The 130,237-nt window shown below is 38.0% G+C and overlaps 2 protein-coding genes across 5 annotated transcripts in view; both read right to left on the bottom strand.

Moving 5' to 3' along the window:
* The window catches only part of DEPDC7 (DEP domain containing 7), a 17,244-nt gene extending 300 nt beyond the window's left edge, over positions 1 to 16,944 (bottom strand). Inside the window, exons 1-9 of the mRNA XM_019456634.2 lie at positions 16,812 to 16,944; positions 7,754 to 8,144; positions 5,800 to 5,927; positions 4,785 to 4,974; positions 2,359 to 2,570; positions 1,451 to 1,593; positions 1,139 to 1,264; positions 945 to 1,023; positions 1 to 27 (exon numbers count right to left, since the gene is read on the bottom strand). The exon at positions 1 to 27 is cut by the window's left edge and continues 300 nt beyond it. Of these exons, the coding sequence (XP_019312179.2) occupies positions 1 to 27; positions 945 to 1,023; positions 1,139 to 1,264; positions 1,451 to 1,593; positions 2,359 to 2,570; positions 4,785 to 4,974; positions 5,800 to 5,927; positions 7,754 to 8,144; positions 16,812 to 16,884 (1,369 nt within the window). The 5' untranslated portion in view covers positions 16,885 to 16,944. The remainder of the gene's footprint in view (positions 28 to 944; positions 1,024 to 1,138; positions 1,265 to 1,450; positions 1,594 to 2,358; positions 2,571 to 4,784; positions 4,975 to 5,799; positions 5,928 to 7,753; positions 8,145 to 16,811) is intronic.
* Positions 16,945 to 36,222: 19,278 nt separating this feature from the next.
* Positions 36,223 to 118,843, bottom strand: QSER1 (glutamine and serine rich 1). 4 transcript variants are annotated; one of them, XM_019456630.2, is made up of 14 exons: positions 118,490 to 118,568; positions 116,646 to 116,744; positions 83,010 to 83,122; positions 81,791 to 81,952; positions 75,401 to 79,081; positions 62,820 to 63,142; positions 61,748 to 61,864; positions 60,520 to 60,653; positions 58,551 to 58,768; positions 50,153 to 50,290; positions 47,672 to 47,769; positions 42,184 to 42,336; positions 40,852 to 40,947; positions 36,223 to 39,875 (listed from the first exon to the last, which is right to left on the bottom strand). In XM_019456630.2, exons 4-14 carry the CDS (start codon positions 81,885 to 81,887, stop codon positions 39,735 to 39,737), a joined length of 5,196 nt encoding a protein of 1,731 aa, XP_019312175.2. In that variant the 5' UTR covers positions 81,888 to 81,952; positions 83,010 to 83,122; positions 116,646 to 116,744; positions 118,490 to 118,568; the 3' UTR covers positions 36,223 to 39,734. The 4 variants fall into 4 exon arrangements, with proteins under 4 accessions (XP_019312175.2, XP_019312178.2, XP_019312174.2 ...); XM_019456633.2 differs by lacking the exon at positions 116,646 to 116,744 and having other exon boundaries at positions 118,490 to 118,843; XM_019456629.2 differs by lacking the exon at positions 118,490 to 118,568 and having other exon boundaries at positions 116,646 to 116,831.
* Positions 118,844 to 130,237: the final 11,394 nt, after the last annotated feature.

Genomic DNA, 130,237 nt, shown 5'->3' on the forward strand with positions numbered 1-130,237 from the left:
GATCAATTCTCTGGCAATATATATATCCTTCAAGTTTAAAAGTAAAAAGTTCAATTAATGAATCTATTCCTCAGATTTAACTAAAAAAATAATATTTTCACATTTCTATTTTTATTCCCCAGTTTTTAAAATGCAATGAAGATGCTAAGCACTGCTGACTTTCTAACCCTGGTTATTTTTTTTTTTTTTTAAGTTTATTTTTGAGAGAGAGAGAGAGAGAGAGCACAAGTCATGAAGGGGCAAGGAGACAGAGGCAGAGAATCCCAAGCAAGCTCCGTGCTGTCAGCACAGAGCCTGATACAGGGCTCGAACTCACAAACCACGAGATCATGACCCCAGCCTAAGTCAAGAGTAAGACGCTTGACTGACTGACTGAGCCACCCAGGCTCCCCAGGTCAAGTTACTTTTTTTTTTTTTTTTTTTTTTTTTAAATTTTTTTTTCAACGTTTTTTATTTATTTTTTTTGGGACAGAGAGAGACAGAGCATGAACGGGGGAGGGGCAGAGAGAGAGGGAGACACAGAATCGGAAACAGGCTCCAGGCTCCGAGCCATCAGCCCAGAGCCTGACGCGGGGCTCGAACTCACGGACCGCGAGATAGTGACCTGGCTGAAGTCGGACGCTTAACCGACTGCGCCACCCAGGCGCCCCTTTTTTTTTTTTTTTTTTTTTTTTTAAATTTTTTTTTCAACGTTTTTTATTTATTTTTTTTGGGACAGAGAGAGACAGAGCATGAACGGGGGAGGGGCAGAGAGAGAGGGAGACACAGAATCGGAAACAGTCAAGTTACTTTTTGACATAAGGAGGGTCTCTGCCAAGTCTGGGTAACTCCAAGGAGTTTAAAGTTTAATTGAAATTAAAGTGCAACTACTTACAGCAAGACTTTCAAATAAATACTAGGAATTTAGCTTTGAAAGATCATGAAAATACTATTTCTCAGATTACCTGTATCTCTATTTGGATCTCTTCCTTTCTGAATGGCCATGAGCTTAACACTAACAATTTTATGTAGAGTTCCTGGAATCTTTAAAAAAAAAAAAAAAAAAAAAAAAAGAGGAGGGACATGGGACATTATTCAAATGCATTGCAATCTAGTGATCTATTACATAAGCTCAATTTAACTACTTTCAGAATTTTACCTTAAAAACATCTTTTTGATGATCCATTAAAAAGAGTACCAGAAGATCAGTTTTGCCTTTGGATAAATTTTTATTGTCAACAATAGCTTTTGAGAATATCCTTTTCACAACCATTCGGTTGTCGCTCTATAAAAATAAAACAAAACACACCCAATAGTGTATATTTGAACTAAATTTAATATAAAAGGCAATATTAAGTATTAATAGCTATTCATTTCAGCATACTTGGTGCCAATGTAAAATAATCTGATATGTGCATCCTGTAAGTATTAAGGCTACTGAATGCAATTAACATTTAGACGAAAGACTTACTTCTTTCTGTAATTTAAATTCAGAAGGATGTGCTGCAACAGCCATGAAATACAGTAGTCTTCTAAATTCTTCTCTATTTTGGGAATCCAAAAGCTTTAGAAAGAGCTGAGTAGCTTCTAATGCTATTTCAGTCTTCCCATTCACTTCAGCCAAAAGAAAAAACGGCTTTTAATTTTGACCAAAAGGGACTATTAAAGGAACAAAATTCAAGTTAAAGCTTAAGTTAAACAGTAAACTTATTCAAAACTATTTTCAAAAGCAAAACAAAACAAAAAGACGAGGAATTACAATAAATGACCAATACCAACCTTCAAGACAGCCTGTTCTCAAATTGACAACTCATTCACTAAATCCTTGTCAAAATTAACAATCTTAGGATGTTGTATCAAATTCTTGGCTTTGAAAATAAATTCCCAGCCTGCTTTTCATTAATTCAATACATTTCAAGTGTACACTATGTGTAAAGTACTGATGTATCCAACTCTACCTGAGAAAAATAGACAGGATTCTCTGAAACCCCCGATTTGTTTTCAACAAACCATGAGGAACAGTCTGGCTCATTGGTAGAGGGACAGAGTGTCTGCCATTTTGAAGAGAACGGAGTGGGAAGAGTGGTGATGTTGGTGTGCTTTCTACAGAAGAGAACTACCACGCTGTACTTATTAAACTTCCAGTGAATGAGGGTAGCATTCTCCTGTGCCAACAGAAGTTCCTGCGTAACTTTACAGCTTATTAAAGCCTCTTTCCAAATCAGCCCTAGAAGTTTTGGAATAAACATACTTTCCATGGATTAATCCAGATCCACTCCCAGCCTGAAGTAGTGCCATTTTGGTTAATTCTGAGGATAATTAACTTCTTCCTGTTTTTTCCAAAAGACACATTCCAGGATCCAGTAAGCTCTTACTTACCTAAGAGTTCTGCAATGCCATTATGAACATCAGATAAATGATTTAACAGAGGTTCCCTACTACTGTAATATTTGCCAATGGCATCAAACAGAAGTTCTTTCACTAGGTCTATCCTATCTGGTTGCTCAGGAAAGTTTCTGCTTATGTCCACCACCATCTGATCAGGAAGGTATTCTAAGCAGTCAGTTGCTGCAGACAGCCATTCATCTTCCCTGTGGGGAAAAAAGAATTATTTTATTTTAAAAAGCAAAAAAGCAACAAATGTACACACAGTACTTACTACCTATCTCAAGTCTGCCATGAAGATAGATTTCTATACCCTTAAAGATACATGTAATTCTTTTTAAAATATTGGTAGATCATGTATCACAGACCAAAAGCTTGGCTTAATAGGTCTTCTCTCTTTTTCTTTTTTTCTTTTGAAGGGAAAACAGAAGCTATCCACTACAATATAAACTAAGAAGGACATCAAAATTCAAAGTCTACTCTTGAAATTTATGACAGAGGCCCAGAAACTGAGTTACATGCTCAGGGTCCCACAGCTCTGTGTGTGATCAATCATCTCACACTTTGGCTAGGAGAGAATAGAGGAAGATAAGGTAGGGTTTCAAAATAATTAAATATTAATTTCTACTTCTAATAAAATGCCAGCTGGGTAACTTCAGAAAAATGCTACAGTTCAAAAAATAGAATGAATAGCTTTTAGTATTCAACTTGTTAATGTACATATGTATTTTATATATAGTTTTTAAAAAATCATGCACTCCACTGCCATGAACTCAGGACAACTAATTCTGTCACCACTCAGGTGCACTATATCGGACAGGTCAAGTCACCCTTCTGGGCATCAGCTTCATCAAGTTAATGGTAAAATGCAGCTAGATGATCTTTAAGGTCATTTTTTTTTTTTTAATGTTTATTTATTTTTGAGAGAGAGAGAGAGAGAGAGAGAGAGAGAGAGAGCGAGCAGGGGAGGGGCAGAGAGAGAGGGAGACAATCCCAGGCAGGCTCCATGCTGTCAGCACAGAGCCTGACGTGGGGCTTGAACCCATGAACCATGAGATCATGACCTGAGCCGAAACCAAGAGTTGGACGCTTAACCAACGGAGCCACCCAGGCGCCCCTTTAAGGTCATTTTTAACACAGTTTCTAACTCTGTATTTAAAATTTAAGGTAATTATAAAATGTTTTCAGGGGCACTTGGGTAGCTCAGTTGGTTAAGCAGCTGACTCTTGATTTTGGCTCAGGTCATGATCTCACATTGACAGTGTGGAGCCTGCTTGGGATTCTCTCTCTCTCCCTCTGTCCCACGCGCTCGCTCTCTCCCAAAATAAAATAAAATAAAAAATGTTTTCATGTTACTTTAGATTGTAGAAATAGGATTTAAATTCTTTTTTTTTTTTTAAAGAATTATGTAGGATTTAATCTTTTTTAACTCTAAAATTCTTATTGATTAATAAGCCTCCTATTGTATACACAGAGTCAATAACTAGTATGTTGGGATTAACTGCTTTTTGCATAAGGTTTTAAACTACCTTTTGACATTCAACTGTTAATAGTTCATTGGACTGTAGAACTTATGAAGTACTGAAAATGTAAGTTGCATTCCTTTGAAACATTTCTATCTCCCTAACTACTGAATGCTATCTGCTAAGGCAAAAATAATTAAAAATTAAATAAGCTATAAGAAACAAAAAAATACAAGATTTTAACATGTGATAGTTTTACTTAGGAGAAGAGTTTCAAAGTTATAAGGAATACAGAACTCTTCCTTAAGGAAAAAAAAATCATATTTCCCTTAGCACCTGAAGTGAAGCCTTCATACCTTAAGATTTATATTTGGAAGAATGATGGTCAGATATGAGAACAAGAGTTACTTTCATTATATTTCTTTAACAAAACAATTAAAAATACATATTCAAGATATTCTGGAGAAGTATAAAAATATAGGTAGGCAAAGGATTCTGAGAATTTGCCAAATCTGTTAATTTTGTTCCAAGCCCTTTGAAGACCAGAGAGCCCTACATTTAAAAAAAATTTTTTTATATTGTGTTATTCCATTTATTTTTTTTCCTTTTATTTTTTCCTAATATGAAACTTATTGTCAAATTGGTTTCCATACAACCCCCAGTGCTGCCCTACATTTTAACAGAGAGAAGATGGAACATAATCATCTTCTTCACTTGATGCGCAAGTGAAGGTATGTGTGAAACAAAAATGAATATAAAAAATAATGAAAATTAAATCTGTTTCTAATTTTGACCAAGGTAATTTTGTTCTTCACTTTCCCAAGTACTGATAATTATCAATTGACTAATGCATCTCTCTGATCCTGTGGACAGAACTCAAAGGATTATCTTCAAACCATTATCTATAATCTTCCTAAAAACACACTCAAATTATTAGATGGATGTATTTCCACATACTGAGAGTCACTGTAAGCCTTGAGAATCCCTCGATCCAGATAGTTACTGTTGTTGATCAAGTCAGGTTGCCTCTTAGGCTGAGGAACTTTAGATACAACCTCTTGCTGTTTGAGTAAAGAGTCAAGAAGTGGAAGGTCTACAAGCTGCAGCAGACGTCCAATTGTTTCTTCTTGCCATACTTCATTAATAACTACACAGGAAAAATGACAAGGTAAAAAGTAACAATATTTATTAAATGCTCACCACAGTATTTGTCTAGGCAAGTCTAAGGTAGAAGTTTGTGGCAAAAAAAAAAAAAAAAAAAAGGAAAGGGAAAAAAGTCAATCTTATGAAGTGGTTTCTTATGAGAAAATAAAAACAATTCAAGATTTGTTTAAAGTGTAGGAGAACAGACTTGGACAACAGGAATTCTTTTCATTCTTGTACTGTAAAAAGCAATATGGCAGAGATAAGAGATCAAGTCATATAACATGTTAATAAGGACTTTGGAAGAAAGAATGATTCATTATTCAATCTGAAAACTGGTTTGAAACTATTGGCTGCAGATTATTCCACTCAGGGTTTCCACAACTAGGATGGGGGAGGGAAGGTGGAAATCGGTCATGAGTCTACAATCCTTTGCCAAAGACCAGGAAGAACATAAGAGTTCTGTTAATGTTAAACATTAATAATGTAATTTTCAAAATTTTATTTAGCCTAATAAAATGTTAGAGAAAGAAATATCTGAGAGCATATTTTAAATAAATAAAAATCTGCACGCAAAACACTGCAGATTTGAACCTCTGCCAGCTGATAGGACAAAAGTCAGTGTTCAAGAATTGCAACACTGATCTATTTGTTAAAGATAATAGACCTCTGTTAAAACTTAATATAAACAGCTTTAATACACAGTGTGCTCTTTCTTTGTGGTTTGAATATTTAAATTCTAATAAAGGTTAAGACTGAAAAGTTTTAAATAACTAACTTTATCTGAAGTTGGTCTTCTGTATTTCTTGCTTGTATCATCTTTACTTACCTTGTGGAGACAAGGTTGTAGACATGTTTATGTGAGGGTAGTTAGCAGGCTTTAAACTCAGATTTTCCCAGAGATCCTCTAAACTTGCCGATTTGGAATCAGACGACTTAAATAATGCATCTGAATACCTAAAATGAATTTTTTTTAAATTAATGTTTAGTAGTAAGCCCAGAGAAATATCTTACTGTTAGAAAGCTAAGAGTTTCTACAAAGTTTATTTAGTTCAGAACAAAAACAAAACAAATGCAAATTCTAACAACAGAATACAAAAACATGCACCTTCTTTCTCAAGTCTAAATACACACACTCTAAATTCTCCTTTGAACATTTAGATGTTTTTTTAAATTTTTTTTACATTTTATTTATTTTTGATAGAGAAAGACAGAGCACAAGTGGGGGAGGGGCAGAGAGAGACGGAGACACAGAATCCGAAGCAGGCTCCAGGCTCTGAGCTGTCAGCACAGAGCCCGACATGGGGCTGGAACTCACAAACCGCGAGATCATGACCTGAGCCAAAGTCGGACGCTTAACCAACTGAGCCACCCAGGCACCCCTGAACATTTAGATTTAAGTAATTTGATGATTAAAATTTTGGTCTCCTATTTTAGAACGTAATCAAACTTTATTATGCTGTTTTTTATCAGTTATGTCTATTTCTGGGGTGGATAGTGCTCATCATTTTCCAAATACAGAGCTGATAATCCTTTACCCACAATTCTCAAACCCAAAAAGCTGTGAAAAATCTAAAGTTTATTCAGAACTCATATGATGGCAAAAGCTAACCTGAGACTATCATAGCCTTTCCTTCTCCCAGTTAGAGGAGTATTTTGTTTACTGAAGAAATACTAATACGTTCGGTTACCAGATGCTGCCCAGGATCCCTCCAGGACTGTTACCAAACATATGGTCTATATACAAAAGTATCTTTTTAAGATCTCCAAAGCTCCAAATTGCTAAATGCATATAGCCCCAAAGGTTTCAGATAAAGTATGTGGACCTGTATCTGGAAAGCAGGGATTTTGCCCTATCTCACCTCATATCTCCTTCCTATATTTAGAGGTAATTTTATCATCTTTTAAATATAAAGTTTTGAAAGTTAATACATTAAAATATTTGATACACTAAAGACATTAAAAATACACAATATCTGATACACAATACACTAAAAATAATTGAAAGTCGGGAAGACTAAAACTCTTTAGGTCAGATCTGAATTATAAGGCTTCAGTTGCATGGTCCCCTCTACACAGTTTAGCTCAAGGAAATAAAAGGGAAACATTTTACTTCATGACAAATAAGTTAATTATGTACTTATCACATTCATCCATTTCAGTCACTGGGTTCTACAATTCTGTCCCCCAGTCTCCCTTTAATTGATTCCCTCTTCACCACAATCCCCACTTCACCCCCGTCTATAGACTGCAATACTGCAATAGATTCCTAACTAGCTATCCCCATTAGGATGTCCAGATGGCCACCAGGATGACCTTTCTAAAATATAATGTCATTTTTTTGTGGCCTCCCCAACATCTGTATGATCGATTGCAAACTCAAGTCATATGAAACTCTCCGCACTCTGGGTCCCACATGCCTTTCATACTTCACATCTGCCATTTCCTAGATTCTAGTGATAACTTACCTGCCCACCTTCACATTTTCTGTTCTCATACCACTTTGTGCATAAACTAACATACTTTTACGCTATAATTGTAACTTGAAGCAGAAAAATCAAAGTTTGTTGATTGTTTCTGCTAGATATAAAATATGAACAAGCAAGAATTCCAGGAGATACTGAATAAACAAAAGTTCACTGTATTTTATCAAATTTACCCACAGACCCAGATTTTAGCCTCATTTATGGTTTCCAAAATAATATAAAATCATTCAGCCTGTTGCTAAAAAGTAGATGATATCCTGCCAATACCCCCAGGATAATCTAACATTATATACTAACCTGGAAGGTGAACATAGTTTATTCTCTTTGCCTAATTGACTGTCTTGGTTAGGTATGGTTGTGAATCTATAAAGGCTGCAACTACTATCTTCAAATGTAGGTTTTTTGTCTTTTCCAAAGACTTTGGTTGGAACTGCTTCAAATACTTTGTAGTCCATAAGTGCTTGACACACTCTTACCACTTTGGCCCGAGGAATATCTACATCACCAAAATATTTATTCTGAATTAGGTGAGAAAAAATGACATCCACAGCTTCTGAACCAACAAAGCAGTCATTGTGTCTTTTTAAATGGTGTCTTCGTTTTTTCACCTCCACCTGTGTTTGAAGAGTGTTTATAATGCTGCTCCACACATAGGTGGCTCCGAATGGTTTCTGGGCCACGCTGAAACCTGGAATGGGAAAAATGCAGAGTAACCTTGTTCATTTATAATAAGGTCTAAGCAATCCTTAAACAAAAAAATAGCCATTTCAGGGGCACCTGGGTGGCTCAGTCGGTTAAACGTCCGACTTCAGCTCAGGTCATGATCATGCTGTCTGTGGGTTCGAGCCCTGTGTCAGGCTCTTTGCTGACAGCTCAGAGCCTGGAGCCTGCTTCAGATTCTGTGTCTCCCTCTCTCTCTGCCCCCCCCCCCCCCCCCCGCTCATGCTCTGTCTCTCTCTGTCAAAAATAAACATTAAAAAAAATTTTTTTTTAAATAAAAAAAAATAAACATTAAAAAAAAAAAAAAGGAGCCATTTCAGGGGAGCCTGGGTGGCTCAGTTGGTTAAACATCCAACTCTTGGTTTCAGCTCAAGTAATGATCTCACCAGTTCGTGAGTTCAAGCTCCACGTCAGGCTCTGCGCTGGTGGCATGGAGCCTGCCTGGGATATTCTCTCTCTCTCTCTCTCTCTCTCTCTCTCTCTCTCTCTCTCTGCCCCTCCCTCTCTTCCCTCTCTCAAAAATAAGTAAAATAAACTTTAAAAAAGTAGCAATTTCCAAAGTTATTACTAAGGAACAATTATGAGGTCAGCTTATTACTTTTTAATTAGTAGCAACTCATTTAAAATGTAGTGCCTACTATATGCTGAACGCTGTCCTACATGCTAGGATACAAAGGTGAGGAAAATCAAATCCCTGTTTACATGGACTTATACTTTGTGGGAAGATACAGACAATATGTACATGTTATATGAATGCTAACAAGAAAAATAAAGCCTGGTGAGGAAAGAACACTATTTCAGATGGATGTCAGGAAAGATCTGACAAGGTGATTTCTGAGCAGAAGCTGGAGTAAAACCAGGAAGCAAGCTGTGGAGATATTTGGGGAAAGAGAACAGAAAGAGCAAAGGCTCTAGAAACCGAGTGTGTTTGGCCAGGAGAGGAGGAACAAGGCCAGCATGCCCAAGGTGGGTAGCCAGGGAAAGAACAGTAGGAAATGAGATCAGAGGAGAGTGGAAATGGTCTTTGGGGTGGGGTATCAAGTAGGACCTTGTGGCAGTTACCAATTATGTGTAAGGAACTCTATTAAGTGCCTTATGAATTACATTACAACATTAGCAACCGTATGAGGTAGATATAATCTCAGAGAAGCAAAATAGATTCGCAGAGGTTAAATGTAACTTCCAAACATTATACTGTAAGAGATGGTATTGGAATTTGGTTCATGGTCTATATGATTTTAAAGCATTTATCAGTAAATAGATGTATAATTATAGACATACATACACACAGCAGTTGGAATAAACTAATATTTTTTTTTATAAATTTTTTTGAACGTTTATTTATTTTTAGACACAGAGAGACAGAGCATGAACGGGGGAGGGGCAGAGAGAGAGGGAGACACAGAATGGGAAGCAGGCTCCAGGCTCCGAGCCATCAGCCCAGAGCCTGACGCGGGGCTCAAACTCACGGACCGTGAGATCGTGACCTGAGCCGAAGTCGGACGCTTAACCGACTAAGCCACCAGGCGCCCCTAAACTAATATTTTTAAAGCTTCCTACTATGCAGGCTTAGGAGTTAAGCACTTTGTAACAGGGAAAACTGGTTCCTGCCTGATAGGAGCTTACAACCTACCACAAAGATAGGAAAAGCACAGAGATAAAGCAAGGTTTCAGCAAGACAGGAAACAGAAAACATGCTTTCAAAGATTTATCATGTTTTTCCTGATTTTAATAAACTGGTATTTGGCAAAACTACAAAGAAAAGGAGAAACAATAAAAAGGAAAACATAGACCTTCGTTTAATAAGCTGATGGAACAGAGTCTAGCTAATCATAAGCTTGGTGGCTGGGTGGCTTGCTCTCTTTTTACATAAACACAGACTGTGCCTTTTTATGTGTTACAATTTTCAATGATGCTCTGAATATTCAGTGGTTCTAATTTTTAAGCCTCTATTTTTGTTAAGTGGATCACTTCCTTTATTTTTAGGATTCTCTGACAGAGAAGTTGAAAACTTACTACTTCCCTTAAGGTCATGTAAAAAGGAAAACTCTGTATCACTACAACTCTAAGGAATAAGAGAATTATAATTACAGAAACTGCTACCTGAAATTATCTTCCTGCATGTTTAGATAAAATATAAGGTATAAGATGAAAGCAAAGATAAGTTCCTGAAAGACATTAAAACTCCACTTAATGCACTAGGGTCATAAATTTTAAGTGGGTCATCTGGAATTCGTCTTTTGTATTATAATACATAAAAGAACCACAGTGAACCATCACACTGTATCCACTTGCAGTGCCATTTTGTAGCTACTAGAAATTTGAACATCTTCACTATTTAAGTTACTAACATACACACAAAGCCCTTTACTGTTTATTTGTATATTTCCAATACCAAAAGTAGATGGGTAATTCAACTATCTACCAATTACTTTAATGTTCATTTAAAATAATCAGCAAGACTGTTTTTATATTTTAAAATTCAAGATACTTCAGAGGAGCGCCTGGGTGGCTCAGTCGGTTAAGTATCCCACTCTTGATTTCCGCTTAGGTCATGATCTCACAGTCATGAGATCAAGCCCCAAGTTAGTCGGGCTCCACACTCAGTGTGGAGCCTGTTTGGGATTCCCTTTCCTCTCTCTCTGCCCCTTCCATGCTTGCACGTGCACTCTCTCTCTCAAAAACAAACACTTAAAAAATAATAAAAATAAAAACAAAATTCAAGGGGTGCCTGGGTAGCTCAGTTGGTTAAGCGTCTAACTTCAGCTCAGGTCATGACCTCACAGTTTATGGGTTCGAGCCCCACACTGGGCTCCGTGCTGACATTTCAGAGCCTGGAGCCTGCTTCAGATTCTGTGTCTCCCCTTCCCCCTTCTGCCCCTCCCCCGTTTGTGCTTGCTCTCAAAAATAAACAAACATTTAAAAAATATTTAAAAACAGTAGTCATTAAATAAATACAGTATTCATTAGTCCTAAAATAGAGGATATCATAAATTCCATAATATATACTAGTCACAGTATGCAGGAGTAGGACAGGAAAGGAAAATAAGATTTGAACTTGTAGAGATCAGAGTGCTTTTCAAGTAGATTGAAATAGACTTCTGGGTAATAATGTTAAATCTGAAACACATCAGTCTTAACAGTTGAACTACAAGTAGGTAAGTATACAAATCCTAAAAAATAAGGCTGAGTCACTAATTTGAGATCAACAAGACCACAGAATGGAGTGGGAGGGAGGGGACACTCAGTTTCAGCGACATGGAAAAGGCTAATCTTCAACCGGGGAGTTAAGAATAAATTTCCCCATATTAACTTGCTGCTTAAATATGGGAAATCAGGAAGTTTTGCAGGTTGGATAACACAGTATAAAAGATTAAAGAACAGGTTAGAGCAGGATACTAGGCACCTATGAACCACACAATGTTTCCAGAGTCCTCCAGGCATGATACAATTCAGCCCTTTCAGGTCCCCTCTGTTCTCACTGACCATTAATTCCCTACCATTGCATCCTGGGATATTTCCCCTCAAGCATCACCACCCACAGACCCAAAGTAGCTCATGTTCATACAGATACTTTAATACATAATATACCCTGGACTTGACAAGTAAATGTGCCAAAACCCACACCAGGATAACCTGTTTTTTTAATGCTGACTTCACCAGTTGAACACAGGTCCCCCACATGCTGGTTTGAAACTTATTTATCATCATCTAAGAGCTGAAATGAATATTGGTATAGCAGACCATGGCCCAGTAAGACAAATTACTGCAACTTCCAACCAGAATTCAAGAGACCAGAAGTATACAATGAATGCTTTGTAAATCTAGCAATCAGAATTTCAGCCTGTCTCCAGCCCTCACTAGCATATGAGCTAGACATTTCTTTAAAATTCATCACTAGCTGCATCCTTGAAACTTCCTTATTTAATTTATATTTGGTCAAGCATGTTCTAAAAGCATCATGACCAAAGGATCAAAGAGTCTAGAGATCAGCTGTGATAACCTTGGATAAGAGAGTTAACCTCTATAGGTCGGTTTCTTCATTTACTGATACAAGAGTGGAACACTGTGTTTAAGGTTAGTTTCCAGTCTCAACTGCTGAATATAGGATTTGAGAGATTGAAATTCTACCCCATCTCCACTTAGATATGGACATTGAACACGACATAAAATATGGTAAGAAATGAAGCATAGGAACAAATGTGACCTTATCAGATACAAAGCTTTTTGGAAGATGTCTGAGCCTAATAAGAGGCTCAGAAATTGTTTTAAACTAGATATATAATATACTATACATACTCTTAAGCCCTATATAAATCTAGACTAGTTAACATTCACTTTTCAAGCAGATTCATTTTTGTTTGAAAATAGTTATTTTTCAAAGGCAAAGACCTGTTCTTTGCGTGTATTTGAAATCTACCCAAAAGAATTTACCAAGACTAAAAAAGTTAAATTTCTAATATTGAACTCTGATATATGTTTGTAATACTACTGATAATCATCTTCATTTCTATAAATATACACTAAATAAACAAGTTGTTACAATAATTCCCTAAAAATCAAGCCATAAGGCAGATATGTCAAGAAATTACATTTACTCAAAAGTCACAAAGGGATAATCAGCTTCAACCACGATCTGTGCAGCACCTCTACCATGGCCCTGCTTGTGTTATTTAAAGGCAAAAACAAATTCTATCATCACTTCAAATTCGAAGGATTACTGAACTCCGTAGAAGATCAATACATACATTACAAAACTGGATCCTGATGCAAGGTAAACACAATTATTAAAACATGCTTTAAAAATTTTTTTTATGTTTATTTATTTTTGAGAGACAATGACACAGAGGGAGCACAAGGGAGCAGGGGCAGAATACCCAGGCTTCAGGCTCCACAGTCAGTGCAGAGCCAACTGGGGGCTCAAACCCATAAACCACGAGGTTATCACCTGAGCAGAAGTCTGACACTTAACCAACTGAGCCACCCAGGTACCCCCCAAAACATGCTACTTCTAAATTAACATGTAACGATCTCGTTTTATTCCTAGGCATTAGACTGTCCCCACCCCACAGGGAAACAAAAACAAAACAAAACAAAACAATTCAGATAGCTCATGTTAGGCAATTTTCCACAAACTTGAACAGTGAAAAGTAAGTGCCTTATTTTTTTTTCAAATGTCCTTACAGTTTGCAAAAGTTCAAATTATTTAATTGCCTTATAAACTGCCTCACAAAATACATTTGGTTATTCAATACTTGTAGATGATTGCCAACTACTAAAAACTTTGAAAAGAGAGTTAATGCTGTGGTTCTTAGTGGATGATTTTACCCCAACTGGATACTTGGCAATGTCTGGAGCCATTCTTGGTTGTCACAAGCAAAGGAGGGGTTGGTGCTACTGGCATTTAGTGAGTAGAGGGCCTAGGGACACTGCTAAACACAGGCCAACCCCCACAACGAAGAAAATGTCAATAGTGCCCAAAGTTCAGAAACTGTGGGTTAAGTGAACACTAGTTACACATGAAAACCTGTGTTAATGCAGGACGTACAGTCCTCCTTTCTCTGGATACAAAGAGTAAGACAAAAGCATGAGTTTTGGAGTCCCAGATACCTGGGTTCTATTCTTGGCTCCATCATTTACTATAATGCAATCTTGGGCAAACAAGGTTATTTTTCTGTTGCAAAAGAGACCTAGTTGCACTGATCTCTGTTACCATCAGGATCATAGGAGACAATATGTCAATACCCAGCATCTAACAGATGTGTATTTCAAAACAAAGTGGGAAAGGGTTACTTACAATCTAGAAGAGCCTAAGGACTCAATGTAATGGAAAAACCTGATTGGGATCCCTGAACAGAGAAAGAACCTTAAGCAAAAATTAAGGAACTCTAAATAAAGTATGGGCTTCAGTTAATAATAAGAATGCATTAACACTCGTTCATTAATTGCAACAAATATACAATTCTAATATAAGATGTTAATAGTAAGGGAAAATGAGTAAAGAGCATATGGGAACTCTATATACTAACTTCGTGGCTTTTTTGTAAATTAAGTCTATTCTAAAATTTAAAAAATTTATTTAAAAAGTAAAAAAGGAAGGTATCTTTCTTCTTCCTTCCTCTGAACTAAGGGGACAGAGTTCCTACCTTCAAAGAGTTTATCCCTTACCTATTCACCTCACCTGATGATGTCAAGCTCCAAACAGTATTCAATAAATAAAGACTGTTAGCAGATAAGGCAAGATGTGTCACATACCAGAAGATTTAACTCTTCATCAGAAAATAATATGTAAATCCTAAGTCATTTAGGATTTAAGATAATGTTAAGAATTTTTTCAGGAGGTTTTAAAACATTACAGAGTTTTCAAGACAAAGGAAAAGAACTACATCTATTGGACATTAACCAAAGCCTTATGAAAATAGATAAATGTAGAGAACTGAGTTTGGGGTATTAAAATAGGCAGCTGTAACTAAGTGGGAAAAGCCTGCTGCTATACACTGATACCAATATACAACATTTTTACTGCATATTGGTTTTGATAGTTCAAAGTTTGTTTTCCTCTTATTTAGTATTAGAGATGTCATGCTGAAGACAGAGACTGCCTCTAAGAAGGTTGCAAGCAGGTAAAGAATGTAAAAGAAATCTCTTCTAATAAGAACAATTTTAAAATACGTTAAAAGAACTATCAATACAAGTAGGCACTGGCCCCTACTTTAATTCACACAGATTAATGAGCTAGCATATGGGAAGTACTTTGAGCTCCCTGGAAAAGTGATACCTGGTGAATTCAGAGAATTGGGTTACAGTATAAAAGGAAAACAGGATAACATGCCACTTTCTTATTTGTCTGTATTAAAAGGCAAGTATCTTTAAGGTATGTCCTGAAGGTTAGCATATGGCATTTATTTCTTCTACATAAACTAGGTCCCTGGTTGTTACAGCCCCTTTAAGGTGTGGAAGAGTTACGAATAGGTAGAGAACTAAGAGTAGAAAGCTGCTTGCCTGAGCATACAGAAAGGAAATAGCAAGGAACCAAGAAGCACAGGCTCCTATTACTGTGTTCCCTGGGACTGTGAGAAGGCAACTAAAGGGTGTAAGAGGGATTAACAAATGCTAACAGGTAGGGTTCCAACCCTAGCAAGCAAAACAGATGAGAAAAGGCAGTGGGCTTTTCTCTGCCCACTGTGCTGCTGTGCAGGACACTGGTCTTTTCCATGTGTTCAAATCTGCTAACCAGCCCTTTAGCTCTTCCCTCTGAAAGTCATCTACTTAATTTTGAATACTTGTTCGCTTATGCCATCTAAGAACCTGTTCACAAATGCCCAAAGCTCAGAACTGGTATTTCAGCTGTTAGAGAAGACAGCGTGCCATGTTTTTAATCATGTAAAATTTGGCAATTTCTTTCTCTCAGAAAGTAAGCCTAAAGATTTCCCAAGTCTGTTTCCAATACGATTTGATTTTGAATTCTCAAGTGATGAATATAAAACAACTCTTTTCACAATGTAAAACACAGAGAAATTCTGAATGTAGCCATCATATGCTTATCTGAATCCTTTAAATTGGGGAATAAGGTCAGTATTATTCCTAAAGTAGTTCTCATCACAATTTATCATTAGAATTTTGAAGATTAAAAGGGGCATTAGTCATTATAAGTCAAACACAAGACTGGAGCCACTGAGATGCACCTATCTGACCTAAGTCAATTCACTGACTACTGTCACCTTGAGGAAGGAGCCAGTTTCACCGGTTGGTATTTTCCAAAGGAAAAGTTTTTGTCAGATAGGGAACCAATTTGTAGAACACCCTACAGAGCAGATGCAGAAGAGGGTAGGGGTGTAACTTCTCTAGAAAGTAAAAAAAAAAAAAAAAAAAAAAAAAAAGAGCCAAGTGTTCTCTGGATAGTTTGTTGTGGTTTGTTTGTTTACTGAGTTGTAATATGATAAGATCAGATTTTTAGAACTTATCATCCATTCCATTCATTTGTTTGGACATTCAAAGAAAGTAAGAGGCTAAGCAAACTACTCTCAAAGCCAAGCCACGATTAAGCTCGTGGCAGAAATTCATCAACGTCTCTCCTAATGTCATGTAGCCATTAAAAAGAGTTCAAAACTTCTATTCACTGAAATACTGCCTATCCAGAAAATTTAACGAACAAATATTTTTTTGCCAAGGTCCTGCCCGTTGAACAGAGCCCAGGAAGTCTGGAGAACAGAGCGGGCAAGAGAGGCACTCGGTTCCTGGCCATACTGTGGAGCCGAGGCTTGTGGCTGAGACAGAAGGCAAAGAGCCATACAAGTCCAGATAAACTTTCTACGAGTAACGACGTGGAGCCTATCTGGAGACCTAGTGAGAGCGCCTGGCACGCAGCTGGCCACTGAAAAGCGCGCAACAAAGTTCAAGTTGGGGACTAAGTAGAAAGCTGGGCTGTGAGGACGGCAGGGTCGGCCGGCTACAGCCCACCCGCGAGAGAGGGAGCCAATTCGCCGACAAGCCTGGGCACTAGCCCGAGGGGGCACAGCTGCGTGGAGCCCGCTGGACCCGGCGGCGTGCCAGCCTCGCGCAAGAACCGCATCCTGAGCCCCCCAGCCCGCCCTGTGACCCCCACACGTCCCGGACAGGGGTCTTCATCACCTACCTGGAGGCTTCTGCGCTGGGCTGTGGAGAGCTGAACAGTTCAGAGCCGCCGCCTTCTCCCGCACCGTGGCCATAGCCGTAGCTGCCAGGCCACCAGCTCTTCCGACCGCTGCACGGCGAAGTGCGCGCCCGCGCCCCGGCCGCCAGTTAACTGGCCCGGGACGGGGCGGAGCTCCCGTCAGGCCCCGCCCCCGGCCAGGCTCGGCCCGCCTTGGCCGCCGCGCGCCGCTCGACACTGGTCACGTGCCTGCAGGAGCTGCGCCTAACCTGCAGCCCGCGGGGGCGGAAAAGGTTCCGGCCCGGCTCCGGGCGCCCCACCGCACCCACCCCCGCCCCGGACTGCACCGTTATGCTGTGTTGCGGGCGGTAGCAAAGTAAAGAGCATTTGTGTGTGGGAGCCGCGGATCGGCGCCGGCACTCCCATCCCACCGCCACTCAGCGTCGCCCCAGCAGGAGTTAGCCCACCTGGGTGCAAACCACGACACGCAGTTGATGAGCTCTGAGGCTTAGCGAGTTGCTTAATTGCTCTGTGCCTGAGTGCCCTCACCTGTGGCGTAGAGTTTTGTGAAGATTACACAAACTAATTCATGTTAAGAATTTTAGTACTTGGTCCTGAAACTTTAATGCTTAAAATTATGTCACGATGGTATTTGCGTCGAATTTTTCACGCATCCTTCTCTGAAAAATAACAAACAACAACAACAACAACAAAAACAAATCTTTATCTGGCCCAGGAGAGCAATGTTTAGAGGTCATGGTTAGGAGGGCATCTGGCTGGCCATGGAAAGAAAATCGGTGCCTCCTCCAAAGTAACTCTGGGTCAGGAGGATAGGGACAGAGTTTGCTATGAAAATGGAGTGAAGGCCAAAAAAGAAGGGAAGGGAGGGTGGTCAATGGGAAGTTGCAACTGGGGAGTCCAGGGGTGCCCTGCTGAGGCACTTCTGAAAGGGTGAAGGATCTAAGTAAGGGACCAATAATTCATTGCCAGATACATGCCTGGGTTTTTTTGTTTTTTTGTTTTTTTTGTTTTTGTTTTTTTTGCCCCAAATTTGGGTATTTTGTAATCATTTTAAAACTTTGGTACATATAATAAATATCTGGTTAAGGAGGATACCTGTGTGATCAGGTTATAAGTTAGAATGCTTTTAGGTGTGAATTCATTACTTTGCTTATTGGAAGAAGCCCCTGCATGTGGTTTAGAGAATACAATTCTAAGAATATAGACATGTGGTTGTTTCAAAGAATACATACTTAAGAAGCTGTGACCCAGAATCCCAATTTAGTGCGTGGGTCAGGGGCAATCTGAAGATTTAGAAAAGGTTGCCAACTGGTTTCTCCTTTTTTTAATGTGCTCTCTCCCCCTGGTGGTAGTAAAACCTGGCCTCAGGTCTGTTCAAGCAATTTCCTCTGTAATTTCTCAGTTGGTTCCTGGTGGCAGAGATAAGATACAATTTAGGACCTGTTTCAGGCATTCAACAGACCAGTTAGCTTTAGCCTGTCCCAGGCTGCATAAATGAATAAAAATACACGTTCAGTTAAAAAAAAAAAAAAAAAAGTGGGGGGGTGGTGTGGCCTGGGTAGCTCAGTCAGTTAAGTGTCCAACTTTGGCTCAGGTCATGATGTCTGGGTCCATGAGTTCAAGCCCAGCTCTGTGCTGACAGCTCAGAACCTGAAAACTGCTTCAGATTCTGTGTCTCCCTCTCTCCCTTCCCCTCCCCTGCTTTCTCTCTCTCTCAAAAAAAATAAACATTAAAAAAATACACGTTCAGGGTCACCTGCGTGGCTCAGTGTGCTGAGGGTCCAACTTCAGCTCAAGTCGTGATCTCACCTTCACCGTTCATGAGTTCAGGCCCAGCATCGAGCTCTGTCCTGTCAGCATGAGCCTGCTTCGGATCCTCTGTTCCCCCCTCTCCTCCTGCCTGCACCTCCCGGACTCATGCTCTCTCTCCCCAAAATGGATAAACATTAAAAAAAAAAGTTCATCCTCATTGCTTGAGAGAGAAAAAGCTCATACTATTTTTGAAAACAAATCTTGACAAACACTAGTATTGGGTCTTTTGAAAAAGTCAGGTGACCTTAATGATGATTTTGATAATTTATATAACATTTCAAATAATTTTTACCAGTTTGTGCTTTATTTGTTTATCTCACCTGAAATGCTGTATTTCTTTTTCCTGACCTAACCACATTCTATGCACCCTGGAGGCCTAACTCAAATCCCACCATCTTCACTGGACAGATTGTACTCTGATGTATTTCTTTTCTGACCACCAATGGCACTTACCAAGTACGTTATTATTTAGTGCTCCCTCCCCCAGCTTGAGCAGATCTTACCTAATTATTTAAGCATACACACATTGATTGCCTAACAAAATTGGAAAATTGTCAAGGGCAGAGAGCATTTTTTTTTCTCTATTTATTTATTTATTTTTAAATTTACATCCAAGTTAGTTTGCATATAGTGCAATAATGATTTCAGGAGTAGATTCCAGTGATCCATCCCCTATGTATAACACCCATTGCTCATCCCAACAAGTGCCCTCCTTAATGCCCCTTACCCATTTAGCCCATCCCCCCATCCACAACCCCACCAGCAACCCTCAGTTTTGTTCTCTGTATTTGAGTCTCTTATGTTTTGTTCTCCTTCCTGTTTTTATATTATTTTTGCTTCCCTTCCCTTATGTTCATCTGTTTTGTATCTTAAATTCCACATATGAGTGAAGTCATATGATATTTGTCTTTCTCTGAATGACTAATTCCACTTAGCAGGCAGAGAGCATATTTTAACCTTACTGATTTCTTTTAGTATCTAGTGTTACACATGTAATAGATCTCTTAATTATCCTTATCAAAATACAGTCTTAAAAAAAATCAGCTTTGCAACGTAAGTGTCCATCAATAGATGAGTGGATAGAGAGGATGTAATATATATACATATTTATATTATATATATTTATAAATAATATATATTTTAATGTATTATGTATTTAATATATATGCACACGCAATGGGATATTACTCAGCCATAAGAAAGAATGAGATCCTGTCATTCATGGCAACATGGATGGAACTAGAGGGTATTATGCTAAGTTCAACAAGTCAGAGAAAGGCAAATGCCATATGATTTCACATATAGATAGAAAAAACAAAATAAAAAAACAAATTGAAATAAATTAAAAACAAAATAAATGAACAGACATACAAATAAATAAAATGTTTATTCATTTAGGCTATTACAAAGTCTTAAAAGCTTAAAGAGTAAATATACATGATGCTGAAAATATCCTCTTCTGTTACCTAGGAGGAACATTTTTTTCAGAGGTAGTTTGCATTATTTGGTTTAGATTAATGTCAGTTCAAATGAGTGCATTCAACAAGTTTGAATCCATCGCTCATGATTTAGAAAAAAAATTTAGATTTGCATGTCCTTACAATGGCCTTTTTGACCCTGGGTCTATCAGGACTTTAAAGATACTCTAGGGGTGCCTGGCTGGCTCAGTTGGAAAAACATGCAACTCTTTGATCTCAAGATTGTTGAGTTTGAGCCCCACATTGTGTGTAGAGATTGCATAGACAAACAAATTAATTAAATAAAATAAAGATACTCTAAAAATCGCAGTCTAGGGGCATGTCGCTGGCTGAGTCTGCAGAACATGCAACTCTTGATATTGGGATTGTAAGTTCAAGCCCCATGGTGAGCATAGAGCTTACTTAAAAAAAAAAAAGAAAAAAGAAAGAAATAGAAGAAAAAGAAACATCATAGTCTAAAATAAAAGTTCCAATAAAATATTCTGACAATGGTTTCTACCATTACATACTTTTAAAAAATGCACGTAAGTGGGGTGCCTGGGTGGCTCAGTTGGTTAAGCATCCAACTTTGGCTCAGGTCATGATCTCTGGGTCCGTGAGCTCGAGCCCTGCGTCGGGCTCTGTGCTCACAGCTCAGAGTCTAGAGCCTGCCTTGGATTCTGTGTCCCCCTCCCTCTCTGCCCTTCCCCTGCTCTTACTCTGTGTGTGTCTCTCTCTCAGAAACAAACACTAAAAAAAATTTTTAATAAAAAATAAAAATTAAAAAAAAAATGCAGATTCATGTCTTCCACCCCACTTTTTGATTTCTTGCTTCTGGGGTGGTGTCCCTGACAGTCTTCATCATTTTTTAACTATGGCAAAAATAGACAAATCATCATATTTAACATGTATCACTGATATGCAGAATGCAGAATGTCAGTGAACCACATTTTGAGAAATACTTCTCTAAAATCTCAAAGTTTCCTTTTCCCTGATAGGACATTTTTCATAGGTTATAAGTTCCAAGACTGCAGGAATTTTTGTCTTTTCACTGCTATATCCTCAGTACATAGTTCAGAACCTAGTTCATAATTAGCTCTTAACAATTTTTGTAAATGCCTGAAAAAAATAAAATATTTCAGATGCAGTAAGTATCAAGAAAAATATGTACAATTTTCTGTATACATAGTTTACTTGATATAATGGTATATCATAAGCTTTCTGTTTTAAGAAGCATAAAAGTTTTAATGTAAACTTCTGTACAATTTTACTTGGAAAGTTAAATCATAGAAGATTGAGTACCAAATTGGTATTTTTAAAAATTTTTTAATGTTTATTTAGTTTTCAGAGAGAGAGAGAGAGAGACACACACAGCATGAGTGGGGGAGGGGCAGAGAGAGAGGGAGACACAGAATCCCAAGCAGGCTCCAGGCTCTGAGCTGTCAGCAGAGCCCAACGTGGGGCTCAAATCCATGGACCCCGAGATCATGACCTGAGCTGATGCCGGATGCCTAACCAGCTGAGCCACCCAGGAGCCCCTAAAATTAGTATTAGTAATGACTTGCCATTCATGTGATTTCAAATACAGGACTTTTAAACTTTTCTTATTAGTTGAAAGCTGTGGGTGCTATGGAAGAATTAGAATAAACTATGTTTATCATAAGTATTTTGTAGAAATATTTGTTATCCACAGTCCACCCCCTTTGTTCTTTATGTTGACCACAAATCAACAATGGCCTTTCTCATGGAACAGTGAAATACACTAAATGGTTGTTTTACTTTTTGTTCTATACAAGTTTCAATAAATTAAAAACTAATATGTATCATGACTAATATTTAGAATGTAATAATGCATGTAGCAAAGTGCTGTGACTATTTTGGGCAGATAAACTAATAAACAGAGATAAACTATGACCTCATAATTTTATTCAGGCCCCCAAATTTGGCTTAGATCAACCATTTTCTCTTTTACAAATGGTGTTTCTTTTTTTCCCCATAAAATGGACATAGCTTTATTTTTCTTCTGAAGCAATACGTGCAAAGTCTAACACATTACCACTGGGTGTTTAAAGATACAAAACTTTTTAGATTCATAAGCATTTAATTCCTCTAATTAAAAAAGAATTCAAGGGGCACCTAGGTGGCTCAGTTGGTTAAGCGTCTGACTCTTGATTTGGGCTCAGGTCATGATCTCATGGTTCATGAGTTTGAGCCCCATGTTGGGCTCTGCACTGACAGTGCAGAGCCTGCTTGAGATTCTCTCCCTCTCTCTCTGCCCCTCCCACACACACTGTCTCTCTCTCTCTCAAAATAAATACACTTAAAAAAAAAAAGTCAAGATGCTGTTTATTACCCAAGAGTCAACATCAGTTAAGAATAGCTTATGTCCCTCAAACTTCTCTTCAAATGATCTTTAAAATCCTAAAACTAAAATGGGTAAACATTTTCCAAAGCTGGAGTGCTTGGGTGGCTCAGTAGGTTAAGCACCCAACTCTTGATTTCGGCTCAGGTGTTGATTTCCTGGTTGGCAAGATCCAGCCCTGAGTTGGACTCTGTACTGACATCTCGGAGCTTGCTTAGGGTTCTCTCTCACTCTCTCTACTCCTCCTCCACTCGTTTTCTCTCTCTCTCTCAAAATAAATAAATAAAATTAAAAAAATTTTTTTTTCCAAAGTTAACTACCTCAAACTTCTTTTCAAATGATCTTTAAAATCCTGAAACTAAAATGGATAAGAACAGCCTTTGCCAATAGCCATGAAACACAAAGCTTAGGGGATGCCTGGGTGGCTCAGTCGGTTGAGCATCCAACTTCATCTCACAGCTCATGGGTTCCAGCCCCACATCGGGCTCTGTGCTGACAGCTCGGAGCCTGGAGCCTGCTTCGCATTCTGTATCTCCCTCTCTCTCTGCCCCTAACCCACTCGCATTCTGTCATTGTCTCTCTCAAAAATACATAAACATTAAAAAAAAAAAAAAACCCACAAAGCTTAGTACTCCAACTATTCCTCTTGTCTCACTGGTTGCTATTCCTCTGTCTCCTTTCCTTTGATATCTACTTTCCTCTTCTCTCTGCCTACTAATGTTCAATTGTCCCAGAGCTCAGTCCTTTGTCCTCTTCTCTATTATTCACTTCCCTGTCCAGTCTTGTGTTTTTAAAAACCTCTTGAAGACTTCCAAAATTGTATCTCTAAACACTTCATTAAAACTCCAGCCTCATTTATCTACTGCCAGCTCTCCATCTCCACTTGGATGTCCAGTACACACCCCAAACTTAACATGCCCCAAACCAAACTCCTGATCATCCCCCCTCTAAATCTCTTCCATACCAACTTTCTCCAGCTCAGTTCATGGCAGTGCCAGCTATCTAGTAGCTTAGGCCAAAAATCTTGGGGTCATCCTTGACTTCTTTCTTCCACTCCCTACACCCAATTCATGAGAAAATCTGTTGGCTCCATTTTCCAAATATATCCAGAATCTGACCACATCCCACTACCTCCCTTCCTACTACCCTGGCCTGAGTCACTACTGTCTTTTATCTGGACTGCTGCAGTAGCTTCCTTGTTGACCTTGCTTTTCTCTTTGTCCCCACCCTTTTCAATCTTTTAACAAGGCTGCTTGAGTAGTCCTTAAAACATAAGTGACGTTATGCCACAAATTTCCTTTCTGCAAAGGCTACCTACACTATACCTTTCCCTCATTCCATTCCAGCTACACTAGCTTTCAAACCTGTTCCATGAACACACCCGGTACACTCCTACCTCCTGGCCTCTGTATGGCTGTTCAGTGTGCCTACAGGGCTCCTTGCCCAAATACAGACATGGTTAATTCTCTCAAATTCTCCACATTTTGGTTTAAATGTCACCTTCTCAACAAGGGTTTCCTTAACCATCTTATTTAAATACTGCAGTCACCACCTCATCTTCCGTAGCATTTCTCAGCACTCTGGGTCTCTCTTAATTAGGTCTTTCTCTCTTTTACCGATTTCTTATCTCTTTCTAATAGATATATTGACTTTTTAAAAAATTGTTTATTTATTTATTTTTCAGAGAGAGAGAGAGAGAGATGGAGAGAGAGGGAGACAGAGAATCCCAAGCAGTTCCGTGCTCTCTGCACAGAGTCCGACTCTGGGCTTGAACTCAAACACTTTTACACCATGACTTGAGTTGAAATCAAGAGTTGGAGGCTTAACTGACTGAGCCACTCAGGAGCCACATATACTTTTAAAAAAATCTATTGTGTATTGTCTATTTCCTTCCCCTCCCCAATGTAATCTCTACGTGGGTAAGATACATTGATGTAGACTGAGTACCTGGAAGAGTGCCAGGCACACAGTAGGTGTTCAATGAATAGTTGATGAATTAAGGATTGAAAACGAGACTGTCCTTTCCATGCTATTAGGTTCTTTTATTTACACTGCAGAATTGTCCCATAAACTCCATTTTGAGTTTTTTCAGGTTTTTTTTTTTTCCATTCTTGAAAGAGGAGAGGTCTTTTTAAGTCTAACATCTGCTTTAAAACAGGGGAAAGAGATCCTTCTTGGATCTCCACGTTATACACTGTTGTGTTGTTAAATGCCTTCATTCCAATCTTTCGACCAAGAGCTCATTGGTGTACATTTACGTGACTAGATCCGTAATCCAACATCTCGAGAGCTTCTTTTCTGTGTTTGATGAAATATTTGTACAAGGGCCAGCTTTCTAACTTTATATTTGATCCAGTTCCCACTCCATGTACATGGCGTGACTGTATTCAGTGTCTTTCCTGTTGCAACTTCCTCCTGGTGGGGAATTACCTCGCCACCTACTGGCTTACGTTTAGTGTGGAGGTACGTGCCCTGAGGCTTTCCAACACCTGTGGCTTTGGAAGGAAGGCCTTTTGAATGTGGGGAGGGTGTTTTAATTGAACTGCTCCACTAAAGTCTTATGACCTATCCTTTCTGCCACCCTTTATTTCTCTGAATTAGGGGTTAATAGCTGGAGTCTGCCAAGATCTCCATTTACTCACCCTAGCAACATCCTGCCCTGTTCGGAAGAGTTGAAGATTATCTCTGGTATTTCTCTTCAATCTTGTCTCATTCAACACTGTGTTTAGCAGATTTTTTTTTAAGTTTGGAGCATTTGGATTATATCTATTTGTTATTGCAGATTTTTCCTTATTTTTAAGTTCCTCTGGTCTTTTCAGTGGCAGTTTGGCAGGAACCAATTATAAATTGGTGCTCGGAAGTCAAAGAGTATATAATTTAATAATTGCCAGTAGGGTGTGTACAAAAATTTTCCATCTCTTTTGCACTTGGAAAGGAGCTTTCTAAATGCTTTCAGGATGCAGCCAGATTTGGGGACTGCTGGAATCGATCAGTGAGGCTTGTATTTAGGATTTAGAGGAAAGGCAAAATCTTGTGCTGATTATAAATGTACCTGAGAGCAATTAAGCAGGACCCTCAACTGGTCACCACTTAGCTCCTTTTTTTGCTGCAGTTCATTTTTTTTTTTTTTTTCAAAACCAAAACACATTACCCAGAATACCAAGATACTGAAGGTATCCAGCCAGCATCACTGCTTGAGGGGTATTTCAAATTAGGGGTTTTTTTCCTTGTTATTTCCCAATATTTTAAGGGAACAATTCTTTATAGGATTCAGTATTGAGTACCATAATTTTATTAGATCTTAATTATGGGATTTAATCATTTATCCATTTAAAAAATATGTATTGATTTCTTTTCATGTGCTAGTCCCACAGGTGGATCCAGGCTCTGTGAGGCCTGAAACTTATCACAAATCTGTGAGTCTTATTTATTTATTTATTTATTTATCTATTTATTTAAATGTCTACCCATTTATTTTGAGAGAGAGAGTGAGAGAGGTGATCTGGGGAGGGGCAGAGAGAAAGAGAATCCCAAGTAGTGTGGAGCTCGAAGTGGGGCTCAATCGCACGAACCAGGAGACCACGACCTGAGCTGAAATCAAGAGTCAGACGCTCAACCAGCTGAGCCACCCAGGTGCCCCATGTGAGCCCTCTTTAAAAAAAAAAAAAAAAAAAAAAAAAAAGGAGAAGGAAGAGAAAAAAAGGAGGAAGGGAAAGAGGAGAATAATACAAAATTATAAATTCAAAATTGGTTACAGACTTCTGTTTCTGGAAGGATGGAATAGAAGTACATTTCCCTGTTCTTCCTAGTAAGTACAACTAAAAACTCTAGATACTATTATAAAACAAACATAAGAAGACTCTGAATGGTGTAGAAAAAGAAGACATACTGGCTAGGGACCAAGAATGACATGATGCTGCGTTGTTTTTTTTGTGTTTTTTTTTTTTTTTTTTTACCTTGTATATTCCAGGCTTAGAGCTGAAGAAGCCAGGAACCTGGATACCAATGAGCATGGACAAAAAAGCCCCTGCAAAAGCCTGCTCCCTCTAGCCAGGTATGAAGACTTGAAGGTAGGACGACTTGTTTCTAGTCAGGGCTCTGCCATTAACAAATGTGTTTTGGAAAACACTCTCTCCAGCTCTCCATTTACAGCCAATAGCTGAGCCACCCAGACACCGCTAACGGAAACTGTTTTTAAAAATCTTTGTTAGGGAGCACCTGGGTGGCTCAGTCGCTTAAGCCCCTGACTTCAGCTCAGATCATGATCCCACAGTTCATGGGTTCGAGCCCCGAGTCAGGCTGTGCTGACAGCTCAGAGCCTGGAGCCTGCTTCAGATTCTGTGTCTCCCTCTCTCTCTGCCCCTCCCCTGCTCACACACACTCTCTCTCTCTCTCTTTCTCTCTCTCTCAGAAATAAATAAACATTAAACATTAAAAAAAAATTTCTATTAGGGCACCTGGGTGGCTGAGTTGGTTAAGTGTCTGACTTTGGCTCAGGTCATGATCCCACGTTCGTGGGTTCAGGCCGCACGTCAGGCTCTGTGCTGACAGCTCAGAGCCTTGGAGCCTGCTTTGGATTCTGTGTTTCCCTCTCTGTCTGTCCCTCCCCCACTTGCGCTCTGTCTCTCTCAAAAATAAATAAATAAACATTAAAAAATTTTAAATTAACATTTAAAAAAATTTAAAATGATCTTTGTTTATCTTTTATTTATATTTACCCTTTTTGTGGCATTTAGATACGTGTACTTTTAGCTTACATTTCTCTGGGACATTGACTGAAATATTTGATTAAGGCTCTTAGAAGTTATGGGCCAAGGGCGCCTGGCTGGCTCAGTTGGAAGATCATGTGACTCTTGATCTCAGGGTCATGAATTCAAGCCCCATGTTGGTGTAGAGCTTACTTAAAAAACAAAAGAGAGAGAGAGAGAGACAGAGAGAGAGAGAGAGACAGAGAGAGAAACTGACCCTAAGGACACAAAGTGTTTTCAATTTATGAGACAAAAACTTAAAATCAGCTATTATAAATATATTTACAAAACTGAAATAAAACATGTTTAGAGACTTAAAGGAATTATGAGAGCAATATCTCATCAAATACAGACTATGAATAAAGAGAAGTTATAAAATAAAATAAAGTTGAAAAGTATAATAACTGAAGTGAAAAATTCAGTAGAGGAGTTCAATAGCATATTTGAGCTGGCAGAAGAGAGAATCAGCACAGTTCAGGATAGATTAATTGAAATTATTGGGTCTCACAAAGAGAAAGAAAAGACTGAAAGAAAATGAGCACCTCAGAGACATGTGGTACACCATCAAGTGTGTGAACATACCCATAATGAGACTGCCATGAAAAGAGTAGAGATAGAAAGGGCTAGAAAGAATATTTCAAGAACTAATGACCAAAAAAACTTCCTAAATTTGATAAAATCTGAATCAACACATTGAAAAGTTTAACAACTTCTAAGTAGGATAAAGTCAAAGAAATCCAAACATAAGCTGTCAAAAGACAAGGAGACTCTTAAAAATAGCAAGAGAAAAATGTCTCATTGCATACATGGGATGCTCAATTTGATTAACTTCTCATCAAAAATCATGAAGTGCAGAAAGAAGACATACTCTAAAGTGCTGAAAGAAAAAGACTCAACCAAGACTTCTCTATCTAGCAAAACTGTTCTTTAAAAAATAAAGGAGAAATTGAGATATTCCCAGACATTATTAAAGTGTTATGTTTATTAAGCTAATTGTTTAACACATAGTATATGCTTAAGAAATCTTTCTTCTTCCTGTTGTATTATGTATCCCCAATTTTTATTTTTTAATTAATTAATTAATTAAGTAGGCTCCATATCCAGTGTGGAGCCCAATGAGGGGGCTTGAACTCATGAACCTGAGACAAGACTAAGGTGAGGGGCACCTGGGTGGTTCAGTTGGTTGAGCATCCCACTCTTGATTTTGGCTCAAGTCACAATCTCAGGGGTTGGGATTCAGTCCTGCATCAGACTCCACACTGAGGTGGAGACTGCTTAAGATTCTCTCTCTTTCTCTCTACCCCCTTCCCTGATCACTCTCTCTAAAAATTGAAAAAAAAAAAAAAAAAAAAATATATATATATATATATATTTAAAAAATAACCCTGAGCTGAGATCAAGATTTGGATGCTTAACTGACTGAGCTACTCGGGTGCCCCCACTCCTAATTTTTCAAAGTGCCCAAGGGGCTCCTGGGTGGCTCAGTCGGTTAAGGGTCCAACTTTGGCTCAGGTCATGATCTTATGGTTTGTGAGTTTGAGCCTTAAGATGGGCTCTCTGCTGTCAGCATGGAGCCTGCTTCAGATCCTCAGTCCCCCTCTCTTGCTGCCCCTTCCCTGCTCGTGTGCTCTCTCTCCCTCAAAAATAAATAAACATTAAACAAATATAAAAATAAATAAAAGGGCCCAGGACTGGGGTGCCTGGCTGGTTCAGTTGGTAGAGCTCACAACTCTTGAAATCAGTGTCAGTGTTGTGAGCTCCAGCCCCATGTTGGGTGTAGAGATTAAAGAAGAAAAATCCTCAAAAATAAAAAATAAAAAATAAAAGGACCCAGGATGACTGGCCCAAGTATCAAGAAGAAATAATTTGTTTTCACTACTAGTTAATAAATCTTAGCTTATCTTCATCTTAATTTTTATTGTGGTGTAAATCTCAAAAGCAGAGCACCTTGTACGGAATGGGTACTTTATAAACTAGGTAATGAATTATAAATATTGTTTTCCAGTTAGCCAAAAAATAATATTGTTTACAAAGAATGGGGCTTGGGAGCTAATGTCTTTATAGACAGTGAATTAATAGTAAATTACACCCACTAAGCTAATCATCTACTTTCTTTAACAAAATACATACACACAGAGCACTTAGGGCATGGACCATAATGGCATACTTACCAAGATAAACATTGAGTGGGATGTCAGATTGTGACTTCAAAGTTCAGAACAAGCAGTCCTAAATCCAATGACAAAACTTTCTTTTATTTAAAGAACTGGATACAATGTAGTTAGTAAATCACTTTCCTATAATCTCAATATATAATAAAAACCTAATCATGCCAACATGCGTATTTGGAGTAATGTTTAATTCCCAATTGAAGGAAGTTTTGCTGCTCTCTGATTTAGAAAAAACCAGACCTTGCTGCTATTAAGGTTAATATTTATAAATGTTACATATAATAAGAAAAAGAAAAAAATGGAACATGAAAAAAAGGACTAAGGGACAACAAAAGGTAAAAGAGAAATGTATTCCCTAATATTTCATACCTATAATAATACCTTTAAAAAAACTAATCTGGGGCGCCTGTGTGGCTCAGTCAGTTAAGCATCCAACTTCGGGCTCAGGTCATGATCTCATGGTTCATGAGTTCAAGCCCCGTGTCGGGCTCTGTGCTGACAGCTCAGAGCCTGGAGCCTGCTTGGAATTGTCTCCCTCTCTCTCTCTGCCCTTCCCCTGCTCACGCTCTATCTCTGTCTCACAAATAAAGAAAATAAACATTAAAAAAATTTTTTTCAAAAATTAAAAGTTTACCAAAAAACCCCTGAATTTTAAAAATTATTTTTATTGCTTAAGATATATATATATATATATATATATATATATATAAATTATATATATAAATTATATATAAAATTATATGTGTATATATATATTTATAAAATTTTTAAAATATTTTATTTTTAGCAATCTCTGCACCCAACGTAGTGCTGAAACCCACAAAACTGAAATCAAGAGTTGCATGCTCAATGGATTGACACAGCTAGATGCTCCCTATTATTTTAATTACATTTAATTATTATTTTTATCACATGCAAACATGGTATAAAACTCATGGTATAGACCATTGAATTTTTTGCATAAAATCATACAGTTAAAATTTTTAACAGCTGGAGATTGACATCTGGCATGATAGTGTGAGGAGTTCCATTGATCCATTAACCAGTAAACTGGTAAAAGTTATTTTCAAAAAACAACCAATTTGAGGTGCCTGGCTGGCTCAGTCAGTGGAGCATGCAACTCTTGATCTCAGGGTTGTAGATTTAAGCCCCATGTTGAGATTACTTAAAAATAAATTCTTAGAAAAAAAACATTTGGGGCGCCTGGGTGGCTCAGTTTAGCATCAGACTCTTGATTTTGGCTCAGGTCATGATCCCAGGGTTGTGGGACTGAGCCCTGAGTCTGGCTCTGCACTGAGCGTGGAGCCTTCTTGAGATTCTCTCTCTCCCTCTGCGACTCCTCCACTCATGCTCTCTCTCTCTCAAAAAAAAATAGGGTAAAAAAAAAACATTAAAAGGTCCTAGGTATAAATAAAAGGTGAAGAAACGTTTATTCAAGAAAAGGTGTGAAAATTGGGGAAGAGAGAAATTGGGAAAGGGGGGTTTATTTAGGAAGGAACTGATAGTCTGTTTTTGCCTATGTGAAGTTCAAAGTGGCAAGACTTTGACCTCTATGCTAAGAGAGTTTCACTGTGGTCACTTCTCTATGGTAGAAGAGTAATATATGAACTATGTTCTTGCTTCTGGATAGACCAGAGATATTTTTTTTAATATAATTTTTTTAAGTTTGTTTACTTTGAGAGAGACAGAGAGTGAGCAGGGGAGGGGCAGAGAGATAGGGAGAGAGAGAATCCCAAGCAGGCTCCGCACTGTCACAGCAGAACCCAATGTGGGGCTTGAACTCACAAACTGTGAGATCATGGTTAAGTCTGATGCTTAACCAACTGAGCCACCCAGGCACCCCAGACCAGAGATAATTTTAAGCCAGTCAGTGCTGACTATTTGCAGGGCAGGCTTCAGCTTTTCTGTCATAACTGACACCTCAGTTATTGTCATGGACTGAACGTTTTTGTTCCTTGCCCCCAACTCATATGTTGAAGCCCTGACCCTCAATGTGGTGGTACTTGGAAGTGAAGCCTTTGAAAGGCAACTAGAGTTATATGAGGTCGTAAATTTGGGGTGCTCATGTTGGGGTTAGTGCCCTTAGAAGACACCAGAGAGTCTCTCTGTCATATGAGGACACAGCAAGAAAGTAGTTATCTACAAGCTAGGAAGAGAGCCCTCACCATCAACTCAACTGCTGGACCTTTATCTGGACTGACAGCATCTGGGATTGTAAGAATGTAAGTCTCTGTTGTTTAAACTACCTAAGTCTGTGGTATTTTGTGATAGCAGCCCAAGAAAGCTAATATAGTGGTGCTCAGCTACCAGTCAGTGATGACTTCTCGTGTTTCTCATTTGGATCGCACAGTATTTGCTCATGAGTGTGGGCATTCTTTAAAACGACAAATTTTTGCTTTGCAATGCTTTGTGAATGGTGCTTTAATACATAATCTTTTTGATAGTGAGTTGTTTGCAAACTCCTGTGATAACATTAATGCATTTGTAAAAAACCTTAACTTCCTGACTTCTATTTAAATCAAATAACGTTATCTTCTAATAAACTCAAAGGAGGACTGGCATTGAAAAGACTTTTACTGATTGGCCCATTAACAGTTTTTAAGTCATTGATGAAAAGAGTATGTAAACAAGGTTAATTTAAAAAATACATTAGAAAGCCAAGTTCTTTCGGCTAAGTTGTTGCTAGTGTTTTTAATTCTCTTGCTTCACTGCTTAAAGACAGCTGCTCTCTGATGATAGCTCATTCACTTCCATAGATTAAATGGAAATTAAATAGAAAAATTAAGAGAATGGACTTTGGTCTGTTGAGAAGCACAGTGATGAGAGGTTTTCTTTTAAAGATAGAGAAAGCAGGTAATGGACCACTGACATTAATGGCATTTTTAAAAAGATTTTATTATTTAAAAAATTTTTACTGTTTTATTTTTGAGACAGAGTGAGTGGGGGAGGGGCAGAGAGAGTGAGAGGGAGACAGAGGATCTGAAGCAGGCTCTGTGTTGAGAGCGGAGAGCCCAATGAGAGGCTCGAACTCATGAATCGTGAGATCATGACCTGAGCTGAAGTCGGACACTTAACCGACTGAGCCACCCAGGCTCCCCTAAGATTTTATTTTTAGGAAATCTCTACACCCAACGTGAGGCTTGAATTTACAACCCTGAGACTAAGAGTCACATGCTCCCCTGACTGAGCCAGTCAGGCACCATACTAATGGCATTCTGAGCTCCTTACAGGCCAGCTTGAAAACACTGTCCAAATGAACACTCATGTATAAATCACACATCTATTCAACACATACCTATTAAGAGCCTATTGTGTAAAATACTTCGTGCTGTTGGAGCTAGAAAGGTGAAGATGATGTAGATATGACCTTAAGTACTTCACAAGTGACTGGTGAGAGCAGATGTTTCTAATCTTATACTGTCACAAGGTAAACTAAGCGCTGCCAGGGGGGGTGTGTGTATAAAATACCTGCTTAATGATTTTAATCTAAGTCTTGCAAGTTAGTGAAAGCTTGGAAATAATGTGGTAAAGTCATTCTTCCTGTTCTGCTCTCTTTGGTGCTACTGTTGAACAACTCTGCATTTCTCCCAACGTTCCAGTCTCTATAGAATCAAAGAACATTAATAGTTTTAGAAGACTTTGTTTCTTACCTCACTTTCAGGATGAGAAAATAGACACAGACTAGGCTTCACATAACATGTCTGAGGACAGAGCTAGTTTAGTGGCAAGTAGAAACCATTTTCCTGAAAACAAAGTATTATGCATTTTTCTTCATCCAGCTTTGTGTAAAATTTCTCCCAACCTTTGAGACTTGGCTTAATCATTACTACTTCCACGAAGCTTTGCAGGATGCTCCCCAAGTAGATAAACACTCCCTCTCGAGTATTTTGCTCACAATGAGTACTTCTAACAGAAACATTCATTCACTTTTACTGGAACTTTGTTCTCTAATTATTCCAGCTGGAGTCTCAAGCCCAAAAGAGAGGAATGTGAAATCAGGGTCCCTGGGCTGTCTCTGCAGATGAAGACACAATGTAAAAAATAATGGCCACTACATTGCACTTTTTCATAAAATACCAATATTCTATTGTACAAACTCTTGGTATTGTCGCTTTCTTCTGACGCTGCAGTAGCACATTGCTCACTAAAGTCATTAATGCCTTTATTGCAAAATGCAGTGAGTACTTTCCTGTTTTTACCTTTTAATGTTCCATGTAACTTTTCTTTCATATATCCAGTTATTCATTAAATACTTTTTTTTTTTTAATTTTTTTTTTTTCCCAACATTTTTTATTTATTTTTGGGACAGAGAGAGACAGAGCATGAACGGGGGAGGGGCAGAGAGAGAGGGAGACACAGAATCGGAAACAGGCTCCAGGCTCCGAGCCATCAGCCCAGAGCCTGACGCGGGGCTCGAACTCACGGACCGCGAGATCGTGACCTGGCTGAAGTCGGACGCTTAACCGACTGCGCCACCCAGGCGCCCCAAGTTATTCATTAAATACTTAATGAGATCAGATATTGCACCAGATGCTGGGAGTGCAATGGTGAGCAAAACACACGTAGGTCCTATCATATCACAGTAAAGAGCACCAGTCAAGTAACCATAACAAAGTGTGGTAAATGCTACATTACAGGAATCACAGGGCACATAATCTGGGCCAGAGGGTTAAAACCTAATCTGATCCAAAAGAAGTGATATTAAAGTGAAACCTGAAGAATTAAAAGATGAAGGAAGACTAGTTCAGCAGAGGGAACAAGAACTACTAGAGGCAAGAAAAAACACACATTTGAGGAATTTAAAGATGTTCCTTAAGCCTAGGCCACAAATGGGGAAAAAAAGGAGGAAACATTTCATTTCATAAAGTGCTTTTAACTTTATGAGAGTCTGGGTTAAAAGCAATGAAAAGACACAGAAACATTGTGAAGAGAGGAAGGAGAAGGAAGAAAAAGATTCTTCTTGCTACAATTTAAGAAAAATTTCTACCATGTCCATTATTTTTTATTCTAGGTCTTAAATGATTTTCATTGTTGCCTTATTCTAAATATTGTAAGGAGCTAAATTAAAAGAAAATCTGTATTTGCTACAGGTGAAAACATCTCAGTGTATTACAGGTAAATTATATGTAAAACAGAAGTGATTCTTGCAAAGCAATTTCTGGACTCCTGATTAACATCACAAAATAGGTAAGGTTTAACAACAGACTACTAGGTAATTCTATCTTCCTTTTATTTGAAACCGGTCAGCTCTAAATTATTCATGCTAACTGAACAGATTATATATATATATATATATATACATATATATATATAAAACCTAAAATGAACAATAATCCAGATAGTTTCTATTTCCCTTTGGAATGTGCCTTTTCATTTTCATTTAAACACAAGTATCTCTGAAATCTAAGAATTTACTTAAAGTCACACCACAGAAAAGGGCTAATCGCTAATACCTAATTTTGTGACCCATCCCAAATTGGGAATTGAAAGCATGTTCTGGGCTGATGTTAAGACTTAATATTGAGAGTGCTTTATACCTTTTTCTTTACATTTTCATGTTTTGTGACTTTTTTTCATGCAATAAGTATGTAACTTTATTATTTTTCTGGTAATAAAAACATTTCCATATGGAAAACAAGTCTCCTATTACACGTATTTCTTGAGAAAGTCAGGTTAAATAATTGATTTTAGAGAGCTCCTCTGAGATACAAAATTCATTTTAAAAAACACTAATGGGGCACCTGGATGGCTCAGTTGGTTAGTTGGTTAAGTGTCTGACTTTGGCTCAGATCGTATCTCAAAGTTCCTGAGTTCGAGTCCCACGTCAGGCTCTGTGCTGACAGCTCAGAGGCTGGAGCTTGCTTTGGATTCTGTGTCTCCCTCTCTCCCTGCCCCTCCCCTGCTCATGCTCTCTCTCTCTAAAATAAACATTAGAAAAGAAAACCTTAGGGGCGCCTAGGTGGCTCAGTCTGACTCTTGGTTTCAGCTCAGGTCATAATCTCACGGTTTTGTGGGTTAAGCCCCACATTGGGCTCTGCACTGGCAGCTGGGAGCCTGCTTGAGATTCTCTCTCTCCCTCTCTTTCTGCCCTTCCCCCATTCGCACTCTTTGTCTCTCTTAAAATAAACTTAAAAAAATTAAAAGAACATTAAAAAAATAAATAAAAAATAAAACACTAATAAAAAGAACCAGAAAGTAACAAGACATTAATAAAGCAGTGTAGAAGTGTTATCATTTAGGTTTGCGATGCAATTTTAATGACTATTTTCTACGATATTTGAATAATGACTATTTCTGAAAATTAACACAATTTTAGCAACCAATGGAGAATAAAACAGGGACGTTACAAAATTTTAAAACAATTTTTGATAGAGATCATTGATTGAAGATTTGGTTTTGAACAATGTAAAATAAGTCAAGGATTGAAAAGTGCTTTTACAATCAAAATTAATTGGGGTGTCTGGCTGGCTCAGTTGGTAGAGCATGCAACTCTCGATATCAGGTCATGAGTTTGAGCCCCACGTTGGGTGTAAAGATTCTTGGAAAAAACTATTTTAAAACACAGCAAATATGCTGAGCATGTATTTACTTAAATACTTAATGTTTTAAAATAGCATATGAAGGTAAAGGCAGGATATTATTACTCTGAAAATTAATGAATCAGGATAAACTCGTTTTTACATATTCAATAGTTAATATAGATTTGTACCTAATAACTTTACAATAGGACTTTACAAAATAGGTGTTGTGTGAAGAATCTATAACATGATGATGCTTTTGGATAATAGAATACCTCAGTTTTCAATTCTTAAAAAAAACAAACAAACCCTCAAAACATTCTGATTTTGTTGTTTAAAAAATTGTTTTCATTTTAATGATCTGAGTTAGTAACAAACAAATATACAAAATTGTCTTTCACATTTCCATACATTGTGTTATGGACCACTTAAAACTCTGGGCTACAAATGCAGGTTTCTTTGTATCCTTAACTTCAATCATTGTCACTTATAAATAAAGGTGATTTTCGAAAACATGCATTTGTGAACATAGATGCCAAAAGTTGTACATGTAAGTTAATGCACAACCAATAGTGTACATTGTTCATTTGTGCAGTTACGTGTCAAATGCAATTGACATGGGTAGAAGCCATTATCCCGGGACAGTTCACTCTGTTTGAAAATCATTTTTGAGAAGATGAAACTGTAGTTCAAAACAAAAACTGTATTCTACAAATACAATAAAATTCACAACTTGCACATCTGAAGCAACTTTTGGGACCCAAAGCTGATTTAATAACCCTGCTGCTACATTGGGTTTTTATCGGTGTATCTTCAAAATCATAGATTGGAAAACAGCTGTTTCAACAAAAATAAATATATATATTAAAAGGAAAGTGAGACTTTAAAAAATGTGAGGAAAGCTTTGAAACCAGTAATAATGTATGAGTCACCTATCATTTTCAAGTTTTAGAAACTTAAAGAAATTTAGAAACTTAAAGATAACCTGAACGTCTCCTGTTTTAAATTAAGATTTTTGCACCTCACCAATGTTTTCTATTTGATAGTGTAAAAGAAGAGTGGACAGTTTGTATTGTTGACTTACTATGATAAATTCACATCATCATAAGTTTGTGACTTCATTAGAGATCAAATAAGTGGAAACTGGATTATTATGAAAATGGGAACAAGGAAGCTCCTTCTACAACCACCAGTCTGAACTACAAATAAACACCAACACAAACTGATTTTTTATATTATTTCCAGATATATCTGCAGGAAGGAAAATCCAATCTTTCTTAAAAATGTTTTTCATGGGTTGTGGCAATGTGTGCTTTACCTCTTTAATTCTATCTACAACCTAAAATTATTTCTATACTACAAATTTCAAACTCCGTGGCAAGGAATGTGAATGCTAATCAGCTAGGTATTTATTCAACTTCATACAAAGAAAGGACTCATGAATGGTTATCATAATAATAGTCCCACTTTTTGCGAAGGCCCGAGTTTGAGGCCCTTGCCTATATTAATGATCAAATGAGAGAAGACAGTGCCAAACAACTGGGTCTCCTTCAGGCAGTTATCACAGACTTGGCCTCTGACATTATGAAAACACTTGTTTTACTAAAATGAATACAACTGCAAACATTTTGAGGACAACTTCAGTTGAAGAGGAAATGGGTTATTTTCTATAGGAAACATAAGATTAACTTTAAGGAAATGTACCTGTTTTCCATGGGCCTTAACAAGGAAATGTGGCGAGTGATTTCAAACATGTACTTCAAGTGTTACCTAAATGCATGATGGCATTTCAACCATCAATGATTCAGGAAAGTTAAACTGCGGGAGGAAAGACATGTACTTATGTACTTAGAACACTACATTAGGAGATGTAGTTATCTACTCTGCACTTTGGAAACGAAAGAAACCAATTCTGTCCAGAGTCAATATCAGAAAGAAATATGGCTGCTTCCTACTCTTCTCCACCTGGTGAAATTAATTTTATGATGCTCTCACTGGTAAGTCTCTCATTTGAGTTAGGCAAAATGAATCTAATAGGTTACTTTTGTTTTCAAAATCAACTGTTTAAACAGGTCTTTTTAGAAACTTTCAGAAGTGGAACATTTAACCCTTGAGAGAAACTTCTATTATTATCTCATCTAATGGCAGGTACAAGGATTGTTGGATTAAGAATTATTGCTTTTAATAAGATAACCATCAAAAATAAATATGTAAGCTTAACTCACTCATTTTCTACCCAATGCTACAATGTTTTACTCTCAAATCAAGTCACATGTTATCTTTAATTCTTTGCCAATTTAGCAAGGTTTTAAGTATAAGAAGTTGGCCTGTTAACTCAAAATCAAGACAACAGCAATGTCCACATAAGCATGTCTTATTTGGGCATTGAGCAGTAACACTGCTTTCTTGATAGGGCTTAAGGCACTAAACGGTGGTAAAATAAACAAAAAGTATGATGATTAACAACTCTTTAGAATCCTAAAAAAGGAGATCATTTAGAAGGACACTAGTAAATCTTTTTCTCAAACAAATAAGGCATCCTGTTGGCAAACACAAATAAAACAAAAGGTCATGTTGAACCTAATACATTCACTGTCTCAGCTATACTACTTGAAACACTAGCTATCAAACTAAAGAAAGCTACAACAGCATGTATAAAGGTTGGAAAGGCACCAAAGGAGAGTTCTACCACTTGGAGTTCTAAGAGTTAGGTAAGCTGTGTTTAACACTGCATGTAGCCTAATCATAAATTTCATTCTTCCAAACGTATAACGTGGTGAATTTTGATTTGACAAATCAGTTTATCAAGTACTAGTTTAGTAAGAAATTTACTTTCATGAATTAGAAAATTACTGCAGTGTCTAACACAACTCCATTTATAAAGCTAAACTAATTCTAGTACTGAATGCATATTGTGGATAACACTGAAGCAAATCTGTATAAACAAAAATGGTTACCTCAAGATAGAATTCACAATAGAAATTCCATATATAACTAAATAAGATTTACTGAAAATAATGGAAAGTGTAGTACAGATACATCAAACTTAATTATAACCACAACATTTTCCTTGTGAAAAATACAACTATTAGTGAAATAAAATGTACAATTGAAAATTTTTCCAAAGGAAAAACAGTATAAACGAAAATATTCTTCGAGATAGGGAAAATAGTATGTCATTGTTTTTCTCATTACAATATAATTTGACACAAAAAGCAGTCCTAGAATTGCACCAATTCCACATCCAGTTTCCTGAACATGTTAAGAGTAAAAGGAGTTCGTAAAGCAGAATGCAGTTTCTGAATTTCATATTTTAAATTGAGGATATTCTCATACAAAATGTCACATCACACCAGATCTGTTTACATAATGTACAATACTTTCCATTTTGTGGCCAGACATGAATATAAACATATGCTTTCTGTGCCACCTCTCTTTCATTCTGGTATTTAGTCAGAGTCAGGAAAAAATAATCAAGTTACGTAAGTGTTATTTCTCTAGCCATAAAGAAAAATTATATTTAGTGCATGCTTCATCATTTGTCAAAAAACATTTCTGAAAATAAAACTCAGTTACCCAATGGTTTACAAAATAGAAAAGTCATTCATTAGGATAAAAACGTGGTAGGGTTTTAGGTCCATTTCCAAAGGACTGACTTCCTGGGCAGCACCGCTGTCCTTCAGCAGAGGTCATGATGCAAGTTCTATGGTCAAAGCAGGTGTGCCCGCAGGAGACCACTGCCTGACATTCAATTATCTGAGGCTCTGCACCCCCTTCGACCACCCGCCTCTGCCAGTTCATTAGTGCTATAAAATAGACGGAATTTTTGTGGAAATGTTAGGAACATTTCTGCTGTACATGATTTAGAAGTTCTCCAAATTTTTCAAATAGGTCTTCTACCCATTTTACATTTTTCATACAAAGTTGAACAATTTCTTCCTGTCCTAAGTCTTCATTTCTTTTCTGCACAGAAGAAATCTAAAATAAAGAGAATTGCCACATTAGCTTATACTTATCCCTTTATTAGCTCTTAATAAGAGCTCACTGTTTCTAGATCTCGAATGAAAAGGATTTATGAATCCACCTACAAATACTGCTTTAAAAAACAAATTCCATCCATGGAGAATGATTATGTCACATAAATTCAGGTGAAGTCTAATCCTATCATTTTTAGTTCCAGGAGGGCAAGGAGGAAGCTAGAAAAAAATGGCTCAAACTTTCTCAATTGCTTCCAGTTGTGTTAAATTTAAGTGACCAATTTTGGGGTCAATTCTACATTTCAGAGCATTGTAAAAATAGTCAACATATATTGCACGACCATCTTTCCAGCACATTATCATCAAACACATCAAGTATAGCCTTGGGCCAACTTAACTCTTTATTAAAAAACTGGTAGTGCTAGTCAAAAAAGATACTACTGTCTAGAACCATTAAACCTTTGAGGAAATTGAACTTTATTATCCCACCTACAAAGTGGTAATATGGTCATATATAATTTCTGAGCAACCTCAATTATGATACTTAAAAGTTACAATTAAATTTTAACTATCATTTCTTCCTGCCAAGGCACAAAAACCCCTTTCTCTGCAATTAAGTGGGATAAGGCCATTCTAGTGATAAGGAAGACAGCAGGATGTCAAAGCAGTGACTGAAGTGAATTAAAGCAGGATCATTCTGTATTATGGGAGAAGAAAATGAAATAAAGTACCATTTATTATGGCAAGGTAAGTAAGCATAATAGCTTAAAAACATTACCACTTACAGCTTCCCTAAGAGCCTCAGATTAATATGAGCACAACACATAACAGAGATACTCAGAATAACATTATTTACAGGACAATAGAGAGACATATTTTTCAACAGTTTTCTTTAAAACATTAAAAAACCACGATAGGTATGGAATCCTTAAAAGTTCAGAAAAAATTTTCATTTTTAAATAAGTGAAAAAAATTACCTCATCTTTACATATCAGATAAACATGATATTTGTAATGATGGAGTGAATGATACAAAGAATACAGCTGTATTTTCTCTGGATCAACAGCAAACTCCTATAAAAAGAAAAGAGTTTATAGGTATATTTATTTCATGGAATGTTTGAGCTGCGAATACTTTTTCCAAGAACACTAGACCAAAAGTCTCAACGGAAATCTTAAAAATAAACCATATCTAATATGGTTAGATATACACTTAAATATGGACAAGAGGCTTATTCGATTAAGAATTTAAATTGTATTTTAAAACCTTCACTCTTTTTCCTGAATATAAACACACACTATTTCAAAAAGTTTAAACATAGAAAAAATTTAAACAGTAAACATGTAAGATGGCTTATAAAGTAAAAGAATCTATAATCTCTTGCTTTAGAGATAAACAAGGTTAACAGCATGGTATATATTCTTTCATATTTTCCCTCGATGTATACTACGTATTAATAACTCTCATTCTGTAACGGGAAGGAAATCCTACTATACATATTGTTCTGCAACTCTATTTTTTAGAACTTATTTTTTCCTAACTAAAACTTGAATATCTATTTATTACATATATCCCCCCTGCCACTATAAATGATATGAGGGCAGGGATTTTTGACCATTTTTCACTGTTATATTCCTAGTACTTAGAACTGTATTTGCAAATTGTAGGCACTCAAAATATTTTACTGAAAGAATGAATGAGTCTCTTTTTAAAAAGTACATAGTATTACATTATCTGGATGGCTCTTTGTCCAATCTCCTACTGGCAAAGCATAACTGGATTGCTCTTACAAACAACTGCACAATGAGCAAGGGCATACGTTTTTATGCATTTGTGAATGTGTTTCTACAGAATTAATTTTTGATGTGGAATTGATTGGTAAAACTGTTTTCTGAAAAGGCAATAATTTAGACTATGTTTGAAAATGAGTGAATTCCAATTTCAATAATTTTACAGATATGGAATATTGCATCTCATGGAAATGTGTATGCTCACTTATCTATATGCATTTGTATCCAATGGTAAAAAGTATATATAAAATATAAATACAGGCATCAGGTGATTCCTTGCCTATTAATCTAGTTTAAAAATCTGCGAGCACTAACTACATGCAGATACCCTGCTGAACGACGGAGAAACACAAAGAATAAGACCAAATCCCTGTTCCTTGATCTGGAGCTGCTCATGCGTATCTGAAAAGATTTCATATTTACAACAAAATTTAGTAAAATATTTGCTTGTTTCAATGTTTTAAATAGGAATTATATTAAGTGGAAAAGGTATAATTTTATCTATCAATATCTACTTACTTGTGCAGATTTGGTGGTTGTTTTAGAAGTCCTTAGAGTTTTCTTATTATAAGCTTTGCCATTCATTTTGATTTTAGAAATAGCAGAACCCCCACTTTTTGCTTTAGAGTCACGGGTAATTATTGTTAGTTCAGGAAAACTTTCCAAAGCATTCTTTAAAATAAAGCAAAAATAACTGACATCAGAAGAAAACTAAACTACTTTCAGCTATTCAAATTTTATTTTAAAAAATACAGAAAAAAATACATACATACATTTATGCTTAGTACACACACGAATATGCAGAGGGTACAGATGGCATGTGGTAAATCTATACAATACAGATATATACACGGGTATTAAACATAGCTACAAATTCTTTGTAGCTCTTCCATCAAGATGTGGAATCTATTCCCTCATCTCTTAAATTTGAGTGAGCCTTATGACCTGCTTTATGCCAACAGCACATGGCACTGTAGGGACTCCTTAATGAGGCAGGGAGTTCTAGTAATGCCTCTCTGTGGGTTTGAAGTAGGGGAAAGAGGGACATATGTTTCTCCAAAGCTCTACCAATTCAACTTGGCCAACCCCTGCTGTAAAGAATTCATTGGATCACAGGTGAGAATGAGAACAGTGAAAATGAGCAGCATCATAATACTTCTCTGGCTTCACTACTCCTCTGCCTTTTTTGACTACAGTTGTGTTAAGAAGAGTCTAAAACAGGTCTTGATGAATTTTTTGGCCACAATGACACAGTAGTTACTCACTGACAAGTTAGTGGTCATATAGCCAAACCAATTCTAGTCCATACTTTTTTTTTTTAATTGTTATTTATTTTTAAAGAAGAGAGAGAATCCCAAGCAGGCTCTGCGCATTCAGTGCTGAGCCTGACATGGGGCTCAATCTCAGGAACTGTGAGACGATGACCTGAGCTGAAATCAAAAGTCTGACACTTAACTGACTGAGCCACCCAAGTGTTCCTCTAATCCATTCTTTAAAAGTCACTGGCACATTTATGCCCTTACCTACTTGGTAAATCATGAAAAGCCACAAACAATAATGAATGATCTTTATAGCTAAATTTAACTAGTTTAAGTATTGTTTTAAGGTGGTGGAGTGTGTGACTCTTGATCTCAGGGTTGTGAGTTTGAGCCTATGTTGGGCATAGAGTTTACTTAAAAAAAAAAAAAAAAAAAAGAAAGAAAAAGTTGTTTTAAAAGATTAAATTGAGTAACCACTATCATTTACTATTTTGAATTCTGACAATATACAGGTTCAAGTGCCTCTATTCAGAATGTAATTACCATTTGACAGGCTATACTGTTTTATAAACAGTTACAACCTTTAGGGCCACCTCTTCCAAACTCTGTATGGGTTCCCAAGTACTTTCTGTGACAAGATGCTAAAGATGATTGGAAGCACATGGATTTCTGAGGAAAACAGAACATGATTTACTTCAAAAAGCTTTAGGGTTCCTAAAATTACTAAGATCATCATGAGTAATGGTGTTAATTATTTCTAAAGGACTGACAATCTTTTACAATCTACTGTTTGTATTTTGGTTTTAAAATGCAAAATGCTGTAAATGAAAATAATAAAAATTAATAACTAATTTCAAAATTAGAAATTGTTTTTTTTCTGTGAAAATAATATGAAAACTAATTTTTCAGTTGTTCATTATAAACTATCGCATACGCTTTAAATATCTACAGAGTCTATTAAATTTCAAGTGGTGGCTTTATTTTAATACAAGTTATTAGAGAACTGGTTTAACATTCCCCCCCCACTTTTTTTCCACACAAAAGCCTTCACACAAATGTTTTGAGAGAGAGACAGTGAGTGAGGAGGGGAAGACAGAGAGGAAGACACAGAATCTGAAGCAAGCTCCAGGCTCTGAGCTGCCAGCACAGAGCCCAACATAGGGCTTGAACCCACAAACTGCAAGATCATGACCTAAGGTGAAGTCAGACGCTTAGCTGATTGAGCCACCCAGGCGCCCCTCCTTTTTTTTTTTAACGTTTATTTATTTTTGAGAGAGAGAGAGAGAGAGAGAGAGAGAAGAAATGCAGGGGAGGGGCAGAGAAAGAGGGACACATAGAATCCAAAGCAGGGTCCAGGCTCTGAGCTGTCAGTGCAGAGCCTGACACAGGGCTCGAACCCATGATTTTGAGATCATGACCTGAGCTGAAGTTGGCCGCTTAATTGACTGAGCCACCCAGGTGCCCCAGAACGGGTTTAACATTTCTAAATGGCTAGCCAAGGGGAGCCTAGCTGGTTCAGTTTGTAAAGCGGGAGACTTGATCTCTAGGGAGGAAGTTTGAGCCCCATATTGGGTATAGAGATTACTTGAAAAAAAAAGGGGGGGGGGTACCTCAAACTGCTCATTTTTAAGATTTGGTAAACTTTTAGAAAACACACATCTAAAAGCATTCCCTTCTCTGCAGAAAGCAAGGTATTTTCTAAATTTCAATTGATAATAGCAGTTAAGCAGAAAATACTGGACTGTAGTCTGCAGACCAAATTCTTAGTACTGGGCTTCTTACTACCTTTTAACTTTTTTCTCTGTAAGCGCACGTCTGTGAATGATACAGGACTATTAGTAGTTTAGTGTCATTTAACTTTTGATTTTTTTAAGTAAACTCTGCAACCAACGTGGGGCTAGATCTCATGACCCTGAGGATCACATGCTCTGTTGACTGAGCCAGCCAGGCAACTCTGGTGTCATTTAACTTTGAACTCAATCTCAGAGCCTTAATTTTTACCTAGTAAAATGAAGTCAATTTTCACTTTTATGTGGAGTCTGGATAAAATAGGAATGTGAAAAAGCTATACAAATTACCCAAATGAGCTGAAAACTTACATCCACACAAAAACCTTCACACATATGTTTATATACTAGCTTTATTGATAACTGCCAAGATTAGGAAGCAATCAAATATGTCCTTCAGTAGATGAACAGATAAACTGTGGTACATTCAGACAATGGAATATTATTTAGTGGTAAAAGAAATGAGCTGCCAAGCCATAAAAAGACATGGCAGAAAAAATTCTTTTTTTTAAAACAAGTTATTTTACAGATCTTTATTTTTTTATATTTTTTCATGTTTATTTATTTTGAGAGAGAGTGTGTGTGCATATGTGTGCAAGCAGAGAAGGGGCAGAGAGAGAGAGAGAGAGAGAGAGAGAGAGAGGAAAGAGAGAATCCCAAGCAGGCTCCACGCTGTCAGTGCAGAGCCTGTTATGGGACGGGGGCTCAATCCCACTAACTGTGAGACCATGGCCTGAGCTGAAATCAAGAATTGGATGCTTAACTGACTAAGCCACTCTGGCACCCTTTTATTTTTTAAGTAGGCTCTATACCCAATGTGGGGCTTGATCTCATGACCCCTAGATAAGAGTTGCATGCTCTACTAACTGAGTCAGCCAGGTGCCCCCAAATCTTAAATTCTTATTAGTAAGTGAAAGAAGCCAAACTGAAAAGACCACATACGGTATAGTTTTCAACTATAGGACATTCTGGAAAAGGTACAACTATAGAGAGAGTAAAAAGATCAGTGGTTGCAAGAGGTTAAGTGGGTAGGGAGGGATGAATACAGCAAAGAGGATTTTCAGGGCAGTGAAAGTACTCTGTATAACACTTTAATAGTAGATAACATGTCATTATACCTTCTCCAAACTGATAGAATGTACAACACCAAGAGAGTCCATGCAAACTGTGGACTTCAGGTTATAAAGATACGTCAATGTAGGTTCATCAATTGTGACAAATATACCACTTTGGTGGGAGATGTTGATAATGGGGCAGGTTGTTCATGTGGGGTAGATGGGAACTCTTTGTACTTCGTTCAGTTTTGCTGTGAACCTAAAACTGCTATAAAAAAAATAAAGTCCAGGGGTGCCTGGGTAGCTCAGTCAGTTGAGCATCCAGCTTTGGCTCAGGCCATGATCTCACAGTTTGTGGGTTCAAGCCCCGTATCAGATTCTGTACTGATAGCACTGATATCAGATAGTTGATAGTCCAGAGTCTGCTTCAGATTCTCTGTCTCCCTCTTTCTCTGCCCCTCCTTCCCTCTCTCTCAAAAATAAACATTAAAGAAAAATAAAAAATAAATTCTATTTATAAAAATTAAAAGATATACAAATGTATAAAAAAACTTTTCCCAAGGTAGATATGATCAAAAGATTCTAAACGTTATATGTTATACTTAAAAAAAAATTTTTTTAATGTTTATTTTTGACAGAGAGAGACAGAGCATGAGCGGGGGAGGGGCAGAGAGAGAGGGGGAGACACAGAATCCGAAGCAGGCTCCAGGCTCTGAGCTGTCAGCACAGAGCCCGACGCGGGGCTCAAATTCACGAGCCGTGAGATCATGACCTGAGCCGAAGTCGGATGCTTAGCCGACTGAACCACCCAGAAGCCCCTCAGGTTTTCTTATTAAAAGTATAACATATAACATTTCGGGGCACCTGGGTGGCTCAGTTGGTTGAGCGTCCGACTTCGGCTCAGGTCATGATCTCACGGCTCGTGAATTTGAGCCCCGCGTCGGGCTCTGTGCTGACAGCTCAGAGCCTGGAGCCTGCTTCGGATTCTGTGTCTCCCTCTCTCTCTCTCTCTGTCCCTCCCCCGCTTGTGTGAGCACGCATGTGCTCTCTCTCAAAAATAAACAATAAAAAAATTAAAGAAAAAAAGGAAAAGCTGGAAAAATTTGACTAAGTAGCTTCTGTGATAAATTTTCTGTGTTTAGATAAGCTTCTTATTGTTCTATATTTCTGATGACACCAAGACCAATTTAAACTATATATATCTACCATTATGTTAAGATAACTTTTCCTCAGATATTGAATAAATCAGACAAATAAAGGAAAATTTTATAACTATGCTAAGAAAAGGCCAATTCTAACTATAGATGAAATGTGAAAATTTTGAAAAGGTTTAAAAGAAAAATAAGACTGGAATTTGGTAGTTTAAAGGAAGTACTTTTTTTTTTTTTAATTTTTTTTAATGTTTATTTATTTCTGAGGCAGAGAGAGACAGAGCATGAGTGGGGGAGTGTCAGAGAGAGAGAGAGACACAGAATCAGAAGCAGGCTCCATGGTTCCGAGCTGGCAGCACAGAGCCCGACGTGGGGCTCGAACCCACAAACCGTGAGATCATGACCTGAGCCGAAGTTGGTTGCTCAACCAACTGAGCCACCCAGGCACCCCAAGGAAGTACTTTTGAAAATATTTGGAAATTACTATGTAGCAGGAATTCTAGATAAATATAAAAGCCTAAAAAATGAACTTAAGCAAAAAAAAAAAAAAAAAAAAAAAAGCAGATGATTAACACTAAGAATCTGCTTAATAAAATGAAAAGACAAGCTAAACAGACTCATAATGAATAAAAACTAAATTTTCGTTTGGTGAAAAATTTTATAAAACTGAGAGTGACTTTCATAAATTTCTTGCCTATTATTCTTAAGACTATGATTGCCAGTGAGTTTGCTAATAAATCATCTGAAGGAAATACCTTGAATGGCTGATCCAAATGAAGATTCAAAAGAAGTCTCTTTCGGTTATCATTCAGCATGCTATCTATTTTTTTCATATGAGGCAAAAGGAGCTCATCTAAAACAAGATAAAAATTTATTGTAACAGGATAAACTATCAACATAAAAACTTGTTAAAAATCCAAGTTTTCCTCAAAGTTAAGATATTAAATTCATTGGTGTATGTAAATATTACTTTAAAAATACTGGACATGTAGCTTTCTGAACAAAAGGTAACTTGAAAAAATAGGTTTGCAATAGCCAACCTGAGAAAGAAACAGCATAGTATGAGGACAGGATCAGAAGTCCTGGGTTTTAGCCCTGTTTCTGCCACCAGAATTCATTGATGACAGCTAACATGACCAGTGAGCAGACTGCCTAGTTTCTCCAGACCTCATTTATCATCTGAACAATAATCATATTACAAAATATAGATTTATCTGACATTATAAAAATCTATAAAATACCAAATATGATAGTCTTAATTTAACTGTAGTTTGGGACAAAGAAAAAGTAGGGGAAGAAAAATGATCAAAATCCAGTTTCAAAAACACAAGAGAAGAGTCAAAATAGTTATTTCAGAAAAGGAGAGAGTAAAAGTATGATAAAGATTTCTAACCAAAACTTTTTACTTTTCTTTTTCACCCCTCTAAAACTTTAAGATCTTTTTTTAAAAAAAGCACTTTCATTGGAGAATTAATTACTTTTGGTGCTGTATTAAATATTTTAGGTTAGTAGATTATTTCTCAAATTATCAGCATAATAATACATTTTATAACACTACCTTTAATGACCATTCTGAAAATGTATATGTAATCCTCAGAATCTGGCCGCTAATTTCATAGATGAATAAAAGTATTCTTTATATTTGGAATACAAACACAAGCAGTGACCAGCAGAAGAACACTTCCTCTAATTGAAGAAAAAGTCCTTAGTGAGGAATGCATTCTGAGGTCACTCACCTTAGATACACACTGTGATAGTTTTCTTTTATCTTTCTAGTAGTGATTAAATCTGTTCAAAAACTGTAAGAATTTACATTTCACAAAACAAGGTTTAAACAGCTGTGGATATTTTAAAAATGTTACCATTAAAAAAAATAAAATATAACCATTAAAGTCTTTCCCCCTTATATCAAATAGAGAAAAATCAGAAAACAATGATAAGCAACAGAAAAAAAAACAACAATTAAAATACAACTACCCAGGAATTGCCATTACTAAGAAATGTATGTTGTATGATGCAAGGAGTTTTGATTGAGAGAAAACATTTAATGGTGAAAACACTGATGTGGGGAATTAACTATGGGTTTTAATTGTGGTTATTCAATGATTAAGTTGTTCTATAACTATGAAATACATTTAATCTTTTTGAACCTTAGTCTACAAAATAAATGTTTTAGACCAGATAATCTCTAATGTCTCTTCCAGGTCTACATGACTCTAAAATTTTAGACTGATGAATGGATTACTGTCTCTGATACGGTCAAAAAACAATGGACCAAAAATTAGAAAACTTGAGATTGTAATCCTTTTTCTGCTACATGCAAATTGTGGGCTCTTAAGCAAGACACTTAACCTCTAGGTGCCTCACTGTCTTCATCCACAAAATGGCTGTCTGAATTGTTTTGGGAGTAAAACAGAATAATGTATATCAAAGTATGTGGAAATAACATATGTATTATTAGGCATTACTGTTGAAGTATATTGTTAGTGATTTTTGTTACTATCTTTTGATCATACATGCATACAATCATTTTGATAGGAGGGTGATGGGAACTGACTCATTAACAACCCTTTCATTCCCTCTTTTAGCTTCCTTGGTGAATGCTACAGTAGATGAGTAGTAAATATTAGCAAGCAACATTAAATATATGAGTCACCAGTTATTTCAGATATCAATCTCATCTCTATTTTACTGTAAGGAAAAGTTACTAAAGGAAGAATATAAAGGAATAATATTAATGAATATAACCTAATGCATACATTGTTTTATTATTAATTGATTAGAATATAATTATTTGGTGATGTATCTTTTATGAGACACAAATAATGTGATTTTAATCTTTATACCATTATTATCCACTTCACCTTTCCAATCATTAGAAAGCAGAATGTGTTGACCTCTGGACCTTGCGTGTAACATAGACACTTAGTGAAATGTTATAAGGATGACAAAGATTTAGAATTGAAAGAAACTAGTGGGTAGTTACATAATTTTCCCATGAGTAGGAATCAATAAAAATACATTCAATCTAAAAAAATCCCTCAATATAAATTTGTTCAAATATTGACAATTCATGAAAAGACAGGAATACTTTATAGAATCAGTATCATGAACATGTGAACTGACAATATACAGATATCTATTAGAAAACCTACATACTAAACACATAACTAACAGATAAGAATAAAGAAGATCCATGAAGCACTACCAAGAAAGTACTACTTAGCAGACTGTACCATTGCTCTTCTCTAAGGCTTGCATTGTGTCAGGGTCCAAAGCGATGCTAACAAGCAATTCCATGTAGCTCTTAAAGGTTTCCTTCATCGCTCTTGTGTTCAAAAAACGAGTGACAAAGGGAGCTGGAGGATCAAATTCTGAGAGAGTGAAAAGACGAAATATTAAATATTCTTCCTGATAAATTAAAAAAAACACTTTTATTTATAAAAAGAGCCTACAAGCAGATAAAAGGTTGTAGATAAAATTTCCTCAAATTCAAGCTTCTCACATTTGGCTTTTAAAAACACCCCAGGTTACAGATTCTCAAAGCTGGTTTGCACATCACAATCACTAGAGAGCTCGTAAAACAAAACAAAACAAAACAAATCAGCTTGCTGGACTATTAAAACAGAATCTTTTGGTGGGGGTGGGTGGGTAGGTGGTGGTAGCAGTAATGATGAGGTTTAAATATTATACTTCTAAAGGTTCCCAGGTGACTCTGAAGCCCAATACTAGCCCAGCATTGGTAAACATCAGCCCCACAGGAACCTGTTTGTTCTCCCCTTGCTGTGCTACTCCAGAACTGATGGTTTCTCTAGATTGAAGAAATTACATAAGACATCTAATGCATGAGTTAATATACAGCCATCTCTTCTTTTTTTAATTCTACACTTAAATTACTGTAAAATTCTGGTCTAGAGCCAAGGCATATACACATTTTTAAAAAATATATAAAATAGCCCATACACAAGGAAAACTTCACTCAAGTTCAATGGCAAGAACTTCAAGATTAGAAATGTCTCAATTTTTACTTTTTTGATTAAAATACATAACTTGTAAAAAAAAAAGTTTGTTTGTTTGTTTGTTTGTTTGTTTTATACACACACAGGCCCAAAATGGTGTCACTTAGGGCAAGGCCTCAAGTCATTACCAGGACTTAATAACAGGACCAGGACATAAGCCAGGACATAATAATACCTAACCTAACTGCAGTTTCAAACCCCAGAAATGTAACCTTTACCCAGTTAACATGGGAATTTCCTGGTCAGCACTAGGAAATTTACCGATAGATCCTTTTTGTTCCACTTAGGAGGGTGACCTTGCCTAAAACAGTAGATTTTTGCTAATAATTTCCTTTTTACCACTCCCTCTCTACTTTTAAAACCTTTGCTTTTTTTTTTTTTTTAATTTTTTTTATGTTTATTTATTTTTGAGACAGAGAGAGACAGAGCATGAACGGGGGAGGGGCAGAGAGAGAAGGAGACACAGAATCGGAAGCAGGCTCCAGGCTCTGAGCCATCAGCCCAGAGCCCGACGCGGGGCTCGAACTCACGGACCGCGAGATCGTGACCTGAGCTGAAGTCGGACGCTCAACCGACTGAGCCACCCAGGCGCCCCTAAAACCTTTGCTTTTCTATAGCCCTTTGGAGCTCCCCTCTACTTGCCAGATGGGATGCTGCCTGATCCATTAATTGAATAAAAAAGCCAATATGTTTAAAACTTACTTGGTTGAATATTTGTTATTTAACAAACTATTATCACAGCCTTTAAAGCAGTTCTTAAAGTATGGTCCAAGGATCTTTTGAGGTTTCCTCCAAGATGCTTTTCATGATGTCAAAATTGTTTTCATAAAAATATTAAATGCTATATACCTTTTTTACTCTGTTGACATTTGTAAAAATAATGATGGGTAAAAATGCTGGTGCCTTACTTAGTATGAATCAAAGCAGTGGCACCAAATTGCACTAGTAGCCATATACTTTGCCATCTCCCTGACATGCATTTAAAGGGGAAAAAAGCCAGTTTCAAATAAGAATAGTCCTTGAGGAGGAGCACCTGGGTGGCTCAGTCCGTTGAATGTCTGACTTTGGCTCAGGTCATGATCTTGTGGTTTGTGGCTTTGAGCCCTGCATCGGGCTCTGTGCTGACAGCTCAGAGCCTGGAACCTGCTTCGGATTCTGTGTCTCCCTCTCTCTCTGCCCCTCCCCTGTTCACACTCTGTCTCTCTTAAAAATAAATAAACATTAAAAAAAAATTTTTTTTTTTAAAGAATAGTCCTTGGGGAGCCTGGCTGGCTCTGTCGGTGCAGTGTGTGACTCTTGATGTTGGGTCCTGAGTTCAAGCCCCATTGGGTAGACATTACTTAAAAAAATGAAAAAAATAGTTTTTCATGAAGCAGTAAAAATGATTAATTGCATTAAAATTTTTACTCTTGAGTAAATGTCTCAATATTCTGTGTGATAAATTAGAGGTACAAATAAAGCACTTCTGTTTTAAAGTATGATGGTTATCTCCAGGAAGAGCATCCATGCAACTGTTTGAGTTACAAGATGAACTAGACCCTTTTCTCCCCTTGGGACAACCATTTTCACTTGAAAGAGTGATTGCCAGACACACCATGCCTATTCAGACTCAGGTATCTGGCAGACATTCTCTCAAAAATTAATGAAATGAACCTGTCATTCAAAGAAAACAAATGACAGCATTTACTAACAATGACAAAATTTGAGGTTTCATTTTTTTATTTTTTTAAAAGATTTTATTTTTAAGTAATCTCTACACCCCATGTGGAGCTCAAATTCACGACTCAGATTGAGTCGCATACTCCATGACTGAGACAGCCAGGCACTCCCAAAATTTCAGGTTTCAAATGAAAATGAGAATTCTGGAAAACATGTATCTACAACTGTGAGCTTGACAACATCCCCGTACTTAAGGAATTCACTGATGAGATCAGTGGTAATATGAGTGTTACACTGTAAAAATGTATGACCTAAATGTAAGAGCTAAAATCATGAAACTCTTAAAGGCGCCTGGGTGGCTCAGTTGGTTGAATGTCTGATTTCAGCTCAGGTCATGATTTCATGGAGCCCTGCATTGGGTTCTCTGATGTCAGCACAGAGCCCGCTTTGGATCCTCTGTCTCCCTTTCTCTGCCCCTCCCCCACTTACATGCACTCTTTTTTCTCTCAAAAATAAACCTTAGGGGCACCTGGGTGGCTCAGTTAGTTAAGCTTCTGACTTTGGCTCAGGTCATGATTTCGTGGCTTGTAAGTTGGCTTGTGAGTTCCAGCACCGTGTTGGGCTTCATGCTCACAGCTCAGAGCCTGGAGCCTGCTTCAGATTCTGTGTCTCCCTCTCTCTGACCCTCCCTTGCTCACGCTTTGTCTCTCTCAGAAGTAAACAAACTTTAAAAAAATTAAAAAAAAAACCAAACCAACATTAAAAAAAATAAAGTCATGAAACTCTTAGGAAATATAGGGGTAAATCTTCATGACCTTGTATTTGGCAATGGATTCTTAATATGAAACCAGAAGTCTAAGCAATGAAAGAAAAAATAAAGAAATTTGGCTTCGTTAGAACTTCAAACTTTTTTTTGAGAGAGAGAGCATGCAGTGAAGGGGCAGAGGGAGAAAGAATTTTGAGCAGGCTCCAAGCTCAGTGTGGAGCCTGATGTAGGGCCCAATCCCACAAACCTGGGATCATGACCTGAGCTGAAATCAAGAGTTGGATGCTCAACTGACTGGGCCACCCAGGTGCCCCAGAATTTCAAACTTTTGTGCATCAATGGACATTATCAAAAGAATAAGATAAAATATTTTAAATCCTACATCTGGTAAGGGTTTATTATCTAGAATATATAAAGAACTCCTACAACTTCAGAACAAAAGAAGAAATGACCTAATTAAAACTAGGCAACATATCAGAATAGACATTTCTTCAAAGAAGATAAGGAAATGGACAGTAAGCACTTGAAAAGATACTCAACATTAGTTGTTAAGGAACTACAAATCAAAACTTCAGTCATATACCACTTTATACCTACTAGGATGGCTACAATAAAAAATAAAACAAAACAACCCACCAGAAACAAAAAATAACAAGTGTTGGTGAGGATGTGAAAAAACTGGAACCTTACGCATTGCTGGCAGTAAAGTAAAATGGTGCAATCATTGGGGTATTTCAAAGGTTTGGTGGTTCCTCAAAAAGCTAAACATACACTTATCATATGGCCCAGCCAACTCCGCTCCTAGGTATACACCCAAAACAATCAAAAAAAGACACAAACATATTTGTATGCCAATGTTCATTGCATGCACCTTTTACAATAGCCAAAAGGTGGAAATAATCTATGTGTCCATCAAAAGATGAAAAGATAAATGAACATACAATGCATAAACTTACAATGGAATAGCTGGCCGTAAAAAGCAATTAAGTTCATATACATGCTGTAACATGGATGAACCTTGAAAACGTTATAAGTGAAATAAGACAGATACACTTATATGAGATATTTAGAGTAGGCAAATTCATGGAAACAGAAACTAGATTAGAGATTACCAACAACTGGGGGAAAGAGAGAATCGGTAGTTATTGCTTAATGGTTACAAAGTTTCTGTTTGGTGTGATGAAAATGTCTTGAAAATAGTTGGGATAGTTGCACAACAGTGTGAATATAATCAATGCTACTGAAATGTACACTTAAAAATGGCTATAATGGCAAATATTATGTTATATATATTTTAGCCCAAGTTTATAAAATGTGGAAAAAAAATGAAATAGAATATGTACCTCAATGAGCTAACAGATATTTTCACACGCAGAATGGATAAAATCATTCATAGATTAAAGATACATTCAAGGGGTAAGAGAAACCAATAAATTTTAATGTAATAAGCATGAGAAGTTGAAGAAGCTACTACTGATCAAGTTTATAAAATAAAAAACTTTTGAGTATCAAATAATAAAAATATCCATAATTGTCTGAAAAGGTCATTAAAAATCTATATAGGGGTGCCTGGGTGGCTTGGTCGGTTAAGCATCCGACTTCGGCTCAGGTCATGATCTCACGGTCCGTGAGTTCGAGCCCCGCGTCGGGCTCTGTGCTGACAGCTCAGAGCCTGGAGCCTGTTTCAGATTCTGTGTTTCCCTCTCTCTCTCTGCCCCTCCCCTGTTCATGCTCTGTCTCTCTCTGTCTCAAAAATAAATAAACGTTAAAAAAAATTAAAAAAAAATCTATATAAGTCTGGGTTTTCTTTTTATACATTAGCTGAAATAATATATGTAGAAGCAAACATGAAAATGCTACTCTTCTGTTAGTTTAGGAAAATATAGTAGTTAAAAATGTTAATAAGTAATGGGTTTATTTTATTTTATTATTTTTTTACATTTAAAAAAAGTTTTTATTTTTATTTTTTTGAGAGAGAGGGAGAGGGAGACAGAGTGCGAGTGGGGGAGGGGCAGAGAGACAGGGAGACACAGAATCTGAAGCAGGCTCCAGGCTCTGAGCTGTCAGCACAGAGTCTGACGCGGGGTTTGAACTCACAACCATGAGATCAAGACCTGAGCCGAGATCAAGAGTCGGGGGCTTAACAGAATGAACCACCGAGGCACCCCTGTAATCTGTTTATTTTATATTTGAGAGAGTGGGAAAGACAGAGCTTGACCGAGGCAGGGACAGAGAGACAGAAACAGGATCTGAAGCAGGCTCTAGGCTCCAAGCTATGAGCTGTCAGTACAGAGCCTGAGGCGGAGCTCGAACTCAAGACACCGCGAGATCATGACCTCAGCCAAAGTCAGATGCTTAACCAACTGAGCCAACCTGAGTGGCCCTTGGTTTACTTTAAATAAATATTTTAAAAATTTGTTTTAGGGGCGCCTGGGTGGCTCAGTCGATTAAGCGTCCGACTTTGGCTCAGGTCACGATCTCCCAGTTCATGAGTTCGAGCCCCGCGTCGGGCTCTGTGCTGACAGCTCAGAGCTTGGAGCCTGCTTCACATTCTGTGTCTCCCTCTCTCTCTGCCCCTTCCCTGCTCATGCTCTGTCTCTCTCTGTCTCAGAAATAAATAAACATTAAAAAAAATGAAAGAAAATAAAATTCTAAAAAAAAAATAAATTAAAAAATAAATAAATAAAATAAAATAAAATAAAAATTTGTTTTAGGGGCACCCTGGTGGTTCAGTTGGTTAAGCGTCTGACTTTAAGCTCAGGTCATGATCTCGTGGTATCATGAGTCTGAGCCCCGCCTCAGGCTCTGGTGCTGACAGCTCAGAGCCTGCAGCCTGCTTCAGGTTCTCTATGTGTGTGTGGGTCTCTCTGCCCCTCCCCTGCTCATACTCTGTCTCTCAAAAATAAATAAACATTAAAAAAATTTTTTTAAATTATCTTAATAGACATTTGGTAAATATCAATACATATAGCCCACAAAAGCACAAGTATTTTGGAATCCTCAATAAATCTGAAGATTATAAAAAACTCTTAAATAATTTTAAAAACCACCAATGTATAAATCTATGTTTATTATCAATATTTGCCTTTTAAGAAATAATCAAAAACAATAAAAACGCTTACCTATTAGTGACACCTAGTGGCAACTCAAGTCACCATTAAAGAAAAACATCTTGAATGTCATTTAAGGAAGCGGTATAATTGCGTGCAAATTCAGAACCTAAACCATTCCATTCTAAACCATAGAAAGGAAAGCAAAATACAAAAATTACAAGTATTGCCTTCCATACACACTCAAAGCACTGAATATCTTTTTTTTAATCTTTAAAAGAATTAAAAAATTTTTTTCCATTTTAATTTTTGGGTGTGGGGAGGTGGGGGGTAGAGAGAGAGGGAGACAGAAAATCCCAAGCAGGCTCTGTGCTGTTAGCGCAAGCCTGACACGGGGCTCAAACCCACAAACCATGAGATCATGACCTGAGCCAAAATCAAGACTAAACACCCAGGTGGCCCAAAGCACTGCATTTCTTTATAAACTCTGATGTGCAAACTTCATGAGTAGCTTTTATTTTTTTATTTTTATTTAATTTGAGAGAGAGAGAGAGAGAGAGAGAGAACGAGAACATGACCTGGGGAAAGGGGCAGGGGGAGAGAGAATCTCTAATAGGCTCCCAAAATGGGGCTCGACCGTGAGATCATGATGTGAGGCAAAATCAAGAGTCAGACGCTCAACTACTAACCAACCGAGCCACCCAGATGCCCCACCATTCTCTTTCTGTTCAAATAAGCTTTAAGATAAGCTCCCAAGCAATGAGCTTGTAATGTCAGAATCCAACCTGGTCATCAACCTCAACAGCACCCCAACACATAATTCACCATTTACATTCAACCTGAATTTCTCATGTGTCCCCCTCTTCCATCCCTACTGCCCCAACTTCAGACTTTCAATTTATACCTGAACTATGAGGTCTTGTAATACAAATTCCAATTTTAACATGTTGCTCCCTACTCAAATCCTTCCAGAGACTCTCCTTTGCTTACAGGATCCCAGGCTTTTTAGCTTTAGCTTGGCATATCCGGCCTTCTATCATCCTTTCAACTTTTTCTGCCTACCTCCAACTTTATGCTCTAGAAGGGTCACCAACTTTTTTCTGTAAAGGGCCAAGTGGTAAATATTTGAGGCTGTAATGGTCACATATTCTTTGTAGCAATGACTCAAATCTGCCACTGTGGTAGAAAACCAACTATATGAAAATATGTAAATTAATCCGCATTCCAATTAAAACTTTATTTACAAGAATAGGCTGCAGGTCAGATTTGACCCACTGGCCAGTTTGCCAACTTTTGCTCTAGAATGAACTGCTTGGTATTTCTTACTTATATTCACAACAATTTGATGGCTAATGGAATGTGCACTAGTATATTCTTGTGTTTTACAACTATTTCAGGTTTAGTTTCTAATAAATCAATGTACTTGTATCTGTATCTAGCCAATGAAAATGCTCTTTGGTGTCTTTTAACAAGTTTAAGAGTATAAAAGGGTTTGAAGGTCAAAAAGTCTGATCTATTTCAACCTTTTCATTTTATAAAAGAGAAAAAATTAAGGCACAGAGAGGTCACCTAGATACTGGTTGGCTAGTGGCAGATATACGGCAGTATACATTATATTATATAATTAACAAATATATTCCATATATTCCATATACTTATATTCCATATAAGTATACATTATTATATACATTATTATACCCTATTAACTATAGTTTCAGAGTTGCTGCCTCCTAGGCTCATTTTACTCTTTTCTTCCAGCATAAACATAGACTCTGAAGATTAGAACTACAGAGATTACAGGATTCAGCATAAATGATCTGATCTAATCCCCATCCTACCCAAAGAGGCGAGATAACTGGCATGACTATGGCAGCAGTCTTCTTTCAGTTCACTGTTCTTTTCTACTTTATAAGGCTGCATTTATGGGCAAAGTGTACTTCAATTAGTGTTCAAGGAATGAGAATTTATGTATGTATATATGTGTTTATTTTTTAATGTATTTTTATAAAAGCCTAGGCAGAACTTAGGTAGGTAAATCCCCTGAGAAATAAAACAATTTTGAATTGTGAATATCATTGGTTCTCTCTGTTCATGTAGATAATCTAAAGTTACCAAGGTATTCACTTCATAGAGAACTTACCCTCATCATCACTACTAGTAGAATGGATCTCAGGACTGGAGTCAGATTGGGATGATGAAAACTCTTCTTTCCATTTCTTCCGCTTCTTTGGTGGTGGCTCAGCCTTTACTTTCAGCTGTTTAACTTTGGGTTTCACTGAAGGGGCTTTTGTAGTTGTAGTTTTTGGTGTCGGAGGATCAGAAGTTTTACTGCTACTACTTGGTTTAGCCTGAACAGTTCTGCAATGTTACAAACAAACTTCATTAACACACTGCAATCTTGTCAGATTAAAATAAATTAGACCAAAAATGAATAACACTAGTGAAAAAAAGTATAATTACCTCACCAACATCTCCAAAATAAAGCCCAAGTCCCATACATCTCCAATGATGATTCCCACCCTCCTCCCGACAAATTCTCTTGAAATACCCTCTAACCACTGACATTCAGTATTCAGTTATTAAGGGACTATTAATTTAATCCCTATTTCTCTCTCTTCACTCCTTCTCTCCCTTTATGAACTAATTTTCCTGAGGATGAAGCTGAACAACAGGTGATCAAAGGGCTTTGGGAAGTAATGCATGATAAACCACCAATAGCCATATGTAGTAACTCTGACCATCTGAAACTCTCAGATTCTTGTGGTAGCAAGTTTTGGTGTGGAGACCAACTACATCTGTCCTAGAGCCCTTCAAGATTTGCTGTGTTAGTTCTGGAGATTTGAGTGGATAAAATTCCATCATAAAAATAAGGTGTACTGCTTTTAATAAGTTGGAATCTTAATCAAACTAGACCTTACCAGCACTAGATTGAGAATATCTAGGGGCATACCCCCTTTTCCCATACAGATCACAGGAATGTGGCTAGGTCAGTTGTCTTCCAGATCCATGTTCCAGACAACCCAGATCACATTAATATATGATAATTCTATTGTACACTTGCCTGGTAATGTATAGGTTTTAGAGTTTTTTCTCAAAATTTATTTCATTTTAAATTTGACACTCCATTTTAATTTTCATTTTATGGATAAAAAAGAGGGCTTCAAAAAGGTTGTGTTACTCTAGGTCATAAAAAGCTGGATTCAAACCTCCTGACTCTAAATCTATTTTCCCTCCATTACATTAGGGTGACACCAAAAGGTTTCTGGGAAAGAAGAGTACCTATCCCACCACAGATGGTCATGAGCTTTACAGCTCCGGTCTCATTACTTCAAAAAGAATCACTTATTGGGGCGCCTGGGTTGCTCAGTTGGTTAAGCGTCCGACTTTTCAGCTCAGGTCATGATCTCACAGTCTTCAGTTCGAGCTCCACATCGGGCTCTGTGCTGACAGCTCAGAGCCTGGAACCTGCCTTGGATTCTGTGTCTCCCTCTCTCTCTGCCCCTCCCCTGCTTATGCTCTTTTTCTGTCTCAACAATAAATTAAAATATTTTTTTAAAAAAAGAATCACTTATTATAGCAGACACTGAATTTTTAGACTTGTATATAATGAAAAAATGTTAGGCTCTTTAACTGATGTGATTCTTTGTATAAGACATTGTGGGTGTGGGCAGATGACTGGATGGCTCAGTTGGTTCAATGTCTGACTTTTGATTTTGGCTTGGGTTGTGATCCCAGGGTCATGGGATCCACACTGAGTTCGGAGCCTACCAAAGATTCTCTCTCTCTCTCTCTCTCTCTCTCTCTCTCTCTCTCTCTCTCTGTCTCTCTCTGTTTCTCTCTCTCCCTCTGCTTCTCTCCCCCACTTGTGCTCTCTCTCTCTCTCAAAAGTTAAAAACAAATTAAAAATTAAAAACAAAAATTAAAAAAAACCATTGCTGGAGCACCTGACTGGTTTGGTCAAAAGAGCATGTGACTTGGGGTCACATACTTGGGGTTCTGGGTTCAAGCCCACGCTGGGTGTAGAGACTACTAAAATAAAATTAACTTAAAATAAGAGACATTGCCAAAAATAAGCCTTTCATATATATATTACATATGAAAATAAATACCTGATAGTTTGTGAAGGCTTACTTCTTGGCTTTTTGGAACACACTCTGACATATTCCTTTTTGTTTGTGTTTTCAATGAACTTCACGTATATCTTTTTGTATTTACTCTTTGCATCTCCAAAATATCCAAGGTACTAAGGAAAGAAACACTATGAATTACATACTTATACATTCTGTACATAAAATATTTGTTGGCTTGACTATTACATTAGCATCCTTTAAGTTTTTCAAAATGCATCTCTGGCCAAGCTACTTTTCACCCTCAATAAAAATGATCTCAGTCTCATTATTGACTGTAAGCCCTTACATAGAAGCTTACATTTGGCTAATCATTTGGCTAATCATCAGATGCTTACTTACTCAATGCTGTTAAATAACTACATAAGTATAAAAGAATCACTTTTGTAAGTCTTCTGATAAATTGGGATGTTTGATTGGCAGAATAATCAATATAGTAGCAGCCCCTGATTCCGTATGAACTTTTTATAGACTAATAACTAATTCATTTTTTTAAAAAAGGTTTATATATATATATATATATATATATATTAGTATAAAGTGATTTAATTTTTAAAAACTGGTATTTACATACTGATTCTGTTTTATAATCAGACTATCAGAGTATTATATTATCAAATTTTATATCAGAAATGCTTAATATAAAATACATTTAATTTAGGGGTGCCTAGGGACGCCTGGGTGGCTCAACTGGTTAAGTGTTTGACTTTAGCTCAGGTCATCATCTCATGGTTCGTGGGTTTGAGCCCCGTGTTGCACTCTGTGCTGATGGTGCAGAGCCTGGAGCCTACTTCAGATTCTGTGCCTCTCGCTCTCTCTGTCCCTACCCCACTTGTACTCTGTCTCCCTCTCTCTCTTTCTCTCTCAAAAATAAATAAACATTAAAAAAAAATTAGGGGCATCTTGATGGCTCAGTTGGTTAAGCATCTGACTTTGGCTCAGGTCATGATCTCACAGCTCCTGAGTTGGAGCCCCGTGTCGGGCTTTGCGCTGACAGCTCAGAGGCTGGAGCCTGCTTGGATCCTGTGTCTCTGACTCTCCCTGCCCCTCCCCTGCTCTTGATCTCTCTTTATCTCTCTCTCTCTCTCAAAAATAAATATTTAAAAAAATAATAATAATACATTTAAATTTAAGTCATCCTTTATTTTTCCCAGGATAACTGTTTTGTCAAAAAAACAGGAAGGCTAATATAACCAAGCATTTTACTTACACTATTTGTAGCAGCAAATTCTCTTTGTCCATCTCGAATTTCAGGAACAAACTTCTGTAATAAAGCTTTTTGTACTTTCCAAATAGCTGGCGGTTCTTTTCCTGTTTTTAAAGCCTCCTGTAATATGTGGAATCAGTTACATTTTTAAAAACTGGCAACATATTCTAGATTTATAGAATCTTAGAACTAAAAGAAAAATGAATGACCTATATAGCTATTATTTTTAACCTAGCTGAATTTTTGCAATAATTTTTATAAGGTGGCTATTCAATCTCTGCTAAAATTCTTCCAGAAACAGGGAGGACACCAACATGTACAGTAGCTCATTACCCTTTTGTGTAACTACTGGAAAGTTTTCCCCTAATGATATTTTGATACATTATTTGTGCAGTTTTACAAGAGTATGTACATATTCAAAAAGACCAGAAACAAATATGCTAAAATATTAACAGTAGTTAATTGTGAATGGAAGGCATATAGACAATTCGAATGTTATATTATATTCCTCATTATACTTTTTAATGCCATTCCTCTCCACCCCAATTCAAAAATAAAATCAAAAGCAAGGAAACAAAAACCCCAAAAATATATTATTTTAAGCACAGCTAAAATTGCCTGGTATGAAATTTACCATTCTACCTATGGTTCTATAATTTGAAATTATGAAAATAAGTGAATTCTGTGTTTATTTTATATTCCTATTACTTTCTTTAAACTCTTAAATAAAAAAAAATAACCATTTTCTCCAACCCCTTAACAATACAATTGAGTTGGGAGCCTTCAAAAACATTAACATTTCAAAACTGCTCTCATTACTAGCACCTAAATGCAGCATACTGACTAGTCAGAAATATGCAAAACTCAGAAAAAGTCAAAATAATTTTAAACTGCTTTTTCAAAATATCTGACATCTGCTAGTTTGATTTTATTATCTAGCAATTACAACAGAATAACTATAAAAATATAACTTTTTGCAGTTCAAGCCAGAGGCATACTATTAGTCATTATGAAGGCTTAGTATAGGACATGCCCACTAAACTATGACCTTTACACCTGTGAACATTTAAATCACCTTAAAAGTCTCTATGTCTTCTATCTTTACCACAAATTCATCACGCTCTCTGTATTGGCCTTCTCCTCCACTTTCTGTGTTCTCCTCATCTGTAAAACCTTCTATGGCAACAGTGTCCTGTCCTTTTGCAAACTGGTCTGAAGGAAGCCCATCAAGTTCGCAGGGCTTTGGGGGTTCTGTAGAGTTTACATTTTCCAGGATATTTATTGCAGATGAAGTAGAGCAGGGAGGTTCTTGTTTAACTGCACCCACAGTGGTAGAGGTAGCAGTACCAGTAGTATTGGCAGTTGGGCTAGTAGTTGCCACCCGTAGGGCTTCTGAAACTAGATCAAGCAAATGCAAATCAGTAATACAAACAAATATTTACTTGTTTGGAGTAAAATCTGAACAGTGTAAAAAGAAAGACTTGATTATTTTTACCATCAATTGTTTGAAACAATGAACACTATAGTAAGAAATTAAAATATGGCTGTAAATTTCCAAGAAACAAAGTGATAGAATTACATCTGGATGACAATCAGACTGAGGGCCTCCATCAACCTACTCTTACCCCTGAGTCCATTAAGTAGCACAAAGCTATTTTAAGAACAGAAGGGTGCCTGGGTGGCTCAGTCGGTTAAGGGTCCGACTTTGGCTCAGGTCATGATCTTGTAGTTTGTGGGTTCAAGCCCTGCACTGGGCTCTGCGCTGACAGCTCAGAGCCTGGAGCATGCCTTGGATTCTGTGTTGCCCGCTATCTGCCCCTCCCCTGTTCATTCTCTGTCTTTCTCTCTCTAAAATAAATAAACATTAAAAAATTTTTTAGAAGAACAGAGACACAAAAGGGATGCAAGATAAGAAGGATCAGCTGACCAAAGCTGTGAAGAATTCCTAGAAGAAGAAAAGCAAATTGGATGTGGGAAGGGAAAACAACACCCCAAAATACTTTGAAAAAGCTCTAAGAACTACAGAAATAAAAAGGATTATAAAATAATAACATGAAAAATTGTATGCTAACAAATAAGACGAAATTCCTAGAAAAATGAAAACTAAAAAGGACTCGAGAAGAAATACAATATATGAACAGACCAACAAGTAGGGAGAATAAAAAAATGTTAAAAAGCATCCCACAAAGATAAGCACAGGCCCAAATGGGTTCACAAATAGATTCTACCAATTTTAAGTTAAGTAAGAATTAATATCAATTCATCATAAGCCAAAAAAATAGAAGGAAACACTTCCCGCTTCATTCTATAGAGCCAGTATTATTCCAATACCTAAACCAGACAAAACATCACACACAAAAAACCATAGGATCAGCATCCCTCATGAATATATACACAAAAATCTTCAACATATGAGGAAATCAACCAACATATAAAAAGAATTATACATCATGACCAAATGGGTTTTAACATCTAAAGATCAATCAGTCATCATATTAACATAACAAAGGACAAAACCAAAGGATCATCTCATTAGATGCAGAAAAAGCATTTGACAAAATTCAGCACCATGAATTTAAACACTTTTGTGATAAAAATACTCAACAAGCTGAACATAGGAGGGAACTTCAACCTGATAAAGGGCATCTACAAAAACCCAAAAGCTGACATCAGACTTAATGGTAAAAAACTAGATAGATGCTTTCCCCCAAGAAAGATGTCTGAAGAAATAAATAATCTCTATTTGCAGATGACATGATCTTGTATATAGAAAATCCAAAGGAGGGGCGCCTGGGTGGCGCAGTCGGTTAAGCGTCCGACTTCAGCCAGGTCATGATCTCGCGGTCCGTGAGTTCGAGCCCCGCGTCAGGCTCTGGGCTGATGGCTCGGAGCCTGGAGCCTGTTTCCGATTCTGTGTCTCCCTCTCTCTGTGACCCTCCCCCGTTCATGCTCTGTCTCTCTCTGTCTCAAAAATAAATAAACGTTTAAAAAAAAAAAAATTAAAAAAAAAAAAAAAAAGAAAATCCAAAGGAATCTCCTAAAAAAACTATTTGAGTTAATAAGTTCAGCAAGTTTTCAGAGTATAAAATCAATATATAAAAATCAATAGTATTTTTTTAAAGTAAGCTCTACACCCAACGTGGGCCATGAACTCACAACCTCAAGATCAAGAGTCACATACTGTACCAACTGAGCCAGCCAGGCGGCCCCAAATGTATTTCTATATACTCGCAACGAACTATCCAAAAATGAATTCAGGGGGGTGCCAGTGTGGCACAGTTGGTTAAGTGTCCCACTCTTGATTTTGGCTCAAGTCATGACCTCACGGTTTGTGAGATGGAGCTCTGTGTGGGGCTCTGAGCTGACAGCATGGAGCCTGCTTGGGATTCTCTCTCGCTCTCTTTCTCTCTGCCTTCCCACTGTTCACATGAGCACACTCTTTCTCTCAAAATAAATAAATAAATAAACGTTAAAAAAAAAGAATTCAGGAATACAATTCCATTTATAATAGCATCAAAAAAAATATTTGGGAATAAATTTCAGAAAAATATAAAGCTTCCCTTCTGAAAACTATACACATTGTTCAGAGAGTTCTAGTGTTCAAAAGTCTACTATTATCCAGGAGGAGAGAAAGATACTAACAGATTTTGAGAAGCAGAAAATACATACTGTAATTCCTACTATAACCAGGAAAAGAACAGAAATATTTCATCAAAATAATGAGGGGTTGGGAATACAGGAATGAGATGAGACTGACCACGTATCAATGATTATTAAAGCTAAGTGATAGGGGTACCTATCACTGGGTGGCTCAGTTGGTTAAGTGTCCGACTTTGGCTCAGGTCATGATCTCACTGTTTGTGAGTTCAAGCCCCCCACTGGACTCGTTGCTGTCAGCACAGAGCCCACTTCTGATCATCTATACCCCCCTCTCTCTGCCCCTCCCTTGCACATGTGCATACACACTCCCTCAAAAAAATAAACACTGAAAAAAATTAAAAAAAAAACTGAGTGATACATACATTGGTTTAATTATATCAATCTTTGTTTATATTTGAAAATGTCCATGGGCACCTGATTGGCTCAGTGGGTTGAGCATCTGACTCTTGATTTTGGCTCAGGTCATGATCTCATGGTTGATGGGATTGAGCCCCACTTCGGGATCTGCACTGACAGCATGGAGCCTCCTTGGGATCCTCTCTCTCCCTTTCTCTCTCTCTGCCCCTCTCCTACTCGTGCATACACATGTGCTCTCTCTCAAAATAAATAAATTTTAGGGGTGTCTGGGTGTCTCAGTTAGTTAAGTGTCCGACTCTTGATTTCGGTTCAGGTCATGATCTCACAGTTCACGAGATTAAGCCCTACGTCGGGCTCTGCAACGACAGTGCAGAGCTTGCTTGGGATCCTCTCTCTCTCCCCTCTCTGTCTGCCACTCCCCCCCACCCTGCCCGTGTGCTCTCTCTCCCTCTTTCTCAAAATAAACATATAAAAAAATAAACAAAAAAAAGAAAATGTCTAGAGTAAAAAACTAAGCAAATATTTCTTTTAAAAGAATGTATAACTGGGGCACCTGGGTGGCTCAGTCAGTTAAGTGGCCGAATTCAGCTCAGGTCATGACCTTGAGTTTCATGAGTTCAAGCCCCAAGTTGGGCTCTGTGCTGACAGGTCTGAGCCTGGAGCCTGCTTCAGAGTCTGTGTCTCCCTTTGCTCCACCCCTGCTCACACTTTGTGTGTGTCTCTCTCTCAAAAAATAAATATTAAAAAAATTTTTTTTATTTCTCTTTTATTTTTATTTCCCAGTGTATAATTATTTTTATTTTATCAATGGAGCTTTTGCATCCAGACTTTTTAAATTCTCATGTCATCAAATACATTTTCCTTTTCACTGTGAGTTTTTTTTCCTTTTAATTTTTATTTAATTTTTAAAAAAATTTACATCTAAGTTAGCATATAGTGCAACAGTGACTTCAGGAGTAGATTCCTTAATGCCCCTTACCCATTTAGCCCATCCCCCCTCCCACAACCCCTCCAGTAACCCTCTGTTTGTTCTCCATATTTAAGAGTCTCTTATGTTTTTGTCCCCCTCCCTGTTTTTGTATTATTTTTGCTTCCCTTCCATTATGTTCATCTGTTTTGTATCTTACAGTACTCATACAAATGAAGTCATATGATATTTGTCTTTCTCTGACTAATTTCGCTTAGCATAGTACCCTCTAGTTCCATCCACATAGTTGCGAATGACAAGATTTCATTCTTTTTGATTGCTGAGTAATTAAAAAAAATTTTTTAATAAAAATAAAAGAATGTATAACTTTCAAATTAGTAAAGGGAAACATCTATATATAAATACTCTACGATGCTCTTTTTATGAAGCTTTAAAACAAACCAAAGCTAAGAAGAGTGTTCAGGTGTAGTATAGTATAATATACATAAAAGGGATTAAGAGGTACATACTTCCAGTTATAAAGTAAGTAATGGAGATGAAAATAACAGAAGGAATACAGTCAATAATACTGTATTAATGTTGTATGGTGACAGATTGAGAAATGTATGAAATTGTTGAATCAATAAGCTATGCATTGGAAACTAATATAACATTGTATGTCAAATAAACTTAAAAAAACAAAGGTATAGTATTTAGGGATGCATACACAGGTGATAAAATTACAAAAGAAAAGCAAGGAAGTGATTACCACCCCCAACTAAGATAGTGGTTAGTTCTAGAGGTTATGAGTTGAGTTTAATGTATAATATTCAATTTGGGGGCACCTGGTTGAGCGTCTGACTTTGGCTCAGGTCATGATCTCACAGTTTGTGGGTTCGAGCCCTGCATCAGGTCCTGTGCTGACAGACTGGAGCCTGAAGCCTGCTTCAGATTCTGTGTCTCCCTCTCTCTCTGCCCCTCCCCAACTTGCACTCTGTCTCTGTCTCTCTCTCAAAATACTAATCATTAAAAAAATTAATATAATATTCAAATTTTGTACTTTCTTGTTCTCTAATGAGTAGCATTTAACACCATTAAATTTTATTCTTTGCTCCACACTTTTGGCACATCTCATTGGTTTTGAAATGTAATGCTCCACTGTCCTTTCTAAGTAGTTAATCATTTCAGTTTTGGTTTCTTTTGAAAGCCATGAGTTATTTAGGAGAAGTTATTTAGAAGTTTTAAAAATAAACTTTTTATTTCTTTGTCCTTTTCTTTTTTTCCTTTCAACTATTATTTATAAAATTATTGCATTATAGTCAGGGAATATGGCTTAAGTAATGTCTGCATTTTCAAATTTATAGAAATTGTATGTGTGTTATCTTACATGTCTTATATTTATTTCCATATGTGAGTTATATTTCACAAGAGAAAATATTTTGAAAGAAAACAGATATGGGAAAATATACCAAAACAGTAACAATAAAATTAGTATGGCAATATTAAAAACAGAAATGAGAAATTAAAAGAGAAAAAGATTTTATGAAAAGGAAATTTAACTTAGTACAATTTTATGTACCCGATCACATGGGTTTGAAACATATCAAGTAAACAGTATTAGAGAAACAATCAAACATAGTTGGAAACTTTAACACACCTTTTTCAGGAATCAACAGATCAAGCAATCTAAAAACAAATAAGGATAGGAAGGATTTAAAAAACTGTTTATTATTCAGAATTTCAAACATACATAAAAGTAGAAAATACAAACCCTCAAATACCATAACCCAGTTATAGTAACTACTACGAACATTTTGGTATACTTCTTTCATATTTCCATCACCCATTTTATATTTGCTGGGATAGTTCAAGGCAAATTCTAGACCTGTCATTTAGGTCCAACAAACATAAATTTTCTTATATAACCTAATGTCATGTATTACATTAAACAAAAAAACGAGATATAAAGGATTTGAACGGCATTACCAAATGTAATCTATAGCACATAGTATTCATGAATTATTTATAAAAAATGATCATTTACCAAGCCACTAGCAAACTTTTCATAAATATCCAAAAGCAGGCATTATTGAAGCACTCCTTTGACCAAAATACAGTAGGGCCATAAATTAGTAATAAATGAGTACCAACAACAAAAATAGAAACCTATTAGGAAATAGGCAAAAACACACAATTCTTAATTACTCTTAGGTTAAAAAGGAAATTAAAACTGAAATGACAAAGCATTTAGAAAGGAATGAGAGCATTACAAATTGAAACCAAAGGCATAGATAGAGCCGGAGTGTGTTGCAATGAAGAAACCTTACACTTTAATGCCATTCATTAAAAAGCAAGGATATACATATAAAAATAAACTATTAAACTCAAGAAGCCAGAGAGAGAATATTAAATTGAACCCAGGGAAGATAGAGAAATAGAACTGAGTAAAGAAAAGGTGAGTAAGAAAATGAAAGCAGGAATAAATAAAAAGTACACTGGTTCATTGAAAAGAACTATTAAATAGGTAAACTTCACAGAATGATAAGGAAAAAGATTCAAACACATTTGGAGCAAGAAAGAGAACATATGTATAGAAACAGAGGGGATTAAATGCTATGTGCAACTTCATAACAGATTAAAAAAATCTAAATGAAAGGGATGATTTTATTAGAAAATACCATACCTTTAAAAAAATTGATCTTGATAGATTAAACTACCTCAGGAAAAAAACTGGAAAGTCCCAGATATATTCTAAGAAAGTTCTACCAAACCCCTATTATATGTGGTAGGTAAATTTTTTCAAAGCTTAGACAAATATAAAAACTCTCCCAATTCGGAGCGCCTGGGTGGCTCAGTCGGTTGAGCGTCCGACTTCGGCTCAGGTCATGATCTCACAATCTGTGGGTTCGAGCCCCACGTTGGGCTCTGTGCTGATAGCTCAGGGCCTGGAGCCTGTTTCAGATTCTGTGTCTCCCTCTTTCTCTGACCCTCCCCTGTTCATGCTCTCTCTCTGTCTCAAAAATAAATAAACGTTAAAAAAATTAAAAAAAAAACAAACTCTCCCAATTCAATGTATAAGACCAGCATATTCCTGACTATAAAAGTGAATATTAAGACAAAAAACGAAAACACAAAACCAAAAATATAGCAATAAAAAGATTAAGGCAAAAAACACTATAAGCATAGGGGCGCCTGGGTGGCTTAGTCAATTAAGCATCCAACTTCAGCTCAGGTTATGATCTCACAGTTTGTGAGTTTCATGTCACAGTTTGAGGCCCTCGTTGGGCTCTATGCTGACATCGCAGAGCCTGGAACCTGCTTGGAGTTCTGTGTCTCCCTCTTTCTGCCTCTCCCCTGCTCATGCTCTGTCTCGCTCTCTCTCAAAAATAAAATAAATATTAAAAAAAAAAACTTAAAAAAAACACTATAAGCGTTAATCTCACTTATGAATCTAAGCGTAAAAATCCTAAATAAAACACTAGCAACTTAAATCTTGCAATGGATTAAAATAATTCAGCATGACCAAGCAGAGTTTATGGCAGAATTTTCTTAAAAAGGTTCAACATTAAGAAATCAAATAAAAGGGGCACCTCAGTCGGTTGGGTGTCTGACTTCAGCTCAGGTCATGATCTCACCACTCGTGAGTTTGAGCCCTGCTTGAACTCTGTGCTGGACAGCTCAGAGCCTGGAGCCTGCTTCTAATTCTGTGTCTCCCTCTCTCTCTCTCTCTCTCTGCCCCCTCTCCCACTCACACTCTGTCTCTTTCTCTCAAAAATAAATAAATGTTAAAAAAAAAAAAAAAAGAAATGAAACAATATTTTTTTAAGGGGTGCCTGAGTGGCTTGCTCAGTTGGTTGAGTGTCCAACTTTTAACTTCAGCTCAGGTCATGATTGATCCCAAGGTCATGAGATTGAGCCCCATTTGGGCTCCACACTGAGCATGCATGGTGCCTGCTTGGGATTCTCTCTCTCCCTCTCTTTCTGCTCCTCTCTCACTCACTCTTTCTCTCTCTCCCAAAATAAAAAAACACTAAAAAAAAAAAAAATAATTACATTAAAATGAATGGAAATATGTAAATTCTCAGCAGAGAAACAGAAACTAGAAAAAAGAACCCAAAACAAATTTTATAATTTAAAAAATACCTGAAATAAAAAATTCACTGGATGGGATCGGTAACAGAATTGAGAAGGCTGAGAAATCAATGAACTGTAAGATAGGCCAATAGAAATTATACAATGTTTAGAACAGAGAGGAAAAGAAGATTGAAAAAAATGAACAGAATGTCAGGAACAATATCAAAAGGTTTTACATTTGTGTCACTGAAGTGTCACTGGAGTCCTGTAAGGAGAGAAAAAGATTGGTACAGAAAAAGTAATGTCCCCAAACTCTCAAATTTGGTAAAAGACATACGTTTTGCAGATTTAAGAAGCTCAGTGAACTCCAAACAGGATAAACCCTACCCAGATAAACAATCACATTGCTGAAAACCAAAGAAAAAGAAAAAGTAATCTTTGGGCTAATGGGAAGCAAATGATACCAGAGGGTAACTTGGAACATCAGGAATAAAGGAACCGCAACAGAAATTATAAATATCTGAGTAAATATAATAGGCTCTCTTCCTCCTCTTAAGTTATTTAAAACGTATTTGCTATTGAAAGCAAACCCCTATTAGAGTTTTCAATATATGTAGATAGATGTAATATATATGCCAAATATGTATAACATAAGGGCAAGGGTAAAGGGACCTGTATGGTCGTTAGACTTTGACATTTTACTTGAAATCATAAAAATATTGTTTTAAAATGTTTATTTATTTATTTTGAGAGAGAGAGAGTGCAAGTTGGGGAGGGGCAGAGAGGAGAGAGAATCCCAAGCAGGCTCTGCGCTGTTAGGGCAAGGCCCAACGTGGGGCTTGAACCCACCAGCTATGAGACCATGACCTGAGCTGAAATCAAGAGTCTGATACTCGACCAACTGAGCCATCCAGGTGTGCCAGAATCATAAAAATATTAATTCTATGTGGATGGTAATCACTAGGTCAAACACTAGAAGCATAGTACAAAAAGATACAGACAGAAAAAGCAGAGATAAATTTAAAAATGAAATACTAAAGTTGAAATATTGTTTTTATAAATTTTTTAATGTTTATTTTTTGAGAGAGAAAGAACTGAAAAAATAATATATAAATAAAAAATAAATAATTAAAGTTTGTGGGACATAGCTAAAGCAGGGCTTAGAGAGAGGTCTGTAACATTAAATGCATATAGCAGAAAAGAAGAGGGGTCTTAACAATTTAGGCTTCTACCAAAAGAAACTAGAAAAATAGGGTATAATAAACCTAAATCAAGCAGGAAAAAGGAAATGACGAGAAGAGCAAAAATCAGTGAAACTGCCAACAAAGGAGAAAAAGAATCAATAAAATTAATAAACTTCTATTCAGACCATGACAAAAAGAGAGAAGACACAAATTACTAACATGAGGAAATACTACCAACGACTCTATGCTGATAAATTTGACATCTCAATTAAAACGGAATGATTCCTTCAAAGATACAAACTACCAAAGCACAGTCAAGAAGAAACAGGCAAGGTGAACAGCTCTGTATCAAAGAAACTGAACTCATAGCAAAAAAGTTTCTGACAAAGAAAACTCCAGGTTCAAACGGTTTCATTAACAAATTCAAACATTTGTGGAAGAGATAGTACTACCCAACCTCTTGCAGAAAACAGAGAAGGGAAGAATCACCAAGTCATTTATGAGGTCAGCAACAACCAGATACCAAAACCAAACAAAGGAATTACAAAAGGAAAACTACAGACCAATATCCACTGCAAACATGGATGTAAAAAAATTAGAAAATTGAATCCACTGATGTATAAAAAAGATAATATATCACAATTGCTGAGGTTTATCTTGGGAATGCAAGGCCATGAATATATTTGAAAATCAGTCAATGTTATGCAAGGCCATGAATATATTTGAAAATCAGTCAATGTTATTCACCATATTTAAAGACTTAATAAGAAAACTACATGATCATTTCAACAGATGAAGAAAAACCATTTGACAAAATTCAACTTCCATTCATTATAAAAACTTTACATTACCAAACTAGGCAATGTAAAGAATTTCTTTAATGTGATAAGACATCTACAAAAAACCTATAGTGAACATCGTACTTAATGGCAAAAGGTTGATTTTTTTTCCTTCAAAGATCAAGAACATATTCAGAATGTCTACACTCAACTCTCTCATTAAACATTGTATAGGAATGTTTATTCCTATACATTAGGACAGGAATGAAGAAGGCATTAAGACTGGAAAAGAAAAATGAAACCATCCTTATTTGCAGATGACAATTTTCTACATAAAAAATCCTACAGAATAAAAAAAAAAAAAAAAAAAAACACAACAAACCCCTAGAATAAGTTGTGCAGATTTGTAGGATTTAAGATCAACAATATATATATATATGTATATTATATACACACACATAATATATATATTATATATTATATATACATATATATTATGTATATAATATACATATATATGACAATTTTTATAATCTACCAATAAATAACTAAAATTAGAAATTTTTAAAAAGCATCATTTACAATAAATAGCACCAAAAATATTTAGGCTCTACATCCCTAAATATAGATCATGTGCAGGATCTATATGCCCAAAACTATAAAAGACTAGTGAAAAATCAAATGTGTTCATGAATTGTTAACACTCAGTACACTGTTAATAGTTCAGTTTTCCTCAAAGTGCTACAGATTCAAAGAAATCAAAATCAAAATTCCAGTGAGAATTTTTTTTGGTAGATACAGCTGATTTGCAATTTTATATGGAAAAGGAAAGGAACTAGAAAAGGCAAAACAATTTTGAAAAAGAACAAATTTGAATTCGCAACTGCTCTTTTTCAAGGTTTACTATAAAGCTACAGCAATTAAGACTGTGTTATTTTCAAAAGCATAAACACACAGATCAATGTAACAGAATTGACAGTCCAGAAATAGATTCATACAAATATGATCAACTGATTTTTTATAAAAAATGCAAAGGCAACAGAAGAAGAAAGGACTCTTTTCAACAAATGGTGCTGGAAAAGCTGGACTTGCATATTTAAAAAAATTAACTTCAACCCATACCTCACCTCCTGTAAAAATAAATCAGAAGGGTCAGACTTTGGGTACCTGAATGGCTCAGTCCATAGAGCATGCTACTCTGGATCTCAGGGTTGTGAGTTCAAGCCTCATGCTGGGCGCAGGGCTCACATTTTCAGATTTGATTTATATTCATTTTTCGTATTTGATTCATATTTTATTTTTACTTCTCTTTTTTAAATGAAAGGGCCCTCTCAGTGCTGGACCTTTCATTTTTTTTTTAATTTATTTTGAGAGAGAGGGGGCGGGGGGAAAGAGAGAGAGAGAGAGAGTGTGAACGAGCAGGGATGGGGCTGAGAGAGAGGGAGAAAGAAAATCCCAAGCAGGCTCTGCACCGACTCAGGGTTCTATCCCACAACCTTGGGATCATGAGCTGAGCTGAAATGAAGAGCGGAAGCCTAAGCAACTGAGCTACCCAGGTGTCCCTAGATTCCTATTTTAGAACAAAAATTATAAAAGCATTGTTCTACAAATGGAAGAGGGAATATAATAACAATTGCAAAGCAACCTGAATTGGGGGAAAAGGAGTGTAAAATCTTACTAGGATTATCCACGTACATAATGTCTTTGGCTCTAACATTGACATTCCATTATACTGATTTCCCTGTATAACAAAATGTGAATTCTTTAGAAATGAATTAGCAGATGTTTATGCTAACAGATTATTTGGAATACAGGTTGTTTCAGATCACTTCAGCAGTTAAAGGTAGTCTCAAGTCCAGAGAGAAACTAATAAGGTACATCGCAAAACAGGGTTTAACTTTCAAAGCACCACTTTATACAAAAGAGCTAGCCAGGAATAGAGGCTCTACAATCAGACAAACCTGAGTACAGACTCCAGCTCTGTCGCTTACTAGTTGTATGGACCTGCACAATTCATTCACTCTTGGTTATACCATCTGATATTGGAGAGAACAATGCAGATCTCACAACACTGCTACTAGTTCCTAGCACAGAGGTGGTGGCTACTATATTGTTATAAAGATTTTTCCTTAGCATCTTCCTTAAAATAGTTCACATGAGGCAGAGCTTCTTAAATCAGTTCCTCCAAATGTTCATTTAACTACAGAGTAAAGTGAAAGCACACCCAAAGATTTGGGTATAGTCTGAAGCCAACACAAAAAATTTTTAATTTTACCTTAATGTGCACGCTACACATAGTATAATAATATTTAACAGCAAAATGTTAGTCTTCATGTAAAATTGACATACCAAGAAAATATGCCAGTTACTACTACAACAGGGCCCCCAGTACAAATGCCTCATGTCCATAACCCACCTCAAGATGTCTCAGATTAGAGAACCCTGGATACACACTATGTAAATTATGTATCATGTGGTAAAAAGTCAAGAAAACACAGAAGTTCTCAACCTAAACCCCAAAACTTTCCTACAGGGAAGAAACATTAAAAAAAAAAAGTACCTAAAATACCTACCTATGCATTTTGTCCTGAAAATTTATTTGCAGACCTGCTTCAAGAAAGCTTAAAACCCATTCTGTCACCATAAAAATAAGAGTGGAAAGCCATTATTATGAATCCAAAATTTAAAACTTTACCTGCTTTCTTCTTTTTATCAGAAGTAGCATCCAAAGTAGTTAAGGTAGTAGAGGCGCTTTTATAAATATCATGACCACATACTCCAGGATCTTCTTCATCAGAAGAAAATGAAGATAAATGTTCCAAGTTTTTAAGTTCATTATCAACTTTTTCTGATGGACTGTTACCCCCAATTTCAGACACGGAAGGTGTAGGTGTTGTCGAAGAAGTCTTTGGAAGTGGTGGGGGACAAAATGTACGAACAGTCTGGGTCCCTGGTCGTCTAGTCCTGTTAGGCATTCGTACAGCAAGAGTGGAAAACTGCTGCTTGGGCCCAGATTTCAGAAAATCTAAGAAAGAGGCAATAAATCCTGTTTTGACTTCTGGCTGTTTTTCCTCTACTTCTTTGATCTTCTGTCTCATTTTTTCTTGATGCTGATAACCATCATGGCAGCTCTCTGAGGAAGGAGGAGTATATGGCAGATACACATCTGTTCCCCTTGGATTCTGGCGTTTGCCCTGGGCAGGTCTTTTCAGCTGTTTCTGATTACTGTTGTCTTCCTCTTTTGTTTGCCCCTTTCCAGTTTTTTTCTTCTGAAGGTTAAAATGCATTAATTCTTGATTTTCTTCTTCAATCTTGACACCGATGGCCTCCCCAGGTTGGGCCATGGCCAACAGTGCAAGTGTACTTCTAGCTGGGTTCACTGACACACTGCTGTCATCAGCGGTGAGCTCACTCTCTGATGTAGCACTTTCTCCACTTATACTTCTACTAGAAACAAACTCTTGGCTTCTGTTATTATTTAATGTACTATCCATAGGAACTTCGCTATCTTCTTCAGATTCATGATTGGTAGCAGACTGTTTCTTGAATGAGCCAGAACTTTGCTCCTGGACATCATGACTTGGTCCAACCACAGGTGAAATTACTTTAGATGCTTTATTTTGACCAGTTTCAATATGCTGTTGATCAAGAGTCATTTTTGACTGGAGGGTTGGTACTGGTGACAGGTTTACAGCAACTTGATTTCCATTTAAGGAAATATCATTTATATTCTGTGGCTTTCCTACTGCGGCTGTCACAGAGTTAAAATCTGAAGTCACATGCCCAACATCTAATGACTGCTGAAAATGAGATTTAGAATCACCATCTTCAACTGCCGGAATGGTTTCATTTGAAGTTGACTTGGAAAAATCAGAAGGAGTAACCCCACAAGCTGCTGCTGTAGCTGCTAAGATATCATCTACATTTGATAAAATATTTCTCTCATCACTGAGAAGCATTGCCTCTGGGAAACACATTGATCCAAGAGAAACAAAATGATTCTTTGAATCATGTTGACTTGTTTCACTAAAATGGCCCTTAGCTGTTAGATGTTGTTGTAATGGTTTTGAAGACTCAGAGAGGTCCATTTTCATAATTTCAGAAGTTTGAGGATGGAGCTGCTGCTGAGAATGATCACCATTGCTCTGAATAATATGACCATCCATTTGAAGGAAAGGATGTACTATTTGTTGAGGACTTTGAACACGCTGTACTTGTAAAGATGCCTTTACTTGTCCTAAACCTGCCTGCAGTATTGACTGCTGAAGAATTTGTAAATCACAGGCAGAATCTAAAAGGACCTGTGTGTTAGGAAGAGATGCCTGATGGCCATGCCCTAAAGCATGATTTGGAATTTGAATCTGAGATGAGGCATTAATTATTTGATCATGTTGCTCCTGGACCTTGGCTTCATGTACCTTATGTATAAGAGAATGCTGCGGGTTGAGGTCTTTAGTATTCAACCTTATTTGTGGAGTTTGCATTAAATTAGTTGCCTTCTTAATATCAAGGGTTGCTGCACTGACTTGGCCAATTTGTTGGGTAAGCTGTGTCACTGAACCAACCATGCTTTCTTCTTTTTTTGACCCTTGTAGAGCAATCCCAACAACCTGATCTTCAAGACGAGAATTACTTCTAATTACACTCTGAGAATACCTGTCATCTGCCTTTGACACCTTATAAGCCGATTCTTGAACATTAATTTCTCCATCTGACAGCCTTTGGGTTGATGACTCAAGAGACACTTGTGGCTGCAATACCTGCAACTCTTGCATTGGAAAATCCTCTTCTTGCTTTGAAGATGTATACACAGTTGAATCAAGTTTTCTTTCAGCATAAGACTTTGGATCAGGGGAAGGTATGTTATTCTGTAATGTCTGACAGTGAGTAGAGGATGCAAAAGATGATGACTGGGCAGCAGGCAAAAACTTTTGGGACTGGGGAGATGATGACCCTTGAGTCTGAGCATTCTGGGAAGAATGCATGGAAATATAATTCTGGGTTGGGCTAGAATCTGGCAAATTCTGAGCCCGAGTGGCAGAAGAGTAAGAAAGAGAAGGGGCTGTTAATGTTAGAGACTGCCCTGAAGCATAGCTTTCTGAAGGACTAACAACTGATAACACCTGTGACTGAGATGAATAACTAACCTGTGTCTGGCTAACTGGTGGTAAACCCTGAGAATGACTAGATGAATAACTTTGAGACTGACTAACTGAAGACAGATCTCTTGTTTGGGCAGGGTAATTCTCATTTGTAACTGAAGATAATACTTCTTGTTGATTAGAAGAATAATTAAGTGTCTGATTTTCAGAAGTTATAGTCTGAGATGATCCAGAAAAAGTCAATGTTTTATATAAGGATGGCAACTTCTCAACTTTGTTGGACCTATAAACCTGTGAATGAACAATAGATGGCACATTATGTGGCTGTACTAAACCATAATTTTGGGACTGACTAACTGATAAAAGGCTTGGTAGCTGCGCTGTAGAATAAATTTGTGCTTGGCCCGATATTACAGAACTCTGGTTATGTAAAGGTTTGGAATAGCTTAATGTTTGCACAGGAGGAATTACACTTTGAGGTTTGGGGGTCTTAGTTGATGCTAGTGGTTGTTTTGTAGAACAGCTTTTTACTTTTGTAGCAGATGGAGGAAACCCTGATGATGGAATTGTAGATGAGTAAGACTGAGCAAGTTCCACTGACACCTGGGAGGTCTTCTGTTGTAATCCTCCATTGCTCACCTGAGTAGAATCTCCAACTGGGCTACAGGATAAAGATGACTGCCTACTTGTTTCCTGAAAATTAACCACACTTGCATTTGACAGATAGCTATGTAAGGAATGCTGTGAACCAGTCAGTTGTGCCTGAATAGACTGGGTACCTGAAGGCCGCTGATGGTGTTTAATAACACTACATTCTCGAAGAAGAGCTCTTTCAATGGAAGCAGTAGAACTAGTAAAGAGAGTTGAACTGTAGGCTTGAGGAGTTTGCTGGGCTCCCCCAAGTGCTGAAGGCAACAAACTAAATTGAGGTTGTAAAAGATGGGGTGCAGACTCTTGCGCTGAGCGATACGTTGAAGACTGAGGTGGTATGCTGTTACTTAACGCAGAACTGCCCAGGCGCTCAAATGCCAAAGCAGTTGGAACAGTTCCCTGGGAAGTCTTGATTTGTAGCAGAGGGTCATGAGGATTTAAAATTCCATTTGATGTAGTGTTAAAAGACGAATCCTGAAGCACCAAAGGTGAGGTGGTAGCAAAGTTTCTATTGCTGAAGGTGGTGGGATGCTGATAAGCAGAGAGGGCAGAGGGTGGAAGTGTTCCAGTGGTTGGCAAAGGTCCAGTAACAAACAGCTCAGTTGCTGCTGAGGAATGCATACCTGTGAAGAGAAAACATAAAGAACTTTAAGCAATCACAGCACACACACACACACACGCACACGTTTTTACAGTAGAGACTTACGTACCCATAACCCATTATAATCTCTGTAAGGGTGAAGGGGCGGGGGAAAAAATCTCTGTAAGACTGAAAAGCCTGATAAGCTAGTTCTACATGTAAATTTAAAAAATTACATTTCAAGACAGCTAGCTTTCTTAAAAGCAAAAACAAAGTTACAAAGGTATTAGCAATTTGTATCTATAATTGTTATAGAAATGAGTTTATAGTTAGATAATGCCATCTGAAAATTAAGAAACCAGTAAAAATGTACACAATCTCTAGTGATTAATTTATCCTGAAATCTCAATGCAATAGCCACAAACTAAAATGTTCATAACATTAAAATGAAAACTAAACTCTCTACATTTAACATGATAAATAAATCTAAAAATAAACAGTGAGGTTAACCCTGCAATTTCCTTTATCAAAATATATAAATTTTAAAAATCTCTTGGATTCCAAATTTTGGTTTTCTATGAACAACTTCCAATGACAATAGATGTGTGCTTATTATACAAGGCTGATCAGAAATTAATAAAGTATTATCAATAAGATTATTAACATTTCAAGAAACCATTCTAGCCACATATAGTAAAGTGAAAACATATACTCTTATGATCTAAAAATTCTACTTCTAGAAATTTATCATATAGCAATACATGGACACAATGATATCTATACAAGATACTTTCTTATAGTTATTGTCTGTAAGAAGTAGAAACAACCCGTATGTATACCAACATGGAATGATCAAATAATTATGGCATATCCTATTAATACTATTGCTACAAACCCTGAGTACATGAATATAGATGTTTTGATATACAAAGATATCAAAGAACTGTTAACTCTTCTCTACAAAAGTGGGAATGTAGTTAGGAAGTATCACTTTCCATTCATATAACTTTTTTGTTGTTTCCATGTTTTTTGTGAGCTTCCATTAAAATTTTGTTGTTTATTTTAGAAAAATAGGGGGAAAAAAGATTCTCTGGCCCTTTCAAAAACCTTTTTCTCTCACTTCTTCCCATTAAATGTCAAAAAATATTGCTACTACAAAGACAGAAAAGTAATCTAGTTATACTTAAAAGAATAAACATTTAGTATTCGTGTTTAAAATAATATAATCATAGAAATTGGAATAGAAAGCCTAACTGATTATGTGTAATGTACAGTTATTCCAGGGAGCAAAAAAGGAAGAAGCTACTTTGTTTCTTAATATTCTCCTTTATTTCACATTAAAACATTAATTATCTCCTTGGAAGCAGAAAAAAACTGCTAAATTGAGGAGCTCTATTAATGGAATTATATCAGAATAGTAAAGTATTATTTCCTATAGCTATTATTTAAAAATATCTCTTTGGGGCACCTGGGTGGCTCAGTTGGTTGAGTATCTGACTTTGGCTCGGGTCATGACAGGTTCCTCAGTTCCAGCCCTGCATCAGGTTCGCTGCTATCAGCCCAGAGCCTGCTTGGGATCCTCTGTCCCCCTCTCTCCCCCGCTCACACTCTCCCTCAAAAAAATATAAACATTTAAAAAATAAAACATCTCCTCAAATAATAAGATGACATGTCTTATTATTTAAAACAAAGCCTTTAAAAAAAAAAACACCTAACTTTCCTGTCACCCTGAGAAAAGTAAAAACATACACATAATTTTGGGGGAGAAATAAGTGAAAAATGGAATGTATATATAAACAGGGAAAATATAATATCAGCTTGTAATGTCCACTACAGTTTAATTAATGTCAGACTAAATTCCTCATCTGTATGAATAAAGGACTAGACAAGATAATCTAAAGCCCCTCTAATTCTATGGAATATCAGATAATTCAAATAAACTGATTTAAATAACTTACCTAGAAAATTTCAAGCTTGTACATTTTGAGAGTAATTCAGAACTTTAAATAAATAGTGATTTAATCTGTTCAATTCTGGATAACTTTACATTAAACTCTAATGATGAAATCAGTCTCAAGATTGTTTTTTACTGTATCATCTACTCAACCTGAAGTCACTAAGATAAATGAATTTAATCGTTCACCAAAAACCAAAAAAGATAAATATGTGAGGTGATAGATGTGTTAATTAATCAACTGCGGGGTAATTCTTTCACAATGTATGGTGAATCACAACGTACACTTTAAACATATTATAATTTTATGTATCAATTATACTTCAATAAAGCTGAAATGGAAAAATAAAAGAAAATTTAATTTTTGCTTTTATTAAGTAGACAAGTAGCTACATAAACTGCCAGATAGGAACTTTATACCTAGGGTTTATCTTCAATAATTATCTATCTTCTTCAATCTGTTAAGTTTTCACCAAAGTGACAAATCTGAGTTTCGTCCAACTTAAAATTGTGAAAAATTCCAGGTTTTAAATTTCACCGGAAAACCAGTAATTACTCTCAGCTACACTATATAATGACAAGGCCATAAAAATTTTTATCAGTATTTTTTCTGGACTTATAAGTTCTGAAAACAAGAGTGCCCGGATGCCTCAGCTGGTTAAGCATCTGACTCTTGATCCTGGCTTGGGCCATGATCTCATGGTTCCTTGGGAGTCTCTCTCTGCTCCTCCCCCACTCATGCTTTCTCTGAAAATAAATAAATAAACTTCAAAAAAAATTGTGAAAACAAAGAATCACCTGTCTGCCAGGATGGAGCCCTGAATTGTGGTAAAAGAGTAGTTCCTGAAGAAGCAGCCTGAGCAGTTCGGGATTCAACAGCAGAGAGAAAATTCATCACTGAAGATTCTTTAGTGTTAGTGCTGGCACTGTTCACACTAGTATCAAATATTCCAGAAAGACCTATGTTTGAAGATAAAATATGTCACAAAGTAAAATATTTAATAATACAAAAGTATATTTCTGTTCATATTTAATTAATTTACCTATTTTTTTTGAGAGACAGAGAGAGTGTACCTGGGAGCAGGGGCAGGAGGAAAGAGAGAATCCCAAGCAGGCTCCATGCTCAGTATGGAGCCCTTGGAACCTGACGCAGGGCTTGATCCCATGATTCTGGGACCATGACCTGAGCTGAAATCAAGAGTTGAATGCTCAACTGACTGAACCACCCAGGTGCCCCCAGAGAGTCCTTTTTAAAATAAAAACAGGGGGGTGCTTTGGTGGCTCAGTTGGTTAAGCGTCTGACTCTTTGATTTTGGCTCAGGTCTTGACCTTGCTCGTGAGACTGAGCCTGGCATAGGGTTCCATGCTGACAGCACAAAGCCTGTTTGGGATTCTCTCTCTCCTCTCTCTCTGCCCCTCCCCCCACTCATGCACTCTTGCACTGTCTCAAATGTTTTAAAATAAATAAATAAAAAAGAATCCCTAAAATTTAAGGCCAAAACCTCTACAACCCTAAACTGTTTTATTTTGAAATAGCAAACACACATGAATTTGATGAAGCATGGTTACAATATAAAATCTACAAAAATCAGCGTGCCTGGATGGCTCAGTTGGTTAAGCATCTAACTTCAGAAGCTCGGGTTATGATCTCACAGCTCATGAGTTATAGCCCTGCATTGGGCTCTGTGCTGACATCTCGGAACCTGGGGCCTGTTTCAGATTCTGTGTCTTCCCCTCTTTCTGCCCCTCCCCTGCTTGTGCTTTGTCTCTCAAAAAAAAAAAAAAAAAAAAAAAAAAGGTAGAAAAAAGTTAAAAAAAAATCTACAAGGATTGGGAAGATCTCCCAATTAATTATATAGATATTCCCTATCATTTAAAGACAAAGCTTTTAATTTCATTTTCACTTTTCCCACAGCTCCATTATTTTCTGCCCACATTCATAACCCAAAATATGAAAACTGATTTTTCTTCTTATTCACTAAACGTAGCCAGATTAATTTTACAAGAGCATTTTTACCAGTTGGCTGAGGTGTGGCAGCATATCCAGGAAGCTGATGGGAGGCTGCAAAAGTCTGTCTCTGAAGGAGATCTGTTTCAGAGTGTGAGGGATGTCCTTCTTCATAGCTTAAACTAGAGGATAATAAAAATAAGTGACCAAAAACACAGCTCAAACCATATGATCAAAAAATTTCTAGGAGAGCAATTATCAAAAGTAGCAAAAGTCTCTGACTAAATTCAATAGATTTGATTAATAGATCAAATACGGTCTGACAATACTGTCAAAATGGGGAAATATATTGAAGATATACTAGGAAGAAAAATGATACACAGTATATTCCTTAATTTAACTTTACTTCCTTTTACTGGGAGAGAAATAACAGGAGAGAAATAGCCTGGAAAACAGGGCAGCTGAATTCATTATACAACTTCTACCACCTGCTTACAGTATCATTTGAATAAAAGACTTAATGTCAGACTGAATTCTTCATCTGTATGAATACAGAATTAGAGAAGATGATCTAAGGTCCCTCTAATTCTACCATTCTATGGAGTATCAGATAATTCAAATAAACTGATAATTAAATAGCTCACCTAGACAATTTCAAGCTTGTACATATTGAGAGTAATTCAGAACAAGATATTTTTTATCCCCTTGACATTTATTTTGAATATTTTAACCCAGAAAAGAATGGAAAGTCCAATAAAAATATTATACACCTGTTGCTTAAGACTCAATAATCATGAACATTGTGTTACCTTTGTTTTATTTTTCTCTACACACACACACACACACACACACACACACACACACACACACACACACACTTTTCTTTACATATATACACTTTTCTTTACTAAACCTTTCTTTTTTTACTAAACCACTTGAAAATAACTTGCATAAGGACACTACATCTTTAAATACTTCAGCTGTATCTCCTAGGAATTGGTCATTCTCCTATACAGCTAATTATTATTATAATTATCATTATTAGACTTGAAAAAACTTAACAATTTGAGTCAATAACAGTATGTAATACATAGGTCATATTCTAATTTCCCAATTGTTGCCTAAATGTTTGGGATTTTAAAGCTTTTCTATGTAGGATCCAATGAAAACCTCAAGAATTACACTTGCTGGGGTGTCTGGGCAGCTTAGTGGGTTAAGCCTCTGACTCTTGATTTCGGCTCAGGTCATGATCTCATGGTTCATAAGGTTAAGCCCCACGTCAGGCTCTGTGCTAACAGCACGGAACCTGCTTGGGATTCTTCCTCTCCCTCTCTCTCTCCCCCTCACCTGCTCACACTCACATGTATGTGCACACTCTCTCTCAAAATAAACTTTTTTTAAAAAAAGGAGAATTACACTTAACTATTTCTCTTTAAATTTAGAACAATGCCTCTACCCTGCCTCTAATCCCAGATCCCTTTTGTCTTGATGTCATGACATAGACTTGTTGAGGAAAACAAGTCAGCTGAATGTAGACTATCCCAAATTCTGACTTTAAAGGATACCTCATGAGAAGTGCATAAACGATATTTTGTACTTCATATTGCCTCATATGAGGATACACATAATGTCAGTTTGTCTCATTGTTGGTGATACTAATCTTAAAGTGGGTAAGGTACATGTCAGATCTCTCCAGGTAGTTATTTTTTCTCCTTTGAAATGCAATTGGGAAATGTTACTTAAGACTTAGTAAATACCTTATTCCCAAAAGCAAAGGTTTCAGACATCATCCATCTTTAATTAAATTACCACCTTGGAGATTGGAAATGGTAGTTTTCTAATTACATCATTCCTTTAATATTTAAAAGTATTCTTCTGTAAAATAAAAATCAGCTTCCCCCCTTTTTCTCTCATGTACATACATATTTACTTATATTTTAATAATATTTTTCAAAAATGTAAACACCTTACACTTTAAATATATCGCTGCAGACTTAAAAATTGAGGTACAGTTGACATATTATATTAGTGTCAGGTGTACAGCATAGTGATTCAACAATTATATACATTATGGAATGCTAACCATGATACATGTAGTTGCCACCTATCTCCTATAACATGATTATAATATTATTGACTATACCCCTGCTATCAACATTTGTATATGTCTTTCATGGACATATGTTTTCATTTCTCTTAAGTTAAATAGCTAGGAGTGGAATTACAGGGTCATAACGTAGGGGTATGTACTACTTTACATTACCATGTAAGGTAATATATCAAATTTCCATTTTTACTTTTTTTTAAATTTTTTAATGTTTATTTTTGAGAGAGAGAGAGACAGAGCACGAGCAGGGGAGGAGCAGAGAGAGAGAGAGACACACAGAATCTGAAGCAGGCTCCAGGCTCTGAGCTGTCAGCACAGAGCCTGATGTGGGGTTTGAAGTCACAAACCGTGAGATCATGATCTGAGCCAAAGCCGGACGCTCAACCGACTGAGCCACCCAGGCGCCCATTTTTACTTTGCAACCTTTTCACCACATGATATTTTTAGTCTTCTTAATTTTAGTCATTCTAGTAGGTATAGTGGTATCTCACCACAGCATAATTTGCATTTCCTAATAACAAATGATGACGAGCATCTTTTTATATGCTAACAGGCTATTCTTTCAGCTCCTCTTGTAAAGTTCGTTCTGAATTTTTGCCTTTAAAAAAATTCAGGTTGTTAGCACTTTTCTTATATTCTGGATCTACCTTTTTTGTCAGATATATGTATTGTGAATGCTTTCTTCCAGTCTGATGGTCTCCTTTATACTTTCTAGTGTCTTTCTTTTTTTAATGTTTGTTTTTGAGAGAGAGAGAGAGAGAGAGAGAGAGAGAGAGAGAGAGAGCGAGCATGTGCATGAGCAGAGGAGGGGCAGAGAGAGCAGGGGCAGAGGATCTGAAGAGGGCTCCGCACTGACAGCAGTAAGCCTGATGCTGGGCTGGATCTCATGAACCGTTGAGATCACAACCCGGGTTGAAGTTGGATGCTCAACCAACAGAGCCACCCAGGTGCCCTCTAGTGTCTTTCAGTAAAAGGTTTTCATCAGTTTTGTGGTAAAAGCACTTAACAACAGATCTACCCACTTAGCCAAGTGTGAAATACAGTAGTATTAACTATGTTGTACAGCAGAGCTCTAGAGCTTATTCATCTTGAATAACTGAAACTCTATATTCTTTGAACAACTCCCCAATTCTCCCTTCCTCTAGTCTCTGGCAACCACATTCCTATTCTCTGCTTCTGAGTTTGACTAACAAGGTTTTAATATTTGATCAACCTGAATTATATTTTTTTCTATAAAGTCAGTGCTTTCAGTATCCTGTCACTAATATATTCACCCATATTTTCTTTAAGTTTTAAAGTGTTAGCTTTTTTTTTTTAAGTATTAGCTTTTATATTTAGGTGTATCAAATCATTTTGAGATAAATTTTGTAAGGTAAGGGTAAAGGTTCATTTTCTAAATTTCTTCAAAAATTAAGGCATAATTTGCATACAATAAAATTCACCCTTTCTAGTGTACAGGTCAGTGAGTTTGAAAAAATATGTAAATACTGCAAAAACTAAGGGAGAGCACAGTCCTAGCATTATAAAAGATTCCCCCATGCCCAACTATGGTTAGATCCTCCCACCATCTCCCTAGGATCTATTCTCTGTTCTTATAGTTTTCCCTTGCCCAAAATGTCAAATGAATAGAGTAATTTAACATGTTGTGTAGCCTTTTGTGTCTGGCTACTTTCAGTTAGCTTAATGCCTCTGAGATTCATCCATGTTTTTATTTATACCAGTAATTCATTACATTTTATAGCTGAGCAGCATTCCATTATGTGGATGCATCAGAGGTTAGTGCTTGTTTTACATCCATTTATCACTTTAAGGACCTTCGGGTTCCTTCCTGTTTTTGGCAGTTATGAATAAAGTTGTCACACACCTGTGTATGTTTCTGTGTGAACACAAGTTTTCATTTCACTTGACTAAACATATAGGAGGGGGATGGCTGGTATGGTAATAAGGTAATGTTGAACTTTAGAGAAACTGCTTGTTTTCCAAAGTAGCTATCCTTTTTCTCATATCCCTAGTACTGTATGTCTGGTCTATGGCTCTGCATCCTCACTGGCACTAAGTATTACCAATTTGTAAGTTGCTTCTTTTCTTTTTAAAAATTTTAGCCATTCTAGGGGCGCCTGGGTGGCTCAGTTAGGCGTCTGACTCTTGGTTTCAGCTCGGGTCATGAGCTCATGTGATTCATGAATTCAAGTCCCACGTCAGGCTCTGTGCTGACAGCATGGAGCCTGCTTGGGATCTTCTGTCTCCCTCTCTCTCTGCCCCTACCCTGTTCTCTCTCTCGCTCAAAAGTAAATAAACTTAAAAATTTTTTTAAATATAAAAACAAAGTTTAGCCATTCTAATTGGTGTGCAATAGTACCTCACTGTGATTTTAATTTGCATTTCCTTACTAACAATGTTTAGCATCATTTGCTCATCTAATATGCAGAAATCTTTGGTAAAATATCTACTCAAATCTTTTGCCTGATATCATCAAATCCTTGGTGAGATATACGTTTTGAAAATAATTTCTCCCACTCTGTGGCTTTCATCCATCCTCATAATAATGTAGTTAGAAGAAGAGAACCATTTTTAAATGATTTTTTTTAGGATTTTATTTTTAAGTAATCTCTACACCCAGCGTGGGGCTCAAACTCACAACACTGAGATCAAAAGTCACATGCTCCACTGACTGAGTCAGCCATATGCCCCTATGAATTGTATTTTTGCTATTGTTGCTAAGAGATCTTTGCCTAATCCACTATCTCAAAGATTTTCTCCTTTTTCCTCTTGAAGGAAGGTTTGTTTCCTTCTGAAGTTTTATGGTATTACTTTTTCCATTTAAGTCTGATTCATTTGGAGTTAATTTTTTGTACATGGTGTGAGGTTAAGGCTTGAGATTCATTTTTTTTTAAAATTTGGATATGCAATTATCCCAGTACTATATATTGAAAAAAATTATTCTTTACCCATTGAATTGCTTTGGCATCTCTTCTTTAAAAAAACTAGCCATATATTTGTGGTTCTATTCTTATCTATTCTGTTACATCAATGTGTCTGTTCTTAGGCCAATAAAACACAGCCTGGTAAATGATTCATTCAGGTTGGACAAATCTTCCAATTTTGTTCTTTTTCACAACTATTTTGGGTATGCCAGGTATTCCCATATAAATTTTTGAGTCAGCTTGTCAACTTCTACAAAAAACATTGTACTGAATCTATATATGACTTTCAGAAAAACCACCACCTTAGAAATACTGAGGACTCTAATCCAGGAGTATATCTATTTATTTAGGTCTTTAATTTCTCTCTGCAGTCTTCTGTAGTGTTTAGTGCATAATTCTTGTAAGTATTTTGTTAAATTTTTTACAAGTTTCTTTTTTAAGTGTATTTATTTTGAGAGAAAGAGCACGCGCACATGAGTGTGATAGGAGCAGAAAGAGAGGGAGCGAGAATTCCAAGCAGGCTCTGGGCTGTCAGTGCAGAGCCCAACATGGGGGTTGAACTAACGAACCAGGAGATCGTGACCTGAGCCGAAGTCAAGAACTGGATGCTTAACCGACTGAGCCACTCAGGCACCCCAGTATTTTGTTAAATTTATCCCTAAGTATCTCATTTTTGTTATGTTGTTCTAGATGTTTTTTAATTATAGCTTTATTGATATGTAATTCACATACCATAAAGGTCATCCTTTTAAAGTGTACAAATCAGTGCTTTTTAAGAATATTCAGAGTTGTGCAACCAGAACCATAATCTAACTTTAGAATATTTTCACTGCCTCAAAAATAAACCTGTACCCATTATCATTCCACATATCCCCTGGCACCCAGCCCCAGGCGATCACTGATCTACTTTTGTCTCTATGGATTTGCCCTACTCAAAGTATTTCACAAAAATGGAATCATACTATACCTGGCCTTTTGCAACTAGCTTCTTTCACTTAACACAATGTTTCCACGGTTCATCCCATGTTACAACATCTATATATCAGTACTTCACTTCATTTATGGCTGCATAATATCTCATTTTATAGATACACATTTTATTTAGCCACTTAACAGTTGATGGACATTTAGGGTGTTTCCACTGTTTGGCTATTATGAATCATGCTCCTAGGAACATTCATGTACAAGTTTTTGTGTGGATGTATGTTCTTCTCTTGGGTGTATACCTAGGAGTTGAATTTTTGAGTCATATTGCAACTCAAATATGTTCAACATTTTGAAGAATGGCCAGCCAAAATAGTGGTACCATTTTACATTCCCACCAGCAATGGTTAAGGGTTACAATTTCTCAACATCTTTGCTGACACTTCTTACAGCCTGTGTTTTTATTATAATAGCTATCCTAGTAGGTATAAAATAGTATCTCATTGTGGTTTTGATTTGCATTTACCTAATGATGTTGAACATCTTTATGCTTCCTGACCATCTGTATTTCTTCTTTGAACAAATGTCTATTCCAATCCTTTGCCCACTTTAAAATTGGGTTGTTGTTGTTTTTTAAATCAAGGTGTAAGAAGAATTCCTTGTACACTCTGGATACAAGTACCTGACAAATACATGATATTTAAATATTGTTTCCCATTCTGTAAGTTATCTTTTCACTTTCTTGATGGTGTAATCTGCAGCCTGAAAGTTTTTTTGTTTTTTTTTAATTTTTATTTTTTATTTTGTTTTATTTTATTTTTTAGATTTTTTAAAGTAATCTCCACACCTAACATGGGGTCAAACTTACAACTTCAAGATCAAGAGTCGTATGCTCCACCGACTAAGTCAGCCAGGTGCCCTTGAAGCCCAAAAGTTTTAAAGTTTGAGTTTGTTGTTTTGTTTGGTTTTTTTTTCCTACACCAACATCCACTTCTCCAACTCTCTGGACACCAACTGGGTGACCATCCAACAATTCAGTTCAACCTTGTTGTGTTTTTTTTTAATGCTTTATTTATTTTTGAGAGAGAGGGCACAAGCAGGGGAGGGGGAAAGAGAGTGACAGAAGATATGAAGCAGGCTCTGCACTGACAGCAGCAAGCTGGACGACGCAGGGCTCAAACCCACAAAATGCAAGATCATGACCTAAGCCTAAGTTGGATGCTTAACCAACTGAGCCACCCAGGTGCCCCTTAAAATTTAAGTTTAAAATTAGATGCAGGTAAGAGCACCTGGGTGGTTCAGTCGGTTAAGCATCCAATTTTGGCTGGGGTCATGATCTCACAGTTCTTGGGCTCGAGCCATATGTTGGGTTCTGTGCTGACAGCTCGGAGTCCGGAGCCTGCTTTGGATTCTGTGTCTCCCTCTCTCTCTCTGACACTCTCTCGCTTCTGCTCTCTCTCTCAAAATTAAATAAACATTAAAAAAGTTAAAAATAATTAAATAAATAAAATTAGATGCAGTTCAATAGATTTTTTTGTCACTTGTGTTTTTGATGGCATATCTGAGAAACCATTACTTAACCAAGGTCCTAAAGATTTATTCCTATGTTTCCTCTAAGAGTTTTACAGTTTTAATTTTTCCATTTAGGTCTACAGTGCATTTTGAATTAATATTTGTACATACTATAAGGTAGGAGTCCAACTTTATTCTTTTGCTACTCATTTTGAATATAATTTGAAATTCTTTAATAATAAAAAACATGAATGAGCATTCATTGGCCAAAGTTGAAAGATTTTAACCCTGACAATAATCTGATAGTCACTGGTTTGTTGACATCACTTATTTTTTTAAATCTGTGTTTAAGTTTTTTTAGTAATCTCTACACCCAATGTGGGGCTCGAACTCATGATTCCAAGATTAAGAGTCACATGCTCTACTGACTGAGCCAGCGAGGAGCCCCAACAAAAGCCAGATTAAAAAAAATTATCTTGGTAAAAAAATATGTCTCAAAACATGGTCAACAAATTCCCATATTTGAATCAATAAAAGATTTCCTTTGAATAAATATACATTTATTTAATATCGGACTTACCCTGGTATTGTCCTCCTAGCCCCCCAGGTCTGGATGGGTGGTACGGATAAAGACAGAGAATTTATACTATCCCCATATATAATCGAAAAATTACAGGAGCTAAGGCCTAGAGAAGAGGAAGGAGCCAACAGATAAGAGATGCAGTTGTTTTAATCTTCATATTCCCAGCCTAGCATAAACTTCAATCTTCTATCCCTTCTCCACACACTCAAAGTAGGGTAGACTCATTGTGGAAGATAAGAAGGATCAGAATTTTGCAAGGGAAGTATCATCTTCCTTCAGCTGTTGTCACTTTAAATGCCAAATTTTAAAAAAATGACATTTTCCTAAAAATTAAAATGAGCCAAAAGATTATTCAGTTACCACTCTCTACCTTAGGTCTGAACATTCTTTCCCTAAACTTAATTTTAATCTGTTTAACAAAGAAAATTAAGTTTTTTATTTATTTTTACTTTTACTTTGAGAGAGAGAGAGAGAGAGAGAGAGGGAGGGAGGGAGCGGGTGAGGGACAGAGGCAGAGGGAGAGAATTCCAAGCAGGCTCCACACTCAGCATGGAGCCCAGGGTGACCCTGGGAACCCAGGCACCCCAGGATCTCATATTTTACCTTCAAGGGAATCAAAAGCCTCTAAAGAATTTTAATCAGAGTTAAACAATTAAATTTGTATTTTAAAAGAGTGGTTTTTAACCAGGGGTGCCCATTAGCATCATCTGGTAGTTGTTGTTGTTCTTGTTGTTTTTCCTCCAAAATATACCTTTCCAGTTCTCACTTCCAGAAGTTATTTATTAATAGTTCTGAGACAGGACTCTGTAAGTCACTTTGAAAAATCTTAAAGCAATTCTGCCATGTACTAGCAGTAAGAATCACTGTGTTAGAAAGACGATCTGATAAGCAGTGTGAAGAACAGAGGAAGCCTGTGGGGCACGTGGATGGCTCAGTCAGTTAAGTGTCCAATTCTTGGATGCTCAAGTGATGATCTCACAGTTTGTGAGATTGAGCCCAGTGTGGGCACTGTCAGTGAAGAGCCTGCTTGGGATTCTCTCTCTCCCTCTTACTGCCCCTCTCCAGCATATGCTCTCTCTCAAAATAAACAAGCAAACAAACAAACAAAAAGGACAGAGAAAGCCTGAAAGCAGGAAAGTCAAGATTCTACTGCAGAAATCCAAGTAAAAGGCTGTAAAGACAGAACAGTGGCCACAGATAGACATTTGAGAACTCTTAAAAACAAACAGAACTGACAAGGTTTGGCCAAAAAAGATTTGTGGGAAAAGTCAGAGGAATCATGAATGATAGTGAACCACCCATAAGGAACAGTTGTTCCTTGGAACAAATCCAACTGGAAGAGTTCAATTCTGGATGCATTAAGTTTGAGGTGAGGTGTTCTTAAGAGATAGAATGAGGAATAATCAAAAGTGGACTAATGAGGGGTGCCTGGATAGCTCAGTGGTTTAGCACCAACTTCAGCTCAGGTCATGATCCCATGGTTCGTTGAGTTCAAGCCCCATGTTGGGCTCTGTGCTGACAGCTCAGAGGCCAGGGCCTGCTTTGGATCCTGTGTCTTCCTATCTCTCTGCCCCTCCCCCACTTGTGCTCTGTCCCTCTCAAACATAAAATAAACATTAAAAAAAAATTTTTTTAAAGCAGACTAATGAACATTCCCATTTAAGACCCAGGAAAGAAGTCCAAGATGAAAATAAAAAATTGGGAATCATTACCAGTTGGGTATTTTTGAAGTCATGAAAGTGGGTGAAAATGCCCAAGAGTGTCTTACATGAGAAACAGGCTGAGGACAGAAGCTATGGGGATACTGCTTTTGGAGGATATAGTGATCAGGCAAAGTCTCCACAATATTAAACTATTCCTGTGCCAAACCAGAGGAAGAGAAGAGAAAAGTTATGCAAAGGCCTCAAGTAGGTAAGAGTTTGCTATTATAGAGAAGCTGAAAGAAGACTAACATGCTTTGAGTGTACTGAGGGAAGGGGACTGTAGCAGGAGCCTTATTTACCTGGAGGATTAACAGGCGGCCATGTAAAAGCCTTGTGGGCATAGTAAAGTTTGGATTTTATTCCAAGTGCAATGGTATGAGAGTGCCTAAATACATTTTTACAAGGTAACACTGGCTGCTGCTTCAAAACTCCCTCAGTTCTCAAACTAAAATTGAAAGCAAAGGGAATCCTAAAATCAAATACACCTTTCAGTGTCAACTCCTACCCTCATATACACATTATTTCCCAAATAGCTCCAAGTTTCACTAAAAGTTGCTTTAAAAATTAATGTTAAGGGATGAAGAGTTTAATGAATTTGGCTATAAACTGCTGAATAATTCCATTGTAATGTCCTTTAGTTGTAAAAAACAATGAAAATAACAGAGTTGTTGATGAGAAAACATAATCCTTTCCTTTGTACTCAACTTTGTAGAAAATCATAGAAGAGACAAATCTATGGGTTAAAAATGATGAACTTTCCAGGGTATCATTGGTTATAATTAAAAGGATAATCACAAATATTGACAAGAATGTGGAGAAACAGACCCCTATACATTGCTGGTGGGAATGTAAAATTGTATAGCCACTTTAGAAAACAATTTAGCAGTTTTTCAGAATGTTCAACACAGAATATCCAGAAGACCCAATAATTCCACTCCTAGGTGGAAAACAAAACATATGTTCAAATACTTTCATGCAAATGTTCACAGCAGCATTATTCACAAGAGCCAAAAAGTGAAAACAACCCATATATACAACAACTACTGAACGGATAAAATGAGCTATGTCTATGCAATGGAATACTACTCTACTGTAAGTACTTATAGTACTGATTGATATATGCTACAACATGGATGAATCTCTAAAACAGTATGCTTAGTCAAAAAATCCAGAAACAAAGGAACATGCATTTTATTATTCCATTTATATGAAATGCCCAGAAAAGGCAAATCTAAAGAGACAGAAAATGGTATTAATGGTTACCAAGGGCTAGATAGGGGTGAAAATGGGAAGTGATTACAAATGTGCACAAGGTTTCTTTTTGGGGTAATGAAAAGGTTTGAAGATTAGATTGTTATGACACTGTAGTGATGTAAATATACTAAAAATCACTGTACACTTAATATAGGAGAAATTCATGGTGAGTAAATTAAATCTCAATAAAGCTGTTAATTTAAAAAAAGGGGGGGCTAGGGCATCTGGGCGGCTCAGTCCATTTAGTGTCTGACTCATGATTTTAGCTCAGATCATGATCTCGTGGTTTGTGGGTTCGAGCCCCACATGAGGCTCCATGCTGATAGTACAGAGCCTGCTTGAAATTCTCTCTCTGCCCCTTCCCTACTCATGCTTTCTCTCAAAATAAACTAAGAAAAACTTTTTTTAAAAAAGGGCTGGAAGAGTCAAATGGCTTAGATTCACTATCTCTAAGGGGACCTTGAGCAATGTATTTACAGCTTCTCCGAGCCTTCATTTGCTCATTAAAAAATTTTTTTTAAGTTTATTTATTTATTTTTGAGAGAGAGAGAGACAGAGGCAGAGGGGGAGACAGAGAGAATCCCAAGCAGGCTCTGCACCATCAGCGTGGGAGAGCCCAATGTGGGGCTTGAACCCACAAGCTGCGAGCTCATGAGTTGAAATCAAGAGTTGTATGCTTAACCGACCGAGCCACCCAGGCACCCCTCATTTGCTCATTTTTAAGACTACCTCAGAGCACAAGTAACTTCTATTCATTGCATCACCTTGGTTCATTCGGGGCCATTAGAAATATGTTCTGCAGAACATCAGAAGGCAGATGAAAGGAGTCTGAGTATTATTTTTGTTTTAATTTTAAGTTTATTTATTTATTTTGAGAGAGACAGACACAGTACAAGTGGGGGAGGGGCAGAAAGAGAGGAAGAGAGAGAATCCCAAGCAAGCTCCATGCTGTCAGTGCAGAGCCCAACACAGGGCTCAAACTCAAGAACCATGAGATCATGACCTGAGCTGAAACAGAGTCAGATGCTTAACCTACTGAGCCACCCAGGCGCCCCAGAAGTCTGAGCATTATTTGTTCATTCCCTCCATCACAACCATGGTTCCAGCCAAGCTGCATCCCTCTACAACTACAGCTAAGTCTGGACTCCAATAACTTGTTGCCCTGCCCCTTCATGGGCCTAAAAGTGGCTTCACACTGCTGCAACTCATTCAAAATCTCATTATCCTTATTTTGGTTCCTTAACCCTGCCCCCCAACTATAAACTGGGCCTCATTAATATGAGGCCTCAGATGAATGAAAGGAACAAAATTATGTTTTAGGCAGGGCCCTTTAACTGATAATTGGTGTAAAGGAAGTGCAATTGGTACTTTGTACCAAGTTATTGTCAAATCAAGTATGATTTCTTGAAATAAGTAAATTTGTTTTCACTGTTATATACATCTTTAATGATCTTTACCAAAACAATCCTGCTTCATTTTATACAAACGATAATACTAAATAAAGTTGGCTAAAAGGTGTTTTTGTTTTCACTAAGAAGGTGAAAGGTATGGTATTTCCTGCCTAGGTGGAGTGGTAGAGCATATTCACTAATCAGTCTATCAGTTCCAAACATTATTCACACAGAGAGACAGATTTTGGCATTTGTAACAGATGCCCAAGAAAAACGATGCCAAAGTCAAGGCTATGAAGAGTTTCCGTCTGTTGTTCTGTCAGGAAATAAATGAAATGTGATGGTGATGTGGCATATGCTTGGCTATATTCATAACAAGAGGCACCAAGGCCTGGATTGGACACAATTCCAAAATTCCATTTCATCATCTTCCTTTTTTATCTCTGTCATCACCTGCATTACTGACCTTTCCTTTCAACAAAGACAAAATTTTCAGATCCAACTTTTCCCACCTCCAGTATTTTTCTAGAGCACTTTTCTTTTAGAAGAAATACATCTGTACAGCTACATGCAAAAGAATGAAACTGGACCACTTCCTGAGGCCGTACATAAAAATAAACTCAAAATAGATTAAATAACTAAATATTAAGATCTGAATCCATAAAACTGAAAGAAAACAAAGACAGTAAACTTTTCGACATCAGCCTCAGCAATATTTTTCTGGATCTGTCTCCTTAAACAAGAAAACAAAAGCAAAAAAAAGCAACTGGGACTATATCAAACCAATAAGCTTTTGCACAGCAAAGGAAACCATCAACAAAATGAAAAGGCAACCTACTGACTGGAAGAAGATATTTGCAAATGATATATCCAATCATTTGGATATATGGGGTTATATCATTTGGGGTTAATACCCAAAATGTATAAAGAACTCATACAACCTAACACCAAAAAAACAAACAATCCAATCAGAAAATGAACAGAGGATCTTAACATTTTCCCAAAGAAGACATATAAACGGACAACAGACACATGAAAAGATGCTCAACATCACTAATCATCAGGGAAATGCATACCAAAATCACAATGAGATTATCACCTCATACGAGTCAGAATGGCTAGAATTAAAAAGACAAGAAATAACTAATGGTGAGGATGTGGAGAAAGGGAACACTCATGTGCGACTGGTAGGAATGAAAACTGGTGCAGCCACATGGAGGAGGTTCTTCAAGAAATTTAAAATATCATACAATCTAGTATGACAATTACTAGTCTAGTCTAGTAATGACAATCTATGACAAGAAATGTCATACAATCTAGTAATTCTACTTCCAGGTATTTACCCAAAGAAAACTAAAACACTAATTAGAAAAGATATATGCACCCCTATGTTTGCTGCAGTATTATTTACAACAGCCAAGATATGGAAGTAACCTAAGTGTCCATCCACAGATGAATGGAAAAAGATGTGGTATTCAGCCATAAAAAAGAATATCTTCCCATTTGCAACAACATGGATACTAAGTGAAAGAAGTCAGACAGATACTATATTTTACTTATATGTGGCATCTAAAAACAAAACAAACACAAAACAGAAACAGGTTCATAAACACAGAGAATTGGTAGTTGCCAAAGGGGAAGGGGTGAAATAGGTGAGGAGGATTAAATAGGTACAAACTTCCAGTTATAAATAAATACGCCACAGTGATGACCAAAATAGCATACGGAATACACTACATAATACTACAATAACTTTGTATAGGGACAGATGTCCCTTACACTTAGCATGGTGAACATTTGGTAATGTACGTAATTGTCAAATCACTATGTTGTACACCTGAAACTCATATAATAATATAGGTCAACTATACTTAAATTAAATTTTTTTTAAATTTAAAAAAACCCAAATACATTTGTCAAAGCCAATTAATTTGTAATTCAAATTGTTGCAATGTATTAACTACCTGTAATTTCCAGACATTAACATACTCATTTAAGAAGTAGACAAAAATGGTCGTGTGGGTTTTCATGATTATCTTTCATTTCAGGCTCTAAAGAAATTATTAAAAATGAACTACTATATAGTTGATTATTTCTCACAACACATAACAGAGTTCAAATTTCCATAATTCAATTGTATAGGTGCTATGAAATGTTTTTTTTATTTTAGCTTCTTCATTGTATCTTGTGGCCCAGTTCCCTTACCAAATTAAACTTCTTCCTTTTATGAGAAACTAGTACAGCTGAATTTTTACTGTGTCACAATTTTGTTCACTATTATTCATGTGATCTAGGATTTCTGGCATTAGGTAAGTCAAGTCTGTCTAATATACATTCATCACGACAATTCACATTTATACACTAGATTTCTAGACATTTATACACCTTTGGTTTAATATAAGAACCTAATAACGCTTTGGAGCAGAAAAAAAAGATTCCCAGGTGAGTCAAAATCCAAAGTTATTCACCTTGATACTCAGTATGCTGTTTTTTTGTTCTCTAGAAATTTTAATATAAATTAATCAGAAATCATCTATAAGCTCACTACTTCTGCTTTCTTAAGGAAATTTCCAGAAATTTATAACCCCACTGACCAAATAGACTGCCTTAAAATATCCTATATAGTGAAGTTATGTTAAAAAAAATTTTTAAACCTTTATCTTTCAGAGACACACTATGGTTGAAAGAGATACATACATGTCCTGAAATTTACTTTGAAAAAATACAAAACAAATACAAAGCAGGGAGAGAAAGTAGTTGGAGGTATATATGAAACAAAATTAACCATGTAGGGGGGCACCTGGGTGGCCCAGTCATTTAAGCCTTTGACTCTTGGTTTCGGCTCAGGTCACGATCTCTCAATTCGTAGCTTTGAGCCTTGTACCATGTCGAGCTCCACGATATTAACTTGGGATCCTCTCTCTCTCTCTCTCTCTCTCTCTCAAAATAAATAAATAGGGGCGCCTGGGTGGCTCAGTCAGTTGAGCATCGGACTTCGGCTCAGGTCATGAGCTCAGGTCATTGAGCATCGGACTTCGGCTCAGGTCTCAAGGCTTGTGAGTTCGAGTCCCGTCGGGCTCTGCGCTGACAGCTCAGAGCCTAGAGCCTGCTTTGGATTCTGTGTCCCTCTCGCTCTGCTCCTCCCCTGCTCATGCTCTGTCTCTCTCTCTCTAAGAATAAATAAGTCATTAAAAAAAAGTTTTTAATGAATAAATGTAAAAAAAAGATTAACCATGTATTAAAGTTTTTAAAGCTGGCTATGAATACGTAGGGTTTGTTGTACCATTCTCTCTATATGTGTTTGGTTGGAAATTTTCCTTAATAAAAATGTTATTGTCTGTAGTAGAAAAATAAACTTCCAAGTAGCTAATTTATGTTCTGGATTTCTGGTTCACAACAATGATTAATGCAAAGTAAGAAATTATAATGAACATTAAAGAAAAGGTATATACCCTATTTTTAAACAACAGGTAAAAACAATTTCTTAATTTACAAACCTACTATCTTAAAGTTTCTGATAAACATATCTGTTAAGTGTGAATAACATTCATACTCACCCAAAGTATACTTTATGAAGATGATGCTAAGCTGACCATAATAAGGTACACAATAGATCAAGATTAACTAGCTGATATACTAGACTAGCTCTTATTTAATTTTTTTAAGTTTATTTATTTATTTTGAAAGAGCACAAGCAGGGGAGGGGCAGAGAGATTTGCTTTTGTTTAAAAAGAAAGTAATACAAAGATATTAACCAATGAATGACTAAATGCACCATTCTATTTAAATCCTCTATCCTTCCAAATCATTCACACTTTTATTTTGACATTATTCCACTAGACCCTTAGTGGCTCTGGGCAAATCAACTTAGTCTAATGTCTGTTTAACTGAGGAGAGTACCAGCTGCTTTACCAGAGAAATACTCATTTTGCAGTCTGCTCAGTATGAGAAATGTTTGAAAATGTTAAGCCATCTAATTTAAGCAGATCCAAGCAAAAGTATTTTAGCTTATCCACATTTTTGTGTTTGTCATGCTTCACTGGGTCAGACAAATCTGGTCTCAAGTTATTTAAATAGGATCAGTGATCACACAGTAATGAGAATGAAGTCATATGAAAATTTCATTATTTTATGTTTAGCTACACCCCATAAATGCTGACAGGTTTACCAACATAGGCAAGCTATGTGGTCAGGATTGCTAAAGAATCTTAAACTTATGGATGTCAAATTTCAACTCTGAATATGAGATAACAAGTCAAAGCCGAATATATGCCAACATTAAATATATTCTTTAGTAAATCAATATTTATTGAAGTTATTATATGACAGATACATGGCAAAAAAAAAAAACAAAACTGCTCAAGGTAGACGGTCAAGAAACCACCAAGTTAATGAAGATGGACCAACAAGAAGACCAGAGAAATATTTAACATCAAGGATTGATGAGTGCTATGTAGAAACTTCAAGTAAGGTACTAGGCTATACAGTGATGGGGGTGGGGGTACACCCTTCCATTGAGGGTACTAGAAAAGCAGGCCTCTAGCAATGTGATGTTTTGAGCTGAATAAATTGAAGGAGAAAGCCATGCAGATTATCAGAGGGAAGACTGGTCTTAGCCGAGAAACAGTCCAAAGACCCCATGGTAAGGGCATACCTACTACTGTTTAAGAAACAATGAAAAATATGTTTCATTCAAAGATAAAACAAGAGGGGAAGGGAGAATCTGAGGTCATGTTCTACAAAAAATGAAAGGTAAACAAGCCCGTGTCCTCCCATTTACCTCTTCATATTATGCAATATGTACACACATATTAGCATACAGCTAGCACACTGGTTAACAAATGCTTACTGTTGACCAAAATGAAAAGAGAATTGATTGCAACTGCAAAGGCCTCTGCTGGTCTGAGTGAAAATAAGGAAACTGATCAGAGCAGCCCTGTAACAAGAAGTCATCTAGCATGTTGCTAAAAATGAAAACAGCAGTCAGTAGCAGCAACCAAGGATAAACACATAACAAAGAAATGATTTTTTTTGTAAGCAAGCTTAGCAAAGGAGTAGGTAATTAAAAAAAAAAAAAAACCCACAGAAACATGTAGTCATATTTGAATTAGTGCACAAAAAAGAAAACAAAACCAAAACACCCTTTTTGATGTACTATTCTCAATGTAAAATATTTCTTCTCTTTTCAAAAGATTACCACGTTCAAGTCCTTGTTCAAATATCACTATTTCAATTAGCCTGCCCAGTCCAAACTATTTAATCCACACTGCCTCACAACCCACCTTCCATTCCTCCTTACCCCATGTTTTCTTGTTCTTGTATCACCTCCAAACATACTAGATAATTTAGTTATGTTTATTATTTATCATCTGTCTCACTCCACATACTCCAGTGTAAATTAAATTCCAGGTCAGGCATCCTGGTTTTGTTCACTGATATATCCCAAACTCCCCAGTATTTAATATATGAGAGGTGCTTGGTAAAATCTCTGAAATTCCCATACCTTATGGCAACCATTCAATCTGATATAAACTCACGTATCCAAGTTATCTTCAAGAACTTTTCGTGAAAGTATGTTGTGGAAAAATTATTCTAATTTTTAAAATAACTGAGAAAGCATAACCTTCCAGCATACATGTTAACTTCCAAGAGATTCAATATTCTTGTTAAAAGTCTCCCATCACTAATGGCTCTGACTTCTTTTCATTTGCCAATTTGACTTCGTCCTAAACCCCCACCCCTCTCAAAAGTTTTCCCCAAGGGATGAACACCCTGTGATTAACAGCACACTGAAGTCACACTTCATGGGTTTAAATCCTTTCTCTGCCACTGACCAGCAATGTGAATTTGAACAAGTTAACAGTTCTTTGCTTTAGTTCCCTTGTCTGTAAAATGGGCTAATAGGACCTATTGCACAGACTTGTGAAAATTTAATGAGGTAACAGAAATATCAGAACAGTGCCTAGCACAGGGTAGGTATTCAACAAATGCTACTTATCGCCAACAGCTTACGTTCAGTTCTCAGCCATCTACTCTTCATTCTCAGAAATATTAATCTCTAAGATTCTACTGTTGTCTTCTACACAAATGTCTATTCAGACTCCTATATTAACTTTTCTGGTCTTGTTAGCTGAGGACAAATACTTTATTTTTAAGCAGAGACAATGCCAAGAAGCCAAGGATGATAAGATGACAAACAACATTAGCATCACATAGAAATGAAAATTATTGGGCTTCACCCCAGACCTACTGATTCAGAAATTCTAGGTCTAGGCCCAGCAACCTGTGTTTCAACAAGCCCTCTGGGTGATCTGAAGGACTCGTAAATTGGAAAACCACTGATCTAGGGTAAGATCATGTCAGGGAGGGGAATTATCAGACTTGTTTCTGTCATCAGACATTTGCACGAGCCCTTTCGTCAAATCTTGGGGAAATACTAATTCCTCGGGTAGGACATTTTCTTGTTTATTTGCTTGTCTGATCTCCCACCCCAAGAATATTAACTCCACAAGACTTTATATTTGTCTGTCTTAATTGTCCATCTTAATTGCCTAGAACTCCCAATAAGCCTAGAAGAGGTGTATGGTGTATTCGCTGACCAAAATGAATGAACATCTCTACTTGTTTTTATTGCACCATTCTTCTTCCAGTCACCAGAAAAAGGTCAGTACTTCCTTTTGCTTACCTTTTAACACATACCCTTTCAACAATCTCAGGCAATTTTATCTTGAATGTCTCTTATACCCATCTCTTCCTTTCTACACCCTCTGTGATGGTCAATTTTATGTGTCAGCTAGACTGGCCATAGAGAGCCCAAATTAAACATTATTTCTGGGTGTGTCTGTAAGACTGTTTTCTGGGTGAGGGGCACCTGGGTGGCTCAGTTGGTTGAGCGTCTGACTTCAGCTCAGGTCATGATCTCCTGGTTCGTGAGTTCAAGCCCACTGGCTCACTGCTGTCAGCCTGTCAGTGCGGAGCCTACTTCAGATCCTCTGTTCCCCTCTCTCTGCCCCTCCCCCACTGGGGCTCTCTCAAAAAATAAATATATAAAAAAAAAGTGTTTCTGGGTAAGATTAGCATTTGAATCCATGGAGTCAGTAGAGGAGATAGCCCCTTTCAATATAGGTGGGAACCATCCAAACCACTGAGAGCCTAAATACAACAAAAGGTAGAGGAAGGAGGAATTTGTATCTTTTTTCCTGCTTGAGCTGGGACATCTTGTCTCATTTCCTCCTGCCCTCGAACTGGGATTTATACCATGGGCTCCCCTGGTTCTCAGGCCTTACAACTGACTGAATTATACCATCAGCTCTCCTGGGTCTCCAGACTGCAAACAGCAGATCATGAGACTTCTCAGCCTCCATAATTGCATGAGCCAATTCCTCATGATAAATTTGCATTATATATATAAATCTCCATTTATATATACTTGTGTGTGTGTATTCGTTCTAGTGGTTCTCTTTCTCTGGAAAACATCTGACCAATAGATTTTGGTACCAAGACTGGTTACAGAGGAAGAGAATTTTAAGGATGAGTTTTCTGAAATGGTCCTAGGGTTTCCTCAATTGGCTCTCTAATCTGATTAAAGTTTCCAGTTGTAAAGAGCAATGATAGTCCATGGCATGAACTCTATTTTATAGAGATATGCAAAATATCTGCACTGGATATTCCTCATCATCCCCTTATAAGCATCAAGGAGCTAAATGACTCTGTATGTGATACTTTGAAACCTTTTTGGAAAACTAATGAATATGACATTGGCTGGTTGCTCCTAATGTCACTGGACAAAGTGGTGAAAAGAGAGGATGAGCTCAGTGATTCAAATTCCCAGCTCTAGTGCAGTAAATGACCTAAGAGCTTCTAGGTGTTCCTGAAGGAGATCCTTACCTCCTGTAGCCACTGGGCTGAAATGGCTGAAAGTCCATGTAGAACCTCATCCTGTGGTAGAATTACAACACGAGTTGAACTCTCAGCGTCACAGGGCGGCTACTGTTAAAGTAAGGGCACTGACTGGGAAAGAAGAATGAGATCCTGCAAGTTGGGATGGCAAGATGTGGGAAGATCTGATGGAGCTGGAGACACTGGGCCTCTAAATTCTTACCAGTCTTCTTTACTGGTGGAAGAGGTTTCCCCACCCGCAGTAGAAGCATCCTCTCCATCTGATGGGATTAATTCTGCACTGCCTGATGAATCTGTAATGGTTTCCCCTGAGGCACTTGCTATGTAAGACAATGCTGATTCTCCTCAGGACCCATCCCTACCACCTCTCTGTGTTTCTAGACCCATAACTAGACTGAAGTCCCAACTGGCCCCTAAAGGTGAGGCACAATGTGTCAGGTCCAGGATGAAGTATGTTACAGTCTAAAAGAAATACTTTGATTTCTAACTTATATAGACAAAAATCTGAGGACCATGTATGGGAATGGGCATGTGTGTGGATCTAACGGTAGAAGAAACATGGTTTGATCAGGCCAAATTTATTGACATGGGCTCACTAAGCAGAGATTCTGCATTTAATGCCACAGCTTAGGGAGCTGGAAAAGGCTCTAGCATTTTGGCTGGTTAGCTGAAGAATGGACTAAAAGGCAGCCAGCCACCAGGAGCAAACTGGAAATGCCCTCATGCCTTGGTTTAATGTAGAAGAAGTGATTCAAAGGCTTATGGAGATTAGAATGTTCCAGTAGGTTTGTCAAGACCTACTTCCCCACATTGGGAAGGTCCAGAAGACATACTTTTCACCAATACTGTGAGGACTAAATTTGCGAAGGGAATCCTGACATCTGTGGAGTGCTCTGTGACCACCCATCTCTGTGGGCCAAACCTCACTGTAGAAACTGTAGTCAATTAACCTAAATACAATGAGTATAATTAGACTCCAGGGTAGCAGGGGCCAAGAGTCAATCAACTACAAAAGGCAAGGTGGACATGGTTACTGTAATGGACAGCAGACTCAAAGCAGCAATCTGAATAGTCTGAATCACTTAGACCTTTGATGTTGATTATGGTGTTCCTTGAAAGTAAAACAGACAGGAAGCCAACCAAATTCTTAATCTACATAAGCACAAAATTTCTAGGTCAAGTGAACAAAAGCCTAATTCAAATAATAAAAAAGCCCTTAAGTCAATTCCCAGACTTGAACCAGACTGCAGACTCAGAAATTTTTTTTAAGTTTTTTAAAGTTTTATTTATTTTGAGAGACAAAACGTGTGCGAGTTGGGGAGGGGCAGAGAGAATACCAAGCAGGCTCAGCACTGCCAGCACAGGGCCCCACGTGGTGCTTGATCTCATAAACTGTGAGATCATGATCTGAACTGAAACCAAGAGTCAGACACTTTAACCAACTGAGCCACCCAGGGGCCCCAGACTCAGAAGTCTTTGAATAAAGAGGCCAAGTCCCCATGAGGGAGGACCGCAGTACATTACTGAAAATGTATACTGTTAATCTTTCTCTCAGCCTTCTCCAAAGGGACCTATGTATGTATTGCCTTTTACCAGGGTAACTGTATACTGGAAAAAAGGAAATAATGTCAGACCTTTCAGGAACTACTGGATGTGGGCTATAACCTGACGCTAATTCCAGGAGACCCAAAACATCACTGTAGCCCAGTAGTCAAGAGTAGGGGCTTGGGGCGCCTGGAGGCTCAGTCGGTTAAGCATCCAACTTCAGCTCAGGCCATGATCTCACAGTTCGTGGGTTCGAGCCCCATGTCGGGCTCTGTGCAGACAGCTCAGAGCCTACAGCCTGCTCCTGATTCTGTGTCTGCCTCTCTCTGCACCTCCGCCACTCACACTGTCTCCCTCTCTCACAAAAAAATAAACGTGAAAAAAAAAAATTTTTTTTTTTAAAAAGAGTAGGGGCTTATGGAGGTCAGGTTCAAGTTCATCTCACATGGGTCTAGTGGGTCCTTGAACTCATTCTATGGTTATTTTCCCAGGTTGAGAATGCATCATTGGAATGACATACTTAGCAGCTCACAGAATCCCCACACTGATTCCCTGACCTGTGGTGTGAGGGTTATTATGGAGGATAAGGCCTCGTGGACACCATTAGAATTGCTTCTACCTCAAAAAAAATTAAACCAAAAGCAATACTAAATCCTCAGAGGGGCTGCAGGGATTGGTGCTACCAAGGCAAAGATTTGAATGATGCAGGGGTGGTAATTTCCACCGTATCTCCATTCATATGTATTTGGCCTATACAGAAGGTTGACGGGTCTTGGAAAATGACAGCAGATTGCTATGTTTAACCAGGTGGCAAATCCAACTGTAGCTTCTGTACCAGATGTGGTTTCATTGCTCGAGCAAATTATTACACATTCCCTAGTGCCTGGTATGCAGCTATGGATCTGGCAAATTCCTTTTTCTCCATACCTGTCCATAAGCAGTTTGCTTTCAGCTGGCAATGCCAGCAATACACTTTTACTGTCTTACCTCAGGGCTATATTGATTCGGTAGCTCTAGGTCATAATTTACTCTGCACAGATCTTGATCACCTTGCATTGATAATATTATGGTGATTAGACAAACTGAACAAGATGTAGCAAATACTCTAGACTTACTGGTAGGACATTTATATATCACAGTGGGTGGAAAATACAAAATTCAGGGGTGTTCTACTTCAGTGAAATTCTAGTAGCCCAGTGGTATGGGATATGTTGAAATATCCTTACTGAGGTGATGGATAGGTTTTTTGTCTCTGGGCTTCATACAACTAAGAAGGATGCATGAGATGTACCTAGTGGGACTTGGAGGCAACATATTCCTTACTAGGGTGTGTGTTATTCTGGCCCATTTACTGGGTGACCCAAAAAACTGCTAGTTTTGAGTGACAAGAAAGGATGTGTAACAGGCCCAGGCCGCTGTGCAAGCTATTCTGCCACTTGGGCCATATAAGCCAACAGATCCATTGGTTCTTGAAGTGTCAGTAACAGATAGGGCTGCTATTTAGAGCTTTTGGCAGGCCCTTTTTGGTGAATTACAGCCATAGATCTTTAGGATTTGGAGCAAGGCCCTGCCATCATCTACAGATAACTACTCTCTTTTTTGAAAAACTGCTCTTGACCTGCTACTGGTCCTCAACAGAAACTGAACATTTAACCATGGGCCCCCAAGTTACCACGGGACCCAAGATACCTATCATAAACTGGGTGTTATCTGATCCACCAAGCCATAAAGATGGATATGCACAGCAATACTCTATCATCAAATGGACATAGTACATAACCTATCAGGCCCAAGCAGGCCCCGAAGGGAAAAGTTACATTAAAAAGTGGTGCAAGGGAGGGGCGCCTGGGTGGCTTAGTCGGTTGGGCGTTCAACTCCAGCTAGGGTCATGATCTTGTGGTTCGTGAGTTCCAGCCCTGCATGGGCCTCTGTGCTGACAGCTTGGAGCCTGGAGCCTGCTTTGGATTCTGTATCTCCCTCTCTCTCTGCCCTTCTTCCACTTGCACTCTCTCTTTCAAAAATAAACAAAAACAGGGGCGCCTGGGTGGCTCAGTCGGTTAAGTGGCCGACCTCAGCTCAGGTCATGATCTCGCGATCAGTGAGTTCGAGCCCCGCGCCAAGCTCTGTGCTGACAGCTCAGAGCCTGGAGCCTGTTTCAGATTCTGTGTCTCCCTCTCTCTGACCTTCCCCCGTTCATGCTCTGTCTCTCTCTCTCTCAAAAATAAATAAACATTAAAAAAAAATTAAAAAAAAATAGTAAATTAAAAAAAAAATAAACAAAAATAAACAAAAACATTAAAAAAAAAAAAAAAGAAGTGGTCCAAGGGGGCACTTGGGTGGCTCAGTCACTTAAGCATCCAACTTCAGCTCAGGTCATGATCTCACGGTCTGTGACTTCGAGCCCTGTGTCAGGCTCTGTGCTGACAGCTCAGAGCCTGGAGCCTGCTTCGGAGTCTGTCTCCCTCTCTCTCTCTCTGCCCCTCACGCACTTGTGCGCGTGCTCTCTCTCAAAAATAAATATTACCAAAAAAAAAAAAAAAAAAAAAAAAACGTAGCCCAGGGGCACCTGGCTGGCTCAGTCAGCAGAGCATGTGACTCTTGATCTCAGGGTTGTAGGTTCAAGCCCCACCTTGGGTATAGAGATTACATAAAAATAAAACCTTAAAAAAAAAAAAAAAAGAAAAAAAAAAGAAGTGGCCGAAATCCCCATGGTCCCCATTCCTGTTACTCTGCCTTCTCTCTCCCAGCCTATACCCTTACAATCCATTGAAAGAGGAAGAAAAGACTTAGGCCTGGTTTACCTATCTGTAAGATATGTAAGCACTAGCTAAAGGAGACAGCTGCTGCACTACAGTCCCTTTCTGGGATATCACTGAAGAACAGTGGTAAAGGGAAATCTTCCTGGTAGGCAGAACATCAAGCAGAGTACCCGGATGTCCATTTTCCTTGAAAAGGGAAATGGCCAGAAGAGCAATTATATATTGATTCAGGTGCTGCAGCCAATGGTTCGGCTGGATGGCCTGGGACTTGAAAGGAACATAACTGGAAAACTGCTGACAAAGAAAGTATATGGATACACACCTGAATGGGCAAAAAAATCAAAGATTTGTTTTCTGTGTGAATGTTTACCAAAAGGTGACCTTAACAGAGGAGGATTTTAATCATTAAGTGGATAGAATGACCTGGTCTGTGGATATCAGAGAACATTCTTCACCAGCCACTCTGGGCTAATGAACAAAATGGCCATGGTGGCAGGGATGGATGTTATGCATGGGGTCAGCAACATGCAGTTCCACATGTTAAGACTGACGTGGTTATGGCCACTGCTGAGTGCCCAATCTGCCAGCAACAGATAACAACACTGAGCCCTTGATATGGTACCATTCCGCAGGGTGATCAGCTACTGGTGACAGGTTGATTACACTGAACAGCTTCCATTATGGAAGGGACAACACTTTGTTGTTTCTTGAATAGATACTTACTCTGGATGTGGATTTCTGCCACAACTATCATCTGTGGACTTATGGAACGCCAATGCCTGATCCACCATTATGGTATTCCAACACAGAATTCCTTCTGATGAAGGAATTCACTTCACAGCAAAAGGAGTGCAACAGTGGGCCCATTCTTATGGAATTCACTGGTTTTACCATGTATCCCATCATCCTGAAGCAGCTGGCTTGATGGAATGGTAGAATGGCCTCTTGAAGACTATTTAAGCACCAACTAGGACTGGGGCACCTTGAGGACTGGGGCAAGGTTCTCTAGAACTCTGTATATGTTCTGAATCATCATCCTGTTGCCTAGTATTGTTTTCATGGGCCTAGGAATCAAGGGAGAAATTAGAGTGTCACCACTCATTAACATCCTTAGTGAACCACTAAGTGAAACTCCCAGTTTCAGTGACTTTATGCTCTGCTGGCCTGGAGGTCTAAGATCCAGCAGGAAAAATGCTTCATTAGGAGACTCAACAATGATTCTACTGGACTGGAAGTTAAGACTGCCACTCGGCCACTTTGGGCTTCTTCTCATGCCTCTGAATCAACAGACAAAAAAAGGAATTCCTACTCTACCAAGGGGAAATTGAAATACTCTGCAATGCAAGCAATGATGAGTATGTGTGGAATACAGGAAGTCCCTTAAGGTGATGCTCAAGTATTACCATGCCCTGTAATTAAAGTCAACGGAAAACTAAAACAACTAAGTCCAAACAGGACCATAATGGTACAGGCCCTTTAGAAATGAAGGTTGGGTCACCCGACCAGGTAAAGAACCACAGGCAGCTGAGATACTTGCTGAAGGCAAACAGAATGGGTAGTGGAAGAGGTAGTTACAATACTAGCTATGAGTATATAACCAGCTAAAGAAACAGGACTATAATTGTCATGAGTATTTCCTCCTTATTTTGCTTATGTTTTTGTGTCCATGTATATTTGTTTTCTTTCCTCTTATTTCCTTATCATGTGACATAAGATGTACTGATTTTCTATCACAGTACTTAAGTATTATTAATTTTACATCACAGTATTTAAGTTATAGGATATCAAGGAGAAGAATAAACATCACTCAAGGACTTAATCTGCTCTCCTGGGGAAGGGACTGGCAGGTTTTCAGTTGTACACAGGATAGTTGTATCCTGCTAGAAAAAATTATGATCTTACTGTTATCTTTATTTGGAGATTAAGTACAGATTAAATAGATGCCTACAGGTGTAAAGATGACAAGGTCACCTTCACTGGCCACTGGGTACCCAGATTAAGCATGTTTCTGCCTCCTTTTCCCCAGAAATAAACTGCCCCCCGTTTCCTGCCTCACTGTGTGAGTTGGGACATCTCATTTTCTCCAGCCCTCACGCTGGGATTTATGTCATGGGCTCCCCTCGTTCTCAAGCCTTAGGACTCAGACTGAATTACACAACAGGCCTTCTTTGTCTCCAGACTGCAAAGAATAGAGCATGGAGCTTTTCAGCCTCCATAATCGTGTGAGACTATTCCTCATAATAAATCATACATGGATAGATACCACAATTATCATATATACATACATATACTCCATCCACATCCATTACAAATCATATATTTCTCTGAGAACCTTGAATATTCTCTGAGAACCTCAGAGAATATTTCTCTGAGAATCAAGGTTCTCTGAGAACCTTGACTAATACAACCTCCCTCCTGTCTGGACTGATGAATTGCCTCTCATTTGGTATCTGTGTTATACCTATGCCAATTTTTAAAAAATTATTTTAGAGAGAGAGCAAGTGAGTTGGGGAGAGGGCAGAGGGAAAGAGAGAGAGAATCCCAAGTAGGCTCCATGCTCGGCACGGAGCCCAACACGGGGCTCCATCCCACAACCCTGGACCTGAGCTGATATCAAGAGTTGGATGTGCAACTGACTGAGTCAGCCAGGTGTCCCTACCTCTGCCAATTCTAATGCATTATGTACTTAACTGAGAAAATAATATTACAACACTTATTTGCTCATATCATCATCATCCTTCTCAAAAACCTTTCAAAGCTTCCTATTGAGATGTACAGACTATACTCCGTAGTCTGTCATCAAAGCTGTCCAAGTCTAGCACTAATACACTGTGGTAGAGTGTTACTCTGCTGACCTCCCCAATGAAACACACCTTTGTATAGTCTTTCTCCCATAACTCTACACTGGGCCCAGAACTGCTTTGACCGTAAGTGATGCTGTCAGTTTAAGGATCAGCCCTTAACTGGTCTGATTCCATTTCCTCCTTTTTAAAATTTTTTTTCTTTAATGTTTATGTTTATATTTGAGAGAGGTGGGGGGGAGAGAATGAGCAGGGAAGGGGCAGAGAGTGAGGGAGACACAGAATCTGAAGCAGGCTTCAGGCTTGATGCTATCAGCACAGAGCCTGACGCGGGGCTCAAACCTATGAGCAGTGAGATCATTACCTGAGCTGAAGTCAGACACTTAACTGACTGAGCCACCCAGGCACCCCCACTTCATGCTCATCCCTTATTCTATTCATGCAACATTAACAATAATTCAGGTCAGATGTATGTAATATACCTGACAAGGCTTCCATGATCCCCTTGAACTTTATTTAATTTTTCCTTCTAAGTCCCCAAAGCATTTTGGTAACACTTAAAAAGAAACAAATATTCTGCTTAGTACTACAGGGCTTCAATTCATTTGCTGAATGTTTAGCAGACACTTATAATGTGCCTGCCAGACATTGTCCTAAGTGCTGACAATAAAGCTAATATTCTAGGGGTGCCTGGGTGGCTCAGTCGGTTAAGCGTCCGACTTCAACTCAGGTCATGATCTCTGTTTCACATTCTCTGTCTCCCTCTCTCTCTGCCCCTTCCTAACTCGCGCTCTGTCTCTCTCTCAAAAATAAACATTAAAAAAAATTTTTTTAAAAAAGCTAATATTCTATATAGTTCAGAATGTGGATGCCATTCTAAACACTTTTCTGAGTTATTTCATTTAATTTTCAAGAACTCTGGAAAGTATGCTCATTTTGGGGTACCTGGGTGGTTCAGTTGGTTAAGCATCTGACTTCGGCTCAGATCATGATCTTGTAGTTTGTGGGTTTGAGCCTCGTGCCGGTGTCTGTGCTGACAGCTCAGAGCCTGGAGCCTGCCACATTCTGTGTCTCCCTCTTTCTCTGCCCCTCCCCTGCTCATGTTCGCTCACGCTCTCTCTCTCTCGCAAAAAGAAATAAACATAAAAAATTTTTTCAAAAATGCTCATTTTATACAAGGAACTCAGGCACAGAGAGATTAAGAAACTTATTTAAGATCATAGTGCAAGTGGAGTCAAAATAGAATCCCAAAAATTCTGACTTCAGAGTTTATGCTATCAACCACTACTCCAAGCTGCCTTCTACAGAGGTGAACAAGACAGACAAGATCTCTGTCCTCATGGAATATACATTCTATTAGTGGTAGTTAGTGGGATGAGGAAAGGTTAGTAACAATACACATAATTCTACAAAACTACTTCAGACAGTGATAATGCTATGAAGAAAACAAAACTCTATGATATGATGCAATGATGAGAGGTTACTTTAGATAGTGCAGAGAAGGCCTTTATGAGGCCTGGGTGAAGACCTGGGTGTCCAGAAGAAGCAACAAAGCGGAAGACCTGTGAAAAGAATACCAGATAAAGAGAACAGCCAGCGCAAAATTCCTAGGGCACAAATAATCTTAACATGTTTCAGGAACAGACATAAAGCCAGCATGGCTGAAGGATGGTAGGGGGAGTAGAATAATGAGGTTGGAGAATTAGCTGAGGCTCAGATCACACAGGGCCTTGTAGGCCATGATAAAGACGTTGGATTTTCCTCTGAGTAACAATGGAAGGTTTTAAGCAGGGTCACAACATTACCTGATATGTATTTTGCAATGTTAACTGGCTGTTGCATGTTTAATAAACTCTAGAAGGCTAAAGTGGAAACAAGGAAAGCAATAGGAGGGACTGCACAGTCCTGTGGGAAATTATGGATATGGAGATCAAACCAACAGGATTTACCGAGGGGATGAATATGGGCGGAAAGAAATGAATCACAGGTGGCTCCAGTCTTTTGGGCCAGCACTACTAAGCAAGTGATCTTATTTACTGAGGTTGGGAAGCTTAAAGGAGGACCAGGTTAGGGCTTAGGGTGATAACCATGTTTTGGATATAGTATGTTTGAAATACCTACTCAATACCCAAGTGGAGATGATGCGGAGGCCCCGTCGTAACTAGATATGAATATACAAATATAAATTTGAAAGTTAAATGATGTGTATGGCAACTTCACCCAGGGTAAGTGAGGAGAGAAGGAAAAAGTCTGGAACTCCAAGCCCCTGGGCACTTCAACATTTAGAAACCAAGCAGAGAGGCAGCAAGTGATATTATCCTGTTTCCTCTTTGGATCACAAGTTCTTTGAAAGGCAAAGCAGTGTCTTTTTCATTTTTTTTTTTTTTTGGTAGCCTATAGAACTTAGCTCAGTAACAGAAACTCAAAGATGCTCAATACATTTTAATGAATGCACAAATGAATGATTTCTCAAGTTTTCACTGAAGAAATATGTAATACCTGGGATAAAGCAATAGTGTCTCGCGTACTTTGGGCACTCAAATATTTGTTTAATGAATGGAAAAAAAACTTGGACTAAGTTTTGCTAGATACAGTTTAGTATTCATTGTTCCAGAGAGCATAGCAAGGAAATGTAGAAAACAAGCAGCAGCCCACATCCTCACTTCTAACCAATGATAATCACAAATGTCCTAAGCCCTTTGTCTTGGTTCCTACTACAGGGTCAAGGAGTAGAAGCTGCAGCAGGAAGGAAAGGGCTTCCAATTACCAAACTAACTCAAGAGTTCAGGCTTTTGTGTCATAAATATGTATTAAGCACCATCTATATGCCAGACACTAGAGTAAGTACTAGATATATAGCAGTACACAAAACTGTCCCTCAAAGAACTTCCATTCTAAAGAGGAAGGTATCTATTACATAAATAGCATATAAGTATATGATATTTCTAAGAATTATATTAAAGTACACTAAAATACAGTGTGAAAACATATATACCATTGCACAAAACAACATGGGACAGAGGTTGGAAGGCAGTGAGTCTCTGACATAAATACCTTAAGAAGTCAGGTAAAGAGGGAGGGAAAGAGTGAGTTGTCTAAGTGGAGGTAACAGCATGTATGAAAGTTTTAAGGTAGGAAGGAATTTAGAATGGCCCAAGGAATTTAAAATGGACCAGTAAATGCAGGGCCATATACATTGTTTTTATAAATTTTAAAAACTTGATCCTAAGATGCAGGAGTAACCATGGAAAGGTTTTATAAAGCAAAGGGGCAACATAATTAAACTAGCAAATTTATGTTTAAAAAAAAAAATCAGTCTGAATTCTCTAAGAGTTAACTGAAGGAAGAAAAGGTTAAAGATTGTTTAGTTTGGAGGAGACTGCAGTTATTGTGAAAAATAATGGTGGCTTGGATCAGGGTGGAGCAGTAGAAGGGAAAGGAGTAGAAAGAAGTAGACAATTTCAAGATATATTTAAGAGATTAAAAAAAAAAGCAGGAGGGATTGGTGACTAAGCACACACAACTCCCAGGTTGACCTGGGTAACTATATGGACAAAAGTGTGACTTCCTGAGACAGGCCTTATTAGAGAAGCAGAGGTGAAATAGGTGGGGAGAGCAGGAGTTCATCACTAAATGGTCCTTATATACCCAAGTAAAAGCTCAGAGAGGTAGCTGTTTATGTGATTAGGTGATCAGAACAGGTTTGTGCCTTAGACATATACATAGGCATCTCCAGAGATGGTATTTAAAGTCATAGGCATGGAGCACCTGGGTGGCTAAGTCAGTCAAGCACCTGACTCTTGGTTTTAGCTCAGGTCAAGATCTCACGGTTTGTGGGGTTGAGCCCCACATCGGGCTCTGCACTGACAGTGTGGGCCTGCTTTGGATTCTCTCTAACCCTCCCCAGCTCATTCTCTCTCTCTCTCTCAAAAATAAATAAATAAACTTAAAAAAACAGAAGTCATAGCATGGATGTAATTATCCTCAGGAGAAAGCACAAGAAATTGTATCAGTTCAAAGTCCTGAGCAAGCGACACATAGAGATCAGAAGAGGAAGAATTAATGAAGAACAGGGAAAAGCAGTGGGTTAGAAAGGTAAGAGGAAAACCAGCAAAGTACAGTGCTATGAAAGTAAAAGAAAGCATGTTTCAGAGCGCCTGGGTGGCTCAGTCAGATGGGCGACTGACTGCGGCTCAGGTCATGATCTCACCGTCCATAGGTTCAAGATCCGCACTGCTTTGTACTGACAGCTCAGAGCCTGGAGCCTGCTTCAGATTCTGTGTCTCCTTCTCTCTCTCTGCCCCTTCCTTGCTCACACTCTGTCTCTCTCAAAAATAAACATTTAAAAGAATTTAAAAAAAAAAAAAAAAGCACATTTCCCTTGGGAAAAAAAGGTCAACAGTGACATGATACTAATGATGGTAGGTTTCTAGGCCAGCTATAAAAGCTCATTTAACTCATAATATAGGCAGATTACATTGTTAGACTATCTTACCATGAAGTAGTCCAATATAGTAATTAAACATGCAGGCTCCAGATCCACAATGCCCAGGTTTAAATCCCAGCTCCCCTATTTACTAGGTGGCTATAAATATATTACACTTAATTATACTTTGACTTTGTTATACTTAATGCCTCTATGCCTTAGTTTCCTCATTCATAAAAGGTAAAAATAATACCTACCTCAGAGGATTAAGATTAAGCATGTTTGTGTGTGTGTTTTGTGCATGCATGCACATATGCATCACTTAAAACAGTAACTAGCACAAATTAGCTCAGTAAATATATCTATTATTATTTACAACATGGTCTCTATGAGAAAATACTTTGTGAATAACAAAAGTTTGTTTGAAATAACCCTTCACTAATTTGGGATTGTCTCTACTCATAAATTGTGATCTTACAAGGTCTTTTCCCAAAAGCCTTGAGAGAAACTCTAGATTTAAAACTTACCCAAAAAGTCCTCAAGATAGCTGACCAGTTTTAGAGAAGTTAATTATTTTTCTGGTTTTTGGAGGGGTACTTATCCCTACTCATTACACATTCTATACGATCAGAAAGAACTTATGTATCAGGAAATTTTAAAAACTGGTGGCAAAAAAATAGACTGTTTCAAGTGACAAAATTACAAAAACAGATATAAACCTACTTTAAACAAAGCATTTTTATTTAGTCACTTTCTGGTACGTATTCAAATACAAACATATCTATCATCACTATGATGGAAACAGCCTCTTGATGTTCTGTACATGATATAAATAACAGGTAGAGAAAAGGCAGCAGGTATGCAGCTTCCTGATGATCATCTTATTTCCAAAAGGTATACAAAGGTATCTAAGACAGCCCCACAAAAGTATTTCCAAATGCATGGTGATAGGCAAAGATACAGTCATTCAGTCCCTAAAACTAACGAAGAACACACCAAAAAAAATGGAGATTTATAGGACCAATTTTTATCCCTGAATTTCCCATTTATTTAGCAAGTATTTCAGATATATTCAGAAATATTCAGAAAACCCTCTATACGCCCTAAGATAAACGGTTGGAGTTTCCCATTAGCTCTTTATTTTTTAATTGTAAAACAAGAGAAATACCTCGTATCTGATGGAGCTGTTATACCAAAAAAGTATTATTTCAAAGTAATGAAAAATTGTTTACCACGTTCTTTCCCATCAACTGATGAAAATGTTCCATCTCAGGACCAAGCAAAGACACAAGTAGGATGTTAGATCCCATGTCAGTAACAACTAAATGTCATTACCATCTGTTCACTTCTGAATAGGTTACTGGAAACAAGGTGACAGACTAATTCTTTATGGATAAGTATCCATATATCATTACACTAGTACTCATTTGCACCTTCAAGAAGAAACTGCCGCAAAGGGGAACAAAAACATTCAACTGATATATGAATTATGAAAAAGCTTTTAAAAATGTTATAAAAATATGAATAGGCTTCTAAAAATGCAGAATAGCTAAAGACTTACAAGCCATATTTCAGATTCAGTATTTTCTATATAACTGAAATGAAAGAGGACATTGCACAATTTGAAGAATAAAATGAGGTACAATTAAGAAGTGTGCGTAGCCCTGTACAGATGGCCTGATCCTAACACAAGATGTTAACAAAGCAAGTTGGTGGGGGAGGGGGAAAACCTGCATGTTCTATGCTAAAATTTAGTTGACTCCACCCCCAAAATACATATTTTTAAAGGGGGGGGCTTAGCATTTAAGAATCAATAACTTCCAAAAAACAGAAAATAAATCTCTTTTAGATTACGTGTCCCAAATGAATCTACTTACTGTTTTCAAATGTGTTTGGGAAGTCATTCTTTGTTACTGTGATAAATAACATTTGGAAAATATGACAAGTAGATTTTAGTTTCTTGCCTCAGAAGTATTCTGCTAAAAGAAATAACAGAAATAACTAGGTAGAAATTGTTCCATTTACCTAATACTTTTAATTTAAAACATAAAAAATGATACACAAATACCTATCATTACTGTTTACTGAAGAGAAAGTAATTTTAATTTGTAAATTATCGTACTCAATGCAAAAGCCACTTGAAAAACGAATAGTAAAATTAGCATCAAAAAAAAAAAATCAATGGGAAAAGTGCCAAACATTTTTCATAAAACTCCTTGAAATGTCTTAATTGTATATAATACAAAGTTATGACTATTTCTGAAAAGTTTCAATTATTTAGCTCCAAATTGGCACATCACATTATTATTTTTTAAATCCCAGCTCTTTTAAACAAAGGACCTAAAATTTTCTAAGAAAGCTTATTTCCCTTTTCTTGAACCAAATTTTTCTCATTCTCTCAGAATCATCCCGAGGTAGTATTTAAGACAAAAGACCAGCTACTCTTCACACATTATTTTCCAAATCACGAACGTGGAACTTTGATCAAAACAAAGAAGATAATCTAGAACAGTGTAATATATAAAGTAAAAAAAAGTTCACTTCTGTTGTGACAATAGTGAAGAAATCTGATGAGATCATAAAGCCACGAAGCTTCCTGTTGGTAGCTGAGGATGAAGTCATTAGCAACCCAGGATTCCCTGGTCCTTGTAATCAGAAGCTGCACCTACCAGATTCTGCATTGTTCGGCAGAGGTGGCTTTAAAACACCCCGCTCCCGAATCGTCCAAAGCAGACCACGCCTTCCAGTTATCATTCAAATGGACCATTTCAAAGTGTGGCACTACTACACATTTCCCGCGAGCTTAAATATCTAGTAAGAGTCAACATTTTAGATTCTCTTGGTCATGATGGAGCAAAGATGAACTCTTGAACCGAACCCCGCTCTACATAATGAACCGGGGTTTCAGAAGCCGAGATGGAGAAGCATGCTTCTGTTCTTCAACCTTTATGGCCTTCGCTGACCCCCCGCTCCAATTTCTTCCCAACTCCTAGTCTCCCCAAGATACAGAAGGCAAAAAAGCTCCCTTACTTCCTGCTGTTGTTAAAAGGGGAGGAAACCCAACAGTAACTTTGAACGCGTGGAAGAGAAATAGCTTAGTCTTGGCCACCACCGCAAACATATGTCACCCAGCCCCTTCGCAGCTTTCGCGCCCCTCCAGGCCCTCTCCCGGGCCCCCACGCCCCAGGGGTTCTCCCGCAATCCAGCCCTCCCGGGTCTCCCAATGTCAGAGACACAGCTCGACGCCTCTTCCTCTCGCGCCTCCCCCACCCTCACATTGCCGGGGTCCCCAACCACATTGTCCATTCCAATACAATGGAATGTCACTGCCCGGAACTCCTCAGAGCCCCCCTCGGCCCCCCGGAGCCAGTCCCGGGTCTCCCTGATCGCCGAGTTCAGGCACGAACCCAAACTTCACCATGTGAGAGAGCCCAAGACCCGCGAGGTGACGGAGACCCACGACTCCCGCCCAGCCCTCCCTTTTACTCCTAGTCCCCGAGCAGCCCCGGGCGCGAATCCTGCACTGGGCGCCCCCACCCACCCCAAGACCACCTCATAGGAGTCATCAGCAGCCTCTCCCGACGCGGGCATGGGCTAGGAGAAGAGTGGAAGGCTCTCCGCCCGGCCCGGACCCCTGGGCGGCGCTGCACAGGAGCGAAGGCCCCAAACGCATCCCCGGCCTTTCCTGGCCCACGACGACCCCGCCGCCCACCCTCCCTACCTGGCCTTGAGGCTGGGGCTGCTGCCGCTGCTGCAGCTGCTGCTGGCGGCGGCGGCCGCCGCGGCTCGGGGTTCGTAGGCCCAGGCGGGGGCGGGGGGTGGTGCGGCGGCGCTGGCGGTGGCGGGGGCGGCGGGGGGCGCGGGCGGCGGCGGCGGGTCCGCGAAGCCGGAGGTCGCGTAGTTCCTGTCCATCGTGGGGGTTGCGTAGGGAGGGCGGGCAGCAGTGGGGGCTCCTCTAGGGCCCAGTGTGAGGGGGGCGGGAGGGGAGGGAGGGGGCGGGGGGAGGAAGAGGAGGAGGAGGCGGCGGCGGAGGGAGCTGCCCCCTCACATGGCCCCGGCGGGAGGACGGGCGGAGGGCGCGCTGGCCGGTCTCTGCCAGGGGAACCCAGGCCGCGGCGCGCCGCGAGGCCCCAGCTGGGCGTCAGGGAAGCAGCGGCATCCGCGGCCGGGACTCACGGCGGCGGCGGTGGCCGCTTCGCCCCATGTTGGTGGATTTCCCAGGATGCACCTCCCGCCCCCCTCCGCCCCACGGCCTCGCCCCGCCTCCCCTCGGCGCCCCGCGCTCGCCGCTCGCGGGCCAGACGGGCGGCCCGCGAGGCCTCTGCCGCCACCGGCCGCCTCTCTCAGGCCAGCCGGGGCGGAGAAGGCTCGAGGCCTGCCGGCCCAGCCGGCTTCGGGGACCCGGAGGGCTGCCCGCCAGCCGTAGCCAACGGGCCGCGGACTTCCCGCCCTCGGCTGCTCCAAGGGGAGCTGTCCACGCTCGCCGCGTCCCGCGTGGGAAGGGGCCGCGCCTGCAGTTGTCCTAGCGCGAGGGAGGGGAAATTGAGCGGAAACCCAGCGTAGGTGCTACAAAGGGGGAGGCTTGTCAACGCTTTGCCTGGAGTTCGTTATTTGACCCTTCGAGTTATTTTGAGTGTCTCAAATACTCAGTTCCCACATCGCGATTTCTTTCTCTGCTCCCAGTCCCAAACCAGAAACAGCTGAGCGGGCTGTTTTACAGTTCCGTTTACTCCCTTCCTGCACAAAGCTTGCTGGGCTAGAGGACCCTTTTCCTGCTGTTAGGGGAGATTTATATTCAAAGAGATTCAAATTCAAACGTATTATTTTCCAATCCTCGTTGAAAAGACCTTTCCCAGGGGCTCCTATTAACTGTCCCCACCCCCACCTTAGGGATTTTCTCATTCTGGATTTCAGAATCTTCTATCCCAAGGTAAATACTGCCTCTTCATTGATTAATCCAACTACCATCTGGATGACTTTAATTACAATATATTTAAACTCACTGTTCACACTTTGTGTTGGAGTTTTTTGTTTGAGTCTTGGGACTTCAGCAAGACTCTACCCAAACATTTCCTATCTGACCACGCTGTTTGGCAGGGGTTAATTTAATTATTATTTGAAGATCTTCTGTGTTTATATCAGAGCTGTGTTTCTTCTATAACTCACGAGTAGTGAACTTTAGGGATCATAGAAATCATCGTTTGGTCCTTAAGGCATAAAGTAAAAGTTAAACAGTAAAGTTTATATTTATTGACCATCACCCTTAAAAAAGTCAATATTAGTTTAATAACTATTACGTGCTTAGCACCGAAATCTGCCCCTCAAGATAAGCTTAAAAGTTTAAACAGACGGGCATAATAGAAGACCTAGTTAATAAAACTGTTCACCATTTTAAGAGCCAGTTTAAATTTCGGTAATACCTGATACTGACTCTGCTATTCCTTCTGAGATTATTTTTGTTCTGGGAGATTCTGTTTTCCTCCTGGCGCCAACATCCTTTTGTTCCTATTCCTTCCTTTTTCTAAGTCTTTCGGCACCTGTAATGCTTGGGAGTCTGGTCCCCGGGTGGGGAAGCAAGGAAGTGAGCAGTCGTTATTTACAAATGAATTCCAACGCCTAGACACAAGTGATCTTGCCAATTTTATGTTAATTCCAGTATGCATTTACTGAGGGTTTCTTTGAAAAGTAGTTTTCCTTGGGGAAGGAATTTGCCAGATAATCTGAGATCCTGCCGAGAAGTAACATAAATCTTCCTTACAACATTTATTTTTCTTGCTACAGACTGAAGATCTGTAATCTAAATAAAAGAAGAAAGTTCTCACTACTAACTATTACATTTATAAGTATTTTTGTGAGCACTCAAGTTTTGTCTTCACCGAAAGTGTAGGAAGTGGGGTGGCATGCTGTAAATGTTTTATGGCACTTAGTTTGAGATACCCACAACTGGTACTCAGATATGCAGGCAATACCAAACAAGTGGTAATAAAACCTTTATAGTCCCTCACACCTTTATGTAGTTTATTTATGTCATATAAATCAGAAAAGAAATTAAGGGAACTTTTTGGTGAATATTTTAAAAATAATATTCCTCTGTCATCATATATGATGTTCCTTTGCCCGCTATTTCTATCGCAATTCTAAAATTGGGGGCAAGTTTTGAAAATCAATGCAATCAAAGACAGTTTGGTGGCAAGAGGAATTGAAATCTTACACTTCAGAAGGAGTCTTTCCTCTTCCTCACCTCCATCTTCACTTCCTTCTGAGTTTATTGTCTAGGAGTTATTAATGCCTCAGAATATATCATGAACGGTGTCCTCACATTTCCAGCTTTCCTCCCTCCCATTAGAAAAATCACAAAGTATTTCAACTTGTAGGGAGATTGGAGTTAGACTGGGTAGTTCATCACCCTTATTTTGTTGTTGAGGAAACAGAGGCCCAGCGTTCAGCCACTTGCTTTAAGGTGATGGAGGCAATCAGATGGAGGAGAGAACAGTGGAACTCCATCTCCACTGAGGCAGCCTTGTTTATTAGTTTGTTGGGAAAAGCAGAATTTGGGCTTGCCTAACTGGAAATGCAGTCAATGAGTTTATATATTTTAATGTTACAAACAGACCAGCTGTTAACTGGAAAGATCCAAGGAGGTCAAGTTTGTGGTTTTACCAAGTATATCGGGAGTGGGAAATGGATTGATGATGGAGGGGGCTTACTTATTCATTTTTCCTTTCTTTTCTGGCATAAGCCCCATCTTTGCCAGGACAACCCTAATTCTAGTCCCTTAGGTCAGCATCAGAAATTAAAATATCAGAAATACAGTAAGTCCCACTATTACTTTCTCTATGAGGCTTAACCCTATCAGTCATCTTCGACTGCTCTCCATTGCCTGTCGTATCCATTGGGGAGCTAGCAATGGAGTCAGAAGAGCCTGCTTCTTTGGAAGCCACAGCCTCACTCAGAGGTGTCACTGAAAGACAGTGATAAGGCACATTCCTCTCAGTGAGCAGAACTTCAAGAAGCATACTTGATCAGCAATTTTGTATGTATAAAGAAATGGTCTGAGCTATGGATGTGGATGGACTCAGGCTCTGATGAATGGCTTAGCTGATCAGGAGTCTAGAAAAAGGAAGGTTGAATGGTAGAAGACCAGGAGGTCTGGGGATGAAGAACAATTTAAGTATGACCTGGAAAGATACAGGTATGGCCTGATCATGAAGTCTTTCACTGAGTGTATCTCTTATCTCTTTGAATAGATTACAGGAAATTTTAACCTCATTCTGTAAATGATAGCTATTCTCATCAAAATAAACAATAAATAGGGGCACCTGGCTTACCCAGTTGTTGGACTGTACCACCCTTGATCTTGGGGTTGTGAATTCAAGCCCCATGTTGCGTGTAGAGTACTTACAACTAAAATCTTTAAAAAAAAGAAAAACCAGTAAATATTGAATATGTATGTGCTAGGTCCTGTGCTATGGGCTTTACATAGATTATTATACTTAATCCTCAAAATATCCTTAAGATGTGGGTATTGGTTTTTATCACCTCCATTTTACAGGAAATTGAGGGCTAATGAAGTTAAGTTACAAATTGATGATGGTGCAAGTGAAGCTTCAGGCCACCTATGTTTGTTTGACTCCAAAACTCCATAAGCTTGGTCCTGCCAGGTTTCTCCACTGAAGAGTTACCGTATTTTCCTTTATAATTAATATGTATCAGAGCACCTGGGTGGCTCAGTTGGTTAAGCATCTGACTTCGGCTCAGGTCATGATCTCATGGTTTGTGAGTTCAAGCCCCATGTGGGGCTCTGTGCTGACAGGTCAGAGCCTGGAGCCTGCTTCAGATTCTGTGTCTCCCTCTCTCTCTGCCTCTCCCTCACTTACACTGTCTCTCTCTCAAAAAATAAACAAAAAATTTATAATTAATACATATCTTGTGGGCACTTTAAGACTACATGAATTCCTGAGGCATTCTTCTTTTACCACTGGTTTTAGCTTCCTTATTAGTTTCTGTGGCTGCTTCAACAAATTATCACAAACTAACTGGCTTAAAACAACAGAAATTTACTGTCTCACAATTCTGAAGTCTGAAATGACGATGTCTGCAGGGCTGTGTGCACCGTCTGAAGGCTCTAGGGAAGAATTCATCTCTTCCTCTTCCTGCTTCTGGTGGCATTCCTTGGGTTGTGGCCATGGCACTCCAATCTCTGTCTCAGTCTTTACAAGGCCTTCTCCTCTGTATATCTGTCTTTTCTTACATTTTGGGGGTTTTGTTTTAATTAATTAATTAATTTTTAGTAATCTCTACTAAAACATGGGGCTTGAACTCATGACCTGGAGATCAAGATTTGCTCTTCTTTTTCTTTTTTTCTCAAGAGTCACTCTTCTGACTAAGCCATCCAGGTACCCCTTCTCTTATGTCTTTTATAAGAGCACTTGTCATTGGATTTAGGGCCCACTTGGGTAATCCAGGATGATCTCATCTCAAGATGAGATCTTAATTTAATTACATCTGCAAAGACCCTTCTATCAAATAAGGTCACATTCACATGTTCTGAGGATTGGGACATGGACACATCTTTTAGGGGGTCACCAATCAACTCAGTGCTACACCCACTAGTGATTCTTTCTTAAAGCAACTATTATTATGTTTACCAAACAGTAATTTTTCTAACTCCATCATTTGTTCTATAATAGGTGATCATTCTTCTACAGGAAGGAATTTTCCTTATCTATTTCAGTACAGACTCATGGATTCTTATTCGATGGACTTGTGTAGTAAAGGATTAACTAAGCAGGTCCAGTTTGTCCAAATCCTGTACATTGTAAAGAAAGATTTGGCCCTTGCCAGGTTCCAGGGCAATAACTTCTAAGCACTTGGAATACCCTGCCCATTAAGAGTATCTTTGTTTACCTGAGGCCTTGGTTCATACCAGATATGCTAATGATGTGGTTTATGGTGGGGGTCTTTGGACCACACAGTATCAGCTTGACCTCTGGAGGGGCTGGAGAATTAAGGTCAGCCACCAGAGCAGTCAGTCATGTCTATGTGACCCACTCCCAGTAAAAACCCTGGACACCAAGGCTCAGGTGAGCTTCTCTGGTTGGCAGTACTTCACTGATTAATGCCCACAGGACTCTACTGGGCAGAACACTGCAAGCTGCACCTGGTCTCCCTTACCCTCTGCACTATGTGCCATTTTCCCTTGCCAATTTTAATCTGTACCTTTCACTGTAATAAACTATAACCATCAGTATAACAACTTCTCTGACTTTTGAATTCCTATAATAAATTATTGAACAAGAGGGTGTTCTTGGCGGGGGTGGGTCATAATCTGTTACCATACTTATTGATTTTTAATGTGAAGGTGGTCTTGGGGGGGTCCTTGAACACAGGATTATAATCCATTGCCATATTTATTTATTTTTATGTTCAAATCACATATTTGGCCCAATACCAAAACAATTACTTTAGTAAATTTCCTCACATTAAGGAGCCATGAGAACATTTTAAGCATGGAATAACATGATCAAAACCATGGAAAACACTCCCTTGCCCTTCCTAATGTCCCACTGTAGTCTATATCTTCAGGCTAGATGGAACATCGGTGTACCAACATGAGAAGCAGAGGCCCTTCATAGATTTACACACATACATACACACCACCACCATCAACAACAACAACAAGAAAAGAAAAAACATTTCACTACTTAAGACAGTCCCACTATTTTCCTGTTGTCCTACTTGTTTATAAATACAATGTGAGGCAAATACTTTCCAGGGGTTTTGCTGCTGAAGGACTGAACTTCAACCAGGGATGGTAGAGCATGTGTTCTCAAGTCTCTAGATGCTTCAGCTACAGCCTAAGTTTAAGACCCCAAAGCATGCTCTGCCTGAACAGAAAGCCCCCTGCAATGCTGGTTTATATCCTCTCCCTTGTTACTTCTCTGTTCCCTTTGTCCCAAAGCCCTAGATATGGTAGTGGGAAAGGAAGCTAGTTCGGAGTGGTCTACACTTCACCTAATTATCATGCACGATTTTTTTTCAATGTTTATTTTTGAGCAAGAGAGAACCAGAGCATGAGCAAGGGAAGGGCAGAGAGAGAGGGAGACACAGAATCCAAAGCAAGCTCCAGGCTCTGAGCCATCAGCCCAGAGCCCAACGTGGGGCCTCGAACTCACGAACTGTGAGATCATGACCTGAGCCGAAGTCGGACACTTAACCAACTGAGCCACCCAGCACCCCTTTCATGCATGTTAATGTTAGTATATAGTTACTAACTACTAGCATCTCATTACTTGGTAACAGATTCAATTTTGTCATATGGAATTTCTCAGTTACTTAAGATTAGATATGGTAGGCTCACATACCTTGTGGAAGTCCAAAACTTCTCCCAAATACCTGCAAATTCTGGGGAAACTTATACCCTCTTGCTCAATGTATCTTCAAGTTTTTTTTGCTTCTATGGAGTGATGGCTCTGTTCAAGGTAGAAAATGAAACTCAGTCTCTTCATAGTTATGCACGTGTGCATGCACACACACAAATCCACTCATGGAGAACATTTGTGAAAGTAGCAAGGTAAGCGCTGGACTATTCATTATACCAATTTTATTATATTTATGTGTATGTGCTCATTTTTATGCTGCTCATGTAATGTGACTGCTTTCTCACAAGTTTAAAAACTCAGAGGAAGCATTGCTCATGACATGTTATAGCAGGCCCCTCTGGTGCCCACATCACATCCCCTGGCTCACCTCTGAGACAGTTCTGACTTACCTCATGCTCACAGCATTCTATCCCAAGACACTGCATGTGTCTTTCTGTATTCCACTTTCTGTGACACCACTGGAGCTTGCTGGAGTGTAGAGGAGTTTGCATCTCTCCCATCATAGAGAACAGAAGTCAGTGAATAAGTCAGCCTCCCGGGTTCCAGATGGGTTGCTATGGGAGGCATTTTGCACCCTTCTCAGTGGTCCTAGTGGAAGGGAGCCATTGTTGCTAACAGCAACAACTTTGATAATATACCCTTTAGTTTGTCCTCTTGCCCAGTTCCACTCCCTGCTCAGTCATTCTTGCCGCCTCCCAATTAACTACCTGCATTCAAATCATTATTTCGGGTTCTGCTTTCGGGGAAACATGTCTTATACTATTATTTGATATAACTACTTAATTTTAGCACTTTAAATTTTTATGTATGTTTTTATAAGTGGCTGTTCCCAAGGCAACGTTGTTATTGAATCTTCCCTTTTCAGGTGTGGACTGACATAGGCAACAAGGTAGAGTAAAGGAGTATTGTTAAAAGTGCTAAAAGCTACATTCTAAAGGCATGTTCAAGAGGTTAGAACTGGGGAAGACAATCCCAAAGATGTTATCCATATAAAGCGTGAAACAAGTGAGCTTGGGTCTTTTTTTAAAACACACTGTAGTTCTTCCCAATGAAAGCTTACATGCCCCCTTAGTATATAATACTGATAAAAGTGGAATCCTGAGTCTTGCTGGCCCTCTCCTTTGCTCCCCACACGCAATTACCAACACACCTTATAAAACTCTGAGGCCTCTATGAAGTTGGTTTCAAAAGTACAGGGCTAGAAAAGTAGCTAGAGCTCAGGCAGAAAGCAAAAACAGGGCCCCAAAATAAGAGTTGCTTGTATTTAGGAAATGGAACAGTGGCTGGTTAATTCTTAGTGCTAAAATTTTATCTATAATAGTTTTCTTATTTTGTTAAAATGCTGATAGCTACATCATAGTCCTACTATATTGACATAATTCAACTAACTTTTCAACTGTTGTTGGACATTCATTTCTAATTTTTTTTTAAGTTTTATTTATTTCAAGAGAAGGAGAGAGGGCATGAGCAGGGAGGCAGAGAGAGAATCCAAAGCAGGCTCCATGCTTTCAGCAAAGAGCCTGATGTGGGGCTCAAACTCACGAACTGTGAGATCATGACCTGAGCTGAAACCAAGAGCCAAATGCTCAACTGACTGAGCCACCCAGGCTCCCCTCATTTCTAATTTTTTACTTTATACACTGCAATGAGCAACTTTCTGAAAATATGTAATCCTTTGATTCTTTAAGCTATATTCCTAGAAGTGGACTTTCTTTGTCTTGGAGCACAAATGCTCCTCAATGCTCCTTAATGACTGCTCCTTCATGTCCTCGATCCATATCATCAAATTATTTTCCAGAAAGAGTGTATCAATTTCTCTTCCACTGACAGTCCATGAGAGCACTATGTTGAGTGTATCATGTCAGCATGAATGCATGGATCCATTTAGACTTACTTTGTTGAAATTAAGGTCATAGCAGCCACACTTGTGCTATTTGCTTTATAGTACTGATGAGCTTAGAATCACAACTGGTCCCTTTTCTCTTTACAGTTAGTTTCAGACATAAGTCCCTCTGCCCCAAGCACTATACAAGGTATCCTTGTGACCTGAGCATCCTCACCTTCTGTGCCATCTTGATTTGAGTGGCAACTCTCTACCACTTTTTTTCAGACACTTATCTACTAACGTCAATAAAGTTCAGTGGTTCTCCAGCTGCCACAATTAATAATAAATAAACAAAACAAAAACCTGAGATTAAGAGGAATTCCAGTTGAGAAACATAACCTAATGGAAACTAAATAAATTAGAGGGGCTGACCTACTATGAATGTCCTTGTGAATAAAATACAAACTAAAGATGCACTCTTTGGAGAGACAGAATAGCACAATGGTTAAAGAGCATAGACTCTGGAACCAGGCTGCTTTGATTCAAATACTGCTTCTGCTGCTTACTGTGTGACCTTGGGTAAGCTACTCAACCTTTCTGGGTCTCCATTTCCACTGCTTCACCAAAGTGTTGAGAGAATTAAATAATTTCATATACACTTACAATTGTGCTTAGAACAGGGACGCTTGGGTGGTTCAGTCGGTTGGGCGTCCGACTTTGGCTCAGGTCGGTTTGTGAGTTCACCCCACGTCAGGCTCTGTGCTGACAGTCAGAGCCTGGAGACTGAGTCAAATTCTGTGTCTCCCTCTCTCTCTCCCCCCCTCCCTTACTCACGCTCCTCCCCTGCTCACGCTCTGTCTCTCTCTCAAAAATAAATAAACATTTTTTAAAAATTAAAAAAAAAAAAAAAGAACTGTGCTTGGCACACACATAGTTTTTGGTTTTTGATTTTAAACTTTTTATTTGACATAAAGAAAGTTAAAGAATAGTACAAAAATACCTTTAAATCATTCATTAACATTTCATAAATGTTAACATTTGCCACATTTTCTTCCAATATCTCCTTCTTTCATACACCATTTTGTAGGGTTAGTCAGTGCAATTAGAGGAAATATAAATAAAAAAGTAAAACTCTCTTTGTGAATGTCATGATTATGCCATTGAAAATCCTAAGGAATTTATTGAAAAAAGTAGAACTGATAATTGAATTTCACAAGATCACAGGATACAAAGTCAATAAATAAAAAACATCATATTTGTATATAGTAGCAATAAACAATTGGAGAATGAGATTTTTAAAGATTGAGACATAATTCACAAAACATAAAATTCACCATTTTAGAGTATACAATTCAGTGGATTTGAGTATATTCATAAGATTGTGCAGCCATCACCAGTATCTTATTCTAGAACATTTACATCACCACCACCACCACCCCAAATTCCCTCATAGCCATCATCAAACATTCCCTATCCCCTCTTTCTTCTAACCTCTGATAACTGCTAATCTACTTTCTATCTCGGTGGATTTGCCTAATCTGGACATTTCACGTAAATGGAATGATATGCTATGAATGGCCTTTTTGTGTCTGACTTCTTTCACTTAGCATAATGTTTTCAAGGTTCATCATGTTGCAGCATATATCAGCACTTCATTCCTTTTTACCACTGAATAATATTCCATTGAATGGATATGCCACATTTGTGTATTCATTCATAGGTTGGTGGACATTTGAGTATTTCCACATTTTGGTCATTATGATTAATGCTGCTATGACTATTTGTACACAAATTTTTGTGTGAATGCATGTTTTTAATACTCTTGGGTATACACCCAGGAGTTAGAAATCAAATTTTTAAAATACCACTTGAAATAGTGTAAAAATACATGAACTACTTAAAGATGAACTTAACAAAATATATGCAACACTTCTACACTGAAACCTATGAACATTGATGAAAGAAATTTAAAAGGCCTCAATATCTTGAAAAATGTATTATGGAATGGAGGACTCAATTGTTAAGAAGTTGATTCTTCTTAAAAAAAAAAGAGAGAGTGGGGCGCCTAGGTGGCTCAGTCAGTTGGGCATTTGACTCTATTTCGGCTCAGGTCATGGTCTTATGGTTCGTGAGTTCAAGCCCCACATCGGGGCTCTGAGCTATCAACTCTTAAAAAAGAGGTTGATTCTCCTTAAATTTTTCTTTTTTTTTAAAGTTTATTTATTTATTTTGAGAGAGAGAGAAAGGGCAATTGTGGGAGGGGCAGACAGAGGGAGAGAGAGAATCCTAAGTAGGCTCCACACTGTCAGCATGGAGCCCAATGTGGAGCTTGAACACACAAACTGCGAGATCATGACCTGAGCTGAAGTCAGACGCTTAACCGACTGAGCCACCCAGGCACCCCAAAGTTTTCTTTTTTTTAAATGTTTATTTTTGAGAGAGAGAGAGAGAGAGAGAGAGAGAGAGAATATGAGTGGAGCAGGGGCAGAGAGAGAGGAGGACAGAGGATCTGAAGCAGGCTCTGCAATGACAGCAGAGAGCCCGAGGTGGGGCTTAAATTCACAGAATTTTGAGGTCATGAGCTAAGCTGAAATTGGACGTTTAACCGACTGAACCACCCAGGCACCCCCTCCTTAAATTTTTCTATAAATTAAACTCAATCTTAGTAAAATTCTCCAAAGTATTTTGGTTTAGAAGTTGACAAGCTGATTCTAAAATATATATGGAAATGCAGAATACTTTCAATAGCCAAAGTAATTCGGGAAAAGAATAAAGTTGGAAGACTTATGCTATTTATTTTCAAGATTCAACTACAAAGCTGCAGTGAGCAAAACAGTATGATATTGGCATAAGGATAGGGACCAATGGATCAGAGAACCCCAAATGTATCTTCAATTGATTTCTGACAAAGGCTCCAAGATAATTTAGATAATTTGGTGGGGAAAAGATAGCCTTGTAAATACATCCTGCTAACACAACTACATAGTTTGATGGGGGGGATGGGGAATGAACCTTGACCCTAACTCCATATACACATAAAAATTAGACTTCCATGTAAAAGCTGAAACTACACAATGTCCAGGAGAAAACATAAGGAAATCTTCACAACTATGGGGCAGACAATAATTTCTTGGCAGGACACACAAAAAGACAATGAACATTACAAGAAAAGCTGATAAATTGGACTCTTCTGCTCTTTGAAAGACACTGTTAAGAAGATGAAAAGACAAGCCACGACCTAGGAGAAAATATCTGCCAAACA

This window comes from Panthera pardus, unplaced genomic scaffold (assembly GCF_024362965.1).
Source record: "Panthera pardus isolate Hobbes unplaced genomic scaffold, ASM2436296v1 HiC_scaffold_12, whole genome shotgun sequence".
In the NCBI taxonomy this organism is placed as follows: Eukaryota; Metazoa; Chordata; class Mammalia; order Carnivora; family Felidae; genus Panthera; species Panthera pardus.

Coding starts and splice junctions, on each gene's coding strand:
- QSER1 (XM_019456633.2), bottom strand. CDS start 118,680: ATGGACAGGAACTACGCGACCTCCGGCTTCGCGGACCCGCCGCCGCCG. Junction 58,769..60,519: donor AAGCCTTCACAAACTATCAG/GTATTTATTTTC, acceptor GTAACATTGCAG/AACTGTTCAGGCTAAACCAA. Junction 47,770..50,152: donor AGCCTTAGAGAAGAGCAATG/GTACAGTCTGCT, acceptor ATCTTGTTTTAG/ATGAGCTCCTTTTGCCTCAT.